Here is a 144179-nt window from a genome sequence, read left to right as displayed (position 1 = left end):
AATGAACTATCCAGAAGAATGAAGACTCTCAAAATACCCTTATGTGTAGTTGTTTGAGGATAAGGAAAGTTCACAGTATTACTGGGAAAGGTAACCCAAGGAATTATGAACGTGAATACCTGAACTAACCTCCTCAATTAATAATTTTCTGGTGCTTTATTAAGAGAGGGAGCTATAAAAAAAATTCCACTCAAATAAGAGCCACAGTGGGAATTATGAGTTGACTGTTCAATATCTCAATTTCAGTAAGATGAATGATATTAATAAAATTGTACATGGAATACTACATTCTAGAACCTCACTATATTTAAGGATACTTTTCCATTATGCAATTAAACTTTGGAATCTATTATACATAAATATCAAATGGTTTTTATTTCACAGTGAGGTAGTTATGGTCACATTCTATATTTGCTATTACAAATATTATTACTAACCTCATTAGAAACCATTTGCTTTCTGTTTTTAATCATTTGTATTGGGTTATACCCAGTAATATTTTGTGTGTTTTGTTACTGTTGTTATTTCCAGATTCTGGATCAGTTTAAAAATTCACTTACTTTATGATATCAATCTACCAGCCTGTGACACCTTTTTCTTTCCTCCTTTCCTTCTACCTGTCTTCCTTGCTTTCTGTCATCTATCGATCAAATAATTATTAACTGCCTATAGTATACCAAACCCTATGCTAGACGAATACAACATGATTCTGCCTTCACGTATCTTAACGTAGAGGGGATACAGCAAATACACAGGTGCATATCACAAAATGTGATATTTGCAAAGTAGAAATAAACTCTGGATGGTTTGGGAGCATAAGGAAGAAGCTCCCAAGCATAAGGAAGAAGCGTTGAGCTCAGCCTGGTGGGGGGGTGGAGAGTGGCACACTTCTTTGACATCACCACCCTCAACAATGAGGGCAACTGTTCCAAAGCCAGTAGAGAGAATCAAAATTCTCTCAAATGTCTGCAACCAGACCTGTTTCCTTCCATAGCCTCCAACTCATTGCTCTCCTGAGCTCGGCTACCCTATTTAAAGCACCACTTTAAAAATGTTGCCCTTAAAGGACTAAGATCAGGAAACTGACAGCTCACAAAGTAGTCTGCTGGCACCAGGGCTCAAAAGAACAGCCCCTAAAAGCAGAGGCTCCACTCGTTAGCCCAAACACAAGTTGTTATAATCCCTTGCAGCCTCCTGTGCTTATATAATACAGGCCTTCTTCGATTACAAGACACTTTGAAGATCTCACCTTCTCCCATTACTTGTCTTCTACGTAAAATGCCCACAGATGTGAGTCTGTTAGAATGTGTGAGAACTGCAGTTGATAATTTATAAACCAGTACTTCCCAAGGTTTGAAATTTGGGGGAATTCAGTGCCACTGAAAGAGGGCCTGTTGCTGCAGGAGCGCCCCCTACTGACCATAAGGAGAAGTGTTATAAAACCGGAGGTAGAAGCTGACAGGCCTGGAAAAAATATTCAACACTTCCTGTCTAATAACAAGTATTTATTGAGTGTTATTTTGTGATACAAGAGGACTGACATTATATGTGAAAATGGCCAAAGCAATTACATATCTATTTTTTAATTTTAAAAACGAACACATTTCGGGACTTCCCTGGCAGTCCAGTGGTTAAGGCTTCACCTTCCAGTGCAGGGGGTGCAGGTTCGATCCCTGGTCAGGGAGCTAAGATCCCACAGGCTTCCCAGGTAAAAAACAAAACAAAACATAAAACAGAAGCAATATTATAACAAATTCAATAAAGACTTTAAAAATGGTCCACATCAAAAAAAAATCTTTAAGAAAAAACAAAAAAACTAACACATTTAATCATTTGACCCCTTCTAGAACAACAATCAGTTACAAAAGGAACTTGTGGTTTGGCTGAATTCAAGCAACATGGGAGTGCTTTGTTTCTGTTTTGTTTCTTCTCTAAATGTAATCAGGTTATGTACTAACTGAACAAGGAGAGAAAGACACAAGAGGGCACCTAAATAGACCATGTTCTTGCATGGGGACATTCAATAATATGAAATTGCCAACTGCCCCAGATACTTCTATAAATGTAACATATTCTTAATCAGAACCTAAATTGAATTCTTTAATAAATATGACAAGTTGACTCTATAGCTCATCTCTAAAAGAATAGGCAAGGCAGTTTTTAGTTGATAAACCAAGTATTAGAACACAATAGAAAGCTATAGTAACTAAAACATCATGGTACTGGCAAAGTCAATACACCAGAAACAGACCCAGGTGTTTGGGGGAATTTAGAATTTGATATAAGTATCTTTTAAATTAATTGGAAGAGGATTCAATAACTGATGTCGAGATAATCAGACATAATGCCTATCTTAAGACATGTATCAAAATATATTACAGCTGGGTTAAAAATCAAAGCCAAAAAAATGTCATAAAAGAAATAGAAGAAAATGTAGAATGACACTTGTACAATACTAGGAGGAAGTAGGTTTTCCTAAACCAAACATAAGTAAGCCATAGTTTCTGGCTCCAAGAAATATGTATTATCTTACGATGTGCCACAGCATTTAACTATATGAATAGTTTTAGGGTTTGTTTTTCCCTGTTCAGTTCTGATCCCTATCCTTACTCTTAACACATATTTTGCTATTGTTACTGATTGGCCACCTCTTTTTTTGAGATAGATAAAATAAAGCACAAGGAAATGAATTTGCTTGGCTAATAAGTGTGGAGCCATGGACAGAGTTTGAGGAATTCAAAGGCATAAGTTGTCCTTTTAGATACTTGGACTTCCTCAAAGTAGTTCAAAACCCACAGACACTAGCTGGAGTATCTAGGTGTCTGGGACTTGTTTTGAATATGTTATTTTTCCCAGAAAACTTTTATCCCAGTCCAGAAGACCAACCCCCCACCCCGCAAAAGAGCAAGGAGTAGAGACTAAATCCTCTTCATTTCTAGAGAGAGAACAGGTAAGAGGTAAAAGGCTTCAGCTGACAGAAAACTCACTTTAAAGCTAATGTGTATGGGCACATTAACAACCACACTAATCTGCGGAAGAAGGCCACTTACAACGCCAGTGTCAGAACTGGGTAAGGAATCAGCTGAAGAAGCCACTACCTGAAATTTAACATCCAGTAATCGCTCCATCAAAAGACCCTCGAGCCACGGTGTGAAGGAAACGGGTCTAGACAGCCACTCTCCAAGAATGTGCCATTGTGTGTGTAGCAGATTGAGTTCACACTCCACTCCTGGTTCACAGAGGAGGCCCAGTGTCCCAGGGGGCCACCAGCCAGGATGTGGGTGGGAAAGTAAGTGCTTTTGGAGGGAGCAGTGTTCTTCTGGGAACTGCATCAGCACACCAGCTGAGCAATGCACGCAGAAGTTTCGAATGAAGTTAGACAAGAAGATAAATTGGACGTGATTTTTCCAATGTGTAAAGGGTGGGCATCCACCACATTTCCGGACTGTCATATTTCTAGGCAATTCTGCATAATGATCAATGTTTCTCTGTGAGATTCACATGAGGAAGACTTGTCTGTGCCAGTTACATAGGGGAATTCTGTGACTATGCCTACGTTACTATATTTTCGACACTACCTGCATGATTTGATTGCACTTGTATATCTATGACTCCATTCCATTTATGTTCAGATGGGAGGATAAAAAATAATAATCTAGATGTTTCTAAGTGGATTTGAAATACATTAGGGGGAAAAAAAAAACCTCCTGCCAAAACAAAGTTTTTTCTTAATTCATTACCAAAGAAACTTAAATCCCACCTCTTTCATGAAGAATTTCATTGCTTAAAAGAAAAAAAAAAAAGTCAGTAATTTCACCCAAACCCCAATCTGTGCAAATTCATTTCCCATGATTATACATTTACTTAATACTTAAGGGGATATGTTATTTGCCTATGACTAATACAAGTACCTTCATATTTGAGGTGTTTAATCTAAAGGATAGTTTTCTTATTTTTTCATTATTGCTGCCTGGATTTTAAAGAAGAAAATCATGAAAAAGTGTTTAAAATAAAAATTTCCCCACAATTTACCTTTTTCCAGCTTTGACAGAAATAATGCTGCTGTCATGGGCTTCACTAATGCAAAGTTCTTTTCCCCATCAGAAAAAAACATGGGATTGAATAAAAGACCTTGATTTTATGCCAGTGAGATGCATGACAGATGTCTAACCTACAGAACTGTAAGATAAGAAACTTTTTGTTGTGTTTTTGTTTTGGCCGCACCGTGCAGCATGCAGGATCTTATATCCCCAACAAGGGATTGAACCCAGGCCCCCTGAAGTGGATATGCAGAGTTCTAACCACTGGACCACCAGGGAATTCCCAAGAAATTGTTTTAAGGTACCCTGTTTGTGATCATTTGTTTCAGCAACAATAGAAAATGAATACTAATAGTTGCAGAAACCAGGGCCATTAGTCATAGTGCTAAAGCAACACACCAGGCCCAAGGCTCAGAGAAGCTAAGGAAAACCCAAGGGGAGGTAGGGCAGTTGAGGCCCAGCCACTGCTTTGTTCCAGGGTGAGCCAGGACATCAGCAGTCCTGTGTGTGTGAGTGTGAGAGTGTGTGTGTGTGTGTGTGTGTGTGTGAGCTACAAAATAGCTGCTGCTTCCTTTTGCTTCCAAATCTCCCAAGAAGCTCCCGTGTGGTTCATGCCATACAAGAAAGAGGATTCTGGGAAGTTTTAGTTCAATCCAGCCAAACTGACACATCACAAAGCCATTTAATAGGTTTTTCATGCCATAAACTTCTCTGATTTTCCTTCCTTTCTTCCTTTTGAGAAAATTAATATCAAACTGATTTCAAAATGTTTATCTTAAAATGTTTAAATGAATTCAAGGTGTTTTATTTAGGAAGAGAAAAAGAAAATACTCCCCATGAGTCTAGAGCACTATGCATACGTATTAATGTATGTTTTACATACTAATTTACTGAGTTATTGACTTACAAAAGGTGAGCTTCATCTAAGCTAACAACAGGTTCCTTACTGAGATCTAGGCGGTTTCCAAATGAGTGTTTTACGAAGATGCATGGTTTCCTGCAAATTGTCACTACCATAGAAAATTGTCTTCAAAGATGCAATGCATAGAACCTGGAAAATTAATAAAGTTACAAAAGGCAGAAAGAATATTTAGGTTCTAGCCCCCTCTCCACTCTGTCTGAGGTGGGCAGGCATATTAAAAAAATCACCTATTTCTCTGAAATTTAATTTTCTCATCCACAAAACAAGAATGAACTCTTCAGCTACCTTCAATTCCAGGAAACATAACTTTGAGTTACCTACGATTTTCTGAAGTTGAAGGTATGTAATGGAAACAATGGTTACTACGAGGTGGTTGTTCTGAACATGTTTCTTAACTGCTTGATATAATCAGCCACTATCTATAAAGAAAACAGCCAGAAGGGTGACTAGATAGAGAGTAGCCATCAAGGTCTGTTTTTCAAAAAACTTAACTAAATAGAACAGTGAGATCTCTGGACGCACTGAAGTTGTAGTCCCTCTGTGTGGGGCAATCACAAGCCTTTGAAACACGTGAAAGGAAACTGACCTTACCCTGAAAAGCAACACAGCAATGTTAAAAGAACCACAAGTATGTAGTAGATCAAGAGAGTAAACTCTTTGAATCTCTACTGTTTTACAATGAGCTGTAGTGACCTCAATCAGGTATGTGCTTTTCTGATCCACAACTCTAAAAAAGCAAATTTTGACTGTAAAATGTATTAAGAATTTAACTTATTTGCCATATGTGTTATCTGAAAGGGGGCGGTGGGGAAACCTGCTGTGAAAACATTAAAAAAGAAAAAAAAGTTTGACCACATTCAAAGAGTAAGTAAGGCACACAAGGACAAAAGGATAATGATTTTTTTCTCCTATACTCCTGGCCTGAACATAAGTCCGCCTAAAGCCCCCCTTACCAGATGGCTAACCCAGCGAGGGAAGACAGCCAACTAGATTTCAAATGTGAGAGTGATTTTTTTATTTAAAGGAAAGATAGAAACTGCCTCAACTCCATTATATCTAAGAGGAGAGCTCAAGTGTTCAGCATGTGGGTCTGGTCTGAGTAGGGAGTTTGTCTTTTTTTGAATAGAAATCATATGTAAACCCAGGCAGTGGCCTGAACCATTTGCTAAAACTAATTGTTGGTGGTGGAAAGCAGAGTAGGAGATTGTTAGTCTTCCCTGGCAGAAACCTGATCTGTGGAAATGGACTTCACAGGAACTGTGATGAGGTTTGCAGCTGGCAGGAGAGTACGAGAGTGTGGACACCTGCGTCCCCATCTTCCCTTTGGCAGCGCAGTCGAGACACTGAAACAGCTCTGGGAGGTGGCCAATGGCCCAGAATGCAGATTTGGCATTCTTTTCCTCCCCAGCCCCTCCTCAGCCCAGGATATGACAACAAAAACTGAAGCGGGTGTATTTCTAAGAACCTATATTCTCAAAAAATTATTTAAGGATGTGGCTATTTTGAACTATGATGAATATAAGTACATTTAAGATATACCATTGACAAGTTAGAAGACCACCAAGTAAGGCCAGATGTATAAACTGACTTGATGTTTTAATTTAAAACACCAGCATCCAGTTGAAAGGTCTACTAAGATATGAATCAACTCACAGAGAATTCATACACAAATGAGGCTGACCTCTTATTCCTGGAACCTAGAAATGATTGCCTTTTTTTTTTTTTTTTTTTTTTGCGGTACGCGGGCCTCTCACTGTTGTGGCCTCTCCCGTTGCGGAGCACAGGCTCCGGACGCGCAGGCTCAGCAGCCATGGCTGACGGGCCCAGCCACTCCGCGGCATGTGGGATCCTCCCAGACCGGGGCACGAACCCATGTCCCCTGCATTGGCAGGCGGACTCTCAACCACTGAGCCACCAGGGGAGCCCATGATTGCCTTTTTAAATGATCATTAACTGGGACTTCCCTGGTGGTCCAGTGGGTAAGACTCCATGCTCCCAACGTAGGGGGCCAAGTTTCGATCCCTGGTCGGGGAACTAGATCCCACATGCATGCCGCAACTAAGAAGCCTGCCTGCCACAACTAAAGATCCCGCATGCCACAACTAAAGATCCGCATGCCTCAAGGAAGATCCTGCATGCTGCAACTAAGACCCGGAGCAGCCAAATAAATAAATAAATAATAAATAAATATTTTTTAAAATAAATAAAATAAAATGATTATTAACTAATCTATACATCATCAAGATAAGAGGACTTCATTAGTTAAGACATTGTATTATAAAAGTAAACTTTTGGTTTTATGTTAGTTATGACAATATTTGAGAATCCAGTTGTGTTCTATAAGCTGTAACATAAAGTATCCTATGTTTTAAATTGTTGTGCGACATGTAAAATTTTTGCTAAACTACTGTTACATTCTTTTCTGATTTAGCTTTTGTACACTAATACCTAGAAATTCCTCCCCCCCGGCCCCGCCCCAATCAGCACTGCAGATTCTGTATGAATCTGCTGTTTCAGTGTTAGTGGACATTACCATGGCTTCTTCCAGATGATGGCGAAAGATACCTGAGCACAGCTGATTAGGGAGAACACATAATAATATCAAGTAGATATTCTAAATGTACTTTCAAGAATAAGGAGTGACGTCCCCACTACTCATACATTTATCAGCTGTTATTTAATAAGTATAAAAACCTGCATATGGTTCTTTCACACTTGTTAGAGTTAATACTCTAGCTTTTCAACCAAACACTTACTGTCACTGTTTTACAGACAAGGAAACACAGTCCCAGAGTCCTGAGCAGAACTGGGGCTCAACAGAACCATGCTCTTTCCATGATTTACTCATCTAAAAAAAGAGAAAAGAAAGTGAAATTACAGATACTACTTTGGGAAAGGTGTAGAGTGGTCCACCCCATGAAAAAAAAGTAAAAAAATTAAAAATGGGACTTCCTTGGTGGCGCAGTGGTTAAGAATCCGCCTGCCAATGCAGGGGACACGGGTTCGAGCCCTGGTCCTGGAAGATCCCACATGCCACAGAACAACTAAGCCCGTGTGCCACAACTACTGAGTCTGCTCTCTAGAGCCTGCGAGCCACAACTACTGAAGCCTGTGTACCTAGAGCCTATGCTCCACAACAAGAGAAACCACCGCAATGAGAAACCTGTGCACCGCAACAAAGAGTAGCCCTTGCTCACCACAACTAGAGAAAGCCTGCATGCAGCAACGAAGACCCAACACAGCCAAAAATCAATCAATCAATCAATCAATAAGAATCAGTGTGGTTTATCAGTCATTTATCAGATATTGATCAAAAAATGTCAATATCTTTGTAATATTACAGATTACAACCCTATGAGAATGCTGCCATTGGCTTATAAAAGAAAATCCCGTCTGCTGTCTGGCAGAGCTCTTTAGTTCAAAACATTTAAGAGAAAAACGTTGTTTTTTCAAGTGAGTGTTCTTTTTATAGTATATTTTAAACAAATTATGTTAGCTAGAAACACATTGTTGTTTATAAGCAATTTTTTAAAAAGCCTCCTTGATTTGCTTTTGGATTTTGTTCTCCTTTAAAATGCTTAGCAGAGGCCAGAGTAGATAGGCTAAAGTAACGGGGTGCTGTACACAAGGAGGAAGCCAGTTTCCTGGCTTCTCATCCCCATCTAAGAAAAAATGTTTCCTCTAGTGCATGCTTCTAGATTTATGTTCCAGTTTCTCCAGCTACAACACATGACTATTATCGAATAGTTACCAGGACGTTGGCCTCTTCCTTTCACTGGTGCGCGTTTGAACCAACATCCGTACCCAGTCTCCAACCCCTCACCTCCCGCACCCTCCAGCCTTCTCCTACAATGTGACACACTTGAAGGCAGGGCCTGTGTCTTAGCCTGCAGGACCAAGCACAGTGTCTGGCACGTGATCGAAATGAATTGAGTTAATTAATTGGAACTTGCTCTTTCCATATACCAGGTAATCCTGTCTAATAGACCAGCGCTTCTCAAACTGGGCTGTGAATTGAAATCACGTGGGGAGCCTTAAAAATGCTACTGCATGGCTCCCACTTCCTGAGATCCTGATTTAATTTGTCCAGGGTGTGACCTGAGCATCAAAATGGTTTAAAACTCTGCACGTGGTTCTAACGAGAAGCCAAGAGTGGGAATAGCTGTAACGATTAGATGCTTCCCGAATTGACAGATTCTAATCCCATGTTTATTCCGTAACTGCAAAGTCTTAGGTTATACTGGACAGTTATTTTCCCTCCCTTTATGATCCCATTCCCTACTCTTTGGGAATAAGCAAAGTGACTGCTTTTTAGTTACTGGCTGCTAAACCAGTATTTAAATCAATGCAATATGAAATGCCCCCAAACTTCCAGTGGAATGTGTTTTGATTGTATTTTAAGTTGGTTTTGAGCAGCTTTTCTTTTAGAAAAAAGAAATCATCTTACAAGTCTAGGCCCAGGGAACACACAGAACATAATTTGTAACTCTCACTTACTCCCCCTGATATATAGCTGTTTTCCATGCCAGTAATCTGAAAGATGTTTGTATGCTCTGGAAGACACACACACACACACACACACACACACACACACATTTTGCTAAAATAATTTTATAGAGTAAGACCACACAGAGATGTTTGGGGAAGCCATTTTTGCAAATAAATTGGCATGATTCTTAAATCAATAGACAATGTTCCTCTGAGCTCACTGGGCTTGCACACCAGAGTGAAATTAACTCCCAGTCAACTATAGGATAACATGGCTTACAAGATCCTTTGTGTTCTGGCTCCCTCCTACCCTCATCTCTGCTGCTAGGCAACCCCTCACTTTCCCCTTCTCTCCTCGCCCTCCACTCTCAGCACTTCTTACTCTGTGGAGCCATCATCCCATGAACGTGCTGCGAGTGCAGCACTAATCTCATTTATATTCTTGTCCCCATCACTAGACTGTAAGCTCCTCATGGGGCCATCCTGTGTCTTATCTCTAACACCTGGAACAGAGCAGCGGCCAGGAATACCTTTGACCTGTTAAATGATTAAACTCCAAAGTCCATGCTCTTTCTGGGACCTTTTACAAGAGGAGTCAGAGAAGGTTAGGAGGTAGATAGCTTGTTCTAATCAACCACAGCTCTGGGTGTGACTTGAATACACAGACCTTGGGTCAGCGTGTTAAGTCATTCAGAGAAAGGAAAGAACAACATGAAAAGTGGCTGTGTGTTTTCAGACAGCACCAGTAGACTGAAATAGCAGGAGTTCATTTATATTATTAAGTTTGCCATTGTTTTCAACACTTTCTTGGTGGAGGAACTTCAAAGAATCATCATCTCTCCATTTTCGTCTCCTTTGAAAACTGGTTGGTATTCATCTGTTTCATCTCCTTCATTTCTGCCAGAGAAGGAAAACTAGCAAACGTGTCGGGGTTTACCCACAGAGTACTAAGGCCATTTATCTGAGTGTGGATTCTCTGGTATGCATTCAGGTTGACTTGTTTACCTTGCATTGCCCTCAGGTGTTGTTTTTTTTTTTTTTTATAATTACTCGCTTGCAATCAATTTGTAGCAACAAGAAGATACTCAGGACCCGGCTCTCATCTGTGGCAGACACTGCCAGCTGACCACCAAAGCTATTTCCTTGTCTTCCTGGGCAAAACAGCAAGACTACGCTTTCCAATCCTTTGCGATCCTATGTGGTCACCTGACACTAGTCAATGATATGTGAGTGGAAGTGATGTGAGCCCCTCCCAGGCCTGGCCCATAAAAATCTCCAATGCACGTTGTCCGATAACGCTTTTTCTTTCCTCTACCGCCAGCTTGATGCCAAGTGGTGAAGACCGGCAGAACCACCAGGTGGAAAGAATCTGCGTCACTGAAACAGCGCGGAGGAAAACTGCCTGCAGGAGGACTTCACGTGAGCGTGAGTAAGCACTAAACTTCCACTGCGATAATCAACTGAGATTTGGGGGTATATCAGTTACACTGATAATACACAATCCAGCCCTGGTTCCCCGTGTGACGGGGATTCTGCACAATATTGATGCAGAAATGAGCACCGCAGCTGCCGCCGGTGTCTGGGAAACTCGGCACCCTGGAACCCTCACTGCTCCCCCTCTGGGAACTGGACCCACCTGGGCAACACGCCCCAGAGCCTCTCCCTAGTTCCTATCACCTTGCTCATCAGCGGATAGGATCACCGCAGGAGCCCCTCTTCACCCACTCCGCTTCAGAGTTTAGTGGCGGGTGGACAGGTGGGGAAAAGAATAAAGAGAACGTTCTTGAGCGTCCATTATGTATCAGGTATTGTTCACACATTATCTCATCTTCAACATCACAGACCCCACAAGGGAGGCATCCTTATCCCCACTCTCCGTCCAGGGAAACTAAACACACAGGGTTACCAGATGGTTGTGGCAGAATCTAGATACCGAGTGGCTCTTCTGTCTAGAGGGCCAGCGATGACTCCACCCACCATGAGCCCCATACAGATACACACCCATCCTGCTTCCCTGTCACGGGCTCTCCCTTGGAGCGCGCCCCTCTTGGAAGGGCAGTGTGGGAGCCTCTCCTTGCAAGCCAAGTCGTTTCACAGAGACCAGAGTGGGTGGAGGATGTGTTACTAGCCTCCTCATTTAAAACTTGGAACACATTTTTCCATGGAAAAGAATATTATGCAGAGACATTCCATTTCTTTAAATGTATGCAAAAGCACTCTGCAAACCATGAAGAAGTATGCAGTATGCCTATAAGGAATTACTACTCTACAGTTCATTAGCACTCTAATTTTGATACTTTGTGGATTAAAGAGGCTTTTGTGAAGTAGTTGGAGAATTTAACCACTGTTACATTGTCTCAAAGGAAAAACACATTCCATAGCCAAACAGCTGACTTACAACAGACATTTGGAACCGAACCCATTCATAAACTGAGAGCCGCCTGGATTAACATGAAGAGGACACATCATCACCATCTTCATCAAGTATTATTTATTAAGAACAGTGCATAGGGTGAAGGCTTCGGGGTAGAGGAAAAAAAGAAGTGTTAATCTAATTTTTTAATGGCTAAAATTCCATATCCCCAGTTGTGAATGAACTCAAGCTGTCCCCAAACATCCCTCTCATCTTTCTCTTTATTTCCTTCCCTTCATTTTGCACTTATCTTTGACTTTCCTTTCTTTTTCTTTTCCTCTTGCCATTACATTTTTGGTCTGTCTTCCCCATTTACTCACATTTATTCTTGCAAGAAACAAACGTTTTTCTAAGGCTGACATCTCCTCAGACTTTGTGATAAAGTCTAGAAATACCAAGATGAGTAAAATGCAGTTCTCTGCAAACTCCCCAACCAGTAGGGGAGGCGAGCCCGTAAACAAATAAAATTCTGTCTAGTGTGATCAACACAGAGACCTGTTGGGGGAAGTGAGGGTTTTGTCTAGGCAGGAGTTAAGGGGCAATTCAAGTTCCCTTCATGCTCATCTTACACTTGCATGCCCTTTCTCCTGCCACGGCAGTTTAAACCTTTATTACTTCTCTTCTGAACCACGTTACAGTGGTCCTAACCCGTCTCCTGGCCTCTGCCTCTCTCGACTATAATCTAATGCATATATTGCTGCCAGAAATGTTTCATTGGGACAACTTCAATTGTACAGTGCCCCCTACTTATCTCACTGATACGTTTTGCTCTCAGAGTTTTATAATAATTCCTCACATTGCATTTGGAGGCCCTCCATGGCTATATCTGTAGCCCATCCCTATACAGAGCTCCCTTATTAGTTAATCAAATTGAACCACATGTTATTCCCCAGACATGCTTCCTTCCGTATGCTATTCTGTCTTCCTGAACGGTGCTCTGCAAACCACTAGCATGAACTTCTATGTATCCATCAACACCCTGCCCAAAGCCCACTTACTTGCAGAGCATTCCCTAATCCCCTCAGCTATGGATCCTTTATTCCTTGTTTGGAGGAATGAACCAATGTTTGTTGAGCATCTTTTATGTATCCAGTGTGGTCCAGGGTAGTTTTCATGGACTGTCCTATTCAGCGTTCACAACATCCCTATGAAGTCACAGTGTCAGTTTCCCCACTTCCCAGGTAAAGAAAGCAAGGCTCTGAGAGGTAAAGTGGTGTGCTCTAGGTAAGGAAGTGGCAGACCCAGAATCTGAACTGCTGTACAACCGGAGTTCAAAGCCCATGTTTGTCTCTTTCTGTCAAGCCTCATTGCCTCCTTCTCTTAGAAAAACAGATTGAAAGGTGGTGTGTGTACTCACCAACGTCTTTATAATCTTGTGGATACTTTCATGTCAGAAACTTGGTCTTAAACAGCTTTGCATACCAGAGTACCAACTGCTGTGTGTGGGATAGTATTGATAGAAACTTAAATAACGTGACATTGATGAAAGTGCTCCATCAGCATAACATTGGGGAGGTGGGGTGGAATCAACAAGCCCTATCTTGTTGCCATATGCAACTTAACTCATTAAGTTATATTATTACATTACATCATTAACTGAACCACAGAATCATATGTCCACAGACTCATCAATGCAAGGAATCAGATATGGGATTCTCACTGGTGTAATTCTCTAAAGAGATTCTAAACAGAACAGAAACTAGAGAAATGGGCCCTTGGTGTTTGCATCTGGCAAAGTTTGAGGAGGAAAGGATAGCGAGTGTCAGAAGATACTGAAACTGCTTTGTTTATTTGCTTAGATATTCAAAGTGAGCTATTTGCCAAATTTAGGGACCCAAGTACAAGACTGAGAAACAAACAAGTGTTTCTTCTCAGCCAATAATAGCTTCTAATACCATCTGGAAACCTACACCAGTTAAGAAGGAAACAAATAGGCCTTTTTTTTGCTTTCCTTCTAAGACCTCAAAGCTTATAAATCTGGGATCTGTTGGGTAGGGAAAAGGAGAGAGTTCCAAAAATGGAGGCCCTCCGTAAAACGCCAGCCCCCTGGCAACCAAGACTTCAGATCATAGAGGCAGTCAGAGACGATGTTTGTTCTGATCTCAGTGGTTCAGGAACAAAATAGAGGTTGCTGCTATCTCATTCCACCCTGAAAGAGCGTCATTGTGACCCAATTTAGAGTTCAGTCCAGCCCTGTAAATTACTATGATATTTTTATTGATACCATGAAAATGTACCCTCATTTCTCTATTGTCACTAAAGCGTGTTGTTGAAACACTTAAAATATCTTGGCACGCTTTAAAAGTGATTTTTACAAAAGAGACATGAAATTCATGGTGCATTTCAGTCAACATGTCCCTCGCAGCGCTTTCTCTCCCGGTCCTCAAAGCCACAGAATAAAACAAAGTGGGTCCAAACAAGACCTCTGAACATTTTCTGATGGTAAGAACATCTGGCTACCCAGGAATGGCAATCAGTGTTACAATCTTCTCTCATATCCTAATGTACACAGGAACAGCATTAAGCTAGTTTTATCATCAGATTTCACTTTTCAGTGAAGTTTTAATTACCCACCCTTACCATTTCATTTCTGCGAGGGAGTCTTCTAGTTCACCTCCCATTTTCTTGCTTTCCAGATCTTTCTCTTGGCGGGTCCCAGCCTACTCCTTTTCCTGCCTCCTCCTTTCATGCCCCATTCAGAAAGCTTCAGATCCGATGTGACTGCTCTCCATTCCCTCGGCAGGAGTTTTTTTTTGAATCCTGTATTATCCTAACCACACAACAGTTTCCAGCCATCAGGCACATAATCTGAGTTGCACATTAGCCTGGAAATGGACTTTTCCCCCACTTGGTTATCTTATCCACAACATGTGCAACAATTACCTCATTCATGCTTGTGCTGGTTCCAGAGATTAACCCCCAAACTGTCACGATAAATGTACAATTTAAAAAATAGTCAGTTTCCTCAAACTTTATTTTGTCGGCACTGTTTTAAATTTCATCCCCTGTTGTGACGTGGCTACTAGAACTTGTCATCGTTCATACACTCTCATTTCCAAATGCTGGAGCCAAAGATGATGTCATATGTTCTAGTACCCTGCACTTATCTAAAGGAAAAAGCATACCAAGAACTTTTTCTAATGTTTTTATTTGTTATAATAACACACACAGCACAAGTTGGAAAACATATTTTTAAGGGAAACCAATGAGACAAGCTTTAACCTTTAACCGTGAAAAGGATTCCTTGAGTATTTCAAAGGAAAGACAAATTCTATTCCTGAGACCGATTAGGCGCTGACCGGCAGAGGTTTTTGTTTTTTTCGTGAGTGTTCCGTACAAGCAAAATCACTCCATTTATTAGTCAAGCAACAATTTTGTCATAAGCATGGTGCAGGTATTATGGAGGGTGTTAAGAAGTGAGGGATTGTGTTCATATCCAAAAGAATTTAACGTTTTATCATTTTAAAAAAAGGAAAATAAAAGAATACGAAGATTCTTCCATTTTCTAATTAACACTGGTAGCATCATATTTAGTCAGCATAAATGGAAGGTGGTGTCATGGGAAACAGAAGACCAGGGCATGGTCTTGGGAATGTGATACTGGACAAGTCTCTTGCTTTTCCTCATTTATTAGAGATAATCTGTTTTATCTCAAAGTGCTTGAGGAAGATTAAACAAGTAACTCATGCAAAAGTGCTCTGAAACTATAAAGTACTGCTATGCAAATATATGGTATCATCTCTGCCAAGTTTCAACCCCGCTCTTAATTTTTAAAATTATCAATAAAGATGTTAAAAAAAAATGATCAGTGTTGGCACTCTACCCCATTTACAGTTTGTACACCCTTCTCTCCCAGCAGTGACCACCCTGTCCTGTAATCACATCTATCTGATTGTTCCTCCTACTAGCCTGCAAGATCCTTCGATTCATCTTTATAGCTCCCGTGCCCAGGGCAGTCTTGGTACATGTCTGTTGAATGATTTACTTGCCAAGTGAATCCTTATATGGAGTCCGCAATTTTCATTAACTCATTTCTCATTTTCCGTCTTTCCATTAAAGCCTAAGGCTCTTGTCTTTGCCTCACTACTATACTGTCTACAAGAATAATGTTAATTTTCGTTCTACCTCCCAAACCGCCTCTTCTTCTTCCGTACTTTTCTGTGGAATTTTACCTTTGGCCAAGAAGAGAGAATTGTTACCACAACTGAAGCCACCACATGTTGGAAATTTCACTGAAGTCTTAGGAATTGCTCTTTCAAATTTCATGGAAATTTTGAATGGAAACTCATGATATAACTGAATTTATCTTAATAAAAATAATATTTTTTCTCCTAAGTATTTGAGTAAAATGGGCGTTTCAGAAAAATGAGCCCGCATATTCAAAGACCCAATATCTTGGCTATACAAAGCACAAGAATAATCTATATTAAAAGTTTTATTAATGTATAAAGATTAAGGAGGAAATTTGACCTCAAAAGTAAATGTAATTTAACTGTATATTCTGAGCATATACCATTACCACCAAACAAATTAAAAAGTCTGGAGAACGTAAGTAAGCCATTTCTTTTTTTTAAATCACCTGGGAAGGCGTTTGTTTAATAGAATGAACAAGCCTACTCTTGCATTCTCATTTAATTGGTCTGTTAGACCTCATGAAAGCATTTTTTAAGCTTCCAGTGTGCCTCTACTGCACAGTCAGGGTGGAGAATTTCTGAAGCTCACCCAGAACTGAGAAGCACAGAGGAAAATGTAACCTAAGAACCTGGGAATAAGAAACAAATGCCTCCTACGAGTTAAACTCCAAAATAGGAATCCAAAGTTGCAGAGTACAGATACCTAACTTAGAGAGAGAGAATGGCTCTCAGATGCAGGATTTATGATTAGGGTGTTGATAGGGCTAAAGAAAGGATATTTCAGTCAGAAGAGGCACTGATCACCCGTGGAAGCATGGGGAAAAGAATCAGAAAGATCAATATTGAGAGAATGAGGACAGCATTGTTCTAGGGAGAGGAACTCTGACCTCCAGGTACACCCTCCGTGGAGGAGGCAACCCCATCCTTGGGTGAGGCACAGGGGTCTTCGATTCAAAATGACCTCGGGCTAAATCCTGGCTTTAATCACTTATCAGCTGTGTGATCTTATGTAAATCACCTAACCTCTCTAATCTTCAGATCCTCCTCTGAAAAATAGTTTTATCATATTCAAATGTAAATCCATGTGAATTAGCACAATGTCTCCTATATAGTAGAAGCTCAATACTGATGGCTATTATTATTATTATTAGCTATTGTAAGTTGATGACACAGTTATTGAAATCACTCAGTTAACACTCTCCTTTGTTTTCACACTTACTAAGCAACTATCTAATTGTAACTTTGCTTTCCATAAAGGTTTATCTATTGGGAAAGAATGTAATGATCAGTGATCAGAAGTGGCTGATCTACTGAATAGCTCTATTTCTCATCAGAAATTAATAAATTAGAACTTTTGTTTTTATATATCAGTCTTTTGTGACTGTGGTTACTGAGTTTCCTGGAATAAAGTTACTTATACTTAATTTTAACATCAAATGTTTTAGCTTTAGCCTAATGTTAAGAATTAGCCCCTGGGCTGTAAAAACTGACCAGAGACCTCCTTGGATAACCCTGGGCCTAATCTAGACAAGGGCCCTTCTCATTCTAGTTGCCTACTGCTCCAAACTGCGACACATGTGCTAAAGAAAAAAATATATATATTTTTTTAATTTTTTTATTTTTATATTTTAATTTTATTGAACTACAGTTGATTTACAATATTGTGTTATTTCAGGTATACAACAAAGTGATTCAATTATACATATACACATATTCATTTCTTTTTTAGATTCTTTTGTCATGTAGGTTATCACAGAATACTGAGTAGAGTTCCCTGTGCTATATAGTAGGTCCTTGTTGGTTATCTATAAAAATTTTTTTTTCAATTAGATCCTCAGGATTCTCCCTTATAAAATGAAGATAACTTCTTTTCCATTTAGAAAAGACCCTTTACCATTTCTTTTAGGGTAGGTTTAGTATCGATGAACTCTTTATTTTTGCTTCTCTAAGATGTTCTTTCTCTCTCCTTAGATTCTATTGACAAATGACAGTCTTGCTGGGTAGAGTATCCTAGGTGTTAGTGGTCTCAAGCAGCAGGGAAGGAGGGAAGGGACAGCATGAGAAGGAAATGTCAGCTGGTTGTCACAGAGGGAAAAGAGAATTCAGGCTCCACGTTGCTGTTTCTGGAGTGGGCATTCATCTTTAACGCATATACTGTGCAGACTAGCTGCATTTTGATTTTTGAGGGTTTTTTTCTATAATATTGGGGGGAGAGGAAATTTCTTACAAATTAATCTTTAATTCTGTTTTGGTATATTTTTTCTCTCTGTCCTAAAGAGTACAAACAGCATTTTCTTATTCCCATATGAAAAAATCACTCCGAATGTAAGTTGGTGCAGCCACTGTGGAAAACATTGTGGAGGTTCCTCAGAAAACAAAAAAATAGAATTACCATATGATCCAGCAATCCCACTCCTGGACATATATCAAGACAAAACCATAATTCAAAAAGATACATGCACCCTGATGTTCATAGCAGCACTATTCACAATAGCCAAGACATGGAAACAACCTAAATGTCCATTGACAGAAGAATGGATAAAGAAGATGTGGTACATATATACAGTGGAATACTACTCAGCCACAAAAAGAATGAAATAATGCCATTTGCGGCAATATGGATGCAACTAGAGATTATCATACTAAGTTAAGTGAGTCAGAAAGAGAAAGACAAATACCATATGATATCACATGTGGAATCTAAAATATGACACGAATGAACATATCTATGAAACAGAATCACAGACATAGAGGACAGACTGGTAGTTGCCAAGGGGAAGAGTGTTGGAGGAAGGATGGAGTGGGAGGTTGGGTTAGCAGATGTAAGCTTTTATATATAGAATAAATAAACAACAAGGTCCTACTGCATAACACAGGGAACTATATTCAATAGCCTATGATGAACCATAATGGAAAAGGATATAATAAAAAGAAGGTATTTTATGTATAACCAAATCACTTTGCTGTACAGCAGAAATTAATACAACATTGTAAATCAACTATACTTCAATTTTAAAAAAATGAAAAAAAAGAAAAGAAAAATCACTCCCAGAATTTGATTTCATTTTGTGACCTCCAGTAGCTATTTATGAATGATGTGTGAATCATCTGAGATATTTTTTCTAGAAACGTCATTGAATGTTTCATTTCCAGTTGAGAAACAGCTGAAGGATTCTGTGCATACAGCATACTTATTATGTGTATTACAGAATTTTATGTCCACCTTTGCATATCAAAAAGAAGTGGACATCTTCGTACTGATACACAACACACTACATGCAAAAAGAATAACCTTATCCGTGAGGAAACAGTAAAACAAAAGGAAGTGTGTATATGTGTAATTTCATTGTTGTGTTGTTGTTTTCATCATATTTGTCGCTGATCGAGAGACAGAAGGCAGTGTTGGTGGAATTTCCATGTATCTCTCAGTCATCCTTTTTGTGGGTCATAGGGCCTTTACAGACTCTGATGAATGTCATGGTCCCTTCCTCCCACAAGTAACAGACACAAAATTTTGCATTCAGTTTCTGGGGCTTATGGATCTACTGAAGTCTATCTATGTCCTAAAGGCCCAAGGTTAAGAACTTCTGCTCTAAGAAATTTCAGAATCTGCCCACAGTGGGGTCATGGTCTCTACTACAATGGATCCAGATTCACTTAATTTATTTGTGTTTGTTGGATTCAATTTGTAGATAAAACTACGTTAATCTCTACCTTGTAAAAGAGGAAAGGCTAGACACCCAGTACCTGAGCTGTTTCCTCCTAAGAAAGACAGTTGAGAGCACACACCTTATGATGTCCATGAATCTGGAAAATAATGTAAGCGAGCAGAAGCCATATTGACGATGTACTCACAAAACAATGTGGACAGTAGCTCTCATGTGTATTTTATTATGTTTGATCATTTTAATCTCCCAAAGTGAAAGGAAGCCCCATAATATAAAAATATGCATCTACATAGGCAATTATTGAAAATTTATTTCTCTATGACTTGAACATGGGGAGCCTGAAATACACTGCCTTTTCTCTTTAATCCATTGCCATGGGAACAGGGTGATGCTTTCTGCACTGGCCCCTACTTGTGGCCTCTTATAAGTATTTAGGTCTGAAGAGATACAGTTAGAACTAAATAGAATATTTCTGAGAGTATGGATTTTTACTTCCTGCCAAGCATTCTATTCTCATATACCCTTGTGACCCTATGGAAATGGGAATGATGAAAATATTTTCTGGCTTGGAGGTTAATCTATAGTTCACTTTCTCCAATGTACTCCACCAAAGACCAGATGGGATACTAAAATGAACTAGATTCTAACTACAAAGCACCCTTGTAGCCTGAGGCAGGGGAAGGCATTACAAATATGTGTGCTATGTGGAAGTCCCAGCGGGATTTCCACAAAGAGCCTGTCTGAAGGCACATGTCCGCTCTGGGAAGCAAACCACTCTGAAATTCCCAATTCACTCTCAGCACTGATCCTGCAGCCTGGGTACGAAGGCCAATTGGAACCATGTGTATGGACTACAGCTCTAGGCAGATTGCTGTGCCCTGGCCACACCGCCTTGTGGTTCTGGTCCCAGAGCCTTCCCAGTTCCATGCTTGCAGGACAAACTCTCTAAAGCCATGGACTTTGCCTTCCAGAAAAAGTGTACCTCTTGTGATGGGGAAACACAAGCTTTGGCATCATTCAGGCCCAGGTTGAATTCTGGGTCTCCTGTGTTTTAGCTATATGATTTGGAGCAAGTGACAATCTCTGGGGTTTATAACCTCATATGTAAAAGGGATAATTACACCTGTCTTGCAGAATATTACAAAGATTAAGAAAATAGAGTAGCAAAGTGGTTAAGCGTTTTAAAGCTCTACATTGTCAGCTTCAGTTTCCTCATCAGCAAAGTGTAAATAAAAAAACACTTACCTAATAGGGTTCCTGGTAAGGATTCAGTGACTTAATATATTAAAAGGGCTTCAGCCAGAGTTTGACATGTATTAAACGCTCAATAAATGTTCATATTATTGAATGATGCCCCTACAATATTTAGCAGAATGCTGTGGTAAAGTAGGAGCTCAAAAAATGGCAATATTATTATCATTTTATTTCTTCCTAAACATAGTATGAAAGGAAACTGTAACGTTTATTTCCGTGATCCTACAAATTCAATGTTTAGTGTCCTCAAAAGCATCTCGTTTAAAATGTCCTAAAACGTCATATACCATATCCACATCGTCTGTATCAAACTCAAATTTTCTAAGGATATAAAGCATAGGCTGAATTAAACAGATTCAGTGAAAGCTAAAGAAAAGTGCACAAGGGGAGAATGTTGGTCCAAGATAATAGGTATGTGACAGAAGAATTTAGTAATCTCTACCCAAAATACTCTGGTCCTTCTTGAAAATCTCAACAAGAAAAAGAAAATATTTTCAAAAAAGAATCTTTTCTTAGTGGCCAAATGAAAGATTTGTATAGTATTTTACTCAAAACAGCAATTTTTATTCTGCATCGAGGATACTTTAAAGAGGAGAAAGCACAGTTGTGTGCACGGTCATGAAAATGATTCCAGGTGCAACGAGCCCTCAAGATTTATATAACTCAGCTCTTAATTTATTTCCTTTAATCCACACGATATTTCCCGGCTTCTCAATTGTCAGCCACATGTTTCTCAATAAAGACCATGGTGGCACCAAACTTCCAAGTTAGATGCTCTGAGTGCGTTTCTTGAGTGGCCAAAATGAAAAGTAGTTACTCTTTTTAATAATTATTTCTCTTGTGATATTTCCAGAGGAAAAAGTCAAAGGTTTAATGCCAAAACTTGTAATTCTGCATAGAACCCGTCAATGGACACAGGGGGGTACCAGAAAGCCGGATTGGCAAATTCTGATGGTAGTGCCAGCACAGAGCAGCCTTGGAATTGATAAGAAACTATCTCACCGGTGTAATGCATGGAGCATGTAATGCATGGGGAGAAGGCAGCTAATTAAAATCGAAGTTCATTGCAATTTCAAAATAGAAACATTCTTTGAAAAGAACTATAATACAGGAATATTAACCAATGGGCAACATGCTCTTATTATCCAAGTAACAAGGGAAAATATAAATCTGTGTAGATAACTGCAAGAACTATAAAACTATAATACAAGTTTTAATGAAAGAAAGTTCAAACTCAGTTATTAAAAATCAATCTTTTGAGAGAGAGAAAAAAGCTTTTATCTAGAAGAAGTTCACTTTTACACCTGCCTGCTTGTACTTTACCTGCAAGAACAATTTCTTGCAGCCAATTAAGTAATCAAAGGTCATTATGCAAACAGAAAAATTTTATTACGTTTGTTTAAAAATCATATCCATAAAAAAAACTATGTAAAATTAAAAGTTCCACCAGAGTGACACTATTAACACTTTCCTCTAAGAGGTCTGAGTAAGAATTCATTAGACTAGAAAGGTAATTTGTGAAAGTTTTATATGAAAAATGCTATAAATCCCCCCTTTTAATATTAAACATTAATTTATTACATCCCCACTTAAAATTAGTGAAATCTATTCTACACCAACAGCTACCATTCAAAATTCCAGGAGAAGCCCTTTTGTTACCTTCCTCGTCGTATTCCAAAGCCTTTGTTAATATAAGGAGCAGTCATTTCTAGTTGTGCAACTTGTGATGAGAATTTATTTTTTAGGATAAACGTCCAAATGAGCAATTTTCACATGCTCTGAGTGTGGTGTTCATGTCGACATCACGGCTTATGAGCAGAGGTTAAATGATAGATAAATCATTTCATGAGCAACATACTTAAAACTCTTTCTACTCTCCATGGCTATCAGTGCCTTGGTGCTGTCTTTATCTTTGCTACAGCCTGTGTTCTTTTTTTTTTTTCTTTTTAATATGATTCCCAGCGTTTTGATGTCATATGTTTTGCCTTATTCAGCCATTTGGAGTACAGGTGTGCCACTGTGTTTCTGATGGAGTGTTGCTAGTCCAGAAAGCTCCATTCCAAAACACAACCCCACACATGTAACCCAAACCCGAAGATGAGTCAGCCACGGTGCCTTTGCTCCAGTTCTTAAGAGAACGCCTCACATAGCTCCACAGAATATAGAGTTAGTAACACACGCGATAGTTAAGGAATGATCCTGAACTTGAAAAGATCTCCATCTTCCTCTACGAATTTTCTAGGAAGAAATTTGGTGATCAATTCTGTGTGCATTCTACTAGAATTAGAGTCAGCGCTTTCAGATTACAAGAGTCTTTCCTTGGCGAATAAACCCCCATATACGTGCCTTATACCAGCTCCGAAACGGGGACATTCCACAATACTGGTTCAATTATTTTTTCAATAAGAACAAGAAGCTTAAGAGAATTTCTCGCCATGGAAATATTCCCTCAAGTGCCGGTCAAGACTCTATGGATCCTGACAAACACGTCACCCAATTCTTATGTCTTTGAAAATGTTTCAGTTTCTTATCACATTAAGGAAACGACCACTTTCCCAAAGCAGGCAGCAACAAAGAGCACAGCCTGGGTTTTAGGTTAATCTGGGTATCATTTTCAAGGCACGCTTTGGAGAGAGCCTTTGAGTGCTCTGTTGGAGGCTTGTCTCTGCCAGTGTTTATTTCTTGTACTGATGCAGTTCAGAGGTGATTAGTGAAAAGGATGCTGAAAGAAAGGGAATAAACGAGTGGACGGGCGTCATAGTCTTTTTGCTCTTGTTCAGAGCCTGCACGGCCGATTCCATGGGGGCAGATTTGGCACTAGGTGGGTGGCTGCCTGACTTCAGATGCTCAGCTGCTCACGCTGCCTGGACACTGACAGACTGTCTCCTCCCTTTGGGACCCCCAGGTGATGAGTCTCTGACCCTTTAAACACGAAGGCTGAGTACCACATGGTGACTCGAAAAAGTGCTATCTCAAGATGCAGGACTTTATGAAGAACATTCGCATGCCGCTTCGCTGCCTGGGGTCGGTTTGTTACATTGTTTTTGTTGGTAGAAACTACCTTCCAGTCTGCATCCTATAATAAAATATAGCCATGGACGAATAGAAGTTTCAAGCTGGGAGAAACTGATAAACCATCTAGCCCACACTTCTTCAAGGATTCAAAAGATAACATGTGGGAAAACACTTTGTAAACTGAAAAACTCTCCCTAAGAAGAATGTATTTTATTTTGAAGATGGGGGCAACCAATGACAAGAGAATTATGTCTTGTCTACTATACTTTAGGCTGATTGATAATGGCATAAGTAATTTTAGCATTTTCATACGAAGTTTTAATGACAAAGTTCATTTAAAGTTTAAAATTAGACCATCGGTTCTGTGACTTCTGTTTTGAATGTATATTTTTGGATGAGGAATTCAGGTCGTTTCGTGCAAAAAGTCTGTCTTACAAAAATACGTGAAAGGCCAAACAAAGAAGTTGTCAACACAGCCAGAACACTTCTGTAGGGGTGACCATACAATCTGACCTAATGGAAAAAAGTACACGTGAGGAGTGAATTATTTCACAGGACAGACAGAAACACTTTGCCAAGGCATGTTCTTTGGGTCAAAATAAAAGAGTGATATAAACTCTCGTGTAATATTTTAATACCAGGAATCTTCCCATGCCTTTGTCTAGGGGTATCTGCAATCCAAAAAGCAGAAAGGTGTAGGTGGCTGCCCAGAGATGGGCCATCAGATTTCCATTTTTGACTAGGATCCCTAAACTAACAGAGCCACAGTGGTATGGAGAAGCAAGTTCCAGGCCCTGTTCCCACACAGCATCACACAGGGAGGCACAGGAAAGAGACAGAACTGCCAGACAGGCTCACACCTGGTTGATCTCAGCCGAGGTGCTGGATGCCATGGTGGCCAGGAAGCCAGGTGTTTTTTCACCGCTACACTTTGGGCCCATCAGTGATGCTCTCAGGTTTGAAGGAGTGAGGGTGAAATAATTGTTCATTGACTTCTGTGGATGTCCCCCAGCACCCACAGCTGTCATGGAACCTGCACGTCCACAGCGAGCAGCTCGAAGAGGCCTGGCTAACAGGTGGAATATGGTGGAGTCACGTCCCTGCTGAGATGTCGGCTGAGCCCACCATCCTGTTTCCTCATCCTCTTTGTCTTTTGTGTTTTTTTTTGGCCGCGCCTTGCGACTTGTGGGATCTTAGCTCCCCAACCAGGGATGGAACCTGGGCCCTTGGCAGTGAGATCACAGAGTCCTAACCAGCGGATCACCAGAGAATTCCCTCCTCATTCTTTTCTATGAATGCCTTCCGGCCCTCTGCACGGACCTCAGGATTCCCTGGCCCAAGCTTTCTCCAGTTCCTCCACTAAAACCCTCTCCCACCTCCGGCACGGTGCCTCTTAGCTGCTCATAATGTGTTGAAGAAGAATCAGGGTATTGATCCACGAAGTGAGAAGTTGAGACTTCAGAGAGAAAAAAGGAAGGAAGTGTAGCAGTGCTGACTTTACTCAAAGCTAAGACATTAAATGCCTTATTAGAATTTGACTCATTTTAGCTTCTTCTTAACCGTGGGCATCAGCAAATTGGGAGGAAATGGGTTAAGAATTTGGAGTGATTTTCATGTTATTAACTAAAAGTGACACGTAAGACGATCTTGAACAGCGAGATTAAAATCCAGGGCACTTCAGTGACATCCCAAGCCCAGAAGGTGCCAGATGTCCATCCACCCTCTTGTGTTTCAGTACCAGGCCCCCTTTTATTTGTTTTCTTTTACAAAGTGGTGATACTGGGAACGGGGATGTATAGTGTCGTTTATCCAAGTAGCCCTGTCAAAGCTCTTGATGACGACTGTCAACACATCAACCACCCCCGCCTCCCTGGTTAGAGGCTGTCTCCTATTCACCAGGCCCAAATCTGGCAAACCCAGGAATCCAGTGGCAGAACTGAAACAGACTTCATTTCTCAACTCCGCCTGGGGGGAGAATTTCCACCCACCCTGACTCCCGTGATCCTCTTCCATTCCCATAATGGAGGGAAAAGACTGCATTCAATTCCTCCAATATCATAATGGGAAATTTAAAACAAATATCCACTTTGATAGCTTAAATTTGGTCCTGATTTATCTTCTAAGCTAATAAGAGGGATGAAAACTGGTTATAACGTTGAGCGTGAATCTCTCATGTCTAGAGAGGGAATCTCTCTCTCTCAGTGTGGTGCTTAGGATAAACATACATTCACATACTGTTTGTTATACTTCAAAAATTAAGAAAAAAAAGTTCAGTGCAGGGAAAATTTTTCTAGCTGTATTTAGAGAGTGACCTGAGATGTGGGAAAGTTGTCTATTGCTTATGTTATTTTTTTCACCCACTTTTGAATTCTTTGAGGCTACATTTCCCCTGAGTTAAGCAGAGATTGCCACCCACCTTGGCTCTTCCTGCCTCTGCCCCAACAGAACCTCTTTGTTGTTTTATCTAATCAGATTCAGAGGCCCTGCTATGGTTGGCTCGCTTGGATTTTTCAAGGAGGTTATATTTCTTATTTCCCAGGCTTCAGAAGAACTAAAAATAACTGGGTGAAAAATCTGAAAGGCAAAGCTGCTCTATCTGCCAGCATTATAAGGAGATAGGATCCGGCTCAACCAGAAGAGAGCATATCTCTGTCCGTCTGGGATGATTAAAGCAAACTGGTATCTGATACCAGTTTGGTAGCTACAGACTCTGGTTGTTTGAATGCTCATATTCAATAGGCTTATATTTTTCTTATTTGTCGGTTAACACTATTCATGTGAACACTCTGCTTCTGTGTAAAACTGAAATTGCCATTGAGTCATGCTTGGCCTTCACCTTTCTGTATCTAATATTGAAAAAAAAATTTTTAAAAAAAACAGCTAGTGGAGCAAATTTAAAATAGCACCGATGGAAAGTGTTCCGAGTGGCCACTGTCACCATTAGTCCACTTCCAGCCACCTTCTACATTGTAGTCTCATGCTGCTTCTTTTACCACTCCCTGTCGAATCTCATCCAGAAACCTGAATAGTGTGTAGCCCTAAGGCTCATTATGAAGGATTTGCTAATCAAGACAAGCAGTCCTCTTTTCAGGAGGCTGTGCTGGCAGAAACATCCACCTCTGTGTTTTTGAAAGACGGATTATGCCCATGAAACACGGGTGAGAGAACATCTGTCACACGTGAAAGATAAAATATATCTGGCTTTGCCTTTTCATGTGTTATTTTTCAGAGCCATAAAACATTAAGAGACTAAGTCAGGGGAAAAAGTTCAAAAAAGGAGTTTGTACCATTAACTCTGCTAGGGCGTAAGAGGAGATATAGGATTTCAGTTTTGAACTTACAAATATGTGAAACTAGAGATTATGAAAATAAATATTTAGCCATATTCCTAGTTGTCTTTTTGTAAAGGTTAACGGTTTCATACTGAACTAAAAGCAAACGAACAGTGGTGAATTAAGAACTTTGTTCAAACTGCTTTCTTTGCCATGTTCACAGTGATAATCTCGCCTGACAAAGCTAGGCAATAAAAAAAGTTAGACTCTCCAAGATAACACTGAAAAGTGACATTGTTATCAGAAAGCATTTACGTACGACATGGAAATTTTAATAAATAATCCATCTTAAGTGTATATAATAGCATATAAATGAGTTCAATCATCAGATTTGCCAAATTGTTTCCTATAGCTGAGCTAAGTCCCAATTGATAAGTCAGAATAATAAAACTGACTTAAATGGGTTGTAGGGGAGTGATGAGTAGGACCCGAAGCATATGGGAACAGGATTATTCCCAATGTCTTTTGCGTTTTCCATACTGGATCACAAAAATGGTCGGCGGAGAATCTGGGTTCTCTGTGTGGTTTTTGCAAACCTTTTTCTACTTCTGACTCTATTTAAGCTCTATTCAGGGCAAGAACATCGCTACCCTATTCACAGCTCTTCTCCAGAGCTTATCAGTCACTGGTGCTCACAAAATATTTGTTGAATAAATAAATGAAGGAATGAATGTTTGAACAGCCTGGGTAGAATTGGTCTCTTTTGGGATGATAGATTTTAAATGGGAAATACAGTGTAAGAAACACAAAACTTTTTGTTAGTGTTGATGATAACATTTTCTTTTCCCTCTCACTCTAAAATTATTTTCCAATCTGAAACTTTGCAAATAAAGAAGTAGAAAATTTAAGCCATTATCTGCAAAACGGAAGGCTTCTTTTACTAGCTATTCCATGCAAAGTTTTGTTTAAGAGGAAGGAAGGATGAGTGGATGCGCAAGGAGCAGGAAATCTCTGAGGAATTTTGTGTCTGTTATAAAGGGACGAAGAGAAGAGAATATGGTACAAAAAGGCTACAAGCAGCTGACAAAACGCTATTTAAAAAAAATGAAAACCGTCAATATCTGCATTATTTTGTCTTGTCCAGTAGCCCTAGTGCTTATTTTCATCCCCAAAGCTTGTTTTGCTGGAAAATGCTTTTAAATCATCACATTTTGTTTCAACCCTGCTAGGCATTTGGAGGCAAAAGGCACCAACACTTTTGCACAATATTTCCATAGGTCTACCCTTGCTCACAGATTATAAGCTGGGAATATCATGACAATATCTACGCAGTTCAAGCCATTTTGAAATGGGATGTTGTACATACAAAGTTTTAAAAAATACATATCTCCATAGTAAAGAAAAGACATAGTTCCCCATATACGTTAAATGACTTCACATACTCAATGTCTCTCTCATCTGTGTATAAGCACACATCTCTTCTGTAATACATATGTGCACGCATATAGGAGAAGTCGGTTTTGAATGAAAAAGTCAAAGAGAACAAAGTGGAATCCCACTTCAAAGGGCGTATGATAAGTACGCCCCTGTTAAATGTCTAGGAAAAGAGATCAGACCCATTTCTCTTAATTATTTGCCAAGCGCCTAGCAGAGCCAAATATATTACCAACACTATCTTGTATTTTAACAGCCCTGAGAAATAAGTATTACTGTTATTCCCATCTTACTGATAGAAAAAAGAATTCTCAAGGAGGTGAAGTAACTTAAAGCCCAGGCCACGCAGCTCTAAATAGCTTAAATGAGGAGGCCTCGTTCTACTGACAAAGCCATTGCTCTTTCCAAAACAGTCTAGTTGTTTGTTAGCTGTGTTCCATGGGTAGCCGGGCATTATTGACTGGATACTGATGGTTTCGATACCATCCCACTCTCCCCACACACATTCACACCTATGCATACACACACAAGCGCACACCTTGACAAACATATGTTTGACTTCATTTATTTGCTTTTTTTTTTTTTTTTTTAATGAGGGTGAGAGACAGTAAAAGAAGTTATAGATGGATGGGATGGGATGGTTATCTGTTCTCATCTGGATCAGTAGACTGGATTTTTTAAAAAGGCAGTAGCTCTAAGCAGATGGAAATGTTCAGATGTGCTTTGGGTTGTGGAGAAAGGTATGTCAGAGCATGAGAGAGAAGACCCTTATGCCCCTCTGTTGGACACCCCACACTGTTCTGGGGCCCAGCTTAGGGAGCTTGGGGAATGCCCTGAGACAGTGCCCCTGGGGTGGACATTCGTGATTTCCTGGTAGCAGTGGCAGGTACAACTCCCCACCTGGCACTGCCAGCAGCTACCAGAGGTAACAGGAGCCGGGGAGGCAAAAGAGAAACAAGGCAAACCCACTGGGGAGTACAAGTAAGGAACTGGGGGACACTTTGGAGAGAGGCTGTGGATCTATGGTTACAGACCCACATATGTCTACATACAGATGTCCATTATACCTGGAGCCTTGGGATTCTCAGGAGGGGCCTCAAGGCCCATCTTGGGAATTGAGAAGGAGACCCAACAGGTGGGACTTCTGGCCTCTATGCCTATTTCAGCCAGAGCCTCTCTATTTTCTAATGTTTTATAAACTGGTATTCCACACAATATGTCATTTGAAAAAATACTCTGCTGTTTTAAACATGTAAATTACAAATCTAAACCATAGTACCTCTCTTTTTTCCAATTAAAATTGAGTTTGATTTCCCTTCCGCAAGTTATCCGACAAAATGACAGGAAATGGATGCAAGAGAGAGTGGTTGCTGTTGATATTCCCAAGCATATTTTCTTGAGCCAGCTCTTTACTTACCTATAACTCTCAAAGGTACTTCATCTACTCTGAACACCTAAAAGTCATCCATATCATTCCATCCCTCACTTCTCTGCTCAGATTCAGTTTCTACATATGCGACTGCCTACTGGATATCTCCAACTGCACCTTACATTCCATAATTCAACATATATCCAGCCCTCTTTAGCTTACCTAGTCAATGGCCCCAGCACCTATGTACCCATCCATTCATCCAAGTTAGAAGCCTCAAAGCCATCATCAACTTCTCCCTCCACCCGACTCTGCAAGTCGGGAAACCAATACATTTAGCTTCTGGAAAATCTCTCAAATTCTCTTTCCCTCTGTCTTCTTCACTGCCCCTTTCTTTTAAAGCCCTTATTATCTCTCACCTGACCATCACAATAGTCTTCTACCTGGACTCCTTGTCTCCATCCTTCCTACCAATCTCGAGACAGACAACAGAACTATCTTTTTAAAATACAAATATGGTCATAACATTCCCTGTTTTAAAGGCTTCGATGTGAAAAAAAATATTTGGCATGACATATGAGACCCTTCACACTCTACCCTAACTTCTTAACTCAAACACGAGTGCTATTGACCTAAACAGGGTCATTTAGTTGCAAGAATTATGGCCAATAAAACAGGAAAGGAATTTATTACAGGATACATTGAGGAGCTCACAGAAATTTTGGAAGGGTTGAAGAACCAAATTCAGAAAAGGCAGAAAGAAAGGGAGGCAAAGCAGGAAAACCACAGCCCAAAGCAAACTACACAACCAAGAGAGGAGAGACCACCACTACTGCCAGCACAGAACAGGGGTCCTGGGCTTTGAACCTCCACTGCAGCTCTCTCTAGACGCTGGGCGTGGCACTGCCCCACAGCCACTGCCTCTGGAACCTGGAACCCCAGTGATGCTGTTAAGACCAGAATGATTCTCCATGCAATGTGTTTTTCTGCTTCGGTTGCTCCATCCGACTGGCAGCGCCTAAGTTAGCTATCCGTTCCTTGCCAAGAAAGGCGGAAGTGGGAAAGGCTGCAAAAGCAAGAGGCAGATTTTTCAGTGTCATAGGGAGAGGCTGGCCACAAAGAGTGGAATCAGATGCTAGACAACAAAAAAATCGACAGAAGTACAATCCATGCTTCAGCTAGTTGCACTGTGCAACCTTCTCCAAAGGAGACCTGCTCCTTCTGCCTCTTTAAAAATGCTGTTCTCAATGTTTGAAAAGATGATTTCCTGTTTTCTAATAAGGGAGCACCTATCTACCCCTGGTCTAATGTCACCTCCTCTGAGAAGCACTGGCTGGTGTCTTCAGGCAGAGCTGGAGTTTCTTTTGTTTGTGGTCATCACACTTAATTGGAGCACTTCTCACAGGGTGTTGTCATTATTATGTCATTTCACAATTCACATTATTATGTCATTTCACAATTCAATGTCCCATCTCAACAGTGAGTTCCTCATGGCAGGGACTGTGTCTTGATGTCTGTGCCTTCAGAGCCAGGCATTGTGCCTGGGACGAAATATGTTCTCAGTAAAGTTTGTTGAATAATTGTTGTGGCTCCCCTAAGGAGAATGTTTTGGAGTCTATGCGTGATCCCTAGGAGACACTGGCCTTGACTGCCAATAGTAGAGGCACCATCTTCCCCTTGCCGAGAAACCGACAGTTCCCAGAACTTTACAAGACAATTGCAAGCTGGAAGGCACTCCTGGCATGAACATTGCCTGTCAGCCTCATAATCAGCACTTCTCAACTCAGTTCTCAGCTCTAACATTCATTACGGTGTGGTTTTTGGCCTAATACTAAGGTTACAGCTGTACCAAAACTTATATGCAGTTGTTTTATTGCCTAAACGAGTTATAATCTGGGTAGTATAGAAACCGTGAAAAGTTTTCTGTTATTTCATAGGTGAAGGGTAAAGTAATTTCAAAAGTAATCAAATCCTGTTGGGTAGGACTCATACACACTAAAATTTATATTGTCTTCCCTCTGTTATAAAGACTGTAAAGAAACCATTTTCTCTGCCTAGATTTCAGATTTCAAATGAGATAAAATTCTTTTAATTTTTTTTTTTTTAAAGAAGGCATTGGGTCTTCTTTTCTAGTTGCGGTGAGCGGGGGCTACTCTTCCTTGTGGTGCACGGGCTTCTCATTGTGGTGGCTTCTCTTGCTGCAGAGCACAGGCTCTAGGCGCGAGGGCTCAGTAGTTGTGACTCACGGGCTCTAGAGCGCAGGCTCAGTAGTTGTGGTGCACGGGCTTAGTTGCTCCATGGCATGTGGGATCTTCCTGGACCAGGGCTTGAACCCGTGTCCCCAACATTGGCAGGAGGATTCTAAACCACTGTGCCACCAGGGAAGCCCTCTTTTAACTCTTTAATGTTGCACAGTATGTCAGTATAACGATATAAGATTTGATAAATTTCAGCATATAGTATAACTATTAAATTTCTAAAGGCAATAAACTTCATACTAAGTATTAAATTTTTTGATCAATAATATAACTAGAAGATAACATATTCTTCATACTATTAATATTATCTGAAAGGTAACAGAAAGCATTTGTGAATAACGTACATTTTTTTTAGGAATGAGATATTCTACTTGGTATCACTTAGATGATGACCTGAAAGTAACATGTTTCTTCAACAAGCTGAATGTCATTTATCAGCTGAATGTCTCTTGGAGGAACAGAGAACTATTGTTCTTCAGGCATTTGAGAGATAGTGGTCAAAAACCATGGTAATTATTCCACCAACATGCACCATTTTCCTTTGCCAAAAGGAAATTAACCTAAATAGCTAACTGGAAAAAGAAATGATACCATAGTTGAAATGGGAAAATTGTGTGAGGAATAAGTATACATAAATTCAGAGGGAATGTAATTATTCTCTTGTCATGAGACTGGGTGAGATACTGTTTTCACACATCTGTAAACTTATTTTTTTCATTTCACAGCTTATGGCTTTCATCAGTGTGCTTGGGAAGATTTGACACTCCAGCAGTCCTCTGAAATTTATTTTGATAGAATTTCTTGACCTTGGTTTTTGAGAACCTTTTTATTCCCAATGATCTTGCTTGGGTTCTGTCATAATATGTTGGGCCAATGTAGGTGTGAGCAGTATTCTTATGAAACTATTAACATGTATTGTTTGTCCTTTCCCTACCTCTGTCTATAAACTGCATTTGCTTCTTTACCCTGGGGTCCCGTCTTTGGTCCAGGACGCCAAGAAATCAAATAATACGCGAGTCTCCAGCTTTAAGAGCAAATGCTTAGATTCACCGTGACCTAGATAAACAACAATGGTAGGAGGAAATCTGTTACAAGTCTCAACCCTCATACCCACCAGTCCTAGTTTAATATTTATTTATTTTGCTATTAGAGCATTATTAATTTGGACCCCTTGCACAACATGAAATCTTTATTACAAACATACAATAACTTACTTTATTTTCATTTAAACTATAAATACCCTTAAAAGTTTACTGATTGTTCAGTCTCCTGTGGATTTTTTAAAATATAAAACTCTCACATTAGGAACTGCTCATGGAAGAGGCATAAACATGGGAAATGCAACCATGTTTACAGTAACTTCTCAGAAAATTAAAGCTTTGATTGTTTTTTTAATGAAAAATGTATTTTTAAATATAAATTAAACAGGAACTTTAATTTTATCTGATCATTTTTCTTACCAAAAAATCTCAATCAAAACATTCACAAAATATAAACAAGAGTAATGCATACTTGCATGTTTCTTATTTTACTTTGTACTTCCCCTCTTTTTGCAAACTTGAAAAAAAAAAGACTACACTTCCAATACAGATAATTAGAAAAATATAATAAAATACCTAGAAAATTAATCAAATATGTCCCCCAGCCCAGACAACTTTCATGAATGGCCTATGCATATTTTCTGTGAGGTTATATGTGTATGTATTTAACAAAATTCAAATTATAAGTTCTAAATTTGATATTTGAAATACTATCCTATCCTCTGATTTCAGTCTTTAAAGATTAGAGAACTTTTCAAAATTTAAAAAGAAATGGAAAAGAAAATAGTCTTTTGTTCTTGAAGAGTTGCCAGAACTGAAAATGTAAAACAAATTCAGCTTAGTAGTATATTCTAGCTGTGTTACACAGACTTTAAATGACTGTTGATCTGAGCCAAAAATATATACTTCTCTTCTAATGTCAGATGCTACCTTCTCAGTAGCCTACCCGTAATTGGTTTTCACTCCATTTCCTGCTCACCCTGCCAGCCCTGCCTCTCTACCCCTGTGATTCACCAGCCTTTGGCTGTGCTGCATAGGGCTGGGAGTCCTCGACCGTCCAGTTTCATCCTCCTTGATGGTAGATGTCTTGTCCATTTGTCTGCCATGTTGCCGGATGTTTGGGTTCAAACAAAGTGTATTTGTGATGGTGACATTTCCAAGGTCTATACAGGGTCTACCTCCACAGTTAAAATCATATCTGGGTGGGCTTCCCTGGTGGCGCAGTGGTTGAGAGTCCACCTGCCGATGCAGGGGACACGGGTTCATGTCCCGGTCGGGGAAGATCCCACATGCCGTGGAGCGGCTGGGCCTGTGAGCCATGGCCACTGAGCCTGTGCGTCCAGAGCCTGTGCTCCGCAACAGGAGAGGCCACAACAGTGAGAGGCCCATATACTTCAAAAAAAAAAAAAATCATATCTGGGACTCTCATGAGAGGCCTTTCCCCCTAGTCAGCCTAGGGCCTCTTCTTAGATTTACACACAAAGTATGTTTTTGTGAATATGTGACTTTATTTCTTCTTTATTTCTTGCAGTGTCCGTGTTACATATTTTGAAATAAAAAAACTCAATTTCAACTAAAATGAACTCAAATGTGTCTCCTTTTGAAATAGTATCAAGAAATCAGAAACAGCCTTGAAATGGTCATCATCTCATGAGTTTTACTCTTTTTTGTTTTCAAGAAAAATAAAGCATTAGCACCCCTCTTCCCAGTGGAGAAAAAGGAAGGGGAGCATATATGCTGCATCTTTATCGATGTATTAGAAAATAGCTTCTCAGAGTAGGTGAACAGCCTAAATGCATTTACAGTAAGTCCCCTACCTATGAACCTTCAAGTCGTGAACTTTCAAAGATGTGAACATGCCCCTGTATGCCAGCTGTCGTACTGTACTGCTGTACTTTTCAAGGTACTGTACTGTAAGATTAAAAATGTTTTCTGTATTTTGTGTTTGTTTGTTTTTTATGTATTATTTGTGTGAAAAGTATTATAAACCTATTACAGTACAGTACTCTATAGCTGATTGTGTTAGTTGGGTACCTAGGCTAACGTTGTAGGACTTAACGAACAAATTGGACTTATGAATGTGCTCTCGGAACAGAACTTGTTCGTATGTAGGTGACTTACTGTATTTTTATAAGAGGAAGGAAATAAAACTGCTGAAGTTACTTTAACTTTTTATGTTAACTAATGAGAAAAATGTGGCAGAAAATAGCAAAGCTTATTCAGACTTTTCAAAGACATTGGGACCGGGTACCTTATTCCAAAGGTCATCACCAATGGTCATCCTCACTCTAAGGACTCTGAGGGACCCTCTTATGGAGCAGTAAGCAATTAGTCCAGGTTTTTCATTTATTCCAAGTCTCTCAGAATTAAGACACAAAACGAAAGAATTTTTCCACTGATGCGATATTTATCCAGATTAAGAGAAGCAACTTATTCATCCACTTACTAGACCCTGGGAGGGTACAGAACATGTGGGATGACTCTTAGCAACTGCTGAGCTGATAGAAGAGATTTTGCAGTTCCCACATCTCTCATTGTGCCTGGACATTTGGTTTTCATTGCTCTCTCTGAAATTAGAGAAAGTAATAATGGATCACCACATTTACAGTGTAATTGTAATTACTCCTACCTAGAAATAATGTGCTTACCCATGCTCAGGCCAAAGGACAGTCTCTCTGTCTAATACACAAAAGTGGGCTAGAAGGGTGGGGGGGCAGCATTACCTCCATACATATGACAGTCATTTTAGAAAAGTTTTAAGTTACAACTTAAACCATTAGACAATAGAATGGAACCAAGAGACAATAAATCCAATAGTTTCAACAACTAGCTATTCTACACCTACTTGTGCAAAACATTGGTATGATACAAAAATTCGTAACACAACAGCCACCCTCAATGAATTTATGATCTGGTAGGAGAAAGAGAAAGAGCAAGTATTCAATAAGTAAGTAAATAAATATTTTAAAACACAAATAACTTTTCTACTAGAAATATAAGCAAAGCGGAACTATTGTTTCCAACTTGAAGTATCAGAAGGTCACTGAAGGCTTGAGTGTGAGCATGAAATAAAGCTAAATTGGATGTTCTTTTCCTCCATATGCAGTTTTCCCAAAGTTAAATGTATTCCTTTAATAAGGTAGTGGTGTTATAGAACTAATGCTATTCTCAATATAGTTGATTATGGAATATGGAACAATGCAGATGGTGGGTTATTCAGGATTTGTCTTCCTTTGGCTTTCACCATGAGAACCAGTTCATTGTTCATAAAACTCCTGCAGAAAGCAAACAAGGGAGGGGATGGAGATGAAATTCATTTTGGAACTTGTTAGAAGCATTGGTGAAAGGTTTGGTGGAATTGTAGAAACAGACTCTTTATATGTATTCTTTCTTTCACAGAAACCTTGTGAGATTTATATGGTGACCAGAAAGTGGTACGTGTGCTTTGGCTTTCTGGACAAAGGAGTTCTTCAAAGAAGGACTTCGAGAAAAAAATCAAAAATTTCCCCCATTTCATATCAAATATTGTTATATTTTTCCTCTTAAGATTGATTATATAACCCAAACAAACAAGAAACATAGTAAAATATTTTTCAACTAACAGAACACATCAGTATTCACACAAGTAGCAGAACCTATTTTCATGTTAAAATTGATGGATGCTAAATTTAATAATGAAGCAGGTGTGAGCATCAAAAAAAATCTAAAAACAAAAAAATTTTTTAAACCCAAAGAATGACTTTAAAATAATTATTATTACCAAGAAAGGAGTGTGAGTTAAAATAATAAAATCTGCGGTGAATATTTCTGAAGCTCCAGGTTCTAATCGGCCTCCCCCGGCCACCACACACAGATGGTCATCGTATGTAAAGATGATTTCAGATATAAGCAGCATGGAGGCTTCCAGAATTTGAGAGCCACTGGAAGATCAGAGATGAAACCCAGTAAGATAGAACTGACTCAAAAAAGAGGACAAAAATGAGGGGAGGAACAATTGTATGGACACTAGTTAAGACTAAAGTTTGGTTGTTTAAACAAATAATTCACAAAAATGAATTCCTCTGTTAGTCACAGACTTGTAGTTTTATTACTGTTAAGGCTTTTTGATGGTTCTGATGCCTCTGGGGCTCCAAGAGACAAATGAAAAATGTCTTTTTATACACTAGATTGGAAAAATGGAACAAATAATAATGGTGATAATCATAGGTATCAAATCATCGTTGACCGCATACACCGTACGATGTGCTTCATGCAAAACAACATGACAGTTAACGTGCATTGAGCATTATGACGTACAATCACTGATGAAAATTTTTATATGTTTTAACTCATTTATTCCTCACAATGCTATGGTGTAGATTCTATTGTTGTATTTGTTGGATGAATGAGGAATTTGGGATGGATGGTGTCATGCTTTAATCTAAATTTCTTGTGTAAGTCAAATACAATTTCTCTCAACCAGGATTTTGATTGTCCAATGTCAACTCATGTGCCACAGTAGTTTTTAGTCCCCATTTTTTAATAGTGGTAAAATACACATGAAATTTACCATCTTAACCATTTGAAGTGTACAGTTCAGTAGTAAGTACATGAATATTGTTGTACAACCTTCAGAACCCTTCAAATCTTGCAAAACTGAAATCCCATACCCATGAAATAATCCACAGACCCACCATTTTACATTCTGTCTGTATGAACTTGTCTACTCTAGATATTTCATAGAAATGGATTCACACAGTATTTGTCTTTTTGTGATTCACTTATTTCATGTGCCACAGAATTTTTGAAAACATATAAAACTATGCCAATGCAAAAATATTAACAATCATTTTACAAGAAGGTTTTTCATTATTATTACTCCCCAAAAAGGGCAATGACAACTGATGACTTGTGTGTTTTATAATGCCAATGAAACTTATTTTAACTTATTGGTTTTTTGCATTTCTAATAGAGCAAGAAAGGTTTTAGGGACTTCCCTGGTGGTCCAGTGGTTAAGACTCCACGCTTCCAATGCAAGGGGCACAGGTTCAATCCCTGGTCGAGGAACTAAGATACCACAGGCTGTTCAGCGCCACCAAAAAAAAAAAAAAAAGATCCATCCACCTCACTACAAATAACTCAATTTCGTTTCTTTTTATGGCTGAGTAATATTCCATTGTATATATGTGCCACATCTTTTTTATCCATTCATCTGTCCATCACACTTAGGTTGCTTCCATGTCCTGGCTATTGTAAATAGAGCTGCAATGAACATTGTGGTACATGATTCTTTTTGAATTATGGTTTTCTCAGGGTATAGAGTCTGTCATACAGAGTGAAGTAAGTCAGAAAGAGAAGAACAAATACCGTATGCTAACACATATATATGGAATCTAAAAAACAAACAAAAAAATGATCATGAAGAACCTAGGGGCAAGATGGGAATAAAGACGCAGACCTACTAGAGAATGGACTTGAGGACATGGGGAGGGGGAAGGGTAAGACGGGACAAAGTGAGAGAGTGGCATGGACATGTATACACTACCAAATGTAAAATAGATAGCTAGTGGGAAGCAGCCGCATAGCACAGGGAGATCAGCTCGGTGCTTTGTGACCACCTAGAGGGGTGGGATAGGGAGGGTGGGAGGGAGGGAGACACAAGAAGGAAGAGATATGGGGATATATGTATATGTATAACTGATTCACTTTGTTATAAAGCAGAAACTAACACACCATTGTAAAGCAGTTATACTCCAATAAAGATGCTAAAAAAAAAACAGACAAACAAACAAAAAGAAACATTTTAAATCAATGTGTGCTACCTATGACAGACAAAACACATATCGATAGTAGATATTTAAAATAAAATTTATTAGCACTAAGATATTTGATACATTTTGCATTGTCAGTTTCTCAGGTGAAAAGTTTGTGAGACACACTTTACTATGCTTTATGAAGTAGATGCTATGTGCACTAAGAAATGTATTCCTTAACACTTCTAAGTTTTAATTTTATTTCCTTTCTTTTTTTAATAAGTGGAATACTTTTTGTCAAGTATAGACCCCACAAACCAGATGAGATTAAACCAACATTTTGCATTTAAAATTTTATTCTTAAACTAAAAATTGAGACCACTGAAGGCAAATAGAGCCTCCTGTTTTTGTAACCTAGTGGATAATTTTATTGTTAAAAAATATTTTTCTTCCTTCAGAAACGACATTAAGTAGATTGTGGTTTTTTCTTTGTAAAAAGCCTCCTAAGAATGTTACAGGTCAGATTTCAAACTTAAGTTTTTTTCAACAAAGCTCAAATTTTCTGTTCAACATTGTTCTTTCATGACCTCTGATGGTGAAAATGTAAACTGACATTACAAATACTAACAGAAATAATACCACAAATTCCATTTACCTTTTAGTGAAGATCCTTTCCCTTCTTTTCATATTTATTTACTTTGAGAATGTAATGGTATCAATTATTCAACAATACTGAAAGAGTGTTAGACAATTTCCTACCACTTCAAAGCATAAGAAAACCCTCTTATTCAGTCTATAAATCTCTGAATGCATGTGTGCATAGAAAGAACATTTTAATGATATAAAAACTTACTACTGTGACTACTAGCTCTCAAATGGAAATGGAATAAAGTTTCGATAAAATTGAAACAATTATTTTAATTTACAAAATCATCACTCTTCCTAAATCTCTGTATATATGAATAAGGCAGCATAATTGCATATTAAGACCTGAATTATTTGGACTTATTTATTACTTCAAGTTCATTAATAAGATTACTGTCTAGACCTGAGCTCCTCCCTAAAAAGCTTCTACACAGGTAATTTATCTGGCAATATGACCCCAGAGAGCAGGAATAATGAACAGGGGAATAAAAAGAGGAAAGAAGGAAGAGCTGAAATAAGGATGCATTATCAAAATGATTATGGCCAACCTATGCCGGATTCCACAGGCCTTTTAAGAGGCCGCAATGAAATCCATGAAATAAATAGGAGAAGGGAGAATTCCCTGGAGGTCTAGTGGTTAAGACTCTGCACTTCCACTGTAGGGGGCCCAGGTTCGATCCCTGATTGGGGAACTAATCCTGTAAGTTGAGTGGCACAGCCAAAAAAAAAAAGAAAGAAAAAAAAAGGACAAGGATTTTTCAATGGGCTTCCATCCCCCATGGATTTAGTGGCCCTTGGACTTTGACTACCACATACCCACTTGTAGGTTGCACATGTGTGGCACTTCAGTGGGCATTCCACACCTGCACTTGTTGCCAGAAAATGTCCAGGGAAGGAAGCGGAGGCTCACACCTTGGTCAGAGGTGAGGCACTCCCCAGTTGCACCTGCAGAAAGTCTACGAGAACTGATTGTAGAAACTGACTTCAGTTGAATGCAGGGCCAAGAGAATTTTAAGTGATGAACAAAGTGGTCACTGATGCACTAGAACCTTTGCACTACTCAGATTCATGTTTTCTCTCCATTAACTCCTATCTGTCACTGCAAGGTGCTAGCCAGCCACAACTTGTGCAAGAGGGTTTGTGAACTAGCTACCATCCCTGCTGCCACAGCTGGTCCCAAAGCCTTGTTGATAGTCATCAGCTCTCTTCTCCACCAGCGATTCTAAATTTTTCTCACCCGTGGCCAGCATCTCAGCTGATCTAAGGTTGTTTGCCTGGCAGAGGGATCCAGACCTTCTTCCTCTGGGTTGATTTGCTTTGCCTTCATCAGGGAATAGTTGCTGTAAATGCTGATTCACCATTATCACCTGGCACAAAACACCAGGAGATGCTTCAATCAAGCCGATGGCTATTCCTCCCTGCTTCCATCATAGGGCAGTGACCCAGGCTCTTCGCGTCAATAAGGGTAGGTTAGTCTTGCAAATATGCTAACATATGAATTATCTTTTGCTTAATGATCCAGGAACGAGGAGCCCAAAGAGGTGGTAGTTAAGCTCTGTGGAACTCTTTTACTTTGTCCTCTGGTGGCCCTGGTGAACGGCCATAAGGCCCTTTGTGGAAAGATAGGGAGAATGTTTGTAACTATTCTTATGACATTACAGAGTCCTTCCTCAAGGGCACTCACCCTCCCTTTGAACACTTGGTATCTGGGTCTGTTGAAATTAAATAAATCCAGAAATTGGATGAAGGATCTGGATTTTCCATTGTGATAGCTAATGTCAGTATTCCACTCACTGGATCACTTTGTTATACACACACACACACAATCAAGTAATCACTCAGTCAGCTGTGCATTGATCTCATCCCTCAAAACACCATGATTTATTAGCAATTGGCACAAATCCCTGCAGGTCAAGGCACCTGATTGCTACTAAAGACTTCTGCCCATTTCAGTAATCACAACCATCTTGCCTTTGATAGTTTTGTATTGCTACATGGGCTCTGCCATTGAGAAATCTCATAACTGCACTGATACTGGGGAGACTAGTTCCACAACAACATCTCCTGTTAATAACTCTGACCTGTGGAGGACAGACATCACCAAGTTTTTTCACAGATGCTGGCCTCTTCCTCACCAGTGAATTCCTTCTTGCCTTACTGAAGGGAATGTCCTATGAATCCTCCTGGGGAGCAAAGTCAGATGCTAGGTTCTAGATATCACAGATATCTACTCTAACATTCCCATCTCTGTGAGCCTTCTGACATCTTCCTTAGTACTCTGCCAAAGCAATTTGAGCATCTCTACCTCATTTTCCTATTGGCCATTATCACATTCAGGCTTCAAGGAAACATCCCAGCAGTGGACGAGGACCAACGCCAGGTGTTCTCACTAGCATGTTGAACCTCAAGACATGAGTGAGTGTTCCCATGTCAATAAATCCTTATGCAGCCTTATTTTATTCTCCCTACCAGTTCAACACTCTCAAGATTCACTCCTACATGTGTTCCCCTGGTTTCTTTTCGTATATATAACATGGGACCTGCACTTTCTGTAAACTATTTCCTCCCAGAGCAAGGATTATAGTTCTGCGCTCAGAAGATGTCTGAGACCTGACCTGATCACTGGCATGGAGATGGTGAATGGTGGCAGGGCTGGATCCTGAGGAGGACAAGTGTCATCTTGTGAGTTGCCTTCCTCATATGAGGGTCTCTAAGTCTTTGCAGGCTCTTCAGGCAATAGGAGGATGCTCTCTTTTAGCAAAGGGAATGGGACTGCTTCTGCCAGTGAGGAGAGTTCAGGGAAATTGAGAATTCAAGATTCCCAGAATCATTTACCCAAATGTCTCTATTGCTGGTTTCAGGATTTAACTGTTTTCAACCAGGGCCCTAACTCAGGACACCCAAAGAGGCTGTGTCTTCATTCTCCTTTGCACCTATGCTGCAGAAAATGATGATCTCCTCAAATGCTGATAGAGGCCCTTGGCATTTACCATGTGCCTTGAATCGATTTTGGCTGACCTGAGCCAGTCATTTTCCTTATTTCAAAGAATTCAATAAAAATCCAACCATCCTTATAATTACCACTGCCACCATACCATTCAAGTATAACAGTAAGTATATGAGTCAACCCTTCACTTTCCACCTGTACCTACGGCCAACGAACCTCATATAAGAATCGTAGAGCTGTGCTCCATTGGTTATCACCACCCCATTTCCCATTAGCAGTGGGATCTTCATTGCCATCTGACTGTTGAGTTACTCAGTTCCTAAATCCCATCCTAATGGTCCATTTTCCAGGGCTAATCCTGATCTATCTATCTTTCCTAGTGTTTGCCTGAAAGCAGAACATGAGACAGAGCTCTGCATGAGAGTAATTTACTCAGGAGTGGGTTGCCAAGTAGCAGTAGCCATGAACAAGGAGAATGACGTAGAGAAGGATGGAAAGCCAATACCAGAATGTGCTATCAAGTTGGTCTCTGTTGTGAACAACTGGCTCTGGATCACAGAGGACATCGTGATTAGTCTTATGAAACGAGTATCAACACTGTCCAGGGCCAGTAAGGGGAATCGTTTGTTCATCAGCTCCAGCCCCCACTGATCAAGCTTGGGCCTGTAGAGATTAAATCCCCCACTTCTAAGTTGCAAATGTTGAGTGCTGAATGGTTACCCTCAAGGATCAGAGAAGCCCCATGGATCAGAAAGCAAGCAGTTCACACTGCAAGCTCCAGGCAGGCACACGGACGAGCTACACCTGTGTGTAGCTAGTGACAGCCTGAATGGCAGTGGTCCCAGTAGCTGTGGCGAGAGTAAAAAACGAGGCCAAGAAGATCTGAGGCTACTACATATGTGTGAATTAGTGGGAAGGAGGCTGAATTTGCAAAAGGCTTCCTAGTAGGGATGGGTGGAGAAAGCTTCCTAGAGGAAATGAGGGCTAAATTGAAACCTAAACCACCTAAAGGATGAGTAGAAGTCAGCAAGGGTTGATAAAGAGGAGACAGGCCATTTTCAGTGAGAAAGAAGCTTCCTCCATCTTCTCAGAGGTTGAGGTGGCTTCTGATGTTTTCCAACCACACCCTACTTCTTCTACAATAGCAGTGGTCATACAGAATTGCAATTGTCCGATCACTTATCTGCCCCACTAGACCAAAGACTCTGTTAGGGCAGGGATTATGACTGTCTTCGCCCATGGAGCGCATATTAGAAACAAAAGTATAAACTTAATTGAATTGTCTTGTAGATTGTAAAGATTAAGTGAAGTAATGCATGCACAGCTCCTAACAACTAAAGTGCTCAGTAAATAGTAGCTTTTAAAAATCTCTATTATTATTCAAATCTTTATCATAGGGCACAGTTCTGGCATGTACACATTTGTATCGCAATAAACACCTGCTGAAAGAAAAGTTCAGGCCGGACATGATGAGGTCCTTAACTATGTCTGCCAGCAGCGGCGCTTTCAACTGCTGTCGCTTTTACATTTTGTAACCTAAATGCTGTCCTCTGAAACTCCAACGTGCGTTGTGTTCTTATTTTTTTAGAGGAAGGAATAGCAAAAATAAAATAAAAATCCAAGAAAGTAATTGTAAGATGCCGCTGTAGAATGGGGGGAAAGGAGGGGTAATGGGAAACCATAGCGATGTTCTGATATGGGTAGGACTTGGGGTGTGTCTGTGTATTTTCAATTTCTTGTCCACTAGATGGTGGAACAGAGTCCCTATCCTGGCAACAGAGTTCTTCATAAAAGGTTACAGGTTCTCTCACAACGCCCACGCAGGGCTTTGCACGTGAAGGAAATCACCCAATAAGTTAATTTTTTTCAAGGCTTCCGCTTGTAAAGCAGAAAGCCGAAACGACACAGGAGGCAACTGTTAGGGAGAGGTGAGAAGGGATGAGAAATGCGGAAAGACAAGGAGCAGGGGAGCTAAACTACATTTCCCAGGAAGCCACGGGCGCACCTGCCACACCCACCACGCCTGTTACGGCGCTCGCGACCCTGTCGTCCATCCACCACCCCAAGGAGCACAGAGAAGGGCACGGAGTCTCCACTGGTGCAGCAGCGGCGGCGGCTCCAACCCGCCAGATCGTCCTGCTGAGCCACGACCACTCCACCCCGCGCTTGTAGAGCCGAAGAGACACTCACCGCTGCCCCTCTGTTCCCGCGAGCCACGTGACCAGCTCGGGTCATGTGACTCCAGAGCCTGGCGGCTGACGTCAGTTACCCTGGCAACTGCTGGGCCCCCTCAGACCGTCCGGGAAAGCGGGGAATTCGGAAGCAAAGGTAGGTGAGGCGTGGATACTTGCTTTCCACTCGGTTCAGCGGGGCCCAGACTGTGCTCAGACCCGCTGCTCAGGGCTTTAGTTTCGGGTCACTCCCTTCCTCCACCCTGGCTCCGCTGCGGGCGCGTCTTTGTCTTCCCGCCGACTCCGGAGCCCGCGCTTCTTGGGGCCTGGGACCCTCTGAGTGGGACCTGCATTTGACCCACAATTTGGGGCCAAGACCTTAACCGCCCACACACTGAACTGAACAGAAATGAAAATGAGGGGGAGGAGATGTTACCGCGCAGGCTGAGCAAAGTATTGACCAGATCTCCACACCTCCCGCCTCCACAAAAGGAAGCTGAGGTCGGAGCTGCCTCATGGAGTTACGGTCCAGAAGCTGACGCAGATCCGAAGTTGGGTTCTTTAGGGAGACTGGGGAGAGTTGAGCATTGCAAGTCACCATTGCGTAGTTTTTGTTGACCTTCCCTCCGTCCAAGAGAAACATAATTTGTTCTAATTTGCTCCATTAACTTTGTTTTAGGTAGATTCTGAGTCTTAAGGTATTAATCCAGAAATTTGTATCTGGAAACGCCCCCATATCAGGAAACAGTCTATTTTTCAAAACTTTTTAATATGGATTGATAAATAACTAGTTGAATGATAAGATGGCACAAACTCTGTCGTGCGCTTTGCAAAAGGGAAACAGTCTTTTGGATTTGCTAGTTTTTACTTTTTAAAAGTTTCCTTGAGAAGCCCTGGTTTATTTAAGGGATGTTAAATAACACACACACACACACACACACACACACACACACACGCTAATATGCATAGATTTAGGAAATATTCTCGAGGCCACTTTTTAAAAACTGTATGTTAAGAATGAAAATGTAATTCTCAACTCTAAGTCAAACTGTGAAAGTTGCTTTTTCAAATCAGTTTTATTAATGAATTAAAAATCTCATGTCCAATTTACTGGTCAGTAATTGTGTGTATATGCTAAATCATAAGAGAAATGTCTGAAGTTCAAGGCTGACGGTTTTTATGATGTGATTTGGATTTCCTTAAAGGATGTTTATTATCTCTTGCCATTTAGTGTTTCCAGTGTTGTAAATACTTTGGAATGTTTACTTTGGGAAGGGAAAATTATTGATAATGGCCCACTATTCCAAAGAAGAGCTGGATGAAGAGTTTGAACAGTTCATGAAAGAGGTAAGTTTATATTTTTAAAAGCTATATTGTAAATAGTCCTACAAGAAACTCATTCTTCTAGGATGCAATCAGCCTATCATCAAGCTCTGTCACCTGTTTCCAAAATATATCTATCATCCCTCTAGTTCTCTCCCTTTTCACTGCAATTTACCTAATCCAGGACACCATCATCTCACTAGGCTACTGCAACAGTTCCCACGTACTGTCCAAGCGTTCCTTCACCACACGGCTGCCAGCGTGGTTTGTGACATAAATCAGACTCTGTTACTCCCAATGGAAAACACTATTGGCCTCCCATCACATACAGAGTAAAATCCAGACTCCTTTCTGTGGCTTACAAAACCCTGGATGATTTTGCTCATGCCCACCTCACTGACTATACACTGCTCTTCTCCCTTTTCCATTCATGCCTTTTTTCTCCTCCAGACACGCCAAGCTCATTTCACATTAGGAGCTTTTACTGTTCCCTCTGCCAATAATGCTGTCTATTCCTCTATCCTTTACCTGGATGGTGAAGATCTCTTTTTAAAATTACTACCTAAGAGAGGTTTTTTCCTGTTGATCCAGTAAAAAAGTAACTACCAAGTTCCTTCTTATACCATGTACTTAATTTTCCATGTAGCTCATTCTCCATGTAGCTCTTAGAACCATTCATTATTTCACTTGTTTAGCTCTCTTTTCTGCCTCCCTTAAGAATGAATGGTCTTTGACATGACAGCTGTATTTTTTTTTATTTAAGTATAGTTCATGTACAATATTATATTAGTTCAAACAGTGATTCAATTTTTATAGATTATACTCCATTTAAAGTTATTATAAAATACTGACTGTACTCCCTGTGCTGCATGATATATACTTGTAGCTTATTTATTTTATTCATAGTAGTTTGTGCATTTTAATCCCTACTCCTACCCCTATTTTGCCCCGCCTCCTTTCTCTCTTCCCACTGGTACCCACTAGTTTGTTGTCTATATCTGGGTCTGTTTTCTGCTTTGTTATATTCATTTGTTTTATTTTTTTAGATTCCACATATAAGTGATAACATACAGTATTTGTTCTTCTCTGACTTATTTCACTAAGCATAGTACCCTCCAGGTCCATCCATGCTGTTTCAAATGACAAAATTTTATTCTTTTTATGGTTAAGTAACATTCCATCATATATCTGTATACCACACCTTCTTTATCCATTCATCTATTGATGAACACTTCCATATCTTTGATAGTGTAAATAATGCTGCTATGAACATTGGGATGCATTTATCTTTTCCAATTAGTGTTTTTGTGTTCTTAGGATATATACGCAGGAGTGGAATCACTGGATCATATAGTAGTTCTGTTTTTAGTTTTTTGAGGAACCTCCATACTGTTTCCATAGTGGCTGTACCAATTTACATTCCCACTAACGGTGTACAAGGGTTCCATTTTCTCTACATCCTCACCAGCATTTGCTATTTGTAGCCATTCTGACAGGTGTGAGGTGATACCTATTTGGGGTTTTGATTTGCATTTCCCTGATGATTAGCAATGTTGAGCATCTTTTCATGTGCCTGTTGGCCATGTGTATATCTTGTGCCCATTTTTTAATCAGGTTGGGTTTTTTTGTTTGTTTGTTTTTTGATATTAACCCCTTATTGGTCATATGATATGCAATTGTTTTCTCCCGTACTATAGGTTCTTTTCATTTTATCGATGGTTTCCTTTACTGTGCAAAAGCTTTTAAGTTTGATTAGGTCCCATATGTTTAGTTTTGCTTTTGTTTCCTTTGCCTTAGGAGACAGATCCAAAAAAATATTGCTACAATTTATGTCAGAGTGTTCTGCCTATGTTTTTTTCTAGGAGTTTTATGGTTTCAGGTTTTTTTTTTTTTTTTTTTTGCGGTACGCAGGCCTCTCACTGTTGTGTCCTCTCCCGTTGCGGAGCACAGGCTCCGGACGCGCAGGCTCAGCGGCCATGGCTCACGGGCCCAGCCACTCTGCGGCACGTGGGATCTTCCCAGACCGGGGCACGAACCTGTGTCCCCTGCATCAGCAGGTGGACTCTCAACCACTGCACCACCAGGGAAGCCCAGGTTCAGGTTTTATACTTAGGTCTTTACTCCGTTTTGAGTTTATTTTTGTATTGATATATGGTGTGCGAAAATGTTCTAATTTCATTCTTTTACATGTAGCTATCCAGTTTTCCCAGCACCACTTACTTCAATAAGAGACTGTCTTTTTTCCAATGTAAATTCTTGCCTTCTTTGTTGTAGATTAATTGACCATAAGTGCACGGGTTTATTTCTGGGCTCTCTATTCTGTTCTGTTGATGGATGTGTTGGTTTTTGTGTTGTGATTACTGGAGCTTCCTAGTATAGTCTGAAGTGAGGGAGCTGAAGTCAGGGAGCTTAATACCTTTAGCTTTGTTCTTTTTTCTCAACATTGCTTTGGCTTTTCAGGGTCTTTAGTTGTTCCGTATAAATTTTAGGATTATTTGTTCTAGTTCTGTGAAAAATGTCGTACATGTTTTGACAGGTATTGCATTAAATCCGTAGCTTGCTTTGGGTAGCATGGACATTTTAACAATATCAATTCTTCCAATCCATGGACACGAACTATCTTGCCATTTCATTGTATCACCCTCAGTTTCCTTCATCAATGTTTTATAGTTTTCAGACTATGAGTTTTTCACCTCCTCGATTAAGTTTATTCCTATGTATTTTATTCTTTTGGATGTGATTTTAAAAAGGATGGTTTTCTTACTCTTTCTGATAGTTCATTATGAGTGTATAGAAAAGCAACAAATTTCTGTATATTAATCTTGTATCCTACAAAGCTGCTGAATCCATTTATTAATTCTGAGAGTTTTTTGGTGAAGACTTTAGGGTTTTCTATATGTAGTATCATGCCATCTGCAAATACTGACAGCTTTACATCTTCCCTTTCAATTTGGAAGCCTTTTATTTCTTTTCATGTCTGATTGCTCTGACTAGGACTTCCAATACTTTATTAAATAGAAGTGGTGAGAGTGGGCATCCTTATCTTGTTCCCTGATTTTAGAGGAAGCGCTTTCAGTTTTTCACCAATGAATATGATGTTAGCTGTGGGTTTGTCATAAATGACCTTTTTTACGTTGCGATATGTGTTTAGATACCAACTTTGATGAGAGTTTTTGTCATGAATGGATATTGAATTTTGTCAAATGCTTTCTCTGTATTTATTGAGATGATCATGTGACTTGTTAATGTGGTGTATCACATTGATTGACTTGCAAATATTGAACCATCTTTGCATCCCTAGAGTAAGTCCTACTTGATCATGGTGTATGATTCTTTTTATATATTGTTGAATTAAGTTTGTTGAGGATTTCTGCATCTATATTCATCAGAGATATCAGCCTGCAGTTTTCTTTTTTTGTAGTGTCTTTGTCTGTTTCTAATATCAGGGTAATGTGACCTTGTAGAATGAATTTGGGAGTGTCCTCTCTTCTGTTTTTTGGAATAGGTTGAGAAGGATATTAGCTTTTTATATGTTTGGTGGAATTCTCCTGTGAAGCTATCCTGGACTTTCGTTTGCTGGAAGTTTCTGATTACGAATTTAATTATACTACTAGTGATTGGTCTGTTCACATTGTCTGTGTCTTCCTGATTCAGTTTTGGAAGATTGTATGTTTTTAGAAATTAATCCATTTCTTAGGTTGTCCAATTTGTTGACATGTAACTGTTTGTAGTATTGTCTTATGATTTTATTACCTGTGATATTGGTTGTTAGTTCTCCTCTTTCTTTTTTATTTTGTTTGTTTGGGTCCTCTTTTTTCTTGATGAACCCCTGGCTAAAGGCTTATCAATTTTCTTAATTTTGTGGGGGACTTCCCTGCCTGGTGGAGCAGTGGATAAGACTCCACACTCCCAATGTGGAGGGCTCGGGTTTGATCCCTGTTCAGGGAACTAGATACCACATGCATGCTGCAACTAGGGATTCACATGCCATAACTAGGGAGCCTGCATGCCGTGACTAAGGAGCCTGTGAGCCACAACTAAGGAGCCCATGAGCTGCACCTAAGGAGCTGGCAAGCTGAAACTAAGGAGCCCTGGAGCCACAGCTGAGGAGCCCACGTGCTTCAACTAAGGAGCCTGTGACTACAACTGGGGAGCCTGCCTGCTACAACTAAGATGCCATGCAAACAAAAAAAAAAAAAAAAAAAAATTCTTTATTATTTCAAAAAACCAGCTCTTGGTTTCATTGACTTTTAAAATTTATTTTATTTTATTTTTTTGGTCTCTATTTATTTCCTCTCTGGTATTTATTATTTCCTTTCTTCTGCTGACTTTGAACTTTGTTCTTCTTTTTCTAATTCCTTTGGATGGTAGGTTATGTTGTTTGTTTGAGATTTTTCTTGTTTCTTAAAGTAGGCCTGTATCACTGTAAACATTCCTCTTAGAACTGCTTTTGCTACATCCCATAATTTCAGAAAGTTGTGTTTTTATTTTCATTTGTCTTAAGGTATTTTCTGATTTCCTCTTTGATTTCTTCATTGACCCATTGTGTTTTTAGTAGCATGTCATTTAGTCTCCACATGTTTGTGTTTTTCCCATTTTTCTTCCTATAATTGATATCTAGTTTATACCATGGTGATCGGAAAAAATGCTTGATATAATTTCTGTTCTCTTAAATTCGTTGAGACTTTTTTGTGGCCTAGAATGTGGTCTGCCCTAGAGAATGTTCTATGTTCACTTGAAAATAATGTGTATTCTGCTGGTTTTGGATGGAATATCCTGTAGATATCTATTAGTCCATCTGGTCTAATTTGTCATTTAAGGCCAGTGTTACCTTACTGATTTTCTGTCTGGATGATCTGTCCATCTGTCCAATTGGGTATTAACATTCCCTACTACTTTTGTATTATTGCCATTTTCTCCATTTATAGCTGTTAACATTTGCTTTATATATTTAGATGCTCCTATATTAGTTGCATATATTTTTAATGAATGTTATATCCTCTTTTGTATTGATCCCTGTATCATTATACAATGCCCTACTTGCCTTTTGTTATAGACTTTGTTTTAAAGTCTGTTTCGTCTGATATGAGTATTGCTACCCCAGCTGTCTTGTTTCCATTTGCATGAAATAACTTCTTCTAGCCCCTCGCTTTCAGTCTGTGTGTGTCTTTATCTCTGGAGCGAGCCTCTTATAAGCAGCATATAGATGGGTCTTGTTTTTTTGTCCAATCAGCCACCCTATGTCTTTTGAGTGGAGCATTTAGTCCATTCACATTTAAAGCAATTATTGATAGGTATGTTCGTACTGCCATTTTGTTACTCTTTTCTGGTTTTTGTACTTATTCTCTGTTCTTTTCTCCTTCTTTTTGTTTCTTCCCCTGTGATTTGATGATTTTCTTTAGTGGTATGCTTGTGCTCCTTTCTCTCCAGTTTTTGTGTGTCCATTATTGGGTTTGTATTTCTGGTTACCATGGGGTTCATATATGTTGATCTATGGTTATATCCACTTGTTTTAAACTTGTTTCATTTAAGTTCAAACACATTCTAAAAGTTCTACATTTTTTTCTCCCTTCCCCAACATTTTGTGTTTTTGTGTCATATTTTACATCTTCATGTTTATCCCTTACCTTTTTATTATAGTTATAGCTGATTATACAGTTTTTGTCTTTGAATCTTTGTACTAGCTTATTTAAGTGGTTGATCCACAGCCTTTACTATATATTTGTCATTATTAGTGGGGTTTTTCTTTTCCTATACATGTCTACTTCTTGTTGTAGCATTTTCTTTTCCACTGAGAGAAGACCCTTTAACATTTCCTTTAGGGTCAATTTAGTATTGATGAACTCTTCTAGTCTTTGCTTGTTTGAGAAGTTTTTCATCTGTCCTTTAATTCCAAATTATAATTTTGCTGGGTAGAGTATCCTAGGTTTTAGGTTTTTCCCTTTTGCACCTTAAATATATCATGCCGTTCCCTTCTGGCCTGCAAAGTTTCTGCAGAAAAATCAGCTGATAGCTTTTGGGGGGTGGGGTTCACTTGTATGCGACTCTTTGTTTTTCTCTTGCTGCCTTTAGAATAATCTCTTTAACTTTTAACATTTTAATAACACTTTAATCGTGATATGTCTTGGTGTGGGTCTATTTGGATTCATTTTATTTGGGACTCTCTGTGCCTCCTGTACCTGGATATCTGATTACTTACTCAGGTTCAAGAAGTTTTCAGCCATAATTTCATCAAATAAATTTTCAACTCCTTTCTCTCTGAGTTCTCCATCTGGGACACCTATAATATGAATGTTGGTACACTTGATGGTATCTCAGAGTTCCCTTAAATTGTTTTCATTTTTTAAATGTGTTTTTTTTTCATGTCTGATTGGGTGATTTCCATTATTCTGTCTTCCAGATCACTTATGCATTCTTCTGTATCACCTAGTCTGCTGTTAATTCGTTCTAGTGTGTTTTTCATTACAGTTGTATTCTTCACTTCTGGCTGGTTCTTTTATATTTTCTAATTTCTTGTTAAAATACTCACTGTGTTCATCTATTCCTTTTTCAGCATTCTTATTAGTAATGCTTTGAACTTCTTATCTGGTAAATTATTTATCTCTGTTTCATTAGTTGTTTTTCTTGTTCTTTTGTTTGAAACAAGTTCTTCTGTCCTCTCATTTTGTTTAACTTTCTCTGTCTCTATGAAATTAAGTGAAACAGTTACCTGTCCCCATCTTGAAGGGGTGCCCCTTTGTGGGAGTGTCCCTGTGCAGTCTGCACGTGCCTGGTGGCTTTGATGGGAGAGCTGGATCTGACGTAAGCAGGAGCTGTGTCTTTCTCCAGGGTGTGCTGGCAGCTATCACTTTGGTAAGAGGTGGGACTGGAGACGAAGGGGCTCAAGGCAGAGCCAGGTGTGAGCCAGGGCTTCTCCTCACTCAGTGGCCAACACCACCCTATGAGGGGTGGGAGTGAGTCCCAAGGTGCTGGAGCAGAAGCCCTGAGGGTTGGGTCCCAGCTGGTTCTGTTCCCTATAAGCATGTACTCTTTCCTCTCCTAGCATTGTCACATTGTCATCTTTGCCCCAGAGAGGAGTAGTGCTGGAGCAAGAGAGGCTGGAGTAGGGGTTTGGCTTGGGCCAGGCCTTGTGCCAGGGTGGTCATAGGAAACCAGCCAGAGTCCCGTGCAGCTTCATTCTGCTTCTTCCACCTTGTTTCGGGAGTAAGGAAATATGTGCACACTCTTCACGAGCAGAGTCTCGGTTTCTTACAGCCCCACTGTCGGTCCCACTGGTTTTATAACCAGCTATGGGGACTCATCTTCCCAGTGGCAGACCCCAGGGCTGTGGCCCCCAATATGTGGTTCTAGCCACCTACTCCCCAGAGTGGGTTTCCAAGCCTTTTAATCCCCTTCCTTTTCTGTGTCCCTTCCCTGGGGAACAGGTCCTGACCTGATCACTTTTCTTCCCTTCCTACCCGATTCCGTATGTCTTTCTTACAGCTTGTTCTACTTAACGTAACAATTTCAAGGTTCATTTATGTTGTCATATCTATCAGTACCTCATTCCTTTTTTTAATAGCTGAATAATATTCCATCGTATGGATTTACCACATTTTGTTTACCTACTTATCAGCTGATGGACATTTGAGTTCTTTCCACTTTCTAGCAATTATGAATAGTGCCGCTATGACAATTGTATATAAGTTTTTGTGTGGTTGTATGTTTTCACTTCTCTTGTGTGTATACCTAGGAGTGGGAATGCTGGGTCATATGGTAGCTCTATGTTTAACCTTTGGAGGAACTGTCAGGCTGTTTCCTAAACGGCTGTGCCATTTTACTCTCACCAGAAGTGTATTAGTAATATTAGGGTTCCAGTTTCTCCATATCCTCACGAGCACTGTTGTTAACTGAGCGGCCAGCTGTTTTGTTTTGTTTCGTGTTTAATGATAGTAGCCTAGAAAGCAGTGTGGAAGATTGTCAGAAGTGAGAATACCTACTATGTATTAGACAGTAGGATGGGCATTCTCTGTTTCTTTGCTGATCTTTGCCACAGCCCTGCAAGGTCAGTGTCGCCATGCTTGTTTTATATATGTATAAACTGAAAAGAGGCGTAATTTTCCCTAAGCAACAGAACTAGCTTAACTTGAAGTTAAAAGTTTGAACTCAGATCTGTCTGCCTCCAAAAACTTATAGTCCTTCTTTCACACTTTTACGTAGCCATGGGTTTAGGAGGAAAAAACTGAATCTGAGGCAGATTGTCAGAGTTTGGTAAACAGCGAGAGATAGAAAGAGAGAAATGGAACATTTCAGCGTGACAGTGAAGTATAAGACTGTGGAAGGTGATGCAACTAAAATTCAGATGGAGTAAAGAATACTCTTTCTTTTCTCCTCCCCTCATCCTGCCTGGTGGTCAAGGAAGACAGTGAGTTCTTTTCGAAGATTTAAAAATGGCATTCTTACAAGTCACTGGGGTAGAGTTGTTTGGTTGGCAGGTGGAAATGTGTGTGTAGTCATCTCAGAAGTTTAAGAAGTGCCCCAGGTACCAATGTCCTAGTTGGGGGACCATATAGAGTATTTGAAAGTGGACAGGCCTTAGTTAGAGAAACCCAAGTTTGAATCCCAGCTCTGTATCACTTACTGATAGTCGCAACCTGGACAAGTTGCTTAACTTCTCTGAGCTTACTTCCCCATCAGTAAATCTCTGCTGGATTATTTAAAGACTAAAATAACCTGAGTATAGATCCTGACATAGAGCAGGCAAGTAATTAATAAATGTTGATTTCTTCTCCAGAAAAAGTGTGTAGAATAAGGATAAAAAGGACCAAGAGCAGAGTCCTGGGGAAGTCTCGTGTTAAAGAAAAGGGCAAAAGGGCCAAGAGCTATTAGAGTTGGTTAGGAAAGGTCACAGAGGTGAAGTATAACCTGATGGAGGTGGTGCTATGAGGTCAAAGGGCGAGATTTGCCCGAAGTGAGAGTTGGTCACCATGTCAAACTCCATGGTATGATCAGGGAGGTGACTGGCAGTCATCCTTTATTTGTGGCATGTAGGAGGCCTGTGGTGACTGAGGAGAGCTGTTTTGGATGGGGACCAGATTTTAAGGGGTTTAACAGTGACCTGGAGAAGTTAGAATGTACATAAAGGAAAGATGATAGATAGAATGAAAGGGAGGTAGGAGTAAGGAACTTTGCCTGTTTGCTTTGTTTTGTTTGTTTGTTTTGGTTTTTTTAAGTAGGGTAGACTTAAGTGTTCATTCTTTTTTTTTTTTTTTTTTTGCGGTACATGGGCCTCTCACTGTTGTGGCCTCTCCCGTTGCGGAGCACAGGCTCCGGACGCGCAGGCTCAGCGGCCATGGCTCACGGGCCCAGCCGCTCCGCGGCATGTGGGATCTTCCCGGACTGGGGCACGAACCCGTGTCCCCTGCATTGGCAGGCGGACTCTCAACCACTGCGCCACCAGGGAAGCCCAAGTGTTCATTCTTATACTATACAATTATGCCAGGTGCTGTGCTAGGCCCTGGGGATGCAGTGATGAGCAAGTTTATAACCTGAGGGAAGGAGGGCAAGGAGATTGCAGAGGGAGTGAGGTGCAGAGATGCATTAGGATAACCCAGCAAGCGAGAACTTGGTGAGGCGGGAGGTGGCCCCTCTGCAGGTTCTCCTGGGAGTGGAGGAAAGAATTGCTCTTCTGAGAGAGGAAAGCAGTGTCTTAACGGGTGAGTTTAGTGGTGGAGTGAGGGGAAGGAGAAGGAAGGTGGATTTTGACCTAAGGTCTTTTTTTTCTCTGTGAAGAGAGAGCCCAAGTTACTGGCTGAGAGTAAGGGTGGTAGATCGGGGTTAGAGTAGGGGTTTAGAATTGTAGTAAGATTTGAACCTGAAGAGTAGAAAAGGACAAATAAAAGTTTATTAAAGTTTATTAATCATTGTGACAAATGCAAATTTCTCTGGTAAACACCTCACGCTCAGTTCTTCCTAGTCTTAGAATTTTGTGTTCTTCTAGAGTGATGCTAGGTGATTTTGCACAATCATTATTTATTCTTAGACCCGAGATAGTGTCTAAAAAAGGATTATATCCTTTTATTCCTTCCTGATTAGGTTTCTTGATCAAGTTTTTTATTTCTTTGTTTTTATTGTTGATGTTTTTCTCCTTGTTTCGTCTGCTTGTTTAGTTCTGGGTATGAAATCAGTGTTCAGAGATGTATTCTTGATGTTTAAGTTATTTTGACCCCATAAGTCTAGAAATATATGAATTTATACATAATTGCTGAGAATGTTTAGGTGATAACTGAAATATCAGAGAACAAAGAAACATTTTCAGTAATAAATCTGGGATTCTTGAATTTAAAATTCACTAGCTTGTATATGATTTAGCTTTCAGATGATTCTTTTGAAAATTCAAATAAAACACCTAGACAACCTAAAGAAGTGAAGAAGAATGATACAGTGCCATGGTGGATAACTGAAGATGAATTTGAAGATGGTGGTAAATATTGCTGATTTTTAATTTTAAGTTATTTGACCACAGGGGGGCAGTCAAGACTTTTTTTTTTTTTTTTAAACCCCACATTTGTTCGTTTATTTTTGGCTGTGTTGGGTCTTCGTTTCTGTGCGAGGGCTTTCTCTAGTTGTGGCAAGCGGGGACCACTCTTCATCGCGGTGCACGGGCCTCTCACTATCGTGGCCTCTCTTGTTGCAGAGCACAGGCTCCATACGTGCAGGCTCAGTAGTTGTGGCTCACGGGCCTAGTTGCTCCGCGGCATGTGGGATCTTCCCAGACCAGGGCTCGAACCCATGTCCCCTGCATTAGCAGGCAGATTCTCAACCACTGCGCCACCAGGGAAGCCCAGACAAGACTTTTAATTCTGGATTTTCTTACCATGCTTTTAATAAATATATAAGGAAAATAATACTAATAGTGTGAATTTTTGAAGTTTGACTTGATTTTCATATTACTTCATGATATATTTTTTATATAATAGGGAATCTGTGTTTCTGCATTATCAGATTATTTTACATTGAAATAATTTATCGTTCCTCAATTTAAGCTGGTGAATAATGTTAGGTATATTTATATATTATGTTTAATGGTAAATTGATTTAAAGTGATTTAATAAAATATTCTGACAATGTATTAATGTCACTGCATTGGGAAGATTTTAACAAATCTATAGATTTTGGTATTGCTCTCTGTTAATGACAGTAGAAAAAAATAATTTTATTACCTTAATAGTAAATAACTCATTATTGATCCTGTCTAGCACATGCGTATATCTTTTTTGGAACTATTCCTACTCACATCTTTACAAATAGAAAATTACTCTCTGGGTGTTTTCTTCAGTATAGTTACTATATATGATACTGCTGTATTCGCAAGGATCCGCAGACTACCTCTGTTAAGTACCTATGTTCACAATATTTGTGTATCACTAAGCACCATTTTATGAACTGATAGGATTTCTATATCTCTTCTTTTTCCTTGTGCTCCTTGACCCTCAACAGTAAATAATAAATGTGTTTAATAAATGTTACTGTGAATTTGATAGTCACTTCTCTGTTCTTCTTAATACTTTACAGTAAGGAATTGCCTTATTGAAAAGTACAGTGTGTTTTCATAAATCCATAAACGACGCACAGTGCTAAAGTTTGCATGTGAAGAATTATGTTTTAGAATCTTTCCCCCTATTGATGCTTGAAAAGGATATTATATGATTAAGTATTATTGAAATAATTGGCAATGATTTGTGACTTATTTAGCATTAAAATCTTTATCTAGAAAGTAATGAATCAGAGATGGAGTATGCAAACTCACCCTAAAGGGAAAGAATAGGTCCTAGACCAACACTTAAATGTAACCTGACTAAAGATACTAAATTGTTTTTAAAAAGAATGTATCGGGGGCTTCCCTGGTGGCGCAGTGGTTGAGAGTCCGCCTGCCGATGCAGGGGATGCGGGTTTGTGCCCCGGTCCGGGGGGATCCCGCATGCCGCGGAGCGGCTGGGCCCGTGGGCCATGGCCGCTGGGCCTGCGCGTCCGGAGCCTGTGCTCTGCGGCGGGAGAGACCACAGCAGTGAGAGGCCCGCGTGCCGCAAAAAAAAAAAAAGAAGAAGAAGAAAAGAATGTATCAATCAGAGTGGATTTGATTAGTAAAGGATGCAAAGGATACTTAGGAAGGAGACTTTGACAGTGTCCATTTAAACACAGCGGAAGAAGGTTCCTCTGCTTAGGGGTATAACCTGGTCCCTGGTTCAGTCACAAATGTTTATTGAGTTCATGTTATGTTCTGAGTACTTGGCACTAGTATGCAAAAACTGAATATGATTCCTGCCATCAAGAGTATAGAAGCTTCTAAGGGAGAATTGAACACCCCTTTTGAGAGGAATGCATTCCCAATCTTACATAGATGCCATTAAACATCAACATTGAGCTTCTTCAACCTTATAATTTTGCTTTCTCTTTCAGTTGCCATAAGGACAATATGTTCTGTCTAGTTAGTGAAACCGTCTAATTCTCCTACTGGTTATACTCTTCATTATAAATAACTGAATTGGATCTTGGTTTCAGTTATATTAGTCTCAAATGAGGTTGGTTAGTGTGGGTCACATCCCTGAGTCCATCTTCAGAGCCGGGCTGAGACCCTGGACAGATGCCCCGACGGCACCCTGACCTTGGCGTGTATGTTTTCATTTGAAGTGCCTATAGATATATCTCCTGATTTTCTCCAGCTGTTACTGGATCAGTTAAAACCATTATTCACACAGAGCCATAAAATAATTTGTTTCTAAAGCCTCTCCAATAGGATGCTAAGTAGGAAATTGAAATCACAATTTGTAACTTCTCAATAAGGCTTCCTTCTAAGCAAAAGTGGTATTTTTCTAATCTTATTATTTGTATCATATAATATAGTTATTTTTTCCCATATATCAGTTTTTTACAACAAATATATACTGCTAGGATAAAGAAATTTTGATATTGTATAATTTTTCCAGTGTTTTCTAGTGCTTTTAGAATGAAGAGCAAAACCCTACCCCCGGCCTATGTAGATGAGAGTGGTCTGACCGTTGACTCCTGCCCTGGGATTACTTCCCCAAGTGGCATGGTATACTGTATTAAGTACTTGTGCTTCAAAATCATTTTTAAAAAATCTCGTCTCATTATGCAAGTTGTTGAAATATTCCACTTAATAAGATGCACTGCAGTCAAATAGAATTATAATTTTTGTTTTGTGAATTTTGGGTCTGGTGGATTTTTATTTCATAGACCAGATTTATTTCATAGCTACGGTCTACTAGTATAACTAATATAACAGTACAACTAGTCTAAGCTAGTATAACAGTGCTACTGTGTTGGCATAGTAGTCAAAACAATTCTCTTAACATAAATATCCAACTATATTAAATCCCATCCCAGGACTACTTGGAACAAATGTAAGCTATTTGAAAACAAAGAAGACTCCTCAGCCTATTATGGAAATAGAAGAGGAATCTGCTGAAAGGATTCAGTTTCTTAAGAGCAGTGGAACCTCTATCTTAAGTATTGACAGCTTAGAGGCCAATGGTAAGAATTGTGAGGGATGTGAGTTGACAGGTTAATTACTATGCTTATAATCAGGACTTTTAGGAAAGTTAACTCATAACTATCTTGGAGCTTCCTTTACTGAAGCGTGTAGACAGATATAATATCTTCCTAGAAGGTTTAGAATTATACCCCTGGAGAAGCTTCATAACCTTACGTATTATAATGAATTTAAAGCTATATTTGAGTAAGAGATTAAGTGAAATATGTTTCAAATTTTTTGAAGTCTATGTAATGTCAATAAATGCATCATTAAAATTAATTTTTTCAAAATTCTATGTGTTAATGAAATATATTTGTGCTTTCCATTTAGCGATAGTAGTTCCTGAGCTCAATCAGAGCATTCTTGGATTGGGATTGGACACATTAGCAGAGCAAGAGGAAAAAGAGCAATTTTTTGCCAGGCTTGAGAAAGGCTTCACATCTTCCATTGATTACTCCAGATTAAATAAAGAATTGGATTCTAATGACTCCACACATTTTAAAGCTTTACATAGGTAATGTAAATACAATATAAACTAATCATTGAGTGATTTTTGTGTCTTTATATTTTTGAAAGGCTGGTAGATGTATGGAATTGAAGGGGTAAACATATATAACAGGCAAAATTTAAATCTTAGTTTTAATTCTATTTTCTCTTCATTATTTTGGTCAGGGGTAGCTTACGTGTGTGTGTGTAGAATATGATTTATATATACATATATATATATAGGCTGGAAAATGTTGATGTGTATTTGAGAACCTCTAGAGATCTGAAATTTCATGCATGAGGTACTTTTGAAATGAATAGCACATTGCCAAATATACCTAACTAGGAAGGTAATTTATTAAGTGATTTTCCAGAGGTAAGATTAGTAAGAGAGTCCAGCCTGGTAGCTATTATAAACTCAGGGGAAACAGGAACAAAAAGGGAAGGAGGAACCAGGGAGCAAAGACCGATTTGGTTTGTGTCCTCCCTTTGTGTATGGTTGACCCTAATGATTATTAGGGGACCTCATTTATCCTGGAAATTCTACTAATTGACCTAGCTGGTGCCTTGTAAGTGCCGCAGACCTTTGGCATTCTCAAGACTTCTTTGAAACCTTATATCTTTAATTTCCTCAGTTTCAGTTTTCCATTTAATTTTTTAAGTTATAAATGGAAGCCAGATTACAATTTTAAGATTTTAAGAACATCAAACTATATTTAAATTAAGGGTCAGGAGACTCATAGCCTCTGGTCATTAGAGTGCCTGGTCTCCTCAAGATGCTTATTTTCTTGGACAGCGGACAAAGCAGTGACCCTTATGAACTGTGTCTGAGATTTTTACCCTACTTGCAAGCTGACAAGTCAGCCTGCCAGTTTTATGAATGCTGACAATAGACACAAGATTCCTGGGTCAGAAACAAATGGACTTTATTTCTCATCACAAAAGCAGGACCTGAGGGTCACGTTTATTTGCCTTAGTTTCCCATGCCCCACAAGGTTCACGGGGTCCATGATGGCTGTTTGCCAGTGCAATGGGTTGCTTTACAGGAGAGGGTCACTGAGCTTGGGGAATCTTTGCTTTAGAGTAAGCGGAAACAAGCCTGCTTTGGGGGCAGAAACATTGCCTCATCTCTCAAAGTTACTCAGTGCACACAACCCTGAGAAATGACCTAGGAAGGGGAGGGTCTGTGCCTTGCGTTCTTGGCATACCCAGCAAGAACACCTAGGGACCATCAGGGCCCATGGTGGTTGCCTGTCCTAACAGTGACACAGATTAAACATACACAGGTTTGCTGGCCACAAGTTTTTGCCCCTTTGCAATATTTCTTAACATTTCTTTGTTGTTAACAATATTCTTAACTACTGGTATTTCTACGCAAGAACAGCCTAGTCAGAGTGCAGTAGTGTATTGAGTATGCAATGGTATTTTCTGCTAATTAGAGTTTATAGTTTCTTGATCTGCTAATGATCTCACTAAAGCCATGGTTGGGGGACTGAAAAAGGTAGAACTGATTCTTTGGTTTGAAGGAAGGCAGTATATGAACTAATATATCCAATATAATTAAAAGTAGCTCTCATCACCTTGCTGAGTATTTACTGGCTCAAGGCTCTCTCTTTCAGCTTCCATTTCAGGATGAAATTGCTTCTTAGCATGTAAATGCTGATTCTGGCGGTTTTTTTCTGGTCTCCACATAGACTTCACTGATTCTTACAGCTTGTGGTCAGTTCCTAATCTTTAGCGTAGAAAGGCTGGCTGGGCCCTGAGAAATGTAAATGCACATATTTATGTATAAAATTGTGTATATTTGTGTATAAAATTAAGAAAATGGCATTTTTCCCCCTTTGTATTACTTTGGCAACTACAATTAGTCTTAGATCCTTTATTTTCAAAACATTTCCCTCATAGCTTCCAGATTTTTAGCTTTTGCTAGAACAAAAGTACTTGAGAAGAAATATGTAATGTTAGAGGTTTTTAAAAATATACACAAAATATTGCATGGTAATGTATTATTAACATGTAATACTAAATTAAGTAAATATTTTTCCAGTAATCAAGCTAATGTGGAACTGACTGAAGATAAACATGAGGATGAATCAAAACATGAAGAACTGGCAGGTAATTTCAATGGTTCTAAAATTTACAGTATTTGAAAAGATAATATAGCTTTTAATAAAGATATTGATAAGAGAAAAATAAAAGGAAAATCATATTATCTTGGAAAGAGCTTGAACAGGTAGAGTGAGTTGCCTACAGCACAATTAGAGCTACTAAAATTGTTGTAAGTGCAGGACTGCTTCATTTGTTGGGAGTGGGTAGTGGACCCATTTGGAAGACAGAAAAAGGACTTTTGTGCTAGGACCAGAAGAATGTGTGCAGTCAGGACAAATACCTCCAAAGCATGGTGAGGGAGGTGTGTCTTTTTCCATCGTTTGACTTTTAATGTGTCTGTGTTTCTATATTTTAAATGGTTTTCTTTTGGTAGCGTATAGCTGAGTTCTGCTTTTATAGCCAATCTGACAGTCTCAGACTTTTAATTGAAATGTTTCTACCCTTTGCAAAAATATATTCATTGGTATGGTTATTTACTGTTTTGCCATTCATTTTTTTTATCTTCCCATCTTTTTTTGGTTATTGCTTTTGTGCTACATTTTATTGGATTGAGTATTTATACCATTCCGTCTTAACCCTTCTTTTGGGTTGTTAGTTGTACTTCTTTGCTGTATTTTTTTCTTAGTTGCCCTGTGATTCACAATATGCATCTTTATCTTACTAGAGTCTACTTTCAAATAACATTATACCACATTACATGAATCTTAACAGTAAACTTCCCCCAACCTTTTTGCTATTTTTGGCATACATTTTTCTTCTACATGTCTTAAAAACCCCACAATACAGCAGTATTATTACTATTATCATTATTATTATTGCTTTTAACAATCTGTTAATCATTTTAAAAAAATTTTAAGGAAGGTAAAAAAATGTATACGTATGTAAAAATTTATATTTATCCATGTATTTACCGTTCCCAATGACTTGTATTTCTTTGCATAGATTTGAGTTTCTTTTTTTTTAACTTTTTATTTTGAAATGAATTTTAAAAGTTTATTTTAAAATTAAGATATAATCGACATATATAACATACTAATTTCAGGTGTACAACATAATGATTTAATATCTATACATTGTGAAATGAGCACCATAATAAGTCTAGTTAACATCTGTCACTTTACATAATTACAAAAAAATTATTTTTTCTTGTGATGAGAACTTTTAAGACTTCTTCTCTTACCAACTTCCAAATAGTTGCTATCTAGTATTATTTTGAGTTTCTATCTAGTATTATTTTTGTTCAGCATGAAAAACCTCCTGAACTTTTCTTGCAGTGCAGGTCTACTAGGGATAATTTCTCTGAGGTTTTGTTTATCTGAAAGTATATTTTGCCTTTGTTTTTGAAGAACACTTTTGCTTGATATAAAATTGTAGGTAGTTTTTATTTCTTTAAGCACTTTAATGATTTCATTCTATTGTCCTCTGACATTATTTCTCATGAGCAGTCAGTGGTAATTCCTGTTATTGTGATTTTGTATATATATTGTCTTCTTTTCCCTCTGTTTTCAAATTTTTCTCTTTAGGCCAGTTTTGTGGCAACTTGATGAGGATGATCTTGGTGTACTTTTCTTGTATTTATCCTGTTTGTTTCTTGTATTTATCCTGTTTGGAGCTGGTTCAGCATCAATTGATTTGTGAATTCATAGTTTCCATCAAAATCAAAAAATGTTTTTGCCATTAATTATTCAAATATCATTTCTGCCACCCCTTGCTTTCTGATCCTAATTACAAGTATGTTAGAAAGTTAAATTTTGTCCCACAGGTCACTAAGACTATTTCATTTTTTAAACCTTTTCTCCTCTCTGATTCAGTTTTTATTGCAGTGTCTTAAGTTCACTGATTTTTTTTCTTCTTTTCTTTAATGTTTTGTTAATTCATTGAATGATCCTTTTTTCCTTTGACTCTAGAAGTTTCTTTTGGATTTGTTTTTTCATCTCTTTAGTATGTTTCCAAGTCCCCAACATTGAGTATATTCTGCTGATCCCAGTATTTGTTCATTTCTGGGTCTCGTTCTGTTGGCTGCTGCTTCTCCTAGTTGTGGTCACTTTTTCCTCCTTGTAATTCTAGTAATTTTTTAACTGAGTGTTGAATATATTATAGATTTTTTACATTGTTGAGTGTCTGGATCTTGTTTTCTTCTTTTAAGGAGTATTGAGCTTTGTTCTGGCAGATAGCTTGATCCTTTCAAGCCTTTTCTTCTGCTTTGTTAGGAGACGTCAAGAGGATCCTTACTTAGTCTAGCAGAGTTTGACCCTGCTACTCACGCACAGCCCTCCTGAGATTTCCACTGAATGCCCCTACTGGACAATGAGGATTTTTTCCACTTAAGCTGGTTAGAGCTTCAGAATCTCCTTACCCTGTGCGAACTCTGGGAACTGTCTGTCTAGCCTGCAGCTTCCCAGTTATTCTCTGCTCCAGCTGCACATACATGACTCAGTATTCAGGAAAGACTCCAGGAAAGATTCAGAAATCTACTCCAGGTAGATTTCTAGTGCTCTATTTCTGCATCAGTACCTTCTCTCTTTATCACTCCCCTACAGCTTCTAATCACCTTGTCTTTTCTGTACTCTTATCTCTGTATCCTTAACACAGTGAGACCTTCCTGATCTCCTCCTCCCTGCTCAGCGCTCTAGGATGTACATACCTTCTAGTGAACGTAGGGCTCAGCTCACTTGTTATCTTTCTTGGGAATCATATTTTTGTGCTATCGATTGTCCAGTGTCTGAAAACAATTGTTTCATATATTTTGTCCATTTTACTCATTATTTACAAAGTCCTTGATATCCAAGATGGTAGAGGAGAAAGTCCTCTAGATTGCATCATACTTAAATTAAAATTCACAGCCAAATTTTCCAACAGGGAATGAAAAATGTCTCTAAAATGTATCTTTTAGATCTTTTACATTGAGAATTGTTTACCTATTTTCTGTTTACGCAAATAATCTTTTCAAAGTTACAAGGGTATGGAATATAATAGTAGAAACATATAACATGTGTAACATCTTCCTGTCAAAAGGTCAGAACGATAAAAATTAATATTCTCATTGTTTCCCAAACAGTGTGAAAGAGATGGATATTATTGTCTCTGATATTTTTCATATGAGAACCACCTTTTCAATTGGGTTTTATTCTTTCATTTTTATATAAACTTAATCTCCCTTGGTGTTTCTTTCAGAAGTCTCTGATATGCTGTTTTCCTTCCTGTTATTTCTTGTCCTGTCTCATTTCTCTCTGTGACTACCAGTGGCATTTCCTTCTTGCTTCAAACCTAGTTTAATCATGACAAATTCATGAGGAGGAGGTTGGTCTTTTATATGTTGGACAATAGTATTTGCCTACAGACTATTCAGTTAGTAAGTACAACTAACAAAATGTAGTTTTGAAAAATGCACATTAGATTAGGAGTTTTCTTAATCAGAAATAATATTTGGCTTTATTAACTTCCAATTCAGATTAAGTGCAACACAAGCTATAATAATACTAACAAAGATAATTACTACTGCTAAACATAATGGCTAACACTGATATATACTACATATTATATAACACTTTAACTGTTAATCTCCTCAGCAACCCTCTGAAATAAGTACTATTATCATCCCTACTTTACAGATGGGAAAAATGAGGCAAAGAGGGTTTGTGACCTGCTTTTGGTTCTGCAGCTGAGAACAGTAGAACCAGGAATTGAATCCAAGTCTTCTGGCTCCTGGTCATGCTCTAAGCACTATGCCACACTACCCAAACTGTTTCTTATACTGCTTCTTTGCAGTGACACAAACGCTGCATCCCCCTCCATTGATTTCACATAGTTCCCAAATCCCAAATAGTTGTCTGAGTTCATTGTCATACCCTCCCTTGTCTCCTCTCTCCTTGTTTTATCATCTTTACTTAAGAAAGACTAATCACTGAGGTACTTAAAATTCAGTGATTCCCACTAGAATATTAGGATCTTAATCATCTGATATTGGTCCTAGCATCTAGAATTTGTCTAATACAAGGTAATTTCTCAGTAACTGTTTTGTGAATTGAATTATGTCTACTGATATTTAGAAAATCCCAGGCAGTGTTCTTTCTTATATAGAAGAGAAGGAAAGGTGTGCTTCTCGTCCTCAGAATGTAGATATTGATGTAGTTAACCAACTCACCTAGCTTATCTACCTAAGTCACAATACCCATGCTGTTCCACCATTGTATTCCTTATGAACTAACATGGAGATGTTTCTGTAAGTAGATCTCACTGAAAGCACCTCTGTTTAACTTAATTATTTTCAGACTTCCATCGTTAATCACATTCAAGTTGTCCCCTCTCTTCTAAGAGAAGACTGAAGGATGGCCATTCCAGAAGCAGACTCTCTTGTACCTCGTGCAGTCTTTCTCCCATCAGGCCATCCTGTCTCTGAATGTGATCTGACTTTTGAAATACAAATAAGATTATGAATGATCAGTTCCACTCTGAAAAGGCTATTCCTGTTCTATAGCCCACAAATCTCAGTCAGTCCTTTGATTTAACGGCTGTAAACAACGAATTAAAAATTGATGAAGAGATCCTGGCAGATAGTGCCTGCCCACCTTTGCCATAAGTAGCTTGATGGCATCATATTAACATGGACACACCTTTCCCTTCTGCTACAAAGCCATTGAGATATAATGTGGGACTTTAGCTGAGAAGTGCCCAGGATTAAGAAACAGTGGAGGTCATATAAGGCTAGTATTTACCTGAGGGAGGGGTCAGAGATAGACCTTTCATAAGAACTGCTTAAGGGTTACAGAAGAGATACCTATAAAGACAAAAAAAATCAACTTAAAAAAATAAGCAAAATCCAACCTTTTGTTTAAGAGTGTCAAGATTTCACAAAAGTGTTCCCTTTTATAAGTAAGCAATTTTGAGATTTTTGTCTTTAAAAAATCAAGTAATTGAAGTTTTCTTTAAAGATATAAAATTTCTTGAACAGCTCTAGAAATTTTCAGTTGGTTAATTATACAAAATATTAAAAATGTAAAACTGATAACTGTTTGAAAGTACAAAAATAAAACCCAGGTCTTACGAATTGAATTCTCTTTAAATCTTTGCCCAAAAAAGTATGTTCTTCAAGGTATCTTTATGTTAACATTTAAATAAATTACTCTTATGCAGACTTCTTTTGGAAATCAGTAATATTTTCATGGAAGTTGACTTTTTTGACAGTATGATCCTTGTATTTTTAAAACTATTTTCTTCAGAAAATTATAGTGATGATTTTGAAGATGAGGATATTGATGTACCTTTGACTCCTAAAGAAGAGACTAATTCCAAAGAAAATTCCAAATCAGAAAAAATAAATGTACCTAAACAGGTATGTATCAATTATATGTTTGACAGTTTGGAAACTTCTTTCATCACCTTAGCTGACTGCTGCTGTATAAAGAGCTCAAAATACAGAGTTCTTTATAGTCTAGCTCGTTGTAAAGTTATAGGTCTCTTAATACTCAGACGTTTTCTTAACTCAGGTGTAAATTTAAATCTTAATGAAATACATGGCAGTTGATGATTTTCTGAAAGATTTCTTTTGGCAAGTTTCCTTAAGCTTTAGAAATGGAAAACTTCATTAAAATCTCAAATCTAATTTTTAAACAGGTATATTAAACTATACTTTTCTTTGGTAGGTCTTGTCCTTGTGAAGTGCAATACATAGCTGCCTCAGTATTTATGCTAATAGTGACATTACTGCCTGAAACTTACTGGGCTAAGATTGTAAACTAAACTATTCCATTCACATTAAGTGTTGTTGTACTCTACTTCTCTTGTTTCTCAGTTCTTACCAAGAATTGGCTACCAAGACTGGCTAAGGGTACTACTCCATATTGCCTGCCAGACAGAACTTATCCTTGAAGCTACCTAATAGTAACCAGTAGGATAATTACTATATGTTATATTGGTTTTGATCTGGATACAGTCTCTTTTGCAACTGTATGTTAGGACTAGATGTTTTGAACATACTTGAAACCATAGACTCTAAATAAAATCAGGGATCACTTTCTGGGTATTAAGAAATACTCTTATTTTTTAATTTACCTAGTACTTTTCCTTGGTATCATTATGTCACTCAGTTTGTGGGAGAAAAGAATATGACCTTAGAAATACATGAAGGTTAAAGCGATCTGATAATTATGCTTAGAAAGTTAATGGGATTCGTACTTGGAATATGGCAATTACAATACTTTGTATTACAGTAATTTCTACTAGAAAAATAAATAGGTCAGTAGAGGGCACAATAGTTTGGTATATTAAGAAAGTATAGTCTGTATAAAAAAGTGTCCACCTAGGCTTCCCTGGTGGCGCAGTGGTTGAGAGTCCGCCTGCCGATGCAGGGGACACGGGTTCGTGCCCTGGTCCAGGAAGATCCCACATGCCGCAGAGCGGCTAGGCCCATAAGCCATGGCCGCTGAGCCAGCATGTCCGGAGCCTGTGCTCCGCAGCGAGAGAGGCCACGACAGTGAGAGGCCCACATAACGCAAAAAAAAAAAAAAAAAAAAAAAAAAAAAGTGTCCACCTAAATGTGGAAGCCTAGTAGAGAGCCATCTGAGTAAGGGTCAAAACAGGAAGGAATGAAAGCTCTGCTCTTATGGGTGGATCCTATACACTGCCTATCCAAGTGGAGAATACAGGTGACACAACTAGAAAACTTACTCTAAGGGAACCTATAATTTTGACAAATTTCAACTATCTTGCCATTTGATGGCCTGCCTTTTTTGAAGATTTTGTCTCAAAATGTAGATGAAATGATGAGTGCAACTTATATTTGATCATTAATTTTGATCAATAGGGAAAATGGTGATATTATAATAGCAGGAATCTTACGTGAACTAGCCATGTTATCTTGGAGTTCGAAAAGTAGGAGAATTTCTGAGCAAGGTGGATGAACAAGTGGCATTGAGATACTTTAAACAAGGCTTATAAAGGCCTGAATTAATTGCTGGTAATCACCAAGGTTCTGAAGAGACTTCTAGACATTCTCTCACAGCTACATTCTCTAGTCTTATAGAATTGTCGGTGAATGAGTGTGATGAAAGAAATCTAGAAAGCACGTTTCTTGATCTTTTCATCATGGAGTAAAGCACTGGCTTTCAAATTTTGTTATTCTTCTGCATTGCAGTCATTTCGTGTAACTTCAGTTTCAAATCATGTAACTATTTTTTTTTAATTTAGGAAGAAGAGAAAACTGGCATGCTGGCTAATGGTAAATATATATATTCATAAATTTTCATTGGCGAAAAATTGGTCTGTTCAGAATTACATCTAAATAATTCTGAATAAATTACTATTTTTGTTTTTAAATATTTTCTGATGAATTAAACTTTACACATTTTCTCAATAATACGTTCTTTATGCCTACCTTAAATTTTTCCTGTTGTATTTAAGAGTACTTATTTTTTAAAAGCCCAGCATGCCTTTATGGATAAATTGTACCAGACATTCAAAGATGTATTGATATCAGTCCTTGTTAAACTCTTCCAAAAAATACAGGAAGAGGAAATTTTTGCAGACTCATTCTGTAAGGCCAGCATCACCTTGATACCAAAACCAGACAAATATTCCTCAGGAAAACTACAGAAAAGCAATTCTATTTACAGTGACATCAAAAAGAATATAATGCTTAGGAATAAATTTTATCAACAAGGTAAATTATGCTTAAAACTATAAAACATTGAGGAAAGAAGTTGAAAACACACAGATAAGTAGAAAGATATTCTGTGCTCATGGATTGGAAGAATTAATACTGTTAAAACATTCATACTACCCAAAGTGGCCTACAGATTGAGTGAAATCCCTATCAAATTCCAATGATATTTTTCACAGAAATAGAAAAAACAATCCTAAAATTTGTATGGAACCACAAAAGACCTCACATAGCCAAAGCAAACTTGAGAAAGAGCAAAGCATGGAGGCATCACACTCCTTGATTTCAAAATGTATTACAAAGCTATAGTGACCAAAGCAGTATGGTACTGGCATAAAAACAGACATATAAAACCAATGAAGCAAAAACAAAAGCAATGAAACAGAATAGCCCAGAAATAAATCCATACATCTGTGTCACCTGATCTTCAACAAGGGTGCCAAGAATATACAATGAGGAAAGATAGTCTCTTCAATACATTGTGTTCAGAAAACTAGACATCCACGTGCAGAAGAATGAAATTGGATCCTTATCTCACACCACATACAAAAATCAACTCAAAATGGATCAAAGACTTAAATATAAGACCAGAAACTGCAAAACTATGAGAAGAAAATATAGGGAAAAGGCTTCTTGATGTTGCACTAGGCAATAATTTTTTGGATATGACCCCAAAAGCACAGACAACAAAAGCAAAAATAGATAAATGGTATTACATTAAACTAAAAAAAGTTTCTGCATAGCAATGGAAACAACAGAGTGAAAAGGCAACCTATAAAGTGGGACAGAATATTTGTAAACCATGTATCTGGTAAAGGGTTAATATCCAAAATATGCAAAAAACTCATGCAACTCAGTAACAACAACAACAAAAAATTAAAAGTGAGCAGAGGACCCAGATAGACATTTCTCAAAAGAAGATATATAAATGGGCAAACAGGTATATGGAAAGATACTGAAGTTCACTAATCATCGGGGAAATGCAGACCAAAACCACAATGAGATATCACCTCACACCTGTTAGAATGACTGTTACCAGAAAGAGGAAAAAATAAGTTTTGGCGAGGATGTGGAGAAAAGGGAACTCTAGTGCACTGTTGGTAGGGATGTAAATTGGCACAGCCTTTATGGAAAACAGTATAGAAGTTGCTGAAAAAAATTAAAAGTGGAACTACCTTATTATTCAGAATCCCACTTCTAGATATATATCTGGAAGAGATATCTGTACTCCCATGTTTATTGCAGCATTATTCACAGTAGCCAAGGTATGGATACAACCTAAATATCCATCAACAGACAAATGAATAAAGAAGATGTAGTATATATAATATTACACATGTATATGTAATATGTATTTACATGCGTAATATTTCGCTTTAAAAATAGAAATCCTGCCATTTGCAACAACATGGATGAATGTGGAGGACATTTACATGAAGTGAAATAAGCCACATGAAGAAAGACATACTGCATATTCTCACATATGTGGAATCTAAAAATGTCAGTCTCCTAGAAACAGAGTAGAATGTTGGTTACCAGAGGCTGGGGTTGGGGGATATAGGAAGATGTTGGTTAAGGGGTACAAAGTTTCAGTTATGCGAGATAAATAATGCACAACAATGTGACTATAGTTAATGTTGTATACTACTTGAAACTTGCTGAGAGGGGAGATACTAGGTGTTCTCACCACATACACAAAAAAGGGTAAATGGATATGTTAATTATCTTGATTTTGGTGATTATTTCACAATGTATGTTTATCAAATCAACAAGTCATAGATCTCAAATATATACAATTTTTAATTGGCGATTATACGTCAATAAAATTGGAGGAAGAAAAAATTTTTTGTTATTTTTTGCAGACCTTTTGCCTTTTACATATAAACATAAATTAGACTTGTATATAAGCATAGATATGTGTTGACGTAAGCCTACTCTGTTGTATATAAGAATAAAATGCTTCTTTTAGATCTATGATTATGTATTCTTTATATGTAAACATTTATCTTTGTTTTTATACAGATTGCATACAATTTAAATATTTTGTTTATGGAACCATACAAGCTTCTCTATATTCCTAATATTTTTTTCTTTTATGTTATTGCAGTAGTGCTGCTTGATTCATTAGACTCTGTTGCAGAGGTCAACCTTGATGACCAGGAGAGAGCAACAACTAATCCAGAAGCACTGCCAGATATGACTGATAATGAAATGACAGGAACAGGTAAGAGGGATAAGGTAGCTGTTCTCTAAATATGTAATATTCTATGACTAATTGACTTCATTTCTAGGGAAATGTATGTGATATAATATATGTCATAGTTATATCAATAAAATTTTACATTTTTTATTGAAGTATAGTTGATTTACAGTGTTGTATTGTGTCACTGCTATATTCACTGAATACAGCAGTGATTAAATTGTGTGTGTGTGTGTGTGTATACACATACACACGTATGTGTGTATATAACTTTTTCAGATTCATTTCCATTATAGGTTATTACAAGATCTGAATATAGTTCTCTGTGCTATACAGAAGGTCCTTGTTATTTGTCTATTTTACATACAGTAGTGTGTATCTGTTAATCCCAAACTCCTAATTTATCCCTCTCCCCCCTTTCCCATTTGGTAACCAAAAGTTTGTTTTCTATGTCTGTAAGTCTGTTTCTGGTTTGCTAATAAGTTCATTTGTATCAGTTTTTTAGATTCTCCATATAAGTGGTATCATATGGTATTTGTCTTCTCTTTGTGACTTAATTCACTTAGTATAATAATCTCTAATTTCATCTGTACTGCTGCAAATGATGTTATTTTATTCTTTTTTTGGCTGAGTAGTATTCCATTGTGTGTGTGTGTGTGTGTGTGTGTGTGTGTGTGTGTGTGTGTGTGTGTGTACCTCTTCTTTATCCATTCATCTGTTGATGGACACTTAGGTTGCTTCCATGTTTTGACTATTGTAAGTAGTGCTGCTATGAACATTGGGGTGCATGTGTCTTTTTGAGTTAGAGTTTTCATCTTTTCCAGATATATGCCCAGGAATGGGATTGCTGGATCATATGGTAACTCTATTTTTAGTTTTTTAAGCAACCTCTCTGCTGTTCTCCATAGTGGCTGGACCAGCTTACATTCCCACCAACAGTGTAGGAGGGTTCCCTTTTCTCCACACCCTCTCCAGCACTTATTATTTGTAGGCTTTTTGATGATGGCCTCATTTTAGTTTTGACTTGCCTTTCTCTAATTAGCAATATTGTGCATCTTTTCATGTGCCTTTTGGCCATCTGTATGGCTTCTTTGGAGAAATGTCTGTTTAGGTCTTCTGCCCATTTTTGATTGTGGTGTTTGTTTTTTTGATATTCAGCTGTATGAACTGTTTGTATATTTTGGAAATTAAGCCCTTGTCAGTTGCATCATTTGCAGATATTTTCTCCCATTCTGTCGGTTGCTTTTAGTTTTGTTTATGGTTTCCTTTGTGTACAAAAGCTTATAAGTTTGATTTGGTCCCATTTGCTTATTTTTGCTTTTATTTCTTTTGCCTTGAGAGCCTGACCTAAGAAAACATTGCTGTGATTTATATCAGAGAATGTTTTGCCTATGTTCTCTTCTAGGAGTTTTAAGGTGTCATGTCTTATAAGTCTTTAAGCCATTTTGAGTTTATTTTTGTTTATGGTGTGAGGGTGTGTTCTAACTTCATTGATTTACATGAGGCTGTCCAGCTTTCCCAATACCACTTGCTGAAGAGACTGTTGTTTTCTCCATTGTATATTCTTGCCTCCTTTATTGAAGATTAATTGAACATAGGTGTGCGGATTTATTTCTGGGCTCTCTGTTCTGTTCCACTGATCCATATGTCTGTTTTTATGCCAATACCATGTTGTTTTGGTTACTGTAGTTTTGTAGTATTGTCTGAAGTCTGGAAGGTATGCCTTCAGTTTTGTTTTTTTCCATCAGATTTGCTTTGGCAACTCTGAGCCTGTTGTGTTTCCATATAAATTTTAGGATTATTTGTTCTAGTTCTGTGAAAATGTCATGGGTAATTTGATAGGGATCACATTAAATGTATAAATTGCTTTCAGTTACTAGTATGGCCATTTTAACAATATTATTTCTTCCAGTCCAAGAACATGAGAGAGCTTTCCATTTCTTTGAATCATCTTTAATTTCCTTCATCAATGTTTTATAGTTCTCAGCATATAAGTCTTTCACTTCCTTGGTAAGATTTATTCCTAGGTATTTTTTTAATACATTTTTAAAACAGATTGTTTTTTCATTTTCTCTTTCTGATATTTCATTGTTAGTGTAAAGAAATGCAACAGATTTCTGTATACTAATCTTGTATCCTGCTACCTTGCTGAATTCATTTATTAATTCTAATAGTTTTGGTGTGGAGTCTTTAGGGTTTTCTATATAGAGTATCATGTCATCTGCCTGTAATGACAGTTTTATCTCTTTCCTTCCAATTTGGATCCCTTTTCTTTCTTTTTCTTGTCTGATTGATGTGGCTAGGACTTCCAAAACTATGTTGAATAGAAGAGGTGAGAGTGAGCATCCTTATCGTGTTCAGATTTCAGTGGGAAGGCTTTCAGCTTTTCACTGTTGAGTATTATGTTGGCTGTGGGTTTGTCATAAATAGCTTTTATTATGTTGAGATATGTTGCCTCTGTACCCACTTTGGTGAGAGTTTTTATCCTGAATGGATGTAGAGTTTTATCAAATGTTTTTTCTGCAGCAGTTGAGATGATCATATCATTTGTCTTTTCTTTTGTTGATGTGGTATATCACATTGCTTGATTTGCATATGTTGAACCATCCTTGTGACCCTGGGGTGAATCCAACTTGATCATGGTGTCTGATTCTTTTTATGTATTGTTGGATTCGGTTTGCTAATATTTTGTTGAGGATTTTCGCATCTATATTCATCAAAGATACTGGCCTCTAATTTTCCTTTTTGGTAGTGTCTTTGTCTGGTTTTGGAATCAGTGATGGTGGCATCATAGAATGACTATGGGAGTGTTTCCTCCTCTTCAGTCTTTTAGAAGATCTTGAGAAGGATCAGTATAAGTTCTTTTTTGTATGTTTGGTAGAATTCCCTAGTGAAGGCATCCAGTCCTGGACTTTTGTTTGCAGGGAGTTTTTTTTGTTTTGGTTTGGTTTTTCGTTTGTTTTTTTTTTTGCAGTACACGGGCCTCTCACTGTTGTGGCCTCTCCTGTTGCGGAGCACAGGCTCCAGACGCGCAGGCTCAGTGGGCATGTCTCACGGGCCCAGCCGCTCCATGGCATGTGGGATCTTCCCGGACCGGGGCACAAACCCGTGTCCCCTGCATCAGCAGGTGGACTCTCAACCACTGCGCCACCAGGGAAGCCTGGGAGTTTTTTTATTACAAATTTTATTTCAGTTCTAGTGATTGGTCTGATCAAATTATCTATTTATTCTTGATTCAGTTTTGGTGGACTGTGTCAACAATAAAATTTTCAGTCTCATATTTGCTACTATATTTAACAACTTAAATAATCTGAACTTGCTAATTGTGACACATAATGCTAGTAGGCTGAGTAAAGTGTGTTTTAAGATATATACTTGTTAATAAATGAATGAATGCTGTTGTTACAAAGTATAGTACTGTAGATGAATATTGACTCATTTTCTGCACCCCACCCCCCTGAGTGTTCCATTAAATTTGCCATGCGTCAGAGAATTGAGACTTCGGTCTTGTGCGTTTCCATAGTTCCCTCTGTGTAGGCAAAAGCTAGATCGCATCCTAAAATTCTGAAATGTCTAGGACCATCTAGACTTGACTAAAGGTTGTAAAGACCTTTAAGATAGTGCCTTTTCAAACTTTTTTTAAAGCAGTGGAACTCTTACCTCTAAATGGAATCTTAGGTAGTACCTCTATATAGATAAAAAATGTATTTTATCAGTATAAATATAAATGTTTACGTATGTGACATTTACTTATAAAGTTAGTGAGAGTAGTAATGGTCCTTTGAAATTCTTAAAATTAAAAGTTCTAGATATTTGTTACATTCTTATATCATCAGACTTCCAATATGTTTGTATATTTTGTTTTTGTTGTATAATATGAACGTTTTCTTGGTTTACCAGATAAACAAGTGCAAATGGGAACTTTTCAACTTGCTTTTTTGCAAGTCTCAGTTGACCAGTATGGTCAACTAAACCAACCCAGACACTTGGAAAAAAAGAACAATAGAAATGATAAATCACTAACCAACTCTGAACATCTGCTTGCATTTTATTTTTATTTCTTATTTTTTTTCTACTTTTCTATGGAAGTATAATATACTTGTATAATAATTCACCTATCATCATAGCTTGATGAATTTTCAAATACTGAACACATCCATGTAACCAGCAACCAGATGAGAAAACCAAACATGATCAAAACCACAAAGTCCACTCAGATCTTTTATTTCTAGTCAGTGCCGTTCCAAGAGTCACCACTATCTTGTTTCATCCACTTCCATTTTAAAACGTAAAAAAAATTAGAACAGAATTTTTCCATCAAGACATGTTACTCATTTACTTGTTACTACCCAAGTGAATATTCCGCCATGCTGAAAGCATGTGCTGAGCACATGTTCCTCATTCTTACTGCTGTTTTTATTTAAGTACTTGTCACATATGTGCTGTGATGGTCAATCCACTTGCACTTCTTTCAGTAAGCAGATATGGATTCTTTTAAAAGACCAGTGTAGAGCTACAGCTTTTCTAATCAGTGATGCATAGTAGAGGGTTCTTTTATGTACAGGATGGCCAGAGAAGCTTTATTCTAAGATACACATGGAAACAAAGCCAGAGGCAAGAGTTATCACTCTGATGCTCTTTACAGTTACATAAATGGCACATTTGAGTGTGCAGATTATTTTTTATTACAGTTTTTGTGTTTTAAAATGAAATTTCAGTCAAATGTCTGTGGAACCCGTGATTTTCTCTGAAAACTGTTTTGTAACACTCAGTATGAAAACCGCTGCTGTAGGTTATAAGAAAAACTCAGAAATAAAAAATGTATTGCTGGAAGCAAAAATTCTATTAAGATGATCCAGGTCAGTTATATAAAGCTAAATTTTCTTGGTCTTATTTCTTAAATGTTCTTGACTCTGAAATAATTTGGTAAGTCAATTACTAGAAGAGTGTAAGTATAATCTTATTGTCTTGTGGCCTTGGATTCATATTCCCAGCCTTGCCAGTTACCAGCTGCATGACACTGGACAATTAATGCCTCTAAGCCTGTTTCCTCTTCTTTAAAATGAGCTCTTGTGATGATCAACTGAGTTAGTGCCTAGTATATTGTTAAGATTCAACAAGCAGTGGCAACTGTGTGGTTCTCATCATTATTATTTATATCAACACTCTGTTAAGAGTACAAATTATAATAAAGAACCTGAAGGCATAGAGTATAAATACCTTTTGGCTGTGAGGTATTGAATTTACCTAGCATTTCAAAAAATACACTTGAAAATTTTCAAATCAGCACCTGAACTTGGTTTAAAAACTGAAAAGATCAGTGGCTTGTTTTTTGTTTACCAGGTGTCTTCCAGTATTAAGCAGGCTCCGTTTAGGTAATATGTTGTCAAAGATGATCTCTTTTTTGATAATACTATTCATGAAACTTGTGCTTTATTGTCTTAAAATGGTTGGTAACTGTAAAATGAGGGCCAGATCTAGCCTTTTGCTTGTTTTCATTTGTCTCGAGGGCAGGTACCATTTTGTGCTGGGCTGCATGACTAGAGCAGTCACAGGAGGACAGTGTGGCTCCACAACGGGACCCTTGCCTCTGCCCAGCAGGATTTGACCCTTTTCAACCTCCTAAAGTGGAAAAAAATAGGGCGTTTTTGACTTGTGGTGATATATAAAATACATGCAGAGAAGTCAGCCCTTTTCTCTATAAAATGCATGAAAAAAGTTAACATATATGACCCTGGAATTATTTTTAACATCAGTTGGGTTAATGACTCAAATTAGGAGAAAAGTGCCTTTCCCTTGCTCTGTTTTCTGAGCAGCCCATGATACCACTCGATCTTCCATTTCTGATTTCTAACTTTTAGGTCGTTGCTTTTCTGCATGTTTGCTCAGCTGTTGCTTTAAGCCAGAGCCTCTTCTTTCTGACACCTCACACGTGTTAAATTTGGTATGAGCATTCAGTGCTGCTGTGCGATTTGCCACTGGGATCATTTCTTTTATACATACTCTGAAGATAATTAAGCATCCTGGTATTTCTGTAGAGGAGACAAAACACCTTGTGCCTTTTCCCTTTCTTCATAAAAATTCATTCTCTCTCTCAGTCATGCTGCTCTGAATCTGACAGGTGGTTTAGGGCAGCGGTCCCCGACCTTTTTGGAACCAGGGACCGGTTTCATGGAAGATAGTTTTTCCATAGGCGGGGGGCGGGGGAGTATGGTTTCGGGATGATTCAAACACATTACATTTGTTGTGCACTTTATTTCTATTATTATTACATTATAGTATATAATGAAATAATTATACAACTCATCATAATGCAGAATCAGTGGGAGCCCTGACCTTGTTTTCCTGCAACTAGATGGTCCCATCTGGGGGTGATGGTAGACAGTGACACCCAAAGTGTGTTGCTTACGTCCAGCCTACTCTGTAATCTCATTTTGGTTGCTGTCCGGTAGTGGACAGCTAATGTCGCCACTGATCTGACAGGAGGCGGAGCTCAGGCGGTAATGCCAGCGATGGGGAGCGGCTATAAATACAGATGAAACTTCACTCACCCGCCTGCTGCTCACCTCCTGCTGTGTGGCCCGGTTCCTAACAGGCCATGCAAGGCATGGCCCGGGGGTTGGGGACCATTAGGCTTAGCTTAAGCAGGCAAGGTCTTTTTCCTCAAGTCCTACTGAATATCCCTGCCGCTAAAACTGTCAGTGATTCTGATCTCACGGTATCCTCCACTTTTTTGTTTTTAATGTATTTAATCAAATCTATTCCTTTATTGGGCATGCTCCAAATAACAGTGGTGACCTGAAGCAGTAGATAGAAAGATATCCCATTGTGAGGCATCCTTACACAATCATATGTGGCACTTGGCTCCCTCTTATGTTTAGAGTTGAAAGTAGTTCCTCAGAATTTTATACTGTGCAACTTACACATCATATAGAGGAAGAGGAGGCTGTATGTGCTCTTGTAAATATTTTTAGGCATTAATTGATTAGTTCATGGGTATCAAGGGAAAAGGAGACTGGTCACCATATTTCTCTCTTTTTGTTTTTTCCACTCTTCTATAGCACTTTTTTCTTTTCTCTAATTTTGAAAATTCCACTGTTAGTAGTGAAGAGTACAAAATTAGTAAGAAAATACTCATAAAAGTCTTAGATCATTGTTGTCATTAGATCCTTTGAATTATTTCCTCTAGAGTGTATTCATCAGTTGGTGGGAAGAGGAGGAGGTTAATAGGGAAGGAAGAGTGAACAGTGACATCACGTCTCCTATTTTGGATGACTGGGTGACTGATCATACCACAGCCAGAATAGCAGGTACTAGTAGCAGAACACATGTTGTTGGGGAATATAATTAATTCACTCGAGGATGTATTAGATATGATTTGCTTATAGAACAGTCTCCTTGTCAGGAAGTTTAATGTTCAAAAAAGAGATAAAGACAAAAGACATAGATTTGGGAGCCACGTGCACATGGGCAGTTATTAAGTGAAGGGTCTTGATGAAGTTATCCACTCCACTACCACCGCCCCCCCCCAGAAAAAAAGAGAAGTTTTAAAAAGAGATGGAGGAGCCCTGAGATGAGTCATTTACCATACAAGATGGAAAAGCAGCCGTCAGAGCAGTGGGAAGAACAAGAAGGCGCTATGCAGAGGAAACAGTCCCCAGGAAAATGGCAGGGTCACACGTCTCACAGGGTGAAGAAAATTTTTAAAAGTTGAAGAAAATTAAAGGCTGGGTTTGGCTACTAGGAAATCACTTTCTATTATAGCAGCTTTGGCAGGCTGTTGGAACATATTGGTTTGCAAAGCTAGAGGATTGAATTTCAGTTGAAGAAATGCAGAGTACAAGATGCTTGGTGGCCCCATGAGGCAGAGAGAGAGAGAAGAGAGACAGAATCCTTGAAAAATTGTGTCAATTTGAGAAATTTAGGAATAGTTTTATCCAATGCAGAGAGGTCGATTAAGGGTAGTAGGAAGAGACGATAACTAGTAGAGTCATATTTTACAGTTAGCACGTCAGGACACATCTCAGCCCGCTGCTGTGGTTCATGCTGGTAGGCTGTGGCCATGCATGACCCAGGTTTGTATTTCACTCTATTTTGATCATGTCAGTATTGTCCTATAGGCTTGTACCCCATTCCTAATAGATTAAGGGACAATGTTAGTGTTCCATATTTCTTAGGTATTTGTGTGAATATACTAGAGATTACATTTAATTCAACAGGTGTTTCTTATGGACAGAGCAGTAGTGACATTGAAGCACTACATCAGGCTTATTGTCATATTGCCCATTCTTTGGGAGATGCAGATGAACAAAGACCTGAGAGTAATGCAGTGGAAAATACCAAGAACTCAGCAAAAGATCATCCTCAAGAAAATGAAGCGTCCTCTAAAAACGTCTCTACCACAGAATCTGGTAAAAGCTTCTTTGTTTGAGACCCTCTCTGGACAGTTTCCAGTGTGGTATAATTTAAATGCAGTTTGCTCTAGTGATTGTTTCTCGGTATCTGAATTTAAAGCGTTTGTTTAAATCTGGGAATCACTGGTTTAGCTATAAAGTTAGAGCTGAACATAGGATGAAATTTCAGTTCCTCCTCTAATATGCCTTGACCGAATTAAGAAATCAGTTGCATATTTTCACATTTTTTACACTTTTCCATGAACATATACTAAAGTTACTTTTTAAATAGAGAACAGTATTTTGGGATCAACTAAATATATAATTAACGTGTGTATGTGTGTGTGTATTTGTGGATACACCCATACACATATATTTGATGTGTGTACGTATATATATATAGAAAGAGAGAGAGAGATAAAATATGTAAATATATATATCAAATATAAATATCAAAGAAGATTTTCTTATGGGGGAAACTGGGATTATTGTATGTGCTGTTCTGTTAACTACGTCAATCAGAGAAAATGTGATTTTGGTAGTATTAGACACTAAGTTAAGCAATTTACATAAGATTTTTGGTTGCTGTTTTAACTTTTCTCCCCTCTCAGATCTGCCCACAGTAGAGGAGCTGATGAAGCCCATCAGAATAGATTCCTTTGGGGTCAGTGGTTTCGATTTACAACCTCTCAGGTATGACTTTTTTGGAATGGATTGAACAGGTTGTTTGTTTGTTTATTGTTTTGTCACTGGGAACTTTTAGAATCATTTGTTCTACAAAACCATTCCTAATGAATGATTAACGTGTAGCTGGTATGTGTCTACCTGTGAGTCACTCCTGTTTTTTTTTTTTTTCACATTAGTCTTACTCAATTAGTTTATCAAAATTCTTCTCATGGTAAAATTTAAAAATAAATGCTACTAAAAAGTTGCTGCCACTAGGTAGGTAGTCTTAAAGCTTTCCACTGAAAAATAAAATCCCTTCAGCTCTAAATAGCTCAGGGACAGTTGATTTGAATGCTGAGAGGGAAATTAATTTTATTCTGTGCTGAGTCATCCATTCACTTCTTTATAAGCCAGTTAGTTTTACACTTAGTCACAGGCCAGCTGTTGTCTTTCAGGGTGAGTTCTTGGATCACAAGAAAAATGGGCTTCATGAAAATGTTCCAGCTCTGGTACATTTTAATGACAGCTTGTGGGACATGGCTGTCATTCACCAACACAGAGAAGCATATCACAGTAGCCTCGTCGTAAGGCTGCACTTTGCATTCGTGAAGCACTTAGAGTGTCACACCCGTTATCTCATGAGATCCTCAGAATAAGTAGGTCAGGCATCTTTATCGATGAAACTGAGGTAAACCAACTTAGTGGTGGAGCTCTCACAGGAGCCAGTAATGACGACGATGATGGTGATGATAACAGCTAGCATTTTAATCACATGCTTACCGTGGGCCAGGTACTGTGCAGAGTTCTTTACATACTAGATTTTATTTAATCTTAAAGCACCTCTATGAGGTCTCTTCCATTATTATCCCCATTTCATAGATAAGAAACTGAGCTTAAAGAGGTTAAGTAAATTGTTCAAGATCATGTGGCCATAACCCAGGAATGCACTTGGATTGTCAGGTCTTTGATCTCCATGAAATATTTCTGTGAAAAGCCTGTCATCCATGCATGTATTCATTTGTTCATTTGTGTTATCAACAGACAACTTTTTGAGCCTCCCTTGAACCCCATCCTCATCCTGTAAATCCACTTGCAGTGATTTCTTGGCCTTGTTCCTCCCTTTGTGCTAATTGAGAGAAAATGATGCAGCGTAGCTTACACTAAACCCCGTCGACTTGAATACTAAGCCTAGTATTCTTCCACTGGTCTGCAGTGCTAGTTAGTATTTTTAAAGCGCAGTTATGCTTCCTTACCATTGCTGTTTGGGGCTGTGCTAGTGTTACTGAAGAGATTTTTCACACATCCTGTGTCTTTGTTGGCATAGGTAGCACCATTTTAATAATGTGAGTTCTAAATAAGGATTTTCACATTGTGTTTTAAAAGCTGAGAGCCAAGTGTACTTACATTAAAGGCATAACAATAATTATAGAAATGTCAGTAGTATAAACTTTAGTACACATATCAAAAAACTTTTTAGTAAATTAGGATAAGTAATTCTAGCTGCTGTAACAAAAATATCCTTGAAATTTTAGTAGTTTAACATCATCAAAAATGTATTTCTTGCTCGCATCATAACCCCATGTGTCTCAGTGGAGTTGAGGCGGGACTCTACTCCACATGGTCATTTAGGGACCCAGGCTGCTTCTGTCATCAACACACAGTTTCAAGGTTCTCATGGCCTCATCTAAACAGTCGCTAAGGAGAGAAAAAAGATGGTTTACCATAATTCCTTTTAACTGCCTTAACACAGAAATGTTACATCACTTCAGTCCACATTCTATCGGTAAGAACCAGCACATCTAGCTAACAGAGTCCAAGAGGGCTGGGAAATATGGTTTGCTTGTGTGCCCAGAAAGAAAAGTTAAATGCGTTTGGTAGGCATCTAGCTAGTCTCCACAAAAATCTCCTCTTTTTTTTTTTTTTTTTTTTTTTTTGTGGTACATGGGCCTCTCACTGTTGTGGCCTCTCCCGTTGCGGAGCACAGGCTCCGGACGTGCAGGCTCAGCGGCCATGGCTCACGGGCCCAGCCGCTCCGCGGCATGTGGGATCCTCCCAGATCGGGGCACGAACCCGCGTCCCCTGCATCGGCAGGCAGACTCCCAACCACTGCACCACCAGGGAAGCCCAGAATCTCCTCTTTTAATAGCCAAATATCCATTCTACTCTTATGAATACAAAGACCTACTCAGCCCCTCCTCAAAGCGAACAGCTCAAGTCCCATTCAGGACTCTGTCCATCTGAAAGGCCAGGATTTCCAGGTGAAGCACAGTTCTCTTTATCAGGTTTGAATATAGCTCCTCATTGTCTACTAATCAGTGAATTAAAGAGACAAGTTACATACTTCATTACCCACACCTTCTCATTCAGAAAGGAAAAGTATGAAGAAAATACAGCCATCAGTAATGCAACTTTGAAATCCAGTGAAAGACCTTGTAAAGACCCCCTACCTTGAAGATGGGAATTTTCCTTAATTACGCCATTGTTCTGCTCTTAAGGAGAAACTACCATATATATATGTGTGTGTGTGTGTGTGTGTGTGTATGTGTATATATATATATATATATATATATATATATATAGGGGGTGTGTGTGTGTGTGTATGTATGTATGTAGGTATGTATATATATATATATATATATATATATGGTTCCATATAGCTCCTGGTTCCAATCCTTGAAGAATTTGTCTTGTATTTCATCACCATTGGCTTCAACTGAAGGGGGTTTCGGGGGGGAAGCTATGCCCATCTTGGAGGATGCACTGGTTTCTCTGTCCACTTTCTGCCTACAGGTGGTTTTAAGGCTCCCAAACAAGTCTCTAGTCTTTTTTTTTTTTTTTTTTAATAGTAGGGTTGTGGTTTCTTTGTAATTAGTTACTTCAGAAAGTTTATTAGGCTTCTCATCTATTTGGTTCCAGTTAGTCCCATGTGCCAGCAACTACACTAAACACTCTTTGCTACACAAAGGTTTTAAATCTGCTTTATGTCTTTGCTTCCTTGTTCTTTTGTTTTGTTTTTTCTCTCTCAATTTAATTGCAGCTGTCTGGATATTATTAGGAACAATAACCTTGTGTTTGAAAATGACACTTATAATGTGATATTTGCCAAGGGACTGAGTCACTCTTTTCAACCACGAAGTCCCATGATGTCTTGCTTTTTCATAGCATTTTTCAGTGCTGAATCTTATTGTTTGAGTTCAGACACAGAGAGTGAACCTAAGAGGCCCTGAGTTTCTCGACTCTGTTTCCTTTGATTTCTTCTTAAAAAAATAGCCCATTCTATCTTGAGCTCATCTTTTTCTCATAATATCTTGTCAAAAGTAGCCAGTAGTAGCTAGCACCTAAAAACTGCCTGTTCTCTCCTACCATTTCCTTAGTACCCCACACTCGGTAGCCATGTGGTCTGCCTTATAAACTGTTATAGGTGACAGTTTAGCAAATGTTTTGTCGCTATAAAACATGGGTTGTCACCTCTCCAGCCTCTACTATCAGTTTCCTTGCCACCCAAAACCCAAGCACTAAGCCACTGCCTCATATTTTAGGTTCTTGTCGCCACAGCACTCACATTCTAAAGGCCAGAACTAGTGAATGGCCCCGTCTAGATTGAAGGCGTTGAGGAAATGTAGTTTAGTTGGTTCACAGCAAGAACAGGGAACAGTTTTGATGAGCAGCTAGCCAGGTTCTGCTACCATTAAGAAGGAAAGAACTATTATATTTTCTGATGATTCCAGCTACTTCTGTTATTTCTAACAATTATCAAGAAGCCAATCTATCTTATATGAAAATGGTAGCTTCTTAAACTTTCCTTTAATCTTATTTTATAAATTACAAAATTAAATGGCCTAATTGACCATGATTTAGTAATTTGACAATGACAATATCCATTTTTTGGGAGCTCCCATAATATGCTGATATTTAACCACATTTATAACATTTCCTTAAGGGACAGTTTCCATATTTTGAAAATCTAATGGTCTGAAATGTGACATTGCATTTAAGTGTTTTAAACCACAGAGATGATTTTATTTCAAAATCCTAGTGATTTTTCTTGTTTTACTTAAAAATTTTCCTATACTGTGATGAAATTATGCATTTTAATATTTATATTTTATGGCTCATTGATGTAAATTATGGTTACTTACTTGGTTTCTTCTAGAAATGTGTAAAATGTTTTTAACCTGCTTCAAATGCATGTTGACTTTATGAGATACTATAGATAAAAGATATATTACAAAAAGGCCACTTAGAAATTCATTTTAAAATTTTTCTTAGACAAAAGCAATCTCAGCCTTGTTTGGTTTGGCTTTCCTTTGAAGTAGGTCTCAGAGTCAACCATGAAGTCCTGTATATTATACTGCATTACAATTATCACCTGAAATTTAAAACAATTATGTGATGCTATGTGAGTATACTCTGTTAACCAGAATTGTAAATAATATATTTAACATTAATGACCTAATTTGAATAGTTACAAATATTAGATATATTTAATACTCTCATATATTAATCATGTAAATGTATTTTATATGTATCACGTGTATGTGTATATTAATAAAACTGATATTTGAGGAGTTATATAGGGTTCATTCTCTGTGTCCTGTCTTGTTTTATAGCTATAAGAAACTGGCTGAGAATAAAGAATCTGAATTTGTTAGACCTTTACCCCTTAATATGAACCAAAATGTTATGTCTCAAGAACCACAAACTGTGAACCAATTTTTGGACAGAAATGAAGAGAATGTAGTTTTAGAAAAGGCAACAAATGAAGGTACAGAAACTAACCATCCAAGAGTAAATGCTGTGGAAGAACAAATAGATAAAATGTACCTTGATATTTTGAAGAAAAAAATGTCTGTTGGTCCTTCATTATTACCTCAGGATGACAAAATAAATAAGGTAAGTTTTTGTAATGCAAATTGATTTGACATATTGATAAATGAAGTTATACAAATACTATTGATAAGTATGTACTTCTTAAGCTAGTGGGATTGGTTACATACTAACCTCCACGTAGATCCTGGATATCTGTGAGCAGTCTATAACAACACCCTGTAGTCCCCAAATTTAAAAATAGCACCGTAGCATTAGCTTTCTTCTTGAAGCCATTCTTTATATTTTTCATTTTTTTAGTAAAGGTAGTCCAGAGTTTGAGTAACATAAGAAAATAAAGTGTATTCGTCATTCTAGTGCTTTTCAATCTTTCTAGTAGTTTGTGTCCTGTAAATGCTATTAGCAGCTCTTAAGAAACCTATATTTCATTGTTCCTTTTTTCTCTGTTCTTGATTTATTCTGATTATATAGGCTCCATGACCACAGTATTCCGTTTTTATTTTACAGTTCTGAGCTATGTGTTTACCATAAACTATCTCCTTGTATCAGTAGAATAAGGCAGGGTACTAATAAATTTTTACCTTGAGAAATCTGGAGAAAAAAGAAGCTAAGACTTTTGTCGTTTCAAAACATGTTCTTCCCTGCTCTCCTCCATGTTGATTCTAGTAATTACATGTCTTGCTTTCTGGCAAGCTTATTTTGTTTTATTATTTTGCTTTGTCTTAACTCCTGACTTTGAAGATGTGCTTCCAAATACTAAAATTCGGATGAATTAGAGAACTTTAATATAATGATTTGCCTTCTATGAACTATGTTCTTTAGTAATCAGTATGGTTTTGCTATCTGTTAAATCTTATTTGCAACTGTAGTCAAAGTTTAAGTACTAAAGAGCTTGTACTTGTACGCAGACTTTTAGATCTCAACTCAGTTCTGGAGAAGAAGGGGCTGGGATTGGTAAACAGCTACCATACAAGAAGGCCAGAAGTGCACCTCCTCTATTTAAAAGAAAACCCCAGAGTGGATTATATGCATCAGTTAGGAGCTCAGGGTATGGCAAGCCCAGTTCACCCTTCAAGACATTTTCTAATCTTGAAAAGAAAACTTCAAAGGACATTATGAAGAGCAAAAGCTTGAGATCCATTCCTACCTCAAATCAGGCTAGGAAAAAAGGTAATCATATACTCTTTTCATGATAGAATTCTGTACATATAGTGTATTTTATTTTATTTTCTTTGTTCTCTACTTTCCCTGTTTCCTTCCTCCTTCCATGAACTTTCCTTATTCATAGAAAAAAATTATTCATAAGGTACTGCATTCCATCTTTGAAAGATTCAATTCAATTGAGTTCAGGAGGTTTTTCGTCATAAGTTCTAGGTTTTCCTGAACGAGACCCAGAAAGTATGGGAAGTGAATATAAAATAGGAGAGTCAAACCCCTCTTCATCTGGTTGGCTATGTAATATCCAAAATATTTGCCAGAGAAGAGCTATGAATTCAAAATGCAAATGGCAATGTATAAATGAGGGTCAACCGTCTGGGTATTAGTTCAGTATAGACTTGGAGAGTAAGGATGTTTTATAGATCAAAGAATGCATACTTTTATACTCAGTGTCTCTGTTAGTTATTTCCTAATGTAGTTGCTTATCGCTATATTGGCAGAAGGAAAGGGTAATTTTCCTCTTAGAAGCCCATGCAACTAGTAAAAGAAATAGAAATGCTCAAGTCAAACCAACATTTCTGTTGCCTTAAGACTCCAGTGGGGAAGGGAGAACAGTAGAACCAGAAGCGTTTTGTTCTTTTCTTTGTGATTAAATCAAACAGGTTACCAATTCCATCATTGTTTTCTGGTGATAGTTGTCGGAGGAGAACTAACCTCACTGGAAAATTCACTTCTAGCTTAAAAAGTAGGGAAGTGCCTTTCCCTACTACTGTCCATTCCAGGACCACTTTGTCTATATTTAAAATTCTTTCAGCATTAAAGACTCTCTTCTTCTGTCTGTTTTGGTGTGTCTTCACTGCAGCGATCTGTGTGTGTAAGGTGGAAAGGCTAGGGCTGATCTGTGTGAGAGTGCAGGAGAACAGCAGTGGGGGATGGCTATTCTGGAGAGACAGGAATTGATTGTTGGCTTAATGCAAGCTTCCTTTCCTCCTGTTCTTAACCTACGGACCTCTGACCCCTTTTCCTAAGAAGTCTCTTGTGTTCTCTTACTTTCTCGTTTTTGTGGGACATCTGCTTGTGATGTTGTCATCTACTCATTGTTATTAATAATTAACTGCCCATTGGATCTAGTGCTTAATGTTAAGGAAAAACACTTGGAACATTTCCCAAATTTTAGAATCATCAAGAGGAGTGTGAAAATTTTTCATTAATGTTTTAGGAGTATTCATTCTGTACTTTCGGGATCAAGAAAATGAAATTTTGTTTTTAATATTATTTACTCTATTGTATGTATTTTAGATAAACTAACCACCAACATTTTTGAAGTTTACTTTATCCAGATCCATTCACATAACAAATATTTTTTGAGCACCGACCTTGGTCCAGGCAATATTAGAGGCCCTTGAGATACATTGGTAAACAAAGTAGGCAAAGATATCTCCCCTCCCTCATTTTGTGAAACTTTCATCTGATGAGGAGAGATAAACTTTTAGCAATATGCATAATAAATCAGTAAATGAGGTTATATGCTAAGGAAAACTAAAGGTAGAGCAAGAACGTCAGTGGGGGAGGTCACAGTTTTCAATAAGATAGAGTAGGCCTCCTTGACAGAGAGCCATTTGAACAAAAACTTGGAGGAGGCAAAGGAATTGGCCGTGTGGATAGCTAGGGGAAGCGTATTCCAGAAAAATGAAATGACTAAATAGTGCAAAAGTTCTGAAGTAGGGAGCGATGCCTGGCATGTTCAGGGAACAGCATGGAAGCCCATACGGCGTGGGCAGAGAGAGTAGGAGATGAGACCGGAGAGTCAAGGGAGAGGCACATGTAGGCTTTTCTAGGGCATTTTAAAGACTTAGACTTTCACTCTTAGTGTGAAAACATGAGCCAATGAAAAGTTTTGAGCATGAGAGTGATTCATCTAATTATCCTTTAGACAGATTTCTTTGGCTGATACCTTATAGGCCATATACATACAAACATATACACACACTGTAGAGGACACGGGAAGAAGCTCAGAGCCCAGTTAGAAGGTGATGTTAGGAGTGCAGGCTAGAAGTGATGGGGCTGGAACCAGTGTGGCAGCAGTGGTGGTGATGAGAAGCGGTTAGGTAAGGGTATATTTAGAAGACAGAACCAAGAGTCTAAAAGATCGGTTTGGGGTTGTGAGAGAGGAATCGAGGATGATGGCAACTGGGAGAATGAAGTTACTCTCTCGCTGGGATGGGGAAGGCTGAGGGGGAGTAGATCTGGGGGTGGAGAGAAGACCAAGAGTTCAGCTGTCGAGGTGATAGTTTTGAGGTGTCTGTTCTACACACAAGTAGAGAAAACAAGGAGGCAGCTAGGTAGAAAAGTGTAGAGTTAAGAGGGTGGTGTGGACTGTAGGTTTCAGACGTTAAAGATGAATATTTTTGAAGCCATGTTAGTCTGGGTTTTTTTAATTGAAGTATAGTTGATTTACAATATTGTGTTAGTTTCAGATGTACAGCATAGTGAAATTTTTTTTTGCAGATTATATTCCATTATAGGTGATTACAGGATATTGGGTATAATTCTCTTTGCTGTACAGTGAATACTTGTTGCTTATCAATTCTATGTGTAGTAGTTTGTGTCTGTTAATCCCACACTTCTAGTTTGTCCCTCCCACCCCTCTCTCCCCTTGGTAACGACGAGTTTGTTGTCTATGTCTGTGAGTCTTTCTGTTTTGTATGTATCATTTGTATTATTTTTTAGGTTCCACATAGAAGTTTTATATAGTATTTGTCTTTCTCAGTCTGACTTAACTTCACTAAGCATAATGTTCTCTGCAACTGATGAAGATTATCAAGAGAGCATATCTAGAGAAAAAGGAGCCAGGGCCTGAACCCTGGGCATGCTAACCTTAAGAGGTCAGGCGGAAGAGGAGTCGCCTGCAAAGAAGACAGAGCAAGGTTGCAGGAAACCTGAATATACGGGGTCCTGAAAGCCAGGTGAAGACAGTGTGTAAAGGAGAATTGATCTGCTCTATCAGTTGCTGCTGAGGGATAAAGAGAGATGGGGACTGACAGCTGGCCTTTGGGTTTAGCAGAAAGGAAGCCATCAGTATTGGACAAGCAGTTTCCGTGGATATGTGGCTGTGAAAGGCAAGCTGAGTGAGAATAGGAGGAGTGGAGTTGGATACTTCGAGCTCTAGATGCCCCTGGAGGAAAGCATGTAAAAGGTAGGAAGAAAAAAATGGGGCAGTAGCTGGCATGGAAGTGGAGTTAGGAGAAGCCTTTTATTTTGCTTTGTTTTGATTTAATGGGAGAAATAATAGTTGTGAATGAATAATAGTATGTTTATGCACTTTGGAAAGATGCAGTGGACAGGCAGAAATGCATGATGGAGGGGAGAATTGCTAGAGCAGTGTCCTTGAGTAGAGGAGCTGTCTTGGGATCCAGTGCACATGGGAAGAGTTGGCTTCAGAGAGGACCATGGACAGTTCGCCTGTGGGCAGGTCTACAGGAAGGGGGGAGATGTGGGTGCAGACTGGTGGGTGGGTAGAAGTGGTGAGAGGTTGCTTCCATTACTCTGAGAAGTAAAGTACAATGTGATGAGGTGGCAGTGAAGTTGGGGCAGGGGTGTTGGAGGAGGGAAGATGTGAAAAGGCAATCCTGGAGGGTTAGACTGCAGCAGGAAGCGTCGGCGTGCAGTTTGTGACCACGAGTGTAAGTTGAGACCAGGCAGGGTGTGTGTGTATTTGTGTATGTGTGTGCACAGCCACATTTTACTGCACGATTGCAGGTGTTGGGTAGTTGTATAGTTGGGGTTGTCAAGAGGCGTGGCTTTTGCCAAATGAGTACAGTGAACTGAGAGAGGAGCAAGAAGGGAGAGACCAAGGTATGTGGAATGTAAGTTGAGTCGTGAAGGAAGAAAAGACATCAGGGGGGTGATACAGCATGACACAGGCAGGACCACAAAGTGAGTCCCAGGGGGTCCCAAGGATGGTGGGAATCCAGGTGGGAGGAAGGATTGATGGAGAGTAAATGCGTTACTGGTGATAGAAAAAGATCTAGAGCGCCAGTGGGAGAGAGCAGCTGGGGCGGAGAGGCACGTATATACAGGGGTTGAAAGGATCTCCTGTGCGTGTATGGAAATTACTGAGAGTGAAGAGAAGTAATGTCATGGGGTGGGAAGGAAACGAGGGGGTTGGTATAGAGGTTGATAGATTAAAGTAATATTCTTATGGATATTTTTCCCTATTTCACAATTTCATAGTGCTTGTGACTACCGAAATAAAAAAGAAACACATCAGTAAAATTCATATTAAAGTACAATGGTAAACTGTGACTGTCTATTTTTATACTGAGCTACTTTTTCTCATTAGACTATCTATTAAGTATGATTTTTTAATCTCTGTCTTTTTATTGGAAAATTTCCCAGAGTGACTTTAGTTTCATTTCCAAAGAACTGGAATTCCTTTGGGGTGGTTGTTACTTGTCACAGGTTGGGTCTTCAAGAAGCAGACCCTGAGGCAAAGATGAGTGTCCAGAAAGTCTAGAGACTGTGCTTGGGATCCACATTGGGTATGATGAAGAAGAAGCCCAATGACTGGGGCTTACACAGTTAGAAGGCTTCTTTTTTTTCACGTAACCAAGAAACCAGGGCTCGTCAGTTCATAGCTGGTGCAACTGTGCAAGGACCCTTCTTTCCTGCTGCAAAATCCTTAGTCAGTGACTTTTGTCTTCCTTGTCACAAGATGGCTCCACAACCTCCAGGCCTGTCAGGAGGAGAGGTGAAAGGTAAAAGGTCCCTGCCTGTTAACTCAGCAGCTTCTTAATCAGAAAAGTAGTCACTTTCTTGGAAGTGCCATGTAGGAAACTTCTGCTTTCATCTTATTGGCCAGAACTTTGATCCTGTGTTTCCTTCCCACCCCTCTGCCCAGTTGCATGGAGTCCAGGGGGATGGGTGTTTCTAACTGGCACACTGCTGCCCAGGGCAAAATTAGGTTTCTGTTATTAGGGAGGAAAAGGAGATTGGCAGCTGGTGGTGTCTTCCTTTTTATTCTAAATTAATTTTCTTGGGCTATTGCCTCTTATATTTTTATCTTTAGACTGATACGTTTACTGTCACAGAAGGAATAATTGCTCATTCTTTAAATTTAAAAAACACAGAGAAGTAAAAAGAAAGCAATAATTAGCCAGGAACAACTGAGGTCACACTGGGTGAGCCTCTTTCCATGCTTCTTGTATGTATGTCCTTGTCCAGGTCGAAGGAAGCGGGGATGGGAGCTGGAAGGAAGGAGACAGGCAGGACAAACAGACAAAGCATTTTATAAGAACAGATCACACTTCATAAGTTCTTTTTAAATAAAATATTAGATTGAGTTTTACTTAAATCTGTAAGACGAGAAAGAAACTTCATCCTAAGAAATACTACATCTCAAAAGATCCCTTTAAGAAAATAGACTGTGGAAACCTCTGAAAGGTTGGCAAAACCATGTTGTTGTTTTTACCTACATTTTGTACATTATCTGTTTTCTCTTCTATGAAATATGAGGTAGTAAAACCCCCAGTCACATGCCTGCTACCCATTTTTGTTGGATTTATTTTTACTTGTTCAGGATATATTTAGTTTATTCGCTCCAGCGACTGTAATTCTCCTCAGCTTTTGAATGAGGGTCTTGGTTCTGGCTATGAAAGGGCCAGAATGCTTTTCACCAGTCCCTTATCCATCGCTTCTCCATTCTGGAATTATTTTGATTGGTTTCTTATTGGACTGAATTTTCTTAATCCATTGTTTTTTCAGGAAGGGTTCATGGGTTCCAAATTCTGCAGTGTTTTTTCACGTTTGAATTTTATATCCAAGCAAATTTTCTTTCGGGTATAAAGGGAAAAGATACTGTCCATGTACTATTATTGAAAATAATTACTTAGAGAAACCAAAGTTAAGAATCCAGGAAGGGAGAATTGTGGTATAAAAGCACTGGCTGACTGCAGCTTGAGCAAGAACCACCTGCCACTCTTGGCCACCACATCCTAGGGAGAATCACAATGCTAGCAGAATCACACCCCATTCGTTGGCCATGTTGATGCACCTCCAGTGACTTGGAAGGATTGATGCCTGCTTCTACAGTGATTCAAACAGTTCCTTTATGAACACTTTAAGACATTTCTTGAGAAAAACCTTCCACGTCAAACAATCCAATTAAATATGATTAGTACTCTATAAGGAAAATCCTGCGTGCCCGGAAAAGATTAGAAGGAAATCTCGGGCTGAGGTACTACTGGGGACGTGTTTCTTCTTTTGACTTTCCTGTATTTTCCAAATCTTTTAATGACCGTGTATTTCACTTTAATGAAAAAGTAAACTCTGCATTTGAAAAGTTAGCATCTTGAAAAAATTATATTAAAAATATAAATTTCAAATGCTTCATTTACATCTAAAGCAATCAAATAAATATTTACTCAGTGTGCAATTCAGAATCTGTAATAATTGAACATGGGCCTCAAGACCTCTCTAGGTATTTCCCTTAAATGTTTATTTTTATTATTAACTGAATAACTTACTGGCCTTAGAATTATTTCCACTGTTTGAGGATTTACGAGGTACCTTTTAAAAGCTGAAAATCTCACCAGAATAGATATACATTAATCACATTTTTTCTAATTTAATAAACAGGGTATTATAGCAGTATTATCATTTTGTTTTTTAATCAGATTTAAACTACTTGTTATAAAGTTTCCATGTAATCTATATTATTCCAGTGATACTATATCTTGATATACGTTACTTATAAAAAATGTGCTCTGAAAGCACACTTAATCTGAAGTAAAATGCTTCATAAAGTTATCAGCTGCTCTTTGATTCATTGTTTAGATATTTTTATTTGTTACTGCTGTGAACATTTGACAGAATAATTATTGAAAAATAATAAAACCTGAAATTATCCCAATCTACATTCTCCTCACGTTTATTCAGCTCCAGCTGTCATTTGACGTGAATCTTGTGTCATTACCCTTCTGTGTCAAATTGAGCAGAATGTTGATTACGGGCAGGAGTTCGGAGTGCAGTGGAACAGCTGCGTTGCAGGCGTCAGCCTGCTTCGTGATCCGCGTTTGTCTTAGTGTTCTCATTGTGTTAGTACTTATTGTTACATAATTGCTGAATACACACTCAACTTAGTTTGTATTTGTGGTGCTCTTATCCATTGCTTACAATCTTCAGAAATCTTATCTGGAACGAGACTCATCAGGCCTGCAGCTTTGGGTAAAGCAGCACCCCAAACGGAAAGTTGCCTGGCTACTCCTAAGGAGTCTGGAGGCCCTACAGAAGCAGATTCCTGTGCTCAGGTTCAGAATGTAGGTACTGAATTTCAAAATAATATTCATAATGTTTTTATGTTCTGTAGTTATATATTGAAAGTAAATTATAAATAATGAAATCTATGTAATTTCTTTTATGTTGACTGATATTCTTGTCACACAAGAATTTATTGATCTTCTTATACAGTAGAACATTGTTCACCGTGCCATTTTTATTCTTTGTGGGTTTTTTTCCCCTAACCACCTGTGTTCAAACCTAATATTATAACTCTACATAATGAAGTAATGCTTTTCCTTTAAAGGATTCTTCAGGATACCATGGTGGGAACAAGGAGACAGAATTGATTATGTTTAAAAGAGTTCAGGAAGCAGAGGAAAAATGGAGGGGTGCCCAAGCCCTAATTGAGCAAATTAAAGTCACATTCTCAGAAAAGGAGAGAGAGCTGGAAAACAAGGTGGAGGAACTAAAGAGACAACAGGAAAAGGAACTCTTCAGACTGAATCAAGACAATTATATTCTACAAGCCAAGGTACTAGACACATTGTCCTACTTCTCCTTTTATTTAATTAAAAAAGAACTGGTACTCCCCGCTAAATGCATTGTCATTTGCTTGTCGCTGGGGCTGCTTCACTTGATATATTTGCTGTATAAAACATGAACATGGTTCCTGAGAGTGCCTCCTTACAGAAGAGCCTACATGGAACCCCTGGGGGGGGGGGGAATTGAAATTGAAATTGGCTCATTTTGATAGTTTTCTTGTTAGCAGTCCTTTCTGAAAACAAATCCTTTGGTTCACTGTGACCTTCACGAAGACAGAGTTTCAGAAAGAAAGCTATGGAAGGTCTAGATTCAGAAAGTGACACTGTGTAGCATTTCTGAGTTACTTCCATCATCAGAACTACCAGCACGAAGCACACTGAAGTGGTTTACCTGTAGTTGGTGTTGTGATCATTCCACTGTGGTTATAAGGCAGTCTTAGGTTTATGTACCTCGAATTTTCTGTTATTCTCCCTCACTGCTCACTGTATTATTTCCTTCTCCAAATAAAACAATACCTGCATGTTCTCAAAGTTAAGTGGCTTTGAAGAATCAAACAAAAAACAAAGGTGGTTGCATTTTGGAGAAACAGCTGATCCTGTCACTGAAGAAAAATTGAAGCAAATCCAAAAAGAAATACAAGAACAAGAGACACTTCTTCAAGGATATCAACAGGTATGGCTCTTCACATAGTTTGTCTTGAGATTCTTTGATTATAAAAATAAGGCATTTAAAAATATTTGTGTCCATTTAACAGGTAATGGGAATTCTGGCAATGCGAGGAAGTAATAATTTGACTAGTCTGTACATTTCTCATGGGCAGAATTAAAGTGGTTAAGGGCATGGGCTCTGGATTCAAAAAATCTGGTTTTAGACTTTGCTTCACTACCTGCTGTGCAGCCTTAGGCAGATCATTTCACCTCTCAGCCAGTTTCCTCATCTGTGAAGTGGGAATGAGGATAATAGTACCTGTCTCATAAGGTGGGTGTGAAATTAAAATAAGACAGTACGGATCAACCACTTCGTGCCTTCCACACAGTAACCGGTTACTGCCTGTTGCCTGTTACTAATTGTAATAGCCATATTTCCTTAGAAACTGTCCTCTTTTTCTTTAATTTTCTATAATTTTTTCAGTAGATAATATTGGCTAGTTTTGATATTATATTGAGAAATATAAATCTGAAATCAATTGCCAGTGCCCTGAGAGTGAAAAACAATTGAATTAAATGGGAGAAAATGAGTGTGTCCTGTAGAAGCCATACATTTGTTCTCTGGGATGATGGAGCGTTGGTGGTGTTGACCTGACAGTCAGCCAGGGCAGGTTTGGTGATCCCCAGAATGAGACTTGTCTTAGTTTCTTTCCCATCACTCCTTTTTCTTAACTTCCCTCCCCTTCTTCTTCTGTCTCATTACCTTTTTCTTTTGTGACAACAATAGCCTAAGCATCCAGCCTACCGATAACCAGCATTTTCATTCCAGGGACATCCAGAGAAAGCATCACCACGTCAGAGACTACAGCTTTTGCTGTAAATGAAATTGTACTGATTTTGCAGGACACCCCACCATAGAGTTAGTGAGAACTGTCCAAAAACCCTTCCTGCCATTCTGAGCTTGCTGTTTAGGACATGGGTTTTAAGGAGGACTTCACAGACCTATGAGTATGCCAACCACCCACTCTCACAAAGATAATACAAAATTTATGTGTCTGTGTATGTATGTATTTTTCGGAGTTTCATTAATTCTGCAGATAATCAAGCACAGACTGTGTGCCAGGCACTAGGCCAGACGTGGTGAGACAGTTCATAGTTTTCATTAGATCCTCAAAGGTCCGTGGTTTTCATCAGATTCTTGATTTTAAAGAGGTTACTAAGCCAGAGCATCTAAGCACAGATGGGTACTTTCTCCCCCTGATCTCACTGTTTGAGTCCCCCTTCAGCTCAAGTCAGGTGCTGTACTGGGTCTAGTCTCTGCTCTGCTCTGTCCTGATCTTCCACAAACACCCAGTCTCTAACTCCCTGCTCACAGAAAGTTCCAGAAACAAACATGGATACCCACCGTGGGTATATCCAATTACCTCACGGCAGAAAGATGGGCCAAAAATAGGAAAAAAGAAGGTGCAAACAGTCCCACTGGCCTTTCCATCCCTGGTGCCTGAAGTCAGGATGTGGTTATTCCTGCAGTCTCTCCCCCATTTACTCCTGTGAAATGCGGTACATTATACTGACAGGCTCTTTGGCTTTGGGAATTTTTTTGCAACTTTTTTTTCAAGTAAGCGTTTTGAGCATTTTAGAAAGAATTGTTTTCAGGTAACAGATTTTCTTCTGAGACAAATCAAAGAGTTTGAAAAAGATTTTGCTTACTCAAAAACTGAAGAAATTTAAAAGCTATTAAAAATGTTTAAAGGATGTATCTTTTAGAAGCAGATACACTTATGTAAGCACTACTGATTTTTAACTAAAACATAATTTCCCGTGTATAAAAAGGAAAACGAAAAATTGTATAATCAAGTGAAAGATCTCCAAGAACAAAACAAGAAAAATGAGGAGCGAATGTTCAAGGAAAACCAGAGTTTATTCAGCGAGTTAGCTGCCTTAAAGTAAGTCCTTTTAAAATTCTTAAAATCAAATATACTTGGACTATTTCTAAGCATTTTATTGTTATAGTAATAAAACATTTAGGATACTTAGAAATTTTAAAAAATTGTACACTGATTTACAGTTCTGTAACTTTTGTATTTTTAATATTCAGTGGATTTTCTCTCGATACTAGATGACTAGTACATACTTTCAGTATTTTCAGTATATTCGTATCTGAGTTTGACATCTATTTCAGGAAATTGAATATTCCTTTTAAGCCTGAGATACTTGGGTAATACATCTTAGGAATAATGCTGTTAGTAATAATAGTAAAGAGAAAATACAGTATTATTTACTGTCTTAGGTCAGGTTCCATACAAGTAGAGCGTGAGGTGGGGATCCTCGTGGAGGTGATTTCCCGGAGGGTTAGTCTCAGGAGATGGGGAGCCAGAGAAGCGAGATGGGGGCGGGTAGCAGGAGGGGAGGCAAGTAAGAATGTGGTCTCGGCTGGAGGCTGGCTTCATTCTGCTCTCGCCAGGAGGCTCAGGAGAACACATTGCATTGCAGAGTTGGCCCCTACTTGAGGCACGTGGGGGGCAGCCTTTTGTACCCCCAAGGCAGCCAGTCCCTGGCTGAGGTGGGCCCCAGGGAGCGAGTGGGGGTATCCTCTGGGCCAGGGGTCAGGGGTTGCTATTCGGCAAGGGCATTTCTCCAGAGAAGGAGAACCTGCGAGTTATTACAACCAGCGCTCACCGTGGCAGGCTGACGGGGCACCAGCACCCACTTAAGAATCAATCATACTTCAGACTGTACGGCCTTTGGGATGTTATCACATCCGTCTTTAACACACTAAGTGAAAGAGCTGAACCAACACATGTGGGCAAGCTAGGGTACTGTCTTCTTTTGGGAAATGACTGCCAGCTATGCATTATTTCACCTAAACACCTAAAACCTCAGATAGGACCGCTGTCAGAAGAAATTTCTTTGGCTCTGAATGTCATGTATGCTTTATTTATTTACATACTTCTTCCATTTTTTTTGTAAGGTAACTTAGGGCATGTGAGGCAGGGCTGCTGTTAGCTCACACTCATCTTTCTTGCAAAATAGAAAAAAGCATATCTTGTAGCAGACAAAGCTGGGAAGTACACAGGTTGGCTAGTGAGGGCACTTTTGTGTAAATTAGGAAGGGGAAAATGCCCCTTTCTCCTGGTAAGTGTGACCCCAAGCCAAGGCTGATAATCTGCACAGTTCTGAGGCATGAAGGCATTTACATCTGCTTTCTTCCCAGATGCTTCAATAAAGTATTTTAAAATTTCATATCTGATAATGTTTCCTGGCTTTTTTTTTTTTTTTTTTTTTTTGCGGTATGCGAGCCTCTCACTGCTGTGGCCTCTCCCGTTGTGGAGCACAGGCTCCGGACGCGCAGGCTCAGCAGCCATGGCTCACGGGCCCAGCTGCTCCGCGACATGTGGGATCCTCCCAGACCGGGGCACGAACCCATGTCCCCTGCATTGGCAGGCGGACTCTCAACCACTGCGCCACCAGGGAAGCCCTGTTGCCTGGCTTTTAAGAGAGAAGATCTATTCCAGGATCCAAACCTGAAGCTCTGAATGATTTTCACAATGGAATAAATGGTTTCTTTAGAAAGTAGGGTTAGGTGATCATATGTTTACTCCTAAACTTGTATAATATCTCTGGAAAAAAACAGAAAAATTGATTCTAAGGTACCAGTAGTAGACTGTGTTTGTTTTTGTTTGTTAGTTTCCACGGGTATGATTGGCAATTTGTGTTTCTCAGGAGTCTAGAATGATGTGACAAGGAGTACAGAACACCACAGGGGAAATGCAGCATGTCTTTCCGGGAGATTGATTTTTTTTTTTTCTGAGAATTGGCAGGAAATATTTTTATATTACAAATAAACCAGTACTCTTAGGGTTTTGGTTCTTTTAGATTATACATAAAAATTTCACATGAAGTATACTTCTCTTTTAGTATTTTAGTATTGTAATCTTTAGTTTAAATAAACTTTCTCTTCAGTGACTCACATAGTTTCAATGTGCAAAGTGTTTTTAATTTTTAAGAATTGAATATTTTGTATTGAAAGGAGTACCTTTTAAAAAATATATATTTTTTTATTTTCAAAATAAATCAGAGAACAGATGCATAAAAGTCGTTTCCTGTCTCAAGTAGTTGAAGATTCAGAGCCCACCAGAAACGAGAATTTTACAGATCTGTTAGCAGAACTACGGGTGGCACAGGTAAGTTGCATAAGGATTTTAACCATTAGCAATAGGAAAGATTGTTATAAAAATCTCTACATGTGTAAAAAAAAAATCTGCTTTTGTAATTTATGAAAAAATAAACCCTGCTTATAAATTTCATACCAGTTAAAAATTAGGAAATATCTAAGGTTAGCACTGGGACACATGTGACCTTACTATAGAGGAGACAATGTGATGCTGGCTTTAGATGGCATCCTCTTTATAATCCAACCCCTCATCAGGCATTTTTCATGTGGAGCCATGGTTGGACGCATAACCTTATTTAGGGCATGTATACCTAACTTCAAATTCCTCATTGGAAATGTACGGCTAAAATAGGAAAATAATTTGAAGATAATCATTCACCTTAAAAAGTTAGCTGGCTTTTCCTCTGTCTTCCCAAGCGGACTGTGCAGTTCTAGGGGCCAGAGGCTATATCTGCAAATATGTGTGTCTGATGTGCCTAACACAGAGGTGAAATGCAATAGCTACTGTATAACTTTTTTCTTTATTTGTATTGAATTGTTATAAAGAATCTGGCCTAGAATTTTCTAAAGCAGTATTTATCAATAGGAGAAGTTTGGGGATTTAGGGCAGATTAATTCTGTCTTAAGCAGAACAGTTCTAGGCATTGCATGATTTTTATCACTCCTGTCGCCAGGAACTATGCTCATAGCACCCACCAGTCGCTGCAACACTCAAAAGCACTGCCACGTTTCCAGACATCTCCTGTGGGAGGGCAGTCAACTCTCCCCACTCCCTCCCATTAAGAACCACAGCACTAAACTAAAAAGTCCTTCCAGGGGCTTCCCTGGTGGCGCAGTGGTTGAGAGTCCGCCTGCCGATGCAGGGGACACGGGTTCGTGCCCCGGTCCGGTAAGATCCCACATGCCGCGGAGCGGCTGGGCCCGTGAGCCATGGCCGCTGAGCCTGCGCGTCCGGAGCCTGTGCTCCGCAACGGGAGAGGCCACAACAGTGAGAGGCCCGCGTACCGCAAAAAAAAAAAAAAAAAAAAAAAAAAAAAAAAAGTCCTTCCAATCTATTTGAATGATTATGTAAATTAGAAAAATTCCAATTACATATCACTTTTTAAATAGAAATTTATTATATAAAGTTAGGTTATATAGCACTTTAAACATGCCTTAGTTCAATAATTGATGCTTAACAGACTTGTATGTAAAATACATCTTCAAATATGAATCCATTAGAGAACTTTCTTAAGATGCATGTATGTACAGAATGATTAGATAGGTAGGCAGATAAGTAGAAAGAAGGAATAAATGATTGGACACCCGCACTTATCAGTGGGCCTCAAAAACTAGCAAGTTAGGAGAGCAATTAACATTGCTGAAGTTTATGAAGACTTGGGAAAACATGGTAAGGTTTCAAGCACAGCATTAGCTTCATTTGAAGGCTGTTATTAGTGACCTTTTAAAAGTGCTACTTTGAACACACTTTTTTCTGACAAACGGGAACTAAAACTGCCACTGAAATCACTGGAAAGTGCTGGCTAAAATATAAGAAACATCTTGTAAATGCATAACCCAGCTCTCAAGAAAGTAAGGGGAATCTCCAGGGGTCAGAAATGAACAGGGATACAAACCTAGCAGTAAACATTGCTCCTAGGCTACCAGTTCAGTAGCCACGGGCCTTGAGCTTTAACAGCAAAGTAGAGATAGGACCCCAGGATTTCAAAGGGCCACATCCTTCAGTAAAACAGTGGTCCATGAAAAAATCCACCCACCTTCAGAAGGGGCTGAGATATCAAGAAAGCTTATCTGTCTTAACTTGATTTCTATATAGAGAGGGGGAAAAAATCTCTGCTCAGTGTCTTACTAGTTGTTCAGTATAAATGTCATCCCTACTGCCTTCATTGTTGTTTTAGTATTTGAATTGACAGTACTTTAAAGGTTTGGTCATACTCAAACTGGAAAAGGAAAATAGCATAAAAGGTGGTCCTGAGTTAGTGATCATCTTAAGTGTGTCTTAAGAAACACATGCAAAACACTCTTAGGGGTATCCATCCTTAACCCAGCTCACATGGTATTCCTTCAGATAAAATCCTGCTGACGGTACGCCCAGAATGCAGAATTACAAAACCCAGGGAAACAACCCACCGTGAGCAGGCATGGGATGATTTAATAAACAGCAGGATTAGAACCCCAATCAAACTACTGAGTAGACTATGAAATGTATAGACTTTAAATGATTTAATATACAAAATAAGTGAGAAATGCAGTGTGAGGAAAGAACAAAACAGACTAGGCAAATTCAGAGAAAAATAAACAGAATAAGTAGAAAAATTAAATAGATCATACATAACTAAGAAGAAATTGGTAAACTAGAAGATAGATCTAAGGAGCTTAGAGTGAAACACAAAAAATAGAGAAATGAAAAATATCAGAGATGTTCTCACATCTCTGTACTAGATGTACTAGATGTACTCTAGTATGTAATTAAATTTTTTTTAAAGTCACGGCTAAGAATTGTCTAGAAATTAATAAAAGAGATGAATTCTCAAATTCAGGAAATACAGTGAGTCCTACTCAGGACACATAATTTAAAATCGACATCTAAACCCATCATGGTGAAAGTACCAAAGGCAGGGAACACCTTAAAAGAAATCAGAAAGGGACTTCCCTGGTGGCGCAGCAGTTAAAAATCCACCTGCCACTGCCGAGGACATGGGTTCTATCCCTGGTCCGGGAAGATCCCACATGCTGTGGAACAGCTAAGCCAGTGCGCCGCAACTACTGAAGCCCACGCGCCTAGAGCCCATGTTCTGCAACAAGAGAAGCCACCGCAAGGAGAAGCGGGTGCACTGCAACGAAGAGTAGCTCCTTCTCGCTGCAACTAGAGAAAGCCTGCACGCAGCGATGAAGACCCAACGCAGCCAAAAAAAAAAAAGATTAAAAAATAAAATCAAAAAAGAAGTGTTAAAGATAAAAATTACTTAGGGTTGTGTTTATTTGTGCAAATATTGAAAGATGGAATGTCATGCGTTAATTTTCATTCACTTTGGTTTTCTGAGTTTAAATAGTTTAAGAGCAAAAAATTCATACTGAGATAAATCTGTAATACAATATTCATATCAAACCTACTTATGTATAGTCTAATTTGTACCTTAAAAATTAATACCAATTAGTGTAGTCTTAAAATGTGAATTGTTGTTTTGTAAACTATGGATGGACACATACTAAAAGCGAAGGTCCTGAGCCCTGTCCTTCTAGATTCCCAGGGTGGAGAGGAGGATGAGGCTGACTGCAGTTCGGCCAGTCAGTCAGGCAATCATCCTGGAGTTGGAAAAACAGTAGGTAAACAAGACAGACATGGGCCTTGCTCACTAGGAACCTATATTCTACCAGGGAAGACAGATAATAAGTGAACAAGAAATAGTTAAAAATAGAGGTAAGTTCTTTGAGGAAAATAAGAATAGAGACTAACGGTAGGCAGGGCAGGGGTAAGGCAGCTGTCAGCCGTCTGGGCAAGGAGGTGCTCTCTGAGAAAGTGGTGCCTGCATCGAGAATGGAGGAGAAGCAGCAGCTCACTGTGCAAAGACCGAGCCCTCCAGCCAGGGGCAAGCACAGGCCAAGTCAGGGTTGGGCTTGGTACCTTCCAGATACAGGGGCACCTGAGGCAGAAGTGGGTGAGTAAGGACAAAAGTGATGGAAGAAAAGATCGGAGAGACAGGCAGAGGCCTCTGAGTGTCCACACAGTAGGTTCTTGTAGAAATTCAATGCTCTCCTGAAAAGACACCCACAGAAGATCGCACAGAAGATTAAACAATGAAATGATACAGCTAGAACCACGATTATTCAAGTCCTTATGAATGGCTTTATTTTCTTCATAAGACTGTATTTTAGATTCTAAGGTAGGGTGATAGAAAGTTTCTAAGAATTTTCATTTTGAAAGTAAAATATACCAACTGTGCCCCAGGAGTTTGTTCAGCAGGTATGAGTTCAGCTCAGTATACATTTACTGAGTACCTGCCATGTGCTTGGTGCCGTAAAGCAAGCAGTAAAATCAGTCTTGGTCCCCAAAGAGCTCTCAGCCTAACAAAGAGAAAACGCTTGTACGCAAATAAGTGTTGTATGAAACAAAGCAGTAAATGCTGTGCTAGAGGTACACTGAAAGTCTGTGGTAATGCCGGGGCAGGTATTATCAGGAACAGCCTCGTTTGCACTATGCTCTGAAGGATAAGTATGACTTTGGCAAGGCGAGGAATGAGGGCAGTTGAGAGAGTGCGGCATGTGAACACATTGAGAATTTAACTTTTTAAAAAATGTGCCAAGCATTTTTTTGCATTTGTGATATAGGGATGAGCAAAGTAAAGTTCTGCTTTCAAGTAAACGTCTATGTCAGGCGGTGATGAGTGTGTGAGAAGAAAAAATAGCAGCACCCCTGGGGGCCAGGATGAGGGTTGCCGTTTTAGAATGATCAGGGAAGGCCTTCCTGGGGCCTCGGTTGAACAGAAATCCTGATAAAGTGAAGGAACGAACCACCTGGCTGTGTGAGGGCAGAGGAGACAGTAAGTGCAAAAACACCGTGGGGTTGGAACGTGCTGGGCAGGTTCAGAGAACAGCCAGGAGGTCTCTGCAGCTGGCATGGAACGCGAGGGGGAGATTTGCAGGAGATGCGTCCGAGGAGCGGGCACGACTGGGTTCTGTGACACTGAAGGTCATGGTAAGAACTGTCGGCTTCCCCCAAGAGGGGTGGGAGCCACCAGAGAGCTTCAGACAGAAGACTGACATTAACTGACTCTTGAAGACAGTTCCTCTGGCTACTGTGAGGAGAAAAGACTAGGTGCTGAGAGTGGAAGAGGCAGACTGGTTAGAAGCGTATTGGAGTAACCGAGGAGAAGTGAGAACGGCAGAGTGGAAGGGCTTGGAAGCTGTGTTGAGTTACGTGATTAGAACTGATTCTAGTAGGCTCTGGGGAGCTCGTGATCGTTTGGAGGGGAATGGTGATGAGATCAAGCTAAAATTTAGAAAAATAATTAGCAGTGTTTATGATGACGTGGGTGAAGGAGACTCTACCACAATTTATTGTGGTTGGAAATAATTTGCTTTTGTATTTTTATGAATATCAAGAAAGAAAAAAACAGTTTATTGGAAGACATCAGAAGACTGAAGCAGGACAAACAGGCTCTTGAAGTAGACTTGGAAAAAGTGAAGAAAGAGAGAGACCAAGCCAAAGACCAGATTGCTTATGCCACAGGTAGAAGTCTGAGCTGAAACGGTTTACCTTTATACTCCTAACTGTTCTAATCTTGAGTTAAGTAATAGCAATTGGATAGTACAATTAAAATGCTATTCCTTGAAGTGTATTGTAATTTTAGAAACTTTAAAAAATTAGTTAATAGGTATGTGCCTTTGATTGGTTTTAGCAGCAATAATTGCGAGACCAAAGAAAGTCACAGATTGTTTTGAATTCATGGCATTGTAAGCTTAGTTGTTTACAGTCATCCCAGCTAAACTGTGACTTTCCAGGGCACGGTCTCCCTTTTTGTACCTGGGTCTGAAACATAAGCTCTCAAATATTTACCAAATGAACAAATGTTTGTAGAAACTATGTTTGTAGAAACACAAGGATGGATATGGTATACCCCACCAGGGAAAACACAGGAGAGTAAGATAAGAACGCAGAAGGAGAGTAAGATAAAGTTTAATATTAAAAAAATCAGAAATAAACATGAGGGTGCTAATAAGGGTTTCAGGGAGGAATGGCATTTGAGGGTCCTGACAGATGGAGAGATTCAGGAGTAAACGAATGGAGGGGGCCGCTCAAGGGTGTTTCATTAGCGTGTTTTTGGATACACCTGGATTGCGGCTTAGGACGGCAGAACACAGGGCTAGAAAGGTTCATCAGAGAACCCCTGTTTGCCAAAGCAAGGCTCTTTCCTCTGTGATACTATGATCTTCAGTGTAAGATGTGTATAGTAAAATCCACTTATTGTTTGTAAGAAATTTACTTTCTTCATCTGTAAAATAGAATAACAACAATAGTTCCCATCATATGTTTGTTGTATTAAATAAAGTCTTACATGGGAAGCGCTCTCTAATGTTTGCCATTGTTACTTTTTAATATAATTATAGGAATTCTTCATTTTTATTATCTCCTGAATCCAACATTTATTTTCATAGAAAAGACTTTACTTTTATAATGAAAGTCAGTGGGAAAACAAGTGATTTATCAAAAATTTCTATATGCCAGCTTTGCTACAAGTTTGAGGATTTGGACTCTGAACACAGTCTTCATCCTCCTTTACTAATACACTAAACTAGACACAGATTTACGTACATTAGTTGTTTTGGGCCTCTTTATTTTTTTCTTAATGCTTTCATTTGAGAGACATTGGTTTTCATTTAAAATCTTTCAATGTAGTTTATTTCCATATTTTGAAAAGTTACAATGGAGTTATTGTATTACTTTATCTTATAGGTGAAAAATTATATGAAATAAAAATTTTAGAAGAAACACATAAACAAGAAATAAGTCACCTGCAAAAAAGATTACAGTGGTACGCCGAAAATCAGGAACTTCTGGATAAAGATGCAGTTCGGCTTAAAGAAGCAAATGAAGAAATTGAGAAGCTGAAACTTGAGGTAATGATCATTTCAGAATGTATTTCTATAGATGAACTCTATTATCTTCAACACTCCTTCATAGCTTTGTGTCATCAAATCAGTATACTCGAAATTCTGTTCATTAAAATGGCCAGTTTGACTTTGGTTTGTGTTTATTTGTGTAGTCTATTTTATTTTTTTTTTTTTTTTTTTTTTTTTTTTTTTGCTAAATAAATAGTGGATTTTTTTTTACCATGGAATACGACACAGTAATGAAAAGAGCAAATTGCTGATACATGTGATAACATGGATGAATGAAGTAGACATACTATTGAATTTAAAAAAACTAGACAAAAAACGAATAGCCAATGTACAATTCCATTCTTACAAAAATCCAGTACAGGCAAAGCTCATCTTTGGTGATGAGTCAGAATAGTGGTTACCCTTGAGGGGAGATATTGATGAGGGGTTATGAAGGAGCCTTTTGTGGAAATATTCTAGATCCTGATCTGGGTGGTGGTTACATGGTGGTACACATAGGTAAACATTCATTAAGCTTTGCACTTAAGAATTGCACATTTCACTATATGCTGATTATACCTCAATAAAAGAGTAAACAAACAAAAGCTAAGATCCAGTCATAAGGGAGCTGACATGTTTGCCTCTCTGCTTTGGAGTTCCTTTGTATTTCTGGGCCAGGGAGATGAACCTTTCTTTTTTTGTGAGTTCAGCTGAAAAGGTAAAAGAATATTTGTGATATGTTTCCCAGAATCCCTGCTGTTTCTTTGAGGCTGGCTCACAAGAGTCCGTCATATTGCAGATCAAGAAGTCTTAGGTCTCCTTCTGTCTTAAATCACTTTGGCATGCATGCGGCAGGTGCATGCAGCGTAATACGACATATTTTTAGCATAGTCGTTTCTCTACCTAGGTGTTCATGACAAATCACTGAGGCAGGTTTGTGTTCAGGAAGAGCCCCTGGTGTGGGCCCTTTTCATTATGTAAGTGTAAGTCCCCCAGGACCTGGTAAAAGGACAGAAGAGGGCCTGATGTGGCCTAATGGAGGTGAACCCTATCCATGATTCTTGTATTCAGAGCTGATTTGGGGAGAAGGGTGTGCAAATTTGCAGAGGGGTCAGGAGTCTCCTGTGGGGAAGGCATGGAGATTCTGATTGCCTCCACTGAAATATTCAGCTGTACCAGACCTTCTCTGATGGATTGGGGATGATCTAGTCTGAGGTCTTCCAGTAAGAAAATGGCATCCTCTGGAGAGGTGACCCAGGCTGAAAATTGGGGTCTCAAGAATCATAGAGGGGCCATATTTGACACAGGTTGCAGTTGAGGCAAGAAGCCCTTGATGACCCAGGCCGCCTTTCCACTAGACTTATAATTGAGGCATACTGGCTGTGCATGTGAGTGTAACCTGAATGACTGCAACATGAGAACCAAGCATGAGACCCCCATGGCCTGTCCAGTGAACTGGAACAATGACAGCATCACCTCTGCAGTGGACCAGTTGTTAACAGCATTACTGCAAGGCAGAAACACACTCAGTGACTGATGACAGCTTGGGCTTCCTTGTGGACAGGTCAGACTTTCCAGTTCTCACTCCACCTGGCCTTCAGAAGTGGAACTGAACCCCTTAGGTTGAATAAACTATAGAGCATGGAAAGTGAACTTACTCAACTTCCCTTGCAGCTAGGGGTGGTCATGTGATCTAGTTTTTTTTTTTTTTTTAAATTTACGAATATTTCATTGTTGTAAAGTTAAAGCCATAAAAATAATCAAATGGCCTACTATCATACCGTTAGAAGAAAAAAAAAGGTGTTCATGAGAGTTCCATATTAGAATACAAGTTTTCCTTAGGCACCTGTTTATGTATGCTATTCTGCTCTTTACAATAAATAATTAAATTTAAAAGACTTAATTCCTCACTTTTAAGACCTTATTAGTTTACAAATTACATATTGACCTATGCTAAATTTTATACCGACCCATGCTAATGAATTCAGTACAGAAAACAAAAAACACTGCACTCAAGCAAACTATATATATATATATATATATATATATATATAACTTATATGAGAATTGCTACTCCAGCTTTCTTTTGGTTTCCATTTGCATGAAATACCTTTTTCCATCCCCTTACTTTCAGTCTGTATGTGTCTCTAGGTCTGAAGTGGGTCTCTTGTAGACAGCAAATATATGGGTCTTGTTTTTGTATCCATTCAGCCAATCTGTGTCTTTTGGTGGGAGCATTTAGTCCATTTACATTTAAGGTAATTATCGATATGTGTGTTCCCATTCCCATTTTCTTAATTGTTTTGGGTTTGTTATTGTAGGTCTTTTCCTTCTTTTGTGTTTCTTGCCTAGAGAAGTTCCTTTAGCAGTTGTTGTAGAGCTGGTTTGGTGGTGCTGAACTCTCTCAGCTTTTGCTTGTCTGTAAAGGTTTTAATTTCTCCATCAAATCTGAATGAGATCCTTGCTGGGTAGAGTAATCTTGGTTGCAGGTTTTTCTCCTTCAACACTTTCAATATGTCCTGCCACTCCCTTCTGGCTTGCAGAGTTTCTGCTGAAAGATCAGCTGTTAACCTTATGGGGATTCCCTTGTGTGTTATTTGTTGTTTTTCCCTTGCTGCTTTTAATATGGTTTCTTTGTATTTAATTTTTGACAGTTTGATTAATATGTGTCTTGGCATATTTCTCCTTGGATTTATCCTGTATGGGACTCTCTGTGCTTCCTGGACTTGATTAACTATTTCCTTTCCCATATTAGGGAAGTTTTCAACTATAATCTCTTCAAATATTTTCTCAGTCCCTTTCTTTTTCTCTTCTTCTTCTGGAACCCCTATAATTCGAATGTTGGTGCGTTTAATGTTGTCCCAGAGGTCTCTGAGACTGTCCTCAGTTCTTTTCATTCTTTTTTCTTTATTCTGCTCTGCAGTAGTTATTTCCACTATTTTATCTTCCAGGTCACTTATCCGTGCTTCTGCCTCAGTTATTCTGCTATTGATCCCATCTAGAGTACTTTTAATTTCATTTATTGTGTTGTTCATCGTTGCTTGTTTCATCTTTAGTTCTTCTAGGTCCTTGTTAACTGATTCTTGCATTTTGTCCATTCTATTGTCCATTCTATCTCCAAGATTTCGGATCAACCTTACTATCATTATTCTGAATTCTTTTTCCAGTAGACTGCCTATTTCCTCTTCATTTGTTAGGTCTGGTGGGTTTTTATCTTGCTCCTTCATCTGCTGTGTGTTTTTCTGTCTTTTCATTTTGCTTATCTTACTGTGTTTGTGGTCTCCTTTTTTGCAGGCTGAAGGTTCGTAGTTCCTGTTGTTTTTTGTGTCTGTCCCCAGTGGTTAAGGTTGGTTCAGTGGGTTGTGTCGGCTTCCTGGTGGAGGGTACTAGTGCCTGTGTTCTGGTGGATGAGGCTGGATCTTGTCTTTCTGGTGGGCAGGTCCACGTCTGGTGGTGTGTTTTGGGGTGTCTGTAGACTTATTATGATTTTGGGCAGCCTCTCTGCTAATGGGTGGGGTTGTGTTCCTGTCTTGCTAGTTGTTTGGCATAGGATGTCCAGCACTGTAGCTTGCTGGTCGTTGAGTGAAGCTGGGTGCTGGCGTTGAGATGGAGATCTCTCGGAGATTTTTGCTGTTTGATATTATGTGCAGCTGGGAGGCCTCTTGTGGACCAGTGTCCTGAAGTTGGCTCTCCCACCTCAGAGGCATAGCACTGACTCCTGGCTGCAGCACCAAGAGCCTTTCATCCACAGGGCTCCTTAATTTGGGATGATTCGTTGACTATTCAGGTATTCCACAGATGCAGGGTATATCAAGTTGATTGTGGAGCTTTAATCCGCTGCTTCTGAGGCTGCTGGGAGAGATTTCCCTTTCTCTTCTTTGTTCTCACAGCTCCCAGGGGCTCAGCTTTGGATTTGGCCCCGCCTGTGCGTGTAGGTCGCCGGAGGGCGTCTGTTCTTTGCTCAGACAGGACGGGGTTAAAGGAGCCGCTGATTCGGAGGCTCTGGCTCACTCAGGCCGAGGGGTAGGGAGGGTCACGGAGTGTGGGGCGGGCCTGCAGCGGCAGAGGCCGGCGTGACGTTGCAGCCTGAGGCGCGCAGTGCGTTCTCCCGGGGGAGTTGTCCCTGGATCCCGGGACCCTGGCAGTGGCGGGTTGCACAGGCTCCCCGGAAGGGCGTGTGGCTAGTGACCTGTGTTCGCACACAGGCCTCCTGGTGGCGGCAGCAGCGGCCTTAGCGTCTCATGTCTGTCTCTGGGCTCCGCACTTTTAGCTGCGGCTCGCGCCCGTCCCTGGAGCTCTCTCAAGCAGCGTTCTTAATCCCCTCTCCTCGTGCACCAGGAAACAAAGAGGGACGTAAAAGTCTCTTGCCTCTTCGGCAGGTCCAGACTTTTCCCCGGACTCTCTCCCGGCTAGCCGCGGTGCACTAACGCCCTGCAGGCTGTGTTCACGCCGCCAACCTCAGTCCTCTCCCGGCGCTCCGATGCGCTGGAATCTGTCCGCTTTGCCCTCCGCACCCCTGTTGCTGTGCTCTCCTCCGCGGCTCCCAAGCTCCCCCACTCCGCCTCCCGAAGTCTCCACCCGCGAAGGGGCTTCCTAGTGTGTGGACACTTTTCCTCCTTCACAGCTCTCTCCCGCTGGTGCAGGACCCGTCCCTATCCTTTTGTCTCTGTTTAGTTTTTTCTTTTGCCCTAACCAGGTACGTGGGGGGTTCCTTGCCTTTTGGGAGGTCTGAGGTCTTCTGCCAGCATTCAGTAGGTGCTCCGTAGGAGTTGTTCCACGCGTAGATGTATTTCTGGTGTATCTGTCTGTGTAGTCTATTTTAGATTAGCCTGAGAATACAGTCAGCCATCTGTATCCATAAGTTCCCTATCCAGCAGATTCAACCAACTGTGGATTGAAAATATTTAGAAGAAAAACAGAGTTTCAAAAAGCAGAACTTGAATTTGCTGTTCACTGGCAGCTATTTTCATAGCATTTATTACATTGTTTTAGGTATTATAAGTAATCTAGAGATGATTTAAAGTATCTGGGAGTTACAGGCAAATACTACACCATTTTATACAAGGGACTTGAGCATCCCTGGGGCTTCGGCATGCCCGGATATTAGTATCTGCAGGGGTCTGGGAACCGGTGCCCCATGGTTACCAAGGGGCAACTGTAAATCCAAGCTCCTTAGCACAGCCTGTGAGGTCCCCATGTGGTCTGAACCCTGCCTGTCTCTCCAGCCCCATCCATACTGCACTCCCCGGTCACTCTCCTCCCAACCACACGGGCCTCCCTGTGGTTCTTGAACATGCCGAGCTCGTTCCACTTGTTGCTTTGGCCTAGAGTGCTCTGACCTAGCTTCTTCCTGTGTCTCACTCCTTGTTCAAGTCTCAGCTCCGATTTCTACTTCCCAGAAAGATCTTCCTGACCTCTTAATCTAATGTAGCTACCAGTCTCACCTCCTCTGACTCTTCTCATTCCTTGAGTTTATTTTCTTCATAGTACTTGTCACTCTCTGAAGTTATTTAATTTACTTAATGATTTTGTTTATTAGCTTTTCAACTGTCTCCTTCCATTAAGATCTAAGCACCATGAAAGCAGGGACCTGGCTTGTCTTGTTTGCTCTCCATATCTCCAGCGCAGTGCCCTATCTGGGATCTAATAAGTGAATTAATGAACTGCCATTACGCTTCCCTCTTGGTGTTTCTCTGCTGTGTTTTAAATATGCTTCTTAACATGGTCTTTCCTTATTGGTAGGTTGAGAAACTGAAAGCTGAATCTGGAAATCCATCCATCCAGCAGAAGATACGTTTAAAAGAAAAAGCAACTGATGCCAAAAAAATTCAGGATCTAGAGCGACAAGTACGTGTTCAGGGTAAATTTTCATTAAGATATTTTATATACAGAGCATTTTTGTTTTCTCTTTTGTTTCCGGAGTTCCTACAAGATGTAGTCAACCTGGAAATTTTTGGGTTTATTCATTCATTTTAATACAGAACTGCCTCTGCATTAAACTTTGAATACAGTATTTAAAGTAACAATAAAAACACAGTAAACAACATCATTTTATGTACTCTGTGGCTTTCTGCATAAAGAATTTTTAAGAGTAGTGTGTCTCATTAGGTGGTAGACCTATTGATGAAAGGTTATTTGCATCCCAGCTCTATTTGACATCCAGGAAGAAGGAAACAGAACTTTGCCACTCTGGGTGTAGAGCTAGGATCCCTGAAACCAGGTGAGAGAGGAGGGCACAGAAGGAGACCCTCCAGTTGGGAACATGTTAGTAGCGCTAGGGAAGTCCAGCAGAAGACCCTGGAAACCGAACATCCCCTCCCAGAGAGCTGGCCATAATTTTCAGCTCTGGCTCACTGGTTAGGCTTAGAAATACTCATTTCATGGTCATTGTGGCTGGAAGACTTTTTTCAAAACCCATGTAGTAACACTTACTAGGATAAAGGTTTTTTTTCATTGAAATAGTTGTTTTGTAGGCTGGAATATTAATTGTACCTTATGTTTTTAAAGCCTTCTATAACGTAGTATTTGTATTCATAACTAAATATTAAAACAAAATTAGAATTTCCAGTCCTGTTCATAAGAGAACATGATCCTGTAGTCAAGTCATGACCCTTAGACATACAGATATTATTCCATCACAAACCTGAGACTGTGAGGTCATCACTGGGCTGCATATCATCCCAGTTTTATGAGAAGAAGGAAAACTAAGCAAAAAATTAACTTTGTTACTTTACAGGACCTGTTATATTAAAAGGTATGATTTGGTAGTTTGGTTTAGTGGCCAGGAAAGGAACAGGACTGAAGTGGTTTGAAGAGCGAGAAATATTCTGAAATAACTATAGTCTAGGTCGCTTGGCTTTTTTTTTTTTTTTTTCCAGTGCCTAAGACTAAGATTAGCCTATGTAGAAGAAGCTATCCAGAATTGTGAGAGGGGAAAGAACAAAGGAACCACTTCTCCACTAGATGATTTTATTCTAAGAGAATAATGTAGAAGTGAACGTATGAGAGTAAAGAGATTTTGAAATTTCTTTGAAACGGTGATCCATATGGATCAGAAATGTAACGTTTTATCAAAGTAACCTCCCTCTTTTACTAACACTTTCATTAAAAATTTATTGGTTTACTGTCTTAGATTATATCTTTCTAAAATATTGTTAATATTTTGTATAGTTTGCTCACATACATTTCAGATCTTGTTCTGTTCCCTTGAACAGAACATTTCTATCCTAATGATTTTAAATCTTAATACATATTTTATAATCAACGTATATCACAATATATTCAGAATCAGTTTGAGCCATATTCTGAAATAGATTAATTGTAGAATAAAACATCTTTTTTTCTAAATAGCACATAAGTAAAAGTGGGGCTAATTTATATGCATGTTATAGTGAAAATTTACAATTATGTGTGTTCATTCATGCTTTTATTTAATGGAATATTCCATAGTTTAATTTCCAGTGAGATTTAAAAAACAACAACAACAAGAGCCACACTGGTATCAGAGACCAAAGAATAAATTAAAAAGCAAAATGAAAGAAGATAGAAATAAAATTAATTTTCTGCCAAAAATGTAGTATACTTTGCAAAATATCAAAGTCAGATTGAAAATATTGTTTAGCATTTTTAATTAATATGTTAATTGTAAATATGTTAAAACAAATTCATTTTAAAAAATCTAGTCTCTTTTTAATATACATGGTGTCTGTGTGTGTGTGTGTGTGTGTGTGTGTGTGTGTGATATATATACCTTTATATGCTTACATCTAATCTAGATTTTTAATACCAGGGGAAGCAAAATGAAAAAGTTTATAGATGAAATGATCCATTTTTGTATCTGGATGTATTCCACTTTATGGTATATCTATGAATGTGCAAGCAGTCTTCAGGAATGGAAATATTTGCTGTTAACTTTGCAAACGATGTGACCCTTAAGTACCTACTAGGAACAATATTCAGTCTATAAACAGGATTTTGAGCAACCCATCTTGCCTTAGGAAAGGTAGTTTTTGGGACCAGATCATATATACTAAAAACCATTATCAGGCCCTCACCACATGCTGGGCACTCGGCTAAGCACTTCACCAAGATAAATGTCATCTGATCCTCAAATATATGAACACCATGAAATCAGTATTGTTACCTCCCCATTTTACCGATGAGGCGAAAGAGATATATAGATTGAGGAGTTGACACGCTGCTAACACAGTCTTAACTCCAGACACGCTCTAACCTCTGCACTAGACCACCTTTTAGGTGCTATTTTATTTATTTTATTGCATACTCGGGGGTTAGAAGACTGTTCAACGAAGTTTTAGTCTCTTACTCTATGTTTTTCAAAGGTATCTTAACATAACACCTTAAACAAAAGCAGGTATACACACGTATGTGTATATAATATCAAGCTCTAATTTCTGTGGACCCAGGTGCAGTTTTTCCTTACAGAAGGACTGTGTAGTATGTTATTGTTTTTAATAGACTAAATGAAAAGTTGTTTTTATGAGGACTTCATTAAATGTCATCTAATCTTCTTTGCTTCCTGATTGAAAGTAGTCATTTTAAAGTAGATTAAACTTTATTTGGAGGAGGACTGGGGTAGTGGGGAGATGGTTGCAGGTAGGGGCAGGCACTTAGGAAGCTGTATGTTTATTATAAAAACTTTGCACATTCATGTGCAGATAAGTAATTTTTCAATCAGTAGACAGTATAAACACTTATCTGAGGGGTGTCTAGAAAAAAGGGAGGGGGAAAGAGCTTTGTCCTCACAAAGATTGGTTGTTACTAGTATAATAGGAAGACCGAAGATCTATTTCAAATAAACATAAGAGGATTTCTGTAAATTAACCAGTATTAGATTAGACATTATACTATAGTGTGTTTTAATCAGGATATAAAATTTGAAATTAATTTGTGCTGCTGTGCATTTGATTCAGTCTTGAGATGTGATATGAACATCTCTTTGAAACCTAGACATGACTGATAGAGCATAATCTAAATTTTTACATTAAGCTGCTTAATTTTAATATATTTGTGACCTTAACATGCATACAAAAATATTTTAATAGGTTAAGGAAATGGAAGGAATTCTAAAGAGACGATATCCCAATTCTTTGCCTGCTTTAATATTGGCTGCATCAGCAGCTGGTGATACAGTGGATAGAAATACAGTGGAGTTTATGGAAAAAAGGATAAAAAAACTAGAAGCTGATCTGGAGGGCAAAGATGAAGAAGCAAAGAAAAGCCTTCGGACCATGGAACAGCAGTTTCAGAAAATGAAGGTACGTGCCGGGTAGCCATGGAGATGGGGCTCAGAGGTGTACCATGGGGGCTGGGGGCTTCTTAGAATGAGACCGAAGAGTATGTCTTTGGAGGGCAGAGACCAAATAGAGGAATGAATTCCAACCCCACCCCCCTTTTTATCTATCTAAACGTACCTAACTTTTTCCTTTTTCCAGTCCCTATCCCACCCCCCTCTCCTGCCCCTGCTCACTTCCAGCCACTTCCTCCTTTCATTTCTGATTCCCAGTGCACACCAAGCATTTCAGTTGCCTTCGCATGTGCTCTTCCTACTTCCAAAATACCCCTGCTTCCACGTATCCCCAAATTTACACACATCCCTCAAAGCTGAACTTGAATGTGCTCCCTCTGTGCCATCTTCCCTCCTCCCTTCCCTCAGGCCTCCAGACACACCCAGGTGCCCCTCTGCGCCGTGTTCGTAGGCCCATTATCGCAGTTATCATAGGACATTGAAATTTGCCATGTCACTCAGCTCACTGGGCTGTGGACTGAAGGCAGGAACTGAGTTTATCTCTAGGATCTGGCACAGTGCCTGGCATGCAGTTGTAGCGCAGTAAATACATTCAGTGATTGAATGAACAAAGCTCTTTCATGCCTCCCTCCACAGAGTAGACTGTTAGGTTATTTTGTTAATAATAATAATAATAAAGCTCCAATATGCAAATTCTAAGCTGACTTATTACTCCTATGAGATTTCTAAATTGATGTTAGAAGGTTGAAAATGTGCTACTTCTTACAGATATCAGTAACCCCAACTGCTTTCCCTATTTATTCTCAGGGAGTATAGTGTGTCAGTTTGCATAGAGGAGGGTACACAATAATAGGTTTGCTTGTGAGGTTAAAGTAAGTTTTGGTGTATAAAAACTTGTAACGTTATGAAGCAACATATAATTAGGAAATTACATAACATATATTGAGAATATATAATGGTATGCCCTTCAAAGATAGGACTTCAACACATTTGCCTGACTCAAGGAACATGGGCTTAGAGGCATCAGAATATATGGTGAGTCCCTGAATGAAGGAAAAGGCAGGACCTGGGAGAGTGCAGGGCTTCGGTAACTAATGAAACGTTTAGCAGTGGTTTGTCGTTACATGGATTCTTTTCTACAGATTCAGTATGAGCAGAGACTGGATGAGCAGGAACAGCTGCTTGCCTGCAAGTTGAAGGAGGCGTCCCAGAACCAACATGACAGCTCCTCCAGAGTTAAAGCACTAGAGAAGGAACTGGATGACGTTAAGGAAGCCCATCAAATCACTGTAGGAAATCTTGAAGCTGAAATAGATGTTCTTAAACATCAGAATGCTGAATGGGAGCTCAAGAAAGATGATAAGGATGATCAAGATTTCCAGTCTATAGAATTCCAGGTGGAACAGGCTCATTCTAAAGCTAAACTGGTCAGACTCAACGAGGAGCTGGCCGCAAAGGGGAGAGAGATACAGGACCTTTCACAGACTGTGGAGAGGCTTCAGAAGGAGAGGAGAAAGATGCTCTCTAATCAGCACTCTAAGGCTAGGGAGGAAATGACTGCCAAAAGGGTGAAGAAACATGTTCTGCACCCGGGTAAAAGAAATGCTAACTCCTCTGGAACCCTGGAGGGCAAGCTTTACCAACCACATACTTTTACTGATTCCGATATTTCAGAGGTTGTACAAGAAAACTGCAGATTGAAAAATGAACTGGAGAGATTAACTGTGGAGAGGAATGAGCTGAAGATGAAATCTGAAGTAGCAGTGAACCAATTTGAAAACTCCATGAAAAGGTAAAAATGTGACTTCGTCAGTATATGGAGACATAAAAAGATAAAAATTTAAAAATCATAGATGTATTTCCCCTGGATAATTAGCTTGACCCTGAACTAAGTTCATTACCAAATTTTAAGAACCTATATTACATTGCTAAGCACAGATCTGTTTCAGAGTTGGATCTTCTACCTATCGGAAGCTCAGATTCTATTGAACTTGAATCTTCATGTCAACCCAGTTCTTGGGCCGAGCAGTCTTACCTTTCTGCACTTATCCAAATGGTGTTGATAAGCTGACCCACTGGGCCTTCCTGCAAATGAATACCATCGTTTATGGTTGCTGTAGGCAGATAGCTATCAGAAAACAGCTCTTAGTGAAACTAGTTGACGTTCTAAGAGGAAAAGGTCCTCTTCCAAAATAACTCTTCAGATTAGTCTTGTGATTACATCTCTTCATGCCTTGAAGAACTTCTGTACTCATCCCTTTCCTACTCAGAATCTCCAAGTACCATCTCCTGTCTCTTTCCTCTGAGCCTTCTTACATGCTCAGACCTTTTTCACCCGATCAAACCAAGTTCTGGTCCTCTGCCTTTCAGTAGCAGTTTTCCACAAGTAGCCTCTCCTTTTATTTCCCCCTGACTTCCTCTAAGCGTGGCTCTCATCCTCACACTCTTTTGAACCTGGTCTCTCAATAGCCTTTCTCAGCCAGTGGAGTTTTCTCCATCCTCATTTTCTGTGACGTTGTTGACTACACTGCCTTTTCTGAAAGGGTTTCCTCCTTAACGTCCATGACTTGGCACTCTGACTAAAGCTCCTTTTCTGCTCATTTTGACAGACTCCTGACTCCTTTTCCTTCTCCCTCCTCAAAAATCTGACTTTCTACCAAAGTTCAGGTTTTGGCTTTCTCTTTGTTCTCTGCTTTTTCTCCCTTGCTAAACTCATCTGTTCTCTATGGCTTCTGTGAACCACGACTCCTAGATTTACTTTTCAAGGCTTGTTCTCTTCCCTGAGCTCAGGTGTTAAATCTAAAAATGTGTTGGATTATTCCTCTTGGAATCAGTAGTATCACAGATTTTCTCTTTTTTTTAACCATAAACTGGCTCCACCTCCCAACTTCCCCATCTCTGTCTATGACCATATTTTCAGTTGCCAGGCCCAGCTTTACCACCTTTATTCCTTGGGTTGACAGTCTATGGGGTGCTTCCTTATAAGTATTAATTTTGCTTTTTTCCTTTTTATAGTGTGGTCTACTTGGTTTACTAGACAGTTTTCCCACCCCACTCTCCCTGATTTCAGTTTCCATCTCCCCCAGTCATCTAGCTTAAAAACCATTAGAATTCTTTAAGTACTCCTGTATCTGAGTCACTCTGTTCTCCAGTGGCTCCCAACTTCCTAAAGTATCAAGACTGACTTTCTCTACCTGGCATCTCAAGTCCCATCACCATTCTGATCCTGCACCATCAGAGTAGTGTTACTTGCCAAATTTCTTTCCTGCCTTTTGCTCACTCATGTTTCATTTTCTAGGAAAAATATTACCTAGAACTTCTTAGAAATTTCTTGCTCCCATCTTCAACTCCTGTATAACTTATGTACCAAGAAGCACTAATTATACACCACCTAATAGCTCCTTGAGAACTGATGTATGATTATACTTCTTTTGCAACCTGTAGGCAATAATAGGTTTGATTATGAAGTTTAAAATAAGGTTTGGGGCGCACAGAACATGTGTAGTTTAATGTTTGTGAAGCAACATATGAATTGTGAAGTTATATAACATACATTGAGAATAGGTAACGTCATGCCCTTCAGAGATTAGGATTTCAGTACATTTGACTGACTTACGGAACCCAGAGTCAGAAGCATCAGAATACGTAATGAGTGCCTGAGTGAAGGAAGAGGTAGGACCTGGGAGAGTGCAGGGCTTCTACCAGAGAATGAGGATAGGAAGCACCTAACAAAATGCTTATCGACTGCTTAGCAGCCGCATCTAATTGAGTCATCGTGGCAGTCAGACTGCTTCCAAATTGAAACCTTGTTTCTTTAGTCCTGAATATGATAGTAGTAATGAAGCTGTTTGGAAAGAATCATATTCTTTCCTAGAAATAATTTAAAATTCAGGTTCTCCTATAAATGTTCCTATACATAATTTTTTTAGTATTGTTAATCTGTTTTTCAGACAGCTCTGGGCCTGAGAAGTGAAAAGTGTTTCCTAGGCCCAGATTTAGGCTGCTTTTTACTATAGTTCAGTTATATCACGGGTGCTTTAGATTTTTATGCTTTTCCGAGGGTCCTAATCACACTGTTTCCATGAAGAAATGTAGTCAAGTAAGCAACTGATATGTTTGTAGTTTGGGGATTGCCATATTAATAAGTATCAACAGTGATTTACTAAATATCTGCTTTCAGTAAAATTGTCATTTTTTAATAATTTTTCCAATAAGGGGAAATGTTTATAAGAAATGTATCAGCTTTTTGGTATAACTTTACCGTTTACTGAACTGCCACTGAATGCATAAATTTTGTCATAGAGACAAACGAGTAGTCTCAGGTTCAAGTAGTCTCAGGTTCAGACTACCCTATGTCCTAAGAATTACCGTAAAGATCATTGTATTCTTGCAACCAGCAGCCAGCCCTGGAGTCATATGCATGGACCAAAAACTGGTGAGTGTTGCCTAGAAACAAAGCATTGGAGAGTCTAAATAATTAGGGCAAGAAATCTGAGTTTATCTTAAAAGATAAAATGACAAGCTCTTTGCCTTAAATCCAAACAGAACATTTAGAACCTTTGTTTCTCTCAGAAAGTGCCCCAGGCTGGGGGGTGTCCAGCTCTGCAGCTTACTGATCTGGGACCCTAGATACATCACTCTTTCCTACAGTCAAGTTTGCCTTTATACAATTGAGTAAATAAGAGCAGTCTCATGGAGTGGTTGTAAGAACTCATAGGCAGTAATGTATAAAGCACCAAGCACAGTACAGTAGATATTGGTGCCTTCTCTCCCTTTGCTTCTTTAATTTCCAGGCTTCTTACACTATTTTTGTGCTGACTCTGAATTAGAGGTTGAAGAGCCACTTTTATGTGTGGTGTTCTTTCATTTGCTCTAAAGGTTCAAGGAAGAAACTGCAGCACACATCACATCCCTCAAAGCATCTCATGAGAGGGAAGTAGAGAAACTCCTTTGCCAAAACGCAGTCGAAAATTCTTCTTCTAAAGTAGCCGAACTAAATCGTAAAATAGCAACTCAAGAGGTAGGTGACTTTAATGAACTTTGAGTGTAATGCGATTTTTTTTTTCAAGACTGTTGACAAAGTATCTGGAAATATTTTAACTTCAATTCTTGAGGTTGGTGATAAGAAAGTGACAGTAATTTCCCATTCCTTTTTTTTAATAGAAGACAACACTCTTACCATATATGTGTTTAACTATTCTACTTTACAGTTATACCTTTAAGTAAGTGTTTTTGCAATTTTGTCCCTATATTTCTCAAATATATCTTCCTGTAAGTAGGTTGTAATAGATGGTTGAGGGATACATCCAATGTGATGGGGACCTTGTACTTAAACCTGAATGCTGAACCACCTCCTTCCACCCCAAGTCCCAGCTGCCAAGTCACTCTTCTTTCCCCATGACCTGTTGTTCATTAGATAATGTTTTGTGGTCATTCAGCCACTGGGGATAAAATAATGAACAGACACATGTACACAACTACAGCCATTATGAAGCATAGTCTTCTGAGAATTTTTACAGGGCACGGTGACAGCTCATCTGCATTTCCTCAAGTGTGTCTTCCTTCTTGGATAGTATGTTTGTCAACTTGGAATAGTTATAAATATCTACTGTGTGGCCCATCTTCTGTGGTTTTTGCCAGTTGAAAAAACAGCATTAAAATAGAATTTGCAACTTACTTTCAAATGGTGTATCCAAGAAGAAAAGAAAAGAAAGCAAATATGGCAAAATGTTAGCAGTCGGTAATTCAAATTGAAGAATAGATGAATGTTCATTGTGCTCTTCATCTTTCTGTAGGTTTTAATACCAAACTGAGGGGGGAAAACTTCAAGAAATAATTATCTCAATGATCACCTCTCCCACCTATAATTATTTAATAGGATTTTAATTAAAAACAAGTCCGTCAGTTGGGGAAGTTTGAGTGTGGACAAGACAGGAGATATGAAATTACTGCAAATTTTCTTAGGTGTAAAAATGTTATTGTGGATTTGTAAGAAAATGCGTGTTGAAATATTTGGTGTATCTAAGGGTGAGATGTAATGAGATCAGTAATTTAATTTCAGATAGCTCAGAAATAAAGAACTTTGACTGTTTTAATACTTGACTGAAAAAGATTTAAAGTGCTTTTTTGACGTAACCATTATACAGCGTTGCAGAGAGCTTCTCTAGCTTTCTTACCCCCAAAGAAATGGGGTGTCAGTGGGCGGCAAACATAATATCAAGTGATTATATGATAAGGAGAGGTCTGGGAGGGATGGGGAAAGTAGTGTCATTAGGCCATAGTGCCATAAGTATCAATATGTAATTTTCCCAGAGTTCTAAGTGTAATATTTTAAATTGAGAGTTATATGAAGTCAGCATAGTCCGATTGTAGAAACAGTAAAAGTAAATCATTAGAGAAAAGAAACATGAATTTTTCCTGTTTTTGCAGCTTCTTGATGGAAGTATTTACTTACGTACTTCAGTTTCTTTGTCTAAAAATGAGACTTTTCACAGATGTTAGGTTTTATTATTTAGTCACTAGCTCTTTAATAAAAACTATCTTAATTACAAAGTATAAAGATAATATTGGCCACTTTCTTCAAAATGTTTAAACTTTATAGAAGTTGATTTTAAGTGGTATTTTTCAGATCTTCAAAAGAAAAGTATTAGAGATAAAGAAGCCAAGTAGTTACATAGTTATTAATTTATGTGTGTGGTGTTATATATTAAACTTTGAAAGAAACAAAATGATGAATTTATTCAATGAGTTTAATTTATTCAATGAATTTAATTTCTGTGGCAATGATGTTAGATTTTGGCAATTATAAAATATTAGGATCCTTTTTATTTTTTAATACAAACAAGTCATTAGTTCACTTTCATTTTTCAAATAATGTTCAAGGAAAAGCTTTATTAACTCAGTACTTCTAACATAATTTCCTAGGTACTTATAAAACATTTCCAAAATCAAGTTAACGAGCTGCAGGGTAAACAAGAGTCTCTTGTAGTTTCTCACGTTCGAGAAGAAATCCTACAGAAGGAGGTAAGAAATAACCAAAATATTCTGCTAATATAAGCTTTTCTTAACCATTTTAATCATATTCATATTTCTGTATAATTCTTTAAATTTAAATGTACAGAGATAACCCAGAAATATCTATCACATCAAGAAAATATTAATAAAAGCCAGCTTTCCCCAGATGAAGCTCAAATGTTAGTTGATTAAGTTATTTATATGTTTGTATTTGTCATTGAGATTTTCTGGGCAGTAGGGAAATGCGGCGAGTTTGGTTTGGCTGTTTTGAGGTTTTAGGAGGTAAAATTGGATGGTTAAGGCCATTTCTGCATTAAGTACTAAGACTATTTAATTTGGTTAAGAAATAGGTAAAGAAATTATGACAGTGATGCTGGATCACTAAGAAGAAAACCATTATTGGAAATAGATCTTTCTAGAAACTCACCTTTTTCTTTTTTTTTTGCGGTACACGGGCCTCTCACTGTTGTGGCCTCTCCCGCTGCGGAGCACAGGCTCCGGACGCGCAGGCTCAGTGGCCATGGCTCACAGGCCCAGCCGCTCCACGGCATGTGGGATCTTCCCGGACCGGGGCATGAACCCGTGTCCCATGCATCGGCAGGCGGACTGTCAATCGCTGCGCCACCAGGGAAGCCCCAAAACTCACCATTTTTATTACTCTGAGATTCTTTTGATTCTAGGAAGTATGAAAAACCAGATAAGCTGTGTATTCTGTTTGAAGCATATACATCATTTTTTTGTTATTCAAGGACTTATTAAAAATCACATGATAAAAGCAAAACATACAACTAATTGCATTATGGAAAGATTAATGTAAAAATACTCCACAATTATGCAACTATCTGTTTTAAAAATCTTGTTCTAGGAGTTGAAAGGCTATATAGTTCAGCACCGTGCATTCTTTTCAGTGTTTAAGAGGTACATAAACTTTGTTGTATAAGCAGTAAACGTACAGAACCTCACAGACCTCAAGTAAAATTTTTAGGAAGACAGTAAAAGGAAGTATGTGTTCATGTTTGCAAGATAAAGAGCAAGGTCAATTTTGGTCAAGTTACAGTGTTCTTAGTTTGAGAATAGCTGAATATTTTGAAAATAGAAAAGCTATAACACATGATTTTCAAGCCTATTTACTGGAAAACTAAGTAAAGCACTCCGTCTCTTGAATAAAGCTAATGACAGTCTGCCTTTTGATATGACCCATATTTATCATAGCTGTTTTACCAGGGCTAATTTATTCCCTCTCTGGTGCCCTGTGTGTTATGAGGCATTCCGTCTCAGGCCAGTGGGAATATAAACTATTCCCAGCCTCTATGAGCTCCAAGAATCGTTCAGGCTACTGTTTCCACTGGCTTCAAAACCGCCTCTGGACAACAGACTAGGCAGTTATAGAGCTCATCTTGTTTGTTTCCTTTCTCTCATGAATTACAGCCCTGCAGTGCTATTAGCCAGTTTTGGGAAATAGTTGCTTCGTATATTGTCTGTTTTTTTCTGGTTAAGAAATCCCTGTTGCTTACTCCACCATGGCCTCAGGTGAAAGCATAATAAACAGTGGTGAATTCTGTTTTATGACTGCTTTATTTTTCTTTTAATTTATTTATTTTTATTTTTGGCTGCATTGAGTCTTCCTTGCTGCGCACGGTCTTTCTCTAGTTGTGGTGAGCAGGGGCTACTCTTTGTCGTGGTGCTCAGGCGTCTCATTGTGGTGGCTTCTCTTGTTGCGGAGCACAGGGTCTAGGCACACGGGCTTCGGTAGTTATGGCACGCGGGCTCTAGAGCACAGGCTCAGTACTTGTGGCGCACGGGGGTAGTTGCTCCGCGGCATGTGGGATCTTCCCGGACCAGGGATTGAACCCTTGTCCCCTGCACTGGCAGGTGGATTCTTAACCACTGCACCACCAGGGAAGTCCCTGACTGCTTGTTTTTAAAGTAATTTTATAGAGCTACAAGAACACTGAGTGATTTCAAATTTTTCAGCATAGCTCAAGTTAGTTATTAGAGATTTTTAGTTCTCTTTCTTTGATGGTGTCATACTTAACCTGATTTTTTTTGATCCTTGATTCCTGCATTGGTTATCTGTGCATTCGAGTAATTGGTGTTCTCTTCCAGACTTTGCAGGTTTGCTACGGCAGAGACAGTTCTTTACCAGTCAGCTCAGTTTGGGTTTCTGGATGTGTCTGCTGGTCACATCCTTGGGCTTGCTTTCATGGTCTATTTTTGGGCAAGGCCACTGCCTGAGTTCTGAAGTTGGAGGAAGAGGGATGCCACTAGCTGAGTACAGTTGGACAGGATTCCTGGTTTGGTTCCCTACCCAAGTGAAGCTGTTGCCTAGCTTGTATCCAGAGTGCCAACTGTGGTTTATTCACTGTATGACTCTAAATGTTTACTTGAACCTACATTTTATAATAGAGGAGTCAAAATAGTAATAATAGTTACTGTTTATTAAGTGTTTACTAGGCACTGAGGTGTTCTATTGTGTTCTCACAATAACCCAAAAGAGTAGGTACTAGTATTCCCATTTTATAGATGAAGAAACTGATGCTAAGTAAAATGAAATAGCTTACCTGAGGTCACCAAGCAGAATATAGAAATGGAAGCATTAGGACTCAGGGCCTCTGGCTCCAGGTCCAAGGCTCTCAGTTACTTTTTTTTTTTTTAATTAATTTATTTAGTTTTGGCTACGTTGGGTCTTTGTTGCCACATGCAGGTTCTCTCTAATTCTAGTGAGGGGGGGGGCTACGCTTCATTGCAGTGTGCGGGCTTCTCATTGCAGTGGCTTCTCTTGTTGCGGAGCACGGGTTCTAGGCGTGCAGGCTCAGTAGTTGTGGCTCGCAAGCTTAGTTGCTCCGTGGCATGTGGGATCTTCCCAGACCAGGGCTCAAACCCGTGTCCCCTACATTAGCAGGTGGATTCTTAACCACTGCGTCACCAGGGAAGTCCCATCAGTTACTTTTTTACGAATCCCCTATCAATGGACATTCAGGTTGTTACCAGTTTTTTTCTATAGTATTCAAGTAGCAGGAAGCATTTTTGATCATACATCTTTGCTTGTGTATCCAGTTGCCTCCAATGGATAAATTCACTAAAATATAATAATTTTTTAAAAGTAAAGGTTCAACCTCAATTTATATTCTTGAATGTGCTTTTAAGTAGGTACAAATGAAGGGATGTTATCTCTATTCTTTGTCTAGAACCAAATTTCTGAATTTAGGTAGTTTACAAATGAATGTTTAGCCTCTGAAAGGTGACTCCGTTGATTTGTTCATGGATAATTGTTAAACACCTACTCTCTGCTGTGCATGGCTCTAGGTGCTAGGAATACTGAGGAGAACAAAGTTAGACAAAAATCCCTGCTCTCATGGAGCTTACGTTTTATTTGGGGAATCAGACAACAAATGTAACTTTTGATAAATCAGATCAACTGAGACAACATCTGTTAAGTACTTAGCCTAGCACATGATACTGCCATAACTCACTACTGCCTGTCCTTTAAGAGTCAGTTCAGCCACAGCTGCCTCAGGTTGAGAATCCTGCAGCCCACCTCTCCTTCAGGTTCAGGACTCCCTCACTTACCACCTCACTGCTTCTTGGGCGTCTCTCCATGGCAGCACATCATGTTAGAATTCTCATTCTCTCAAGTGCGCCTTCCACTAGACCAGAACTTCCCAGCTGGTGGACCTGGAATGGGTTACCTGTGGTCACAAGATGATGATGGCTGGAAAGGTCGTCTAATGACAAACTCAGTCATTTTTCAATTATTAAAAAGTTTATAGAAGATGAAGTGATATTTGACCATTACAAGTATGACAATGCCTCTGACAACTTTCTTAGTTCAGTATCATTTTTTTGTTTTGTTTCCGGGGGTGGGGGGGGGGTTGGTTTTGTTTGTTTGGTTTTTTGTTTTGTTTTACAATTTTTAGCAATCATAGTTTTGACATACAAGATTTTGTTGCCCATCACCACAGCATGGTATGTAGGGCATCTCCCCAACCTTTCTGCAAATCATCCTAATTAAGGTCTGCTTATTTCTTTGGTCACTGATGATATCAAGGATGTCCCACACTTAAAATTTTTAGATTTGCCTCTGATTTAATTTGCTTGTATTTTCACATTTTTTAAACTAACTTCAGAAGAGTATATGGGTTCTTTTTTTTTTTTTGTATTAGTGTTATTAAGTACTTGGGTGTTTCCATGTAAAGCATAATTGAATTGTTAATTTTATCCATTTTCATTTGCTTGTTAATTATTTTGCCTTTTGATATTAACAGTTGGCAAAGTTATCATAATTTTATGGTATAAACAAAATGCAATTAATTTTTTTTATGAAGTCCAATGTAAAGATCCCTCATGTCACCTCCATTTCACTCCCTGGTGCCATAAAAGTTTTACCATTTTTTCTGGGTCATGATATGAAAAAGGAGGTACTGCACCAGACTGTCATCTCCATGAGGACAGCGACTGTGTCTTTCATCTCTGCATCCTCAGTACCTAAGAGCCAGCACAGAAAGAGTTCAGTACTTCCTTATCTCTGTTTTCTATGCATACATTCACATGTGGAATGAATTAAGTGACAAAGTGATACGAACCAGAAGATAATTACAAATAGAATTATAGGGAGTTGACAAAAGAGGATCCATATTTATTGAACTCTTTCTGTGTATTGGGTGCTTTAAATGTATTATTTAATCCCAACAGTAATCACACTATTAACAAATACTTTGTAACAAGGCTGAATACATCAAAGAAAGTGCCCAACTTCATTTTCTGCACCACAACCAGCCTGGCGTACCTGGGAGGGAGAAAGTGGTCCAATCATCTGGAACCTTTTGGAATGTGAGGTCACTTCAGAACAAGGATGAGCCTTTACTTTCTGGACCAAGGGAATGAAAGCTATTATTTTAACAACTCCAGATACCTTTGATGTTAACAAAAAGCCTCTTATCTAGAGAAATTTTATACAAAGAATATGCAGTGACTGTTCTTACTTCTTATGACTGCCTGTTAAAAATGAATTATTTCCTTGTTATCATAATTTCCCATTTATTTCATATCTCAATTTTAGATTACAAAACTCTTGGAAGAATTGAGAGAAGCCAAAGAAAACCATACACCAGAGATGAAACATTTCATGGTCTTAGAAAAGAAAATTAAACAGATGGAAATGAGACATGAGCAAAGAGAGCAGGAGCTTCAACAGGTGAAGTAGTAAATCACTTTTACATATTTGTACAGTTCTTCACATTTAAGTACCTCCCGTTTGCTATCGTTTTGTCATCCCTAGCAAATTACTTAAAAAGTATTTCCATTGTATATTGATTTTACTAAAAATAAATGTATAGCTTTTAAGAGAAAATAAGACTTTAATTCTTAATACCTGAAGATTGGTTTGCCTTATATCTACAGAAATAGAGTAACAGCTTTTGTATTCTGTTCTTTATTGTTGATGGATGCCTGAAAGTTAGGCATTTTACCTTGGGAACAGGGCTCTTGGGAACCGTGTTCCATATTTAAGTCATTTCAATAAACGTTAGTAAGAAACAGGCTTATATTAAAATGCGATCACTTAAAATCTTATTTGCCTAGCACTAGTAACATTGGGGTTAAACAGATGAATTAACAGAAATTAAAATGGGCAGAAGGGCTTGATGTGTTTTTAGGCACTAGCCTTGGTCTTGATATTTAGCTTTGCTTGAACAGTGTATTAGTCTGCTTGGACTGCCACAACAAAATATCATAAACTGAGTGGCTTAAAAAACAGAAATCTTCTCACAGCTCTGGAGGCTAAAATTTACAATCAAGGTTTCCAACTGGTTCAGTTTCTGGTGAGAGCTCTTTCTGACTTGCAGATGAACTTTTTTCTCCATGTGTGCTCTGTGGGGTGGAGAGGGGGAGTAGAGAGAGAAAGAGCTCTCTAATGCCTCTTCTTATGAGGACACTAATCCAGTCTAACTGGGGCTCCACCCTTATGACTTATGACGAGATGGACTTTATAACATATATAATATATAGTATCCAAAAGGAACAAAATACATTTTCGAGCACACATTCTTCTCAAGCACACGTGTAAAATTCTCCAGGATAGATCATATATTAGGCCACAAAACAAGTCTTAATAAATTTAAGAGGAGATTAAAATCAATCATCAAGCATCTTCCCTGACCACAGTGGAATGAAACTGAGAATCAGTTGCAAGAAGAAAACTAGAAAATTCACAAATATGTGGAGTTAAATCACATGCTGCTAAACAACCCACAGGTTAAAGAAGAAATCAAAAGATAAATTTAAAAATATCTTGAGACAATTGAAAATGGAAACACAGCATACCAAAATTTATAGGATGCAGCAAATCAGTCCTGAGAGGGAAGATAATTGCAATAAATGCCTACATCAAGAAACAAGCCAAAGACAAAGAAAATTTTTAAAACAGCAACAGAAAAGCAATGTGTCACATACAAGGGAACCCCCATTAGAGGGTATGTAGATTTCTCAGTGGGGAGTTTGCAGGTGAGGAGACAATGGATTGATACATTCAAAATACTGAAAGAAAAGACTGTCAATCAAGAATACTATAGCTGGCAAAGCTCTCCTTCAGAAACAAATTAAAAATCATCAGGGAGTTCATCACCACTAGACCTGCCTTACAAGACTCCTAAAGGGAATTCATCAAATGGAAATAAAAAGATGCTAATTAACATCATAAAAATATATGAATGTAGTTGAAAAACTCACTGGTAATGCTAAATATATAGTCAAAGTCAGGTTCTGTAATATTGTAATGGTGGTGAATAATTCTCTTACAATTCTAGTATAAAAGTTGAAAAAGCAAATGTATTAAAAATAACCATAACTACATTAGTTATTGCACACAGTATTAAAATATGTAAATTGTAACATCAATAACCTAAAATTGAGGTGGGAAGCAGTAAAAGTGTCAAGTTTAGTATGCAATTGAAGTTTTTATCAACTTAAAATAGGATGTTATAAATATATCACATTTTATCTAGGCTTCACATTAACCACAAAGGAAAAAATCCTGTAATAGTTATCCAAAAGATGCTAAAGGAGTCAAAGCATACCACAACAAATCATTAATTCACAAAAGTAGACTGGAAATGTAAGAAGCAAGGATCTACAAGACAGAAAACAACAAAATAACAATAGTAAATTCTTACCAATAATTCTCTTTAATTTAAATGGATTAAATTTTTCATTCAAAACAGTAGAATTGCTGAATGGATGAACAAGATCCAAACAGTATGCTACCTACAAGAGACACACTTTAGCTTTAAAAACACATGTAGACTGAGAATGAAGAGATGGAAAAAGACATTTCAAGCAAATGGTAACCAAAAGAAAGCAGGAGTAGCTGTAGCTATATCAGATAAAATAGAGTTTAAGCTAAAAATCACCAAAAGAGACAGTGAAGGTAATTATATAATGATAGAGGGCTCAATCCATCAGTACGATACAACATGTAAATATTTATGCATCCTACATCAGAGCACCTAAATATATAAAACAAACACTAACAGAACTAAAAGTAGAAACAAACAGCAATACAGTAATAGTTGGGGACTTTAATATTCCACTCTCAACAATGGATATTTCATCCAGAAAATCAATAAGGAAACAGCAGGGTTTGAGTGATACTATAGAAAAAATAGATCTAACAGATATATACAATACCTCCCCCCCCCCAACAACAGCAGAATATACATTCTTATCAAGCACACAAGGAACACTTTCTAGGATAGATCACATGTTAGGCCACAAAACAATTATTGGTAAACTTAAGAAGACTGAAATCATAGCAAGTATCTTTTCTGACCTAAATGATGTGAAACTAAATATCAGCAGGAGGAAAACTGGAAATGTGACATATACATAGAAACTAAACAGCACACTCCTAAATAAACAATGGACCAGAGAAGAAATTGAAAGAAAAAAAAAGTATCTTGAGATAAATGAAACGTGAAACACAACATACCAGAACTAATGCAGTGCAGCAAAAGCATTTCTAAGAGGGAAGGTTATAGAAATAAATGCATGTTTCAAGAAGAAAGGTATCAAATTTTAAAACCTAACTTTATACCTCAAGGGACTAGAAAAAGAACAAACTAAGCCCGAAGTTAAAAGAAGGAAGGAAGTAAAGATTAGAGCAGAAATAAAGAATAGAAAAGATGAACAGAACAAAGAGTTGGTTGTATTAAAAGATAAACAAAATTGACAAACCTTTACCTAGACTGAGGAAAGAAAAAGGGAGAGAACTCAAAATTATAAATGAAAGAGGGGACATTACAAATAATACCACAGAAGTACAACAGATCATAGGAGACTACTATAAAAATTAAATGCCGGGCTTCCCTGGTGGTGCAGTGGTTGAGAGTCTGCCTGCCGATGCAGGGGACACGGGTCCGTGCCTTGGTCCGGGAAGATGCCACATGCCGTGGAGCGGCTGGGCCCGTGAGCCATGGCAGCTGAGCCTGCGCGTCCGGAGCCTGTGCTCCACAACGGGAGAGGCCAGAACAGTGAGAGGCCCGCGTACCGCAAAAAAAAAAAAAAAAATGCCCACAAACTGAACAACTTAGAGGAAATTGATAAATTGCTAGAAAGATACCATCTATTAAGACTGAATCATTAAGAAATAGAAAATCCTGAAAAGAGCATGCTAGTAAGGAGATGGTATCAGTAATCAAAAGTCTCCCAACAAAGAAAATTCCAGGAACAGATGGCTTTACAGGTAAATTCTATCAAATTTTTAAAGAATTAATGTCAGTCCTTCTCAAACTTCCAAAAAATAGAAGAGGAAGGAATACTCTCAAACTTATTTTACAGGCCAGCATTACCCTGATAACAAAGCCAGATAAGGACACTACAAGAAAATAAAACAATAGACCAGTTTCCCTGATGAATATAGATGCAACAATTCTCAAAAACAAACAAAAAAATAGAGACCCGCAACCAGGCAGCAAGCACTGCCCCCTGTCCTGGGAGTGCACGGGCTGCAGCCACCCCTAGGAGACCCCTGAGCAGGCACCAAGGGCTGCCCCCACTGTCCAAGAAGCACACAAGGGGCCGTGCATGCGCACCCCACATCAAGGGGATAATGGCCAGCATGCACTGAGGAAAGAGGCAGCAAGCGTCCAAACTAAAGACAGCCCCTCAATTCTGGACACAGTGGCAGAGTAGAAGGACTTGAGCTCACTTCCTCTCACAAAAACACCAAAATCATAACTAACTGCTGAACAACCATCAACAAAAAAGACTGGAACGTATCATAAAGATGTTTTCACATTCAAAGACAAAGAAGAAGCCACAACGAGACAGGAGGAGGGGCACTTTCATGACATAATAAAATCCCGTACATACCAAGTGGATAACCCACAAACTGGAAGATAATTATTATCACAGAGGTTCTCCCACAGGAGTGAGAGTTCTGAGCCCCACGTCAGTCTCCCAAGCCTGAGGGTCTGGCATTGGGAGGAGGAACCCCCAGAGCATTTGGCTTTGAAGGCCAGTGGGACGTGACTGCGGGAGCTCCACAGGACTGGGTGAAACAGACTGCACTCTTGGAGGGTGCACACAAGTTTTCCCAGCTCAAAGCAGTAACTCCATAGAATCCTGGGCTAGACCTACCTGTGGGTCTTGTAGAGTCTCCTGGGGAGGCGGGGGTTGGCTGTGGCTCACTGGGGGGCAAGGACACTGGTGGCAGAGGCCCCAGGAACACTGATCAGCATGAGCTATCCCAGGGGTTGCCATTTTGGCACCAATTCCTGGCCCTAGCCAACACGCCACAGCCTGCAGGCTCCAGTGCTGAAATACCTCAGGGCAAAAAAAACAGCAGATAGGAGCTTAGCCCCACCCATCAGCAGACAGGCTGCCTAAAGCCACACTGAGCTCACAGCCACCTCTAAACGAACAACTTGACGTGGCCCTGCCCACCAGAGGGACAAGATTGAGCTCCACCCACAAGTAGGCAGTCACCAGTCCCTCCCAGCAGGAAGCCTGCACAAGCCCCTGGACCAGCCTCACCCACCAGGGGCAGACACCCAAAGCAAGAGGAACTACGATCCTGCAACCTGCAGAAAGGAGACCATAAACACAGAAAGTTACGCAAAATGAGATGACAGAGAAATATGTTCCAGACAAAGGAACAAGATAAATCACAAGAACTACTAAGTGAAGTGGAGATAGGCAATCTACCTGAAAAAGAATTCAGAGTAATGATAGTAAACATGATCCAAGATCTCAGAAAAAGAATGGTGGCACAGACCGAGAAGATACAAGAAATGTTTAACAAAGAGCTAGAAGATTTAAAGAACAAACAGAGATGAACAGTACAATAAGTGAAATGAAAAAATACACTAGTAGGAATCAATAGCAGAATAAATGAGGGAGAAGAACAAATAAGTGAGCTGGAAGACAGGATGGTGGAAATCACTGCTGTGGAACAGAATAAAGAAAGAAGAATGAAAAGAAATGAGGACAGTGTCAGAGACCTCTGGCACAACATTAAACACACCAACATTTGCATTATAGGGGTCTCAGAAGGAGGAGAGAGAGAAAGGGCCTGAGGAAAGAGATTATAGCCAAAAACGTCCCTAACATGAGAAAGGAAACACTCAAGTCCAGGAAGTAGAGTCCCATGCAGGATAAGCCCAAGGAGGAACACACCAAGACACATATTAATCAAACTGACAAAAATTAAAGACAATGAAAAATTATTAAAAGCAACAAGGGAAAAGCAACAAATAACATACAAGGGAACTCCCATAAGGTTATCAGCTGATTTTTCAGCAGAAACTCTGCAGGCCACAAGGGAGTGGCACTATATATATATATATATATATATATTTTTTTTTTTTTTTTTTTTTTTTGGCGGTATGCCGGCCTCCCACTGCTGTGGCTTCTCCTGCCGTGGAGTACAGGCTCCGGACGCACAGGCCCAGCAGCCATGGCTCACGGGCCCAGCCGCTCTGCGGCACGTGGGATCCTCCTGGACCAGGGCACGAACCCGTGTCCCCTACATCAGCAGGCGGACTCCCAACCACTGCGCCACCAGGGAAGCCCGGGAGTGGCACTATATATTTAAAGTGATGAAAGGGAGAAACCTACAACCAAGAATACTCTACCCAGCAGGGCTCTCATTTAGAGTCAACAGAGAAATCAAAAGTTTTACAGACAAGCAAAAGCTAAGAGAATTCAGCACCACCAAACCAGCTTTACAACAAATACTAAAGGAACTTATCTAGGCAGAAAAGAAAAGGCCCCAACTAGAGACAAGAAAATTACGAATGGGAAAGCTCACCAGTAAAGGCAAATATAAGTAAAGGTAGGAAATCATCCACACACAAATATGATATCAGAACCAGCAGTTGTTGAGAAGAGGAGAGTACAAATTCAGGATATTAGAAATGTATTTGCAATTAAGAGACCAGCAACTTAAAACAATCTTGTATATATATAGACTGCGATATCAAAACCTCATAGTAACTGCAAACCAAAAGTCTACAAAAGAAATTGAAGATGACTAAACCCGTTGGAAAGATATACCATGTTCTTGGATTGGAAGAATCAATACTGTCAAAACAAGTATACTACCCAAGGTAATCTACAGATTCATTGCAATCCCTGTCAAATAAACGCATTATCAAAATGCGTTTTTCACAGAACTAGAACGAAAACTTTTAAAATTTGTATGGAAACACAAAAGACCTCAAATAGCCAAAACAATCTTGAGAAAGAAGAACAGAGCTAGCGGAATCATGCTCCCTGACTTCAGACTATACAACAAAGCCAGTCATCAAAACAATGTGGTACTGGCACAAAAACAGACATAGATCAATGGAACAGGATGGAGAGCCCAGAAATAAGCCCACACACATGTGGTCAATTAATCTATGACAATGGAGGCAAGAATATACAATGGAGAAAAGAAAGTCTCTTCAATAAGTGGTGCTGGGAAAACCGGACAGCTACATGTAAAAGAATGAAATTAGACCATTCTCTAACACCATATACAAAAATAAACTCAAAATGAATTAAAGACCAGATACTATAAACCTCTTAGAGGAAAACATAGGCAGAACACTCTTTGACATGAATTGCAGCAATGCCTTTTTGAATCTGTTTCCTAGAATAATGGAAATAAAAACAAACGTAAACAAATAGGACCTGATTAAACTTAAAAGCTTTTGCACAGCCAAGGAAACCATAAACTAAACAAAAAGACAACCCACAGAATGGGAGAAAATATTTGCAAACGAAGTGACTGGCAAGGGATTAATCTCCAAAATATACAAACAGGTTATGCAGGTCTATATCAAAAAAACCCAACAACCCAATAAAAAAAAACGGACAGAAGATCTAAATAGACAAAGAAGACATACAGATGGCCAAAAAGCACATGAAAATATGCTCAACATGAGAAATGTCAATCAAAACCACAATGAGGTATCACCTCACACCAGTCAGAAAGGCCATCATCAAAAAGTCTATGAACAATAAATGCTGGGGAGGGTGTGGAGAAAAGGGGACAGGACCCTCCTACACTGTTGGTGGGAATGTAAATTGGTACAACCACTCTGGAGAACAGTATGGAGGTGCCTTAAAAAACTAAAGATAGAGTTATCATAATGACCCAGCAATCCCACTGCTGGGCATATATCCAGAGGAAACTAATTTGAAAAGATACATGCAGCCCAGTGTTCATAGCAGCACTATTTACAATAGCCAAGACATGGAAGCAACCTTAATCTCCATTGACAGCGGAATGGATAAAGAAGTCGTGGCATATATATATATATATATATATATATATAGTGGAATATTACTTAGCCATAAAAAAGAACAAAATAATACCATTTGTAGCAACATGGATGGACCTAGAGATTATCAGACTAAGTGAAATGAGTCAGACAAAGACAAGTATCATATATCACTCATGTGGAATCTAATTTTTTTTTAAAAAATGATACAAATGAACTTACTTACAAAACAGAAACAGACTCACAGATTTCAAAAAACAAACTTATGGTTACCAAAGGGGAAATGTGTTGGGGAGGGATAAATTAGGAGTTTGGGATTAACATATATACACTACTATATATAGAATAGATAACAACAAGGACCTACTGTATAGCACAGGGAATGCTACTCAATATTCTATAATAACCTATATGGGAAAAGAATCTGAAAAAAAAAGAATATATGTATAAATATATAAATGAATCACTTTGCTGTACACCTGAAACTAACACAACATTGTAAATCAACTATACTCCAATAAAGTTAAAAAAATAAAAAAGGAACAGTGAAGTCAAAAGGCTGCTCTAGCAGCACATATAGTGAAACGTTTGCATCTTCTGGAGAGACTTATTTCCTGGATTAACAGTACAGATGCTTGTAAGAAGCTACAGGGTAATGTTTTTTGGTTTTGTGGGTTTTTTTCAGAATTGAAATTACAGAACAAATTTAATGCTTGTAGCACTTGTGAAAGGGACCTTTTAAACCTGTGTTTTTCCTTTCTATTTGGAAGCTGCTCTCAGCTCTGAGTTCTATTATAGTGAATATGAGGGGAAGCCTTCATGACCCACCTACAGCAAGGCATACTTATACTACCAGTATTACCACTGTCAGTGTATAGAAGATGACCGTATCAGGATATAATTATTTCCAAAAAGGCATATATTCCTTGTTTAAAAAAAAATTAGCAAACCAAATTCAACAGCACATTAAAAGGATCATACACCATGATCAAGTGAGATTCATTCCTGGGCTGCTTTAGCGTATGCAGATCAATAAATGTGATACACCACATTAACTGAAAGATAAAAATCGTATGATCATCTCAATCAGTGTAGAAAGAACATTTGACAATATTAAACACTCATTCATGGTAAAAAAAAAAATAAGTCTTAACAGATTAGGTATAAAATGAATGTACCTCAACATAATAAAGTCCATAGATAACAAGACCACAGCTAACATCATACTCAGTGGTGAGAGACTGGAAGCTTTTCTGCTAAGATCAGGAACAAGAAGAATGCTCACTCTCACCACTTTTATTCAGCATAGTACTAGAAGCCTTAGCCAGAGCAATCAGTCGAGGAAAATAAAGGCATTAGAATTGGAAAGGGTGAAATAAAATTGTCTCTGTGAATGACATTATTTTATATAGAGAAAATCCTAAAGACTCCACCTAAAAACCGCTGGTCAACAAATACAGTAAAGTTGCAGGATACCAAAATCAGTATACAAAAATCAGTAATGTTTCTATACTAGCAACAAATTATCTGAAAAATAAAACAATTCTATTTACAATAATATCAAAAACAATAAAATACTTGGAAATAAATGTATCTAAGGAGATAAAAGATCTGTACAGTGATAACTATAAGACATTGATAAAAGAAATTGAAGAAGACACAAATAGAAAGGTATTCAATGTTCATGGATTAGAAGAATTGATATTGTTAAAATGTCCAAAGCCATCTATAGATTCACTACAATCCCTGTCAAGATTCCAATGGCATTTTTTACAGTAATAGAAAAAACAATCTGAAATTTGTATGGAACCACAAAAGACCACAAATAGCCAAAGTAATCCTAAGAAAGAAGAACAAAGCTGGAAGCGTCTCATTTCCTAATTTCAGACTATATTATACAAATATATAACTGTAGTAATCAAAACAGTATGGTCCTGGCCTTAAAAATAGACACATAGACCAATGGAATCACATCAAGAACCCAGAAATAAATCCATGCATACATATTTGATAAGGGAGCCAAGAATACTCTTTGGACAAAAGACAGTTTCTTCTATAAATGGTTGTGGGAAAATTTGATATTCACATGCAAAAGACTGAAACTAGACCGTTACCTTACACCACACACAAATATTAATCCTAAATGGATTACAGAAGTAAGACCAGAAACCATAAAATTCCGAGAATAAAATATAGGGGGAACATTCCCTGACATGTCTTGGCATACATCCTTTGTGGATATGACACCTGAAACACAAGCAGTGAAATAAACAGATGGGACTACATCAAACTAAAAAAGCCTGCACAACCAAAGAAATAATTAACATGATGAAAAGGCAACCTGTGAAGTGGGAGAAAACATTTGTAAACCACACATCTGATAAGGAGCGAATATCCAAAATATTCAAGGGACTCACACAACTCAAGAGCAAACAAACAAACAAAAAAAAATGGGCAAAGGACCTGAATATACGTTATTATAAAGAAGATATTTAAATGGCCAACAGCTACATCAAAAGGTGTTCAACATCACTAATCATTAGGGAAATGCAAGTCAAACCCACAGTGAGCTATATCAAAAAGAAGGGCTATTATCAAAAACACAGAAGTAACAAGTATTGATGAGGATGTGGAGAAAAAGGAACCCATGTGCACTGTTGGTGGGACTGTAAATTGGTGCAGCCAGTGCTCATTGAAGCATTATTTACATCAGCCAAGACATGGAAATAATGTTAAGTGTCCATCGGTGGGTGAATGGGTAAAGAAAATGTGATATATATACATACAATGGAATGGTATTCAGCCATTAAGGAAAAAAAAAAAAGGAAACCCTGCCACTCGCAACAACATAGATGGACCTTGAGGGCTTTATGTTAAGTCAGACAGAGAAATACAGATTCTATGTAATCTTACGTGTGTACTCTAAACAACCCCAAACACGCTGAAACAAAGATCAGATTGGCAGTTGCCAGAGGCAGGGTGCGGGGGAATTGGGGGAATTGGGGGAAGGTGGTCAGAAGGTTAAAACTTCCAGTACAAGATTTTGAAACTTACGTGAGGTGACGGATGTTAACTTAACTGTGGTAGTCATTTCACAGCCTTTACATATGTCATGTCACTACAGTGTATACCTTAAACTTATACAGTGTTACGTTAGTTATGGTTAAATGCCGAATTTCAATATATAATAGACATCCAAAATTTTCAAAGTTTAAAACTTAGAATTGAAAATTCATACAGCATTTTGTATTCCACTTAACTCAAGCACGTGTTTATACAGTACTTCTGAAATTCTTTCATTTTAGAATTATGAAGTTACTCTGTAGCCAGGTAGAATTATAAACAAAAATTTTATTGGGCTTCCCTGATGGCACAGTGGTTAAGAATCTGCCTGCCAATGCAGGGGACATGGGTTCGAGCCCTGGTCTGGGAAGATCCCACATGCTGTGGAGCAACTAAGCCTGTGCGCCACAACTACTGAGCCCACGTGCCACAACTAGAAGCCACCGCAGTGAGAAGCCCGCACACTGTGCAGCAACGAAGACCCAATGCAACCAAAAATAAATAAATTTAAAAAAAAAATTTTATTGCAGAGGTTCAGCGGGTGTAATGTTTGGCAACATTATTGGCTTTGTTGCCCTAATTGTTTTTGTATGTCTATAGCTTTCTGTGGTTTGAAGTGCCTGTGACTAACGATTCCCTTATGATGATGTATTTTGAAATTATAAGAACAGTATTGTAAGCTACTGGACAAGGTACACTCATTTCACAGTTGAAAAAAATTGACCCACATAAGCAAGGCAGTCTAGTGTGGTAGTTAAGAGCAGGGACTCTGGGGCCACCCTGCCTGGGTGTGAATCGTGACTCTGCCTGCAATGGGTTCTGTGTGAATCTAGGGCAGATCAATTTTTTGTTTATTTGTGCGTCTCTTTCCCTACCTGTTAAATGGGGATGAATATGTAGAATATCTCCTAGTGTGTTGGCAAGATGAAATGTTAACATATGTAAAATGCTTAAAGCCAAGCCTGGCACGTGATAGATGTATGTGCTTTTATCCTATATAATTCCTGCTGCGACAATGTATGGTTCATTAATGACATGTGTTGCATTAAAACTGTCTTGATTGCATCCCAAGTACTGTTCTTACGAACAGCAGTTTAGGGACTTAGCTGGTGGCGCAGTGGTTAAGAATCCACCTGCCAATTCAGGGGACATGGGTTCGAGCCCTGGTCTGGGAAGATCCCACATGCCGCGGAGCAACTAAGCCCATGCGCCACAACTACTGAGCCTGCGCTCTAAAGCCTGCAAGCCACAACTACCGAGCCCACATGCCGCAACTAGAGAAAGCCTGCGCACAGCAACGAAGACCCAATGCAGAGAAAAATTAAATTAAATTTTTAAAAAAATTCTTAAAAAAAAACAAAAACAGCATTTGGGGGATGTTTGGATTCATTCCAAGGTATTGGATGTTTTAAATGGTACCCTTCCCCCCTCCCCCCACCATGGCTTAAAAGAAAAAGACTAAACTCCATAACTCCCTATCAGAATTAGATACTAAAATTCCCACTTACTCTTTACTTACAAGCCTGTTTATTGACGCAGCGGGGCCCGTTAGGTAATGCTCCCCTCCCTCTGCCTCCCTCCCCTCTGATATATAGGTCACAGGTTTACCGTCATCAGCATCGTCCCACTTGAGCTCTTTGAGGCTATTAGAGGTTCTTCACCCACACTATGAACTCTAAAAGTAATTCGGCATTTTTTAATTTGCAGATAATACAGCAGACACACCAAGTAGTAGAAACCGAGCAAAACAAAGAAATTGAGAAATGGAAAAGACTTGCACAGTTGAAGAATCGTGAGCTGGACAAGTTCCGCACGGAGTTAGACTCGATTTTGGATGTTCTCCGAGAGCTGCACCGGCAGGGGTTGGTCATGCCAGTTGCTTTGGCAGAAGAAGTGAAGGCACCAGAGCATTACTAGAAACTCGCATTTCATGTGCCCTCACAGAAAGGCCTGAAGATGGACGGTGGATGGGGTCTCTGTCAGAAGGATGCTTTTGAAAAAAGTGTTAACAGTATGTTGCCAGAACACAAAAGCAACATTTCAAAATAAATTACCCTTTACCGATTAGGAGGGGAAAAAAAAAGAGCAGCATTAATGGTGTATTTTACTGAAAATCATTAACCAGTCACATTTTAAATGATTTATGGACAAGCCCCTTTTTGTCAGGTGACTAGGACTAGTGAGATTTATTGCAAAAGGTCTCACTTTCGCGCTAGATATGCAAAGAAGACAAAGTTGCAAATACCTTGCCGTCATTGACTAAGTGTGTATTCTTAATTCCTGGCCAGAAGGACAGCTCCTCTTTCCCACGGAGACCCAGAGGAATGTGAGCGCAGAGGCTCGGACAGGCACTAGAGTAGTGGCGCTTCCGTGATCACTCTGAGAGTTGTAACTTCTGTACAAGTAGATGGGGAGTGAACTCTCGTGTTCTCCCAGATTTCCACTCCTACCTCTAGGTGCCTCATTTTGCACCTGATATAAAAGTGCAAAATATATTTCACAAGTAATAGGGGAATTTGATTTATTCACTGTTTTAAATCTTTCATGCTACATGTCTTAAATGTCAGTCCCTTTTTTGTAACTTTAAGGTTATAAACAGAATATAACATTTTTACTTCATTTAAAAAGTAAATGTATGTTCACTAGAAAAAATTAAAAACATGCATAAAGGTAGCCAGATTATTCTTTTGTTTTACAATTTCATTTCCAAAAGCAGATAGTGGGCATACAAGATAACTGGTAAGTTAAAGCTGCAGCGACTTTGTTTTCACATGTTCTGGCCCAGTGCTGTCCAGTAGAAGGATCGTGCGAGCCACATGTGATTTTAAATTTTCTAGTAGCCACATTTAAAAAGATAAAAAGAAACAAATGAAGTTAATTTTGGTAATTTATGTAATATATCTAAAATAACAATATAAAAATTGGGTTCTTACATTCTTTTTTTCATACTAAGTCCCCCAAATCTGGCAAGTTTTCCATTTATAGCACATCTCAGTTTGGACCAGCACATTCCAAGTGCTCAGTAACTACATGCCAGCAAGTGCAGTTCTAGAATAATCATTACAAAGTGAAATGCTTTATAAAGGACAGTTGAAATAAATCTTAGTGAAATTATAGGTAGCAAATGTGAAATGTGGAAATTAAAGGAATGCAATTAATGTCCAGAATTTTTAATGTCCTTTTCCTAAGAGAGTAGAAAGCATTAATTATAGTTTGTTGTTTTTTATGTGAAAGAATTTTAAGTTATAAACTATTTTGTTATTATTTGAGTGTGCTTTTGTCGGTTTTTTTATTTGCAAACCTGCTCATTTATAACTACACCCCGCCCCCGTTTGTTTTTTTTGACTATCCATGGGCCGTTCATTCTAAGCACAAACACAGCTGATTCTGAAACACAAGAAGTACAGACACTAGATTATCACTTACAGAGAAAGTACATCCTACATTGATGAGGACTCCATATTCTGTTTTGGAATAAGCTGTGCACATGGCACAGCTTCAGTTTTACTTACAGAGTAAAGGTCCATACGTACTATCAGAACTATTAGTTACAACTAGAAACCTTGGGGACCATACCCCATCCCTTAGTTATTGCACTGAGGGTCTAGGATGAGAACACAGAAGGTGGACACATTTAGGCCATCTTGAAAAGGAAAGCTTTTATGAAGATTCAGACTCCAGAAATTATCAGTCCTCTTCTACCACTTCCATCTCCCTCACAATGTCGTAGGACACCTGCACCCACAGGCCTTCCCTTCAGGAACCTGGTCAAGATACATGGTTGCTGCTCTCACCGCTGCTTTTGTGCAGAGATTTCTGATTGGATCTATTGTGAGCCCACAGCATTCCATAACTAGTATCTACCCATCAACCCTCAGAAATCCAGGCTTTAGTATTAGGGTCCCATTCTATATTAGAAAAACCCTAAATTTGTGACTAAATGCCAAGAAGATGGAAACATCTATTCCTCTTTCCCACTCACACTTCCTAAGGGCTCTAACTGGGTAGGTCTAATATCTGCTGGCGTGTTATATAACAGGTAAACTTACTTGGAATTGGACACTTTGTAGTTACATAACTATTCAATGGCCTCCTACTTTGAAGAGCCCCTTAGCAATGGTTGGAATAGTGAAGTTTGAAAGTTTTCTAATCCAAGTTGCGGATAATTCTACTTTAGTATTTGAACCTGTTAATTGTAGCCTTTTTCAGTTTCTATCGAAGAGTCTTTAATGAAAAGCACATGTATTCCTTCTCAGCACCTGTCCAGCTTGGTAAGGGACTAGTTCCTAGCATAAATTAACCTATTTCCTTCCCTCTAAACCAAAGTAAGTCCAGTTTTCTCTCCAGGTTTGCTGAAAGCTTCCATCACCACTACTTAAATAGTGCAAACGGGGAAACATTTTTTCCCACCAACACCTACTCTCTAGGATTGTTGTAAGAAATCAGTTTGAAGGGCAGTATTAATCTCAGAGGAAAGGGGGAGAGGCACCAAGTTCCATTAGTAGAATAAAATGGGTTGTTAGTAAATTCAGTAACAAAGAGACGAGACTTTGTGGAAAAGGGGACAAAAAACAGGGGGGGGGGGGGTGCGATAATTGTACCAGGTGTGCATCCTTGGAGCACAAAAGCGAAGAGGCAGGAACACGGCAGGAGTCTGGTCCAGTGCAGCTAGTCTCAGTAAGCTTGGCCCGCTCTTAAACTGCTGGTGGCCTGCCAGTGGTCCCCACCTTAGGGTATTGATATTACAATGAGAAAGTCCTGATGCAGAGGACAGATCATAGAACTGTACGTGGTCTGTGTTAACTCCTTGGAGAAGGATCTAGAAGCTACTTGGGGGAAGGATTTGTGAGGCAGGCAAAAGTGAAGTCATTAGAGAAGGACTGTTGACAAAAGGGTTAAATTGAGCCTGCTCATTGGAGAAGCCTGAGTGGAATGAAGCATCTTGGTTTTTTCTCCCACCGGATCCAGGCAGTGTCAGCGATCAAAGATATTTGCATGCCCATGTCTTACCTGTTTTGCTCATTATCAAGGCCACGTGCAAGGAACCCTAATGAGATCAGGCAGGTGCTCACTCCCCTGGCTTGGGGTCAGAGCCTTCATAGCAGCCTAGTCCCTCCTACACAGCAGGGGCTTAATAAATTTATCACCTTCTCTTGTCCTTTCACCTCCATCTGCATACAACCCTCTGCTCCCTCCAATCCCCAGAGATCACATCTACTCTCATACTCATGGTACAGCCACCACTACCAGCAGGGTAACATTGGGTCTGATCCCTACCTTTCATTTCTCCTGAGTGCCAGCCCCTGTTCCTAATTCCTGCCAGAATTACCCACTGTTCTCATAAAAGTGCATGTTTGAAACCAGCTGCCCACTCCCCTGAGTTGCAGCATTCTCCAATGAGTTCCAAGCTCTAAGGCATTCTTGACCCTTTTCGTCAATCTGGGATGCTGTAACAAATTACCATAGATTGGGTGGCTTAGACAAGGAATTCTGGAGGCTGAGAAGTCTGAGATCAAGGTTATCTGGGTGGGGGTTTGCTTCCTGGCTGTCTCCTCATTGTATTCTCACATGGCAGAGAGGAGAGAGAAGCAAGATCTCTTGGGACCTTTATAAAGGCACTAATCCCATTCGGGAGGGCTCTACTCTCACAACCGCATTGAAACCTAATTTCCTC

General features: G+C 38.9%; 1 protein-coding gene across 4 annotated transcripts; it reads left to right on the top strand.

Annotated features, from left to right (window-relative positions):
- Nucleotides 1-44789: 44789 nt before the first annotated feature.
- Nucleotides 44790-141769, top strand: CEP162 (centrosomal protein 162). 4 transcript variants are annotated; one of them, XM_019929378.3, is made up of 27 exons: nucleotides 44794-44958; nucleotides 46033-46148; nucleotides 56475-56586; nucleotides 59511-59657; nucleotides 59989-60172; nucleotides 62192-62259; nucleotides 67473-67585; nucleotides 69439-69469; nucleotides 72018-72134; nucleotides 80414-80521; nucleotides 81115-81196; nucleotides 85780-86062; nucleotides 86905-87166; nucleotides 94337-94470; nucleotides 94737-94964; nucleotides 95507-95647; nucleotides 97456-97568; nucleotides 99701-99806; nucleotides 104900-105026; nucleotides 106251-106414; nucleotides 112139-112243; nucleotides 115462-115674; nucleotides 116807-117456; nucleotides 120543-120684; nucleotides 122589-122687; nucleotides 127738-127872; nucleotides 140213-141769. In XM_019929378.3, exons 2-27 carry the CDS (start codon nucleotides 46092-46094, stop codon nucleotides 140420-140422), a joined length of 4131 nt encoding a protein of 1376 aa, XP_019784937.1. In that variant the 5' UTR covers nucleotides 44794-44958; nucleotides 46033-46091; the 3' UTR covers nucleotides 140423-141769. The 4 variants fall into 4 exon arrangements, with proteins under 4 accessions (XP_019784938.1, XP_019784939.1, XP_019784937.1 ...); XM_019929377.3 differs by having other exon boundaries at nucleotides 80330-80521; XM_019929379.3 differs by lacking the exon at nucleotides 122589-122687 and having other exon boundaries at nucleotides 44790-44958; nucleotides 80330-80521.
- The last annotated feature ends 2410 nt before the right edge of the window (nucleotides 141770-144179 follow it).

This window comes from Tursiops truncatus, chromosome 12, assembly GCF_011762595.2.
Source record: "Tursiops truncatus isolate mTurTru1 chromosome 12, mTurTru1.mat.Y, whole genome shotgun sequence".
Classification (NCBI taxonomy): Eukaryota; Metazoa; Chordata; class Mammalia; order Artiodactyla; family Delphinidae; genus Tursiops; species Tursiops truncatus.
The sequence above is the reverse complement of the archived record's forward strand: the minus strand, read 5'-3'. Positions and strand labels throughout refer to the sequence as shown.

Excerpts from the sequence above, each read along its gene's own strand:
- CEP162 (XM_019929377.3), top strand. The coding sequence starts at position 46,092 with ATGGCCCACTATTCCAAAGAAGAGCTGGATGAAGAGTTTGAACAGTTC. Across the intron at positions 59,658-59,988 it reads TGACAGCTTAGAGGCCAATG|CGATAGTAGTTCCTGAGCTC; the intron begins GTAAGAATTGTG and ends CTTTCCATTTAG. Across the intron at positions 94,471-94,736 it reads CCTGTGCTCAGGTTCAGAAT|GATTCTTCAGGATACCATGG; the intron begins GTAGGTACTGAA and ends TTTCCTTTAAAG.